Below are 116994 nucleotides of genomic sequence, written 5' to 3'. Positions count from 1 at the left end.
GGTTTTCCATGGGTTTCTGGTTCTTCCATCCAAAGGCTAGGACGTTTAGCTGCAAGGCCGGCCTCTCTAGACTGAAGAGTTCTGGCACTTGGGTGGACGGGAGGTAAGAGGGCCCGGGGAGAGCAGACCGACAGGGCAATGAGAAGGTTCAGGTATCCCGGGTTCCGACCCCGGGTCCGCCTGCGGTCCAGCCCAGCCAACAGCCGGGCAAGTCACTCTCTGAGCTCATCTGCAAGGTAAAGGTAATCATTTCTTCCACCCCTAGAGACCCTTAAAGACACAGGTCCTGACCAATGACCTGGTAACTGGAAAAGCACATTGAAAGTTAAAATTCCCAGTAACATTTCTATGCCACAGAGGAGACTTTCAATGTTTCATGTCACAATATAAGGAGACAACATAGGTCCCAGGTAAGAAGGTTATAGAAGATAGGCCTGCCTCTTTGGAGGTACATATCCACGCTAGTCCTCGAAAATCTTGAATGTGGGCCACTCACTATTGAATAATCTTCTTATGAGTCCAGCATGTTGGGCTAGTCCATCAAAATAACCCAGCATCTACTAAGTCCAGGAGTAGGAGATTTGAAGGTGGTAGTCTCTGCCTTGCTCAGCTATTTGCTCCTCTGGTGTTGGACTGGAATGGCAGAGGAGTAACTAAGTCTCTCTTTTGATACCAATTCTGGAATCTTGGGATTAGGACTGTTAACCACACATAAAACTAACTTTGGTTCAGATGAGTAAAGAAGTGCGGTCCTCCAGAAACGGGGTAAGTTTACTAATAATGGGGTGTGTGCTGCCCAGGGACTCCTTTCTCTGTAGTAGCAATTGGAAGATGAGTTTGTGAGGCAGGACATGAGGCATATGAATGAGCGGAAGGAGGCAGTGGAGAAATTCACGGCCAGGGACCCCGTCATACCAAAGCCCTAAACTGATTTCCTTGTGAGGAAGGGCAGGAACGGGCTCTACTGGCCATAGGAAAGGGAGGGAAGGGGGCCCCTCCCAGGGGCCCACAGTCCTGTAACTCCCTCCTGCAGGGCTTGAATTCTCAACAACCCCTTCTTGGCTTGTCCTAGATCGGGAGAGGTCAAATTGGTGTCCTGAGTTGCTGTCATTTTAAATTCATTTTGACAAGTGTTTAATTCGTCTTTATCACAACCCTTGGTCTGAGAGTGATATGCAAATAATGGCTATTCTGCTGCGTGTAAAATTCGCAGTATCTCTCCCTATGATCTGTCAATTAACTCGGGTCTGGCCCACCAGCCACTTGGGGGGTGGTCCTGGGCAGGGCAGCCTCTGGTTCTTGGTTCCCTCCAGTAGAAAATCATGCATGGTCCAGGCTCTGTAAACATCTTAGCAGAACAGCTGCCAATTGTGATCCTGAGATGTGTGTGGGGTGTGAGTGTGGAGTTTTGTGTGTGACTGTGTGCCCATGTTTGAGTTAATGGACACAAGGGTGTTTGTGAAGGTGAGGGTTCACATGTGGGTCTCTGAGCCTGTAGGCACAGTGCCATATGTGTGAATGTGCAGCCATGCACAGTTTGGGACCAGAGTTATACAGAAGAATAGTTGTTGAGCCCAAATCTCTGGAGTTGTTCATTCAATCCTCCCTTGCACCCAAGAAAGTTCAAAGAATGTATGCCCAGGGGCCGGCCCCGTGGCCAAGTGATTAAGTTCTTGTGCTCTGCTTCAGCAGCCCAGAGTTCACCAGTCTGGATCCTGGCCACGGACCTACACACCGCTCATCAAGCCATGCTGTGGCAGCATCCCACATAGAAGAACTAGAATGACTTGCAACTAGGATACACAACTATGTACTGGAGCTTTGGGGAGAAAAAAAAAAGAGGAAGATTGACAACAGATGTTAGCTCAGGGCCAATCTTCCTCACAAAACAAACAAACAAAAAATATGCCCAGATGGAAAGAGACCCCAGAGAGCCTAAAAGAGTACCATCAAAGAAATCATCTTTCCTAGGTTTAAGTCTTTTTCCTAAGTGCCTGTTGGGGGAGGAAGATGGTTCAGTTCTTTCCCATGACCACTTGCTCTCTACCCTCAAAACCCAACATTTCCCATCCTGGTAGGAAATACATTCTCTAGGGCAGAAAGGCTGAGGAAATTCTAGTCATGGGTTCCAAAAGAGAATTCCACATTTTTGGAAAATAGTTTATTAAGCCATTATAGGGACAGATACATGATCAATGCCTTGGCCTGACACTAAAGAATATCATATTTGTAAGGAGAGAAAAAATGCTGGAACAAATAATTAAATAATATAGCATAAACTAAATACAGACAAATAAATGAGCAGGTACTGATTACACTTGTCATGCATCAAGAAAAAGAAGGTTTTTAAACGAGACTCAAAAAATATAAGGCATCGATGGTAGGTGACAAAGGGATTAATACCCTGTAAAAGGCCAATAGACTGTTTTCTAATAAAAATACTGCTACAAAGACACAAACCTAACACTTCCAAATTACCCAGAGCCCAAATCATATATAATGCTAGTGAGTAATGGCCACTTTCTTATCAACTGTGAGTTATAGGCAGATACCAGATTTATTACTTATTTGCTTTTGAGAAACAATTTTCCACCCAACCTAATGGGTTATAAATTGTCTCATTTGCAGCTATTTAATTTAAACCAGAACCTCAGTGCCTGTTAAACAAGAACATGAAAAATGACTATGTGGTGTAATGCTAAGAGCCTACTATTAAAACAGCCATTTAATTCAGGGCAGTTTTTTTCCTTTAGAAAAAAAATCAAACCAGAAAAATAAAACGAGGCTTTTGACCTTCAGAGCAATGATGAAACATATACAGTGGTGTTAGCCACAGCAACGCTGAATGCTACAGAAGAGTACAAGTGACAGTTCAGTCCTTAACGAGATACAAAACCAACATTAATAATCCTTAGTGTTATCACAGGCTGGTTGAGGGAGGGGGAGGGGAGAAGATGTAGGTGCGGATGTCAGATGTGAGTGACACCCGAGTGTAATAAACACAAATGCTGCAAGGGTCTGAGGAAGCTGCAACTCTGCTGAGAGACAGTTCACCATTAAAGAAAAAGAGAGAGAGAGAGAGAGAGAGACTGGTTATTTCTAATTTGGCCCAGAAGCCAGAGTTAACCCTTGATGTGCCGATCAGTTAAAAAGATGGCACTTAGGAGAAAAGATCCCACATTCTATGCTCCTATGAGAGGCGGAGGGGCAAAATCAAATAAATGACATTGTTTTCTCTACACAGAAAATAGTCGTCAAGCTTGTCCCTGTGTGGTGGGTCAACAGAAAATGACTTCAGGATTGAATTTAAAGAAAAAACAAAATGAAATGAGCCAATGACCCTTGTCCTGTGCAAAGACCTCCCTTCCAGCACCTAGAGAATGAGATTCTCTTCATCCCTACCCCATCAGCTCATGTTCAAGGAGCACAGAGTGGGAAGCGGCCAGAATGTGGCACCCCTAATCCCCAATCCCCTTCTCCCCCATAAGCTTCAGCTGGGAAGGAAGGTCCCAAACCCCCGCCATCCAGCAGACCTGCCGGCCTGCACAGAAGGGAGGGAGTAATTTTATCCTGAGCCTCTGGGTCACGTTCCCCTTTCACTGTCTCAAAAATCCCCTTGTGTGACGTGGATTCATCACCTCCTAGGAGAACCCTCCTATCTCAATCCCAGAGAGAAAGATGCAAGGGAAGCTGGACGGTCTTCTCCAAATCTGCACTGGGGATGGGCAGTCTGCTGGGGAGGGGGCAGAGGAGGCACAGAGAGAGGAGGGAGCAGGAGGATAATGGTGAAGTGAACGGTGGACATGGGAGCCACGCAGCTGCCTCCTAGAAGCAGACATGAGGTAGTCGTGTTGTGAGGGAAGGATGCAGAGACTGAACGCAGGCAGGAGAACCATGTGGCAGTGTGGGAGAGGCAGCAGAGACCGGGAACAGCGGAGAGGACAGGAAAGAGCATCAGGGAGGAGGAGAGGGGCTCTAGAATTGGGAGAACAAGTGGACTGGGAGACAAACCACTAGTGTAGTGAAGGGGAGGGCAGGAGGGGAGAGCAAGAGAAAACAGACTTTCAAAACCAGGCACTTCCCAAATTACAAAATGCAAGGCAGAGTTGCTTTGAGGGGAGCCAGAATCACCCTCACAATCTGAGCAATGGGCACATGGGAGATGGGAGATGATGCATCCAAAATGTTAGGCATTCAGGGGCCAGCCCGGTAGTGTAGTGGTTAAGTTCCCGCACTCTGCTTTGGCAGCCCGGGGTTTGCGGGTTTGGATCCCCAGTGCGGACCTGCATACTGCTCATCAAGCCATGATGTGGTGGCATCCCACATACAAAATAGAGGAGGACTGGCACAGATGTTAGCTCAACAACAATCTTCCTCAAGCAAAAAGAGGGAGATTAGCAATAGATGTTAGCTCAGGGCCAATCTTTCTCACCAAAAAAGAAAAAAAAATTTAGGCATTCAGAGTCTACTTGCACTCAGCCCAGCCAAACAGGAAAGTGAGCTGGGGCTGTCTTTGTAGACAGGGCATTGGAGACACTCTCAGAGTGTGTAATAAAAGGCTGGATGATGGAGGTGGGGGGCCCACAGGGCTAGGGGCTGACCTCTCTGGGGTACTGTCCTGACCTGGAGGATCAATTAGGCCTTAGTGACCACTGCCTGGACTAAGGTTTTCCAGCTCACCAACCAGCACACACACATGTGCTTCACACATGTGTACATCACATATAGCTGTGCCTCACATGTCTCTCATATATCACGTGTCACAGAATATGAGGGGAGTGAATAATCCATTTCTTCCTCTCCCCCAGCCAGAGCACCCTAGGAGGCTCCAAATGGCTTGATGTTCAGCATCTGCAGGTACACACGTGTACACGCATGGCCACATGTGTCACGTCCCATGATCCATACCAGCCTGCTCCAAACTGTACCCTCTGGGGGAGCTAAGCAGAGGGGAGTGGGGCTCTGGGCAGGCCTGGGCTGGCTCCTAGAGGGCAGGGGGTGGCCTTTGGCTGGCAGCTGTTCCCAGGGGCCTCCTCCAGAGCCTCACTGGGCTGGAGGTCCGGGTAGGTGCAAGAAACATTGGCTGCCTCTGGCAGGCAGGTAAGTCTGTCCGGCCCAGTGGTTGTCTGCCCACACCCTCCCAGCTCCCTGTCCAGCCAGTCTGCCCCTTGCCCTAGATCCACAACACTCGAAGTGAGGTCAGGAGCCTCCGAAGGCAGGGGATCCTCGGGTTCCAGGTCTCGGAGCTGGAGGTGAAGGTTCCCCTTGGATGCACTAAAGTCAGAGTGGACAATGACTTCAGCCTCCACCTGGTTCCTGCAGGCTGGGGGAGGCTTCTTCCTCCCGTTGCCCTGGTCAGAGCAGAGAACACAAAGACAAGGTGACCATCACTGAGAGTGATCATCAGAAGAATGACCTATATACCGGGGGTGGAGAGATTGAGCCCCCGGCCCCAGAGTGTATATTACATGGGAGTTGTTGGTAAAGGAAGCACAGTGACTGTCCTACAAGAGATGATGATCAGACCCATGGGAAGGCAGGGAGAAGCGGAATACTACCCACTTGCCCTTGCCCAGGAGTTCCAGAAACACCAGATACAGTCAGGGCCTCAGTAAAGAGGAGGAAGGGCTGAACGCACTCGGGCGGGGCCACCCTCAGGTCCATGGTATTCTGCTGTGACTCGCTTAGATCTAGGTAGAGGAGGGTCTGTCCCCAACCCAGGTGAAACAGGGATGCCTGCAAACTGGCCTGCCTTTCCCCACTCACCATTAGAGGGTCCAGGGGTCTCCCGGCTAGACTTCTATCCCCAGGGAAGTTACCATCAGGGGTCTCTACTCCTGTGGTGAGTAGGGAACTCACTACTTGCTGTGGACAAGCATGGGGACCCTTTTCTCCTTTCCTCCCAGGACACTGACCTTTATGGCATCATACACCAGAGCCTGCAGCAACAGCGTCTGCCCAGTTCCAGCAGGGGGCAGCAGGGCCCGGGTCAGGGAGGGCATGGGGCCTGCCTGGGGCAGCTCACAGCCTGCCCAGGAACCTGCCCAGCTCGGCCCACCTGGCTGAGCCCAGGAGATCTGCACAGGGGAAAGAAGCAGCAGCTCTGAGACGTTGGCTGGGAGAAGGAAGCATGAGAGAGGGCAGTGGGTGGAGCCCCTCCACAGACTCTCAGCCCCGTTGCTTTCTCTCTCTCCAAGGCTGTGGGGAGGAGCACAGAATGAGCTGAGAGTTTGGGGGTGAATCTGAGGATGGAGAAGTCTTCCTGCAGAAAAGCCTAATACCAGATGCTCTGGAAATGCCCAGAGGCTTCCAAGCCAGGTAGGATCTCTGTCACCACAGAGGCAAGGAAAGAGCGAGGAAGGACTCAGGGGTTCGAGCAGGCTGGCCAGAAAAGGGCGGGATGGGTCACTACTGCCAGCATGGGGGGGCCTGACCTACGTGGGCCCACCTTATCCGGGTCCCGGTCCCACTTGGCCACAGCCAAGCTGACCAGCCTCTTTTCTCTGTGTCGGGGAGGGCTGGGTCTCAGCAGTCTCCTGGGGTCCCAGGATGAGGAGGGATCTGGGTGTTCTGGCCACCCTGAGTCACCTGCAAACAGCCCATCGGGGGCCCTCCCCTCCTTCCGTGAGAACCAGGCTGATCTATTCTGCCAGAGATGGAGGCCCATCTGCTTCCCTGCCCTGCCAAAGCTTTCATGGAGGAGGGGGAGAGTGCCTTTTCTTCTGCAGCTGGCCTAGGGAAGGCGGGGGAGGGGAGAGGGGTTACTCTCACTGGGTCACACTTTGTCCTCTTGCGCCCCCTGGTGTCCCATTTGGGAATGAGCCTCAATGTGGGGCTGCTTGACCTACCCAAGCTCCAAGCTCACCTTTCTCTTGGAGTGACCCCGGCAGTCTGAAACGCCACCACCCATAAGGCTGTGCACTTCAGCTCTGTCCTCGATGTCTGAGGGCGGTGGGGACCAGTCTTGGGGACGAGGGTGTACAAGGGACTCCAGTTCATGGGCAGCTGGGGGACTAGGGGGGCCAAGGTGGGCTCGGGAGTACAGCGTGGGGTTCCCAGTGGTGGCCGTGGAGGACAGGCCAGGGAGGGCCTCCCTGGAAGGGAAGATGGGGGACAGGCACAGGGGTCAAAGAGTGAGGGATGGAGGCAGGACTGGGATCCAGGCCAGCCTATGTCCCTGGGCAGGTTCCCGCTCACCCCTGGGCCTCAGTTTCCTGGTGTGTGCAATGAGTGAGAAACTCTGTTCAAAACAACCACGACTGCAGATGGCACCCTTCCTCCCTTGGCTCTAGACATCTGGAGATTCGGGGGCCCTCTTTCCAAGATGCTGGCAGCTACAGAGGAAGCAGCAGAAAGGCAGCTCTGCCTCTGCCCGCCCTCCCTGAGAGGGGAGGTCGAGGGCTCCCCTAAGCCCACCCCCAATCCCTTCATCCCAGAGTCCTAACTTTAATGGGGCTTCTGGGGGTGCCTAGGGCAAGTCATGGCCACTTTCCTTGCTCTCTCATCTCTGCAGCCCTTCTGGAAATCTCTCCTCTGCGGTCACACTGGCTCCTTTGCCCACCTGTGGGGGCTGCGGCGCAGACCAGCACACATGCAAGCCAGGAGGCAAAGGAGGCCGAGGCAGACACCCACGATGATGCCAGTGACTGAGTGCACGTCCAAGGAGTCTGGGGAGGGAGGGAGAGAGAGGGGACAGAACAGGTCAAGGACAGGAGAAGGCCCAGGGTTCATAGATCAAGACTTCTTGTGGCTTCCTCAGGAGACCACTGGCCTGAGTCTCATCCTTTGAACACTTGAAATCTTCTGATGCAAGGAGAGGAGGGACCCACAGCCTCACAGGGACCACCACTACCTCTCTCTCCAACTGTCCTCTCCACTGGACATCTGGAAGTTGTGGTCCCTCCCCCTCAACCTGGCCTTTCAGTGAAACACATGTGTTGCCTGCCCACCAGGGCTGGTTTCACAAGTGTGCAACAAGTGTGGTCACACGGGGCCCATGCTTAGAAGGGCTCTGTGCTTGTTTTAACGCTCTGTGGTCACCATCTTGAAATTCTTCCTAATCTTTTAATAAGGGGCCTCGCATTTTCATTTCACACTAGGCCATGCAAATCACGTCATCGTTGGTCTGGTTGTGCAGCTCCACCTCATAAATCTCGTCACCTCTCCCAGCCAATCCTCCAATCAAAGCAATCCCCCAAAGCAAAAAGCCAGCATCCCATAAATTTGACCTCTTAACCGAACCACCACTGAACCACACCCATTTCCCCTTCATTTGTCCTCTCCCCACCAAACCAGAAGGGCAGCTGGCCAAAACAGTGAAATGTAGTCATGCCCAGCGGCACAGCCTTGGAAGAGATGACTTTAAGGTTAGAAGTCAACCCCAGGGGCCTCTGGGGACCTCGGGCTGCCCCAGGATGGCCCCCACTCCTCCCTTCCTGCCCTTGTACCTGAGAGCTTCTCTTGGAGGGTGATCACATCCTGCAGGCCAGAGAAGGGCCCTGGCCCCACCTCTGTGCGTGCCCCCATCTTGAAGAAGTACCTAGTGTCACTCTCGAGCCCGTGTACTTCAGCACTGAAGATGTTCCCTGAGGGGTGAGGAGGCAGGGAGAGCAGGGTTGGTGGATGGGGTGGGGTGGGATGCAAGGATAGTCTGGGAAGTAGGACTGAGAAAGTCTGCTCCTCCTAAGGACAAATCTTAGCATCACTCTCACTACTAACTCAGCCACTGGAGAGGGTGGGAAGGCGGGAGAGGGTAGGTAAGCTCTTGCTCAGATGCCCTGGGGTGGGAGCTCTCACCCTCCGTGGTGAGCAGGGTCCACTGGTGCTCAGGCTGCGTGTGGTTGGTGCTGTACAGGATCAGATACTCCACGATCTCGCCGTTGGGCTCCGTGGGAGGGCACCAGTGCAGCCGCACGGTGGACGGCGTCAGAGGGCTCAGGCGCAGGTCAGATGGGGGTGTCGACGGCCCTGGGGTGCAGGGGAGGAGATGGGGAGAGGCAGGGTCACTGAGAGCCCAGCTCTGGGGCAGCTGGGGGACAGGCATGAGGACATGGCCTCCCTTCTTCCTCCTTCACTGGAGCAAACCACAAAGCAAAATGAGGTCTGATCCCTAAATGGGGGATTTCTGGAACACAGTTGGGAAAGAGGGCTTCATCCCCATCCCTCCCCTTCTGGAAACTCCTCTCCACTCCTTGGAGCAGAGCTTCTTACTTCCACACCCAAACGCCTCCCGGGGTTGAGGAGATTGTCTGGTGTTCTGGGGACCTGGGGGCAGAGCTCAAAATTTTTAGGAAGGCTTACAGTTTATTTTATACTCTCCTACTAAGTTTGCCATCTATTCCACGGTAAAGCTTAATACAAAAATAGTGTTTAAACATATTTATCATTTAAGGTGCCCATCTCTCCTTCCACCCCAAACCTTCAAGTCAACTTGGCCAATGCCCTGAGCAGCCTTTGCCTGTGTCTGCCCCCAGCACAGGGCCTACAGGGTCACAGGAACCCCAGTGTGAGAAGGACCATCTTAGAAGACTTTGTTTTGTTTTTAGAGAAGCAGCTGAATCTGAGGCGGGGCAGGGGGAGCAAATGAGGAAGGGAGAGAAGGAGGGACACGTGGCGGCTGGTGAGTTGAGAAGGGACAGAGATTTGGGGGCTCAGGTCTTCAAGGCCCAACAGAGGGGGGGATGGGGACCCAGGGCTCTAAGGTGGAACAGAGCCACAGCACCACAGGCTGCCAGAACCCTCTCTGACACTCAGTGACTCTCCGCTTCTCAGGCTCCAGTGTCCCCACCTGCAAAAGGAGAAAACATCCCCCCTCTGCAGTATGGTTGGTTGTGCTGGGGATGCAGTGTCACGAAGTCTCTTTTGAGAAAAGAGCAGGTCTCCCTCAACTCCATATGCAGCTTAAGACCATCATGACTGAGGTCATGGGTGGGTGGGAAATAATTTGTAAGCAGTTTTTTAAAAAGCAAATTCGTGAGAGTGGAGGGCCTCCACACCCCACCCACACACATGTTCCTATTTCAGATCCTGGGACAAAGGTCTTCTGTCGATGGGATGATCTTAGGGCCGGCAGGACCGAGGAGCCTCTGCTGTAAGAATAAAAGTTCATTTGCCTTGGAATGCCATTTCTAGAGGGTTCCAGAGTCACAGACTTGCCGAGAGAATGGTGCCATCCTCTCTTTTTACAGATGAGGACACGGAGGCCCTGGGTGGGGAAGGGACCTTCCCACGTCTCCCTGTGTGTCAGGGGCAGGATGGCGATCTGAATGCAGAATCCAGGATGCCTGTCTCCCTGACCTGGCCCCTCTTCACCAGCTCAGAGAGGTCTTGGCACAGCCTTTAAAAGAAGCTGCTCCTCTAAATCATATGTTATTACGTTTATGAGTAAATGGTTAAGACCAGCACAGGACTGGCCTATGTAAATGCAAAGGGAATGACAGACACTTGTGGGGTTCTGAGGGAGGTTTTAGAAAAGAGGGCTGCTGGGGCAAGAAGGAGTTGGGTAAAAGATGGGTTGGTGGCCAGAGGGCTGAGGGGCCACTCACGGTCAGGCAGGGTGGAGCGCTCTACCACGGAGCCAAAAGGCCCATCCATGTCCACGCCGTGGGACTGTATGGCAAACTCGTATTTGGTGAATGGCTTCAGCCCGCCAATGAGGATGTCTTCTCCAGAGCTGCCGAGGCAAGAAATGTGACTAGTGCTCTGAAGCACACCCTCCTAGCTGGGCAGGCCCCTCCAAATCTACTCCCCTACCCCTAGCCACAGCCTCAGGTTCTGCCCTGGGAAGGGAATCTGTTCCCTGCATGGGGGCCACTAACACCATCCAGAGGACCCACAGAGGGGTCTGGATGTACATTGCTCCCAGGGTATCGTGTCCAATCTCCAAGCCAGGTCTCCTCCTCTAGGAAACCTTCCTGGATTAATCCAAGCCATTCTCCACCCAAGGAACCATCTCTGATATACCTTTTCCTTGACTTCCTGTCTCCCCATCCAACTGGGGGCCCTGTCAGGACAACAGCTGGGCTGTCTCCTCCCCATTATATTTGGAGCCCTCTGAGGTTGCACAAGTAGGTCAGTCTGTCCTGCATCACGTTCCCCAGGGTTGAGTACAAGGCTCTGTTGTGAGTCAATGGTATGGGATGGAGTCCCCTTTTCCATCTGTCACAACAGGTCATCAGACCCCAATCTAACAGGTGAGCCATGAAACGTTCCTGAACCCCCAGGGTCCCTCTCCTCCTCCTCATCTGCTGCCTTCTTCCCCCTTTTCTGCTCTTCCTCCCCCTCACAGCGTTAGCCCCTCTCCCCACCTGGTGTAATAGGTGACCAGAGAGGCATTCCTGAGCCCCCAGGGGCTGAAGCGCACAGTGTAGTTGACAATCTTGACTGTTGTGAAGTCTGGCTTTTTCCACCGAAGCCAAATGGACGTGGAGCTGTTTGATTCCGCGTGGACGTGGGCAGGAGGCAGCGGCGGCCCCCTCTGGATGGGCAGGTCTGGAAGGTGAAAACTAGAGTGTGGGAAGGGAGGGAGGGTGCTCATCCCTAAATATGTATAGTGGTTTACAGTGCCCAGGCACTTCCTTTTACCCTCTCTCTTTTGATCTTGAGCTGGGTAGCATCATGCTTACTTTACAAATGAGGAAACTGAGGCTCCCAAGAATTTAAGTGATTTTTGCCAAGGTCATACATGTAGCAGACTGCGGAACACTAGTATGTAAGAATATAATAAAAAGAGGCAGCAAATCAGGGCAATTAAGAGCACAGATTCCGGGGCCAGGCTGCCTTGGTTCAAATTCCAGCTCTGCTACTTACTAGCTGTGTGACCATGGAGAAGACACTTAACCTCTCTTTGCCTCCATTCCCTATTCTGTCAGTGGGGCTGATAATAGTGCCTATCGCATAGAGTTGTTAGGAGAATTAAATTAGTTAACATTTGTAAAGTATATAAAAAAGTGTCCGGCATATTGTTGTGGATTGACTGTGTGTGTCCCCCCAAGATCATATGTTGAAATTTGAACATATGGTGGAGCCCTCATGAATGGGATGAGTGCCTGGTTTTGTCCATTCAGGCTGCTATGACAAAGTACCATACACAGGGTGGCTTATAAACAAAAAATTTATTTCTCACAGTTCTGGAGGCTGAAGGCTGAGATCAGGGTGCCAGCACAGTCAAGTTCTGGCGAGGGCCCTCCTCCGAGTTGCAGACTGCCCATTTCTCAATGTATGGTCAAGCGGCGGAGAGCAGAGAGACAGCAAGCTCTCTCAATCCTATAAGGGCACTAATCCCATTAATGAGGGCTACACCCTCATGACCTCATCTAATCCTAATGACCTCCTAAGACATCACATTGGAGGGTAGGGTTTCAACATATGAATTTCAGGGGGACACACACTTTCAGTCCATACCAGTGCCCTTAAAGAAGAGACCCCAGAGAGCGCTCCAGCCCTCCTTCTGCCATTTGGGGACACAGTGAGAAGATGGCCTATGGTCTATGAACCAGGAAGGGGCTCTCACCAGACACTAACTCTGGGGGCACTGTGATCTTGGGTTTCCCAGCCTCCAGAACTGTGAGAAATGAATGTTGGCTGTTTAAGCCCCCGAGTCTATGGTATTTTTGTTACAGCCGCCTGAACTGAGACATATATAGTAAGTACTATAGGATGATAAGTGTTTATTACAGAAACATTAAATAAAATAAACTCCGCGAGAACAGGTACCTCATTTGTGTTTTCATCACTAAATTCCCAGAACAGAGCTGGCATGTAGTAGACATTCAGTAAAAGATTTGCTGGAGGAACAAACTAGAGTTAAAACCCAGGTTCCTTGGCTCCTAGTTGAGTGCTCCTTCCACTAAACCACATGACTGAAAATCAGCCTGGAAAGTTAGGAGTGAGGAAGTGTCATGATGGGCAACTGAGGCATCCAGCACAGGGCCAGGAGGCAACAGATTGCAGTGGGAAGACTTCTGCTGGCAGCCAGGAGGCCTGGTTCTGGTCTAGGCTCCGTGTGACCTTGGACGAGTCTGGTTACCTCTCAGCCTCAGTTTCCTGGTGGGCCACATAGGGATACTCTCCCGGCCTAGAGGGGAGGGATAATCTGATAGACAGTGTGATACAGGTGGATGTGTTTTAGAAATTGTTTAAAGGTTAAACTTGGGGTCAGGAGTCACTGATCAACCATGAGGTTTCTCTCTGTCCAGTGCTTTCAAATTAGCACTGCTCACGCACAACGAAAATACAGTAGCAGGCCTAAAGACAGTGCACAAACTGGAGCTTCTTTCTATGACAGAGGCTGTCTGGAGCTAGAAGAGGACCCCTGAGCCTAGGAGAATGGGTTTGGGGGTGGCTGAGGCTACCAGATGGCCTGACCATCAGGGCCGACTCAGAGGAAAGGGAAAGGAAGCCACACATAGACCCCTCGACTGAGCCCCCTCACCTGGCGTGGGAGCCTTCTCCGTTTTGCCCTTCCACACTGCTGCATAGCCGTCCTCATGTTTGTTGAATGCCACAAGCTTCACCTCGTACAGCTGGCCAGGGACTAGGGAAGGTCATGGGAGTCACTCACTGGCTAGAGGGATCTCTGAGGTCACTCTCTCATCCCCAGAGAGAATTCTAGCTCCAACTCCCACGTCCAGCTTGTCCAGTCCCCCAACGAAGCTCCCCCAGCCCACCTCACCTAGCTGGGTCAGCTCATACTGCTTCACCTTCTTCTTGAGCCGGACAGGCCCCACATCCCAAGCCTGGTCTCCACGGCCCCCTGGGGGGCTCTCACCATTGGCCTCTTCCTCGGCCCCCACCTCCCGCCAGTACAGTTTGTAGCCAGAGATCTGGGCGGGGTGAGGGGGTGGCTGCCACGACACGACCAGGGACTCCATCCTTGCCCGTACCTTCAACTCTGCAGGGGCAAAAGGGACTGGGGACAGAAGAGCGGGATGGGAAGAAGAAAGAGAATGGGGACCATGGAGGAAGAGGCCAGGGATGGGAGAGGGGGAAGAGGCGAGAGGAAGCAAAAAGCAGGAAGATGGCATTGAGTGAGAACCTTGCCAGCCTTCTCCCAGTGCATCACCCCTCAGCCACCATCCTAAGTGCCAGGCCTGGGTGGGGCCTAGAGGTGAACTCACTAGTCTACAAGCCCAGAGTGCTGAGAATGTAGGGATGTCTCCTGGGCATTTGCAAAGAGGTTAGCAAGGAGCACTGTGGGGCGGGGCTGACAGTACCTGGCACAGGGGAGGGGCCTATGATTCTCCTGAAGGAATGGATGCATGGATACTGGCAGGCAAGGGGGTAACAGGGGATGCTGAGGCCAGGAAGGAGGGATGGAACCATTGGAGTGAGGAGCCCTTCTTGGAGCTCAAGAGTGAAGAGGGCTTACTCTCTGTCAGTTCTGAGCACTTTGTACGTGTATTTTAACTTTATTCTCAGAACCCTAACAAATAACGAAAATACTATTACCTCTATTTTATACACAAGAATACCGAGGCTCAGAGAAGTTAGATAACTTGCCCAAAGTCACAGAGATAGTATGTGCACCAGGTTCTGTCTGCATTTAATCACTCTGCTACTGGGCCTCTCAACAAAACCAACAACAATCATAACTATGGAGGCAGCTACCATTTAACAAGTTCTTATTATGTACTAAACATCTTGTTTATAACGCCTCAGTAATCCTCACGCCAACGCCTCGCAGTAATGAAGACTTAGAGGAGTGAATGGTTTGTCCAAGCTCACATAGTGGCAGAAGGGTGAGCCCAGGTGCATCTGCAAGGCCACCCCTTCACCTCTACACCCCTCGTCCCTCACCTGTCAAGCAGGGGGAGCCGTGGAAGGACTCTGATGGAGGACGTGGTTGGGTCTGGGTTCCAAGAGCACACATACACCCACACAGTCATGTATACCGCCCTGTCCTGTCCCCTCCAACCCCGTACCGTGGCTCTGGTTGTGCATACTGGGCGTTCTGTGTTGCATCCACTGGGAGGGGGCCCCATAGCCAGCCCCTGTGCCAGCCGAAATCCGCACTCGATACACCTTGTTGGGCTGAAGCGAGTCCAGTGTAAGCTGTGTCTCATTCCCTGGCACCTCGGTGGAGAAAATCTGATCTGCTGGGACAGAAAAGACTGGCTGCTGGATGGCCACCTGAGGACCACGACCCTTAAACTCCCCTACACCAAATCTTCCACCTCAGATCCTGATTCCTCAGTGCCCATCAGAGCCTGAGGCCCTCTCAGCACTGACCCCTCGGTGTCTGGACAGACTCCATGGCTCCTGGGGTGACTCCTGGGCCTCCAACCCTGGCTGACACAGGCCATCAGCCTCGTCTCAGAGTGGGGAGAATCATGGCATGCTCTCCCCACTTCCCCATAAGCTGTCCGTGACCACCCCCACATACACCAGGGCGCAGGCACAAGGCGTTGGCTATGGAGACATGAGGCACCACCCACCTTCCAGAGCCCTTCCTCACCCTTCCCTCCCTCCTCACCCTCACCCTGGCCCCCAGGCCACTTGCCTTCTAACCCTTTATCCCTCTTAGACACCCTTCCCTAGATTACCAACACCTGCCCTAACATGCCTTCCCCAGTGCGCCATTTTCCCCAGTCCTACAAGCACAGCCTCTACCTCCCTATCCCTCATCTGCTTTTGAGCTGGAAGCCACCCCAGGGATGGCACAGGCTCACTGCCTCATTTCACAGATAAGGACACTGAGGAAGGGACTCACTGTGGAAGGATCACACACCGTGGCTGCAGAGGAGGTGGGGCTATCGCCCAGGCCTCCCTCTGTCTTGAGCTGGCCCTCTTCACCTTCCCTTTTCATCCCTGCCACCCCTCCCCCTAGTCCACACTCTCTTTTCAGGTTCACCTCTCCCTGCTCCACTGGGCTGCCTAATTTCCTCAGACTCCCCACCCCACTCTGCTCAGGACCCCAGCTGCTCTGACCCACCCTTCATATGGACAGTTCCCCAGCAGGTGGAGCCCACACCCTGCCCCCACTCACCTTCCCTTCCCAAACTGTACTCTATCTTGTACTTCACCACCTGCCCATTGCTCAGGCTGGGAGGCAGGGGCAGCCACGCCACCCTGATGTCCGAGGGGTTGGGGCTGGACAGGGAGAGCTGGGGTGCTGCGCTGGGGACTGAGACAGAAGAACATCAGCGTGAGCTCTGCTCCACCGACGTGGAAGGTGAGGCCCAGGAGCGGTCAGAGACTTGCCCAGGTCACACGGCAAGTCAGAAGTAGGCCCAGGATCTGAGGGAGGAAAGGGAGCCTCTCAGGGGAGCCCCAAGCTGGAGATGATGAGGGGACATCCCTCCTACCCTGAAAAAGGTTTGGGGCACAATCTTCCACATCCAGTGGGTTAATGTCACTGGCCCCTGCCTGACTGGATGGTACAGTTTTTGGAGAGAAGGGCCATAAGATTTAGGGAATCATGAGACCTGGGCTCAAGTCCCTGCTGTACTACTGACCTTGGGCAAGTCACTCTCATTTTCTGGGCCTCAGTTTTCCCAACTGTAAGTTGGGGAGAAGAACCCTTGTCCACTCCCTTATTGGGCACAAAAGATGACACAAGGCAGGTAAAAGTGCCTTAGCTTACGCTGGTAGAGAGAAGTGTGCAACCACCCCCAGGGAATTCTCTGGGTCCCAAGGTGCCCATTGCAGGTTCAGAGGCCTTACCATCATCCGGCGTGTGGACCAGCGCCGGGGTGGAGGTGCGGCTGGCCCCCAACTGGGAGTAGGCCACCACGTAGAACTCATAATCAGTGTTGGGTTCCAGGTCCCGAACCTGGAGCTCTGTGGTGTCATTGTTCACTGCAAACTGGTATTCCACGTTGTCCATGCCTGGGGCAGTGACACAGGGGACAAAGAGACTGTCACAGGGCCACCCCCAGGGGGTAACTAGCTAGAGGCTGACCAGGGAGCCCTCATATTGTTCTAGTCTCTGGAATAGTCTATTTATAGCTAAATCATCCCAGATCATCTGAGTTGGAGAGTATAAACTCTCTTGGCTTCTAGCCCCACTGTATTAATTCCTCCATTGGTTAGGAAGTTCTTTTTAGCGTCTAAGTGAAGTGACTCCTGCTGCAGTTATGAGCTGGCTTCAGGAATGCCCAGGCATCTTCCCTGGGAGGAGAAGCACCCTCTCTCTCCTCTCATAACCAACTACCGGCTGAGAGGGAAATGTGCCACACTCCACCCCTCTCACCAGTCCTAACCCCCATCTACGCGGGTCTCTCCTGAGGACTCCCACCTCATCCCATCTTAACCCCAAAGGTACCCACCAGGCAAACTTTCAGTCATCCAACATGTAGCCCCCTCACGGCGCCCCCACGTGGGCCTTTGCTGGGACATCTCGAGCCCCCAGCAGACGTACCCCGTGCCTTCTGGTAGTGCAGGGAGAAGCCGATGATCTGCTCGCTGTGCAGCTCTGGCCGCTCCCAGGCCACCAGCACCGCGGAGCTGCTCAGCGGCGTGGCCGTGACCCGGGTGGGGGCGCTGGGCAGCCCCTCGCGCACCACCACGGCCAGCGGTGCTGCGGCGCACGCCGTGCCCGCGCCATTCTCGGCCACGCACTGGTAGTAGCCGGCGTCCTGCAGGCCAATCTGCGTGATGACCAGGCTGCCGCCGCCGCCCTGCACCTTGACGCGCCCGTTGGGCCGCAGCGGCGCCCCGTCGTGCAGCCAGCGCAGCACGGGCCGCGGCTCTCCGGACGCGCGGCACACGAAGCGCGCCGTGCTGGCCCGCGTCCGCGACAGCGCCTCGGGCGCCTGCGAGATGGCAGGGGCCGCTGGGGGCGGGGAGGGGGACGCTGACCGCGCGCCCCCGCCCCCAGGGGCCCTCCCCCGCCCCTAAACGCCCTGACGCCCTGACGGACTCCCGCATCCCCTCCCCTCACTCTACTCTCTCCCTGACTCACCCCTCCCCCCAAACAGTGCGGCGGAGCTCCACCTCTTCTCCCGCAGTCACCCCAGTCCCACACTGACATTCTCTTCCTCTCCCCAGTGGTCCCCAGGCCTTCTCGGCCTTCCCCAAATACCCTCGCTCTTCCTGGATCTAACCCCAGTCCCCCATTGACCACCTCCTCTTCCCCTACCCTCCAGTGTCTCCCACACCTATCAGACTGAGCCCCCTCCACAGTTATGGCAGCCCTGAGCACCCCTGCCCCCAGTTTTCTTAGAACCACCCAGGCCACTCCACTATCTCCCCCAAGACCCTCAGTCTCACCCTTCCCTCCCTTACCTAGGTCCCCCCAGACCACCCCCTACCCCTCAATCCCCCGAGCCAAGTCCTAGTCATCCCTCTTTTCTCTCTAATTCAACTCTCCCCACCCCGTCCGCCAAACTTTCTGCCACTTCTCCTCAATTACATAGTCTCTCCCCTCCAGTGCGCCCCCCCAATGTAGGACTCCTCCCCACGAGCTCGACCCCCCAGCGCTATCCTTTTTACATCCTCCAGGATCACCCCCTCAATTTCCTCTAACACACTGCCCACTTCCCCTCTCCCTGTTCTTCCCTTAGCTCCAGCTAACTCGCTCCGATCAGGTCGCCCCAACACCCACTCCTGGGGCCTCCGCCCCGCCTCTCCCGTCACCCCGCCTCACCCAGCACGCGGAGCTCCGCGGCGGCGGTGGCGAAGTCGCGCGTGCGGGGCTTGTTGGCGCGGCAGACATAGACGCCAGAGTGCCGGGGCTGCGCGCTGGCGATTAGTAGGTTGGTACGGCCCAGGACGATGACATCCGTGGAGATGGGCTTCCCGTCTGGGGAAGGAGAGGGAGAGCGCTGGAGGGGGTCACTGAGGACGCCCCTCCTTCCACTCTCCCGACCCAGGGGCCCCTCTACACCCGGGTTAAGACAACACAACAGTCCCTGGTTCTGTCAGTTCCTCCACGTGCTAGACCAGTGACTCTCTCTGAGCCCACCTGCCTCTGTCTGTAAAATGGGGAGATAGTCCCTAGCTGGAAGGGCTGCTATGAGGGTGGAACGAACAAGGTTTGTGAGAACGCCTGGCACAATGCAGGCACATATAGGTGCTCAGTCCACTAGCCAGTTATTACCATTACCATTATTATTAACTTCATTTCTCTCAAGAAGGACACACTCCTCTCGTATGGTCTTAGCCCAGTACCATGATGACGATATGGCTGGTGAGGTCTGACCAGAACCAAAACTTTGAATATGTGCTGAGACATGTTATCTTGATGTGAAATGAAAACCATTTTAAAAGCCCTTGCCTTATGGATGTGAACAGAAAACCCAGAGAAGAAATGCAAATGACTAAGAAACACACAAGGAGAGCGTTCAACTTCACGTAATCAAAGAAATGAATATCAAATCACAGATGTTAATTTTTCACCTATCAAATTGGGCATGTTTTTAAAAATAGTAAGTTGCAATGCTGGAGAAAGGGTACATGTTGATAGGACTATACAGGGGCCCCACCTAGACCTCGAAGCCAGGGAGTCCACTTGTGGTCACCTGTCCTGTGGAGATGTGAACAGGGCCAATCACCGGAATGCTAACTGTAATAGTGGACAACTGGGATGGACTTGAAAATTCAACAGTAGGAACTGGCAGATTACATTCAAATGAGGGAATATCATATAGTCATTAAAATTATCGTCTGAAAAAGTTTTAAAGATGGGGAAATGCTTACGATATACTGTTGAATGAAAATAGAACTTGGAACTGTAAACAGAGCATGCTCTCAATTTTGGGGAAAAATGTACATGTGCATTAAAAAATCTGGAAGAAAATACACTCATATGTTAACAATTTTAATCTCTGAGTGGTGGGATGTTTTCTGTTCTTGCTTTTCCCTAGTTTTCTACCATGAACACGTACAACTTTTGCAATCAGAAAACAAAGCAAAGCAAAAAGCCATGCCCTTTCCCTGTCTTAGTGGAGTAAGTTCTTACAAAAAGAACAGTGCCCGGGGGCAGGAATTAAGTTCTTTCCCAGCCTTTCTCTTTCCAGTCTCTGCCCAGGAGTGCTATTAGCCGAGTTTCTCCAAGTAAGTTGCTGGAACCACAGGTGTCAGGATCCTCTGGGACAGCAATTCTGAAATCCTCACTGTGCACACGAATCACAGAATTGCAGGGGACCTTGTTAAGATGCAGAGGCCTAGGGCAGGCCCTGGATTCTGCATTTCTATCTAGGTCCAGGAGGTAGGTCCAAAGACCACACTTTCAGTAGCAAGGACCTAGGGCATTTGTTAAGCATTAAGATTCCTGGGGCGTAACTCTCTAGGTGTGAAGGGAGGGAGTCTTCAGGTTAAACAGTCTCCCGGGGTCATTCTGATACAGGGTCAGGATTTGAGAAATATTGACTAAAACTACCAGGCAACACCACAGGCTTACCTCAATAACAGGAGGGGCCTGCTGGCCCCAGGATCCCCCTAACTGGGCAAGTGTCACAAGTCCAATGAGGTCGTGCAGGTCAGGGAGGCGCAAAGATACCAGCACTGTTCTATCTCATCAGCTTGGCGGGGGGTGCATGGTTGTTTGGTTTATTATTTTCCTTTAAACTCTATGTATTCATTATATACTCTTGAATATAAGATATAAACTTACAAAAAAGGAGGCAGTGTAGGGTAATAGACTGAGCCAGGGTAAAGAGAGCTGAGTTTGAGACTGACTTCTGCTATCAACTTGGGACAAGTCACTCCTTATAGATAAATGGAAACAAAAACAATCCTTGCTTTTCTTCCATACAGGACTGTAGGGAGTGATGCACTGGAAAGAGAACAGGCTCCAAAGTTCGGGTCCTGGCTTTCCACCTGCCTCCCTGAGCCGCAGTTTCCTCATCTGCCCACTGGGAATAATAGTTTTGGCCTCTACCCTCCTCAAAGGGCTCTTGGTAGCTCCAGCAGGAGAATGGCTGTGAGTGCTCAGGAGACTGCAAGGTGACATTCAGCCCAGTGCTCTCGTTACCCTTATAGCATCTCCTGTAATGCAGTCCCACTTGGCACTTATCACTTGCTCCTGATACCATCAAGCCTGTCTTCATGGGTGTGTGTTTGGTCTCCCTCAGCCAGACTGTGAGTTCCAAGGGCAGAGTCCCTGGCTCTCTCATCTGGGTATTTTATTCACTGTGTCCAGCAGGAAGCCAGCCACACAAGGGCAGCAGCACCCGGGGTGGACCAAGAGGTGGCTTTGTACTTAGACCGCAGTGGGGTCCTAGTTCTCCTTGACTCACTGGCTGTGTGGCACCTTTCCAGCTCTCATACACTCACTTGCAACACAGTTGTGAGGAATGGAAATAAGTAAGGTGGAGAACCTAGCCCAGTGACCACCCTAAGAAGGTCTCAACGACAATTTCGTGAGTGGCAGACTCAAAGTGTCTCATAAAGGAAACGTGCTACTCAGATTGATGATTAAGTTTGTCCAGGTTCTCCCTCCCACACTCAGCCATGGGAGAGGAGTTCCCGCCATACCAAAGGTCGGTGACCATGGAGTGGTCACGCTTATAGCTCCCTGACCTGGGGACATGTGAGATGCCACACCCCTCCTTTCCCATGCCCTCTGGTCCCCTCCTTCCACTTACCCTGTCGGACCCAGGACACGAAAGGGGTGGGGTCAGCCGAGGCCACACATTCCATCACCACACTCTGGCCAGACACCACGGTGGTGTTCTCGGGGGCTGCCACAATGACCACGTCCTGTCCCCTGGTGGATGCCAGGGACTCTGGAGAGAGAGCAGGCCAGCAGGCAGCCTTATCATTAGGCATCTTCACATGCAGTACACAGTCACCTGGTGAGGCAGGTGGGGCAGGGAGCGGCCAGGGTTCCACCTGATACGTGGAGTAAGCAGCCGCATGGTTCAGCAGAGCTGACTGGAACTCAGAGCTCTTTCTCTTGGATCAGGAGAGGAAAAACCTGGCCTCGGACACACCACCCCCCGTCTTCCCTGCCAAATCAAACCCACCCGCCAGACAGAGGACCGTCAGGGTCATGGGTAGTCTTGGAGTCTGGACTTGGAGTCAACAGTCATAGTTTCTAGTTCTGGCACTGCCATTAATGTGCTGTGTGACCTTAGGTAAATCCCTTCTCCAAAGGGCTTCAGGTTCCTGTGTGGAATAGGCACGGGGCGGGCTCCAGTTTCTGCCAGCTTGGCAGCTCCCTGAGCACAGATTTCCTGCGACATTCTCAGTGTGACCCTGGCCCCCTGGGTCAGCATGGTGAATACCTGATCTGTCCAGCAGGTGGAGGCAGAGACCCTGAGCACAGAAGGGAGAGCAGCTCAGGAGCTAAGTTAAGCCTCAGAGGACGGAGGGTGGGAGGGAAGGGTGGGGAGAGGAGGACAGGGATGGGAAGAGATGTTCAGAGGGGCAGGGGTGGGGGGAGATGCCATGGCAAAGGGAGGCAAGTGAGAGGCGCATGGGGGAGGCCTGAAGTAAGATCTGTTGGGCACCTGCTAGGTGCCAGGCACTTTCCACTCTTAATCTCAGCTATTCGCACGACCTCCCTGTGCTGGACATTTGATAATGAGCCCAGGGTCACACAGATGGTGAGTAGATAAGCCAGGATTCAGACCAGGCCTTTCCGACCCCAAAGCCTGTGCCCTTCCTTCTGCATCTCACTGGGGCAGGAGCCTCTGAGAGAAATGGAGAGGACAGGAGCACCAGACCTCAGGGAGCCAGATTCCCTGTGCACAGCAAGCAGCAAGGGGCGAAGCACAGCCCTCAGGGCACACAGAGGGGTGGGAACCAGGGCTTCAGGGCACTGATACCCTCCTCAGATGCCTCACCTCCCCACCCTTGTCCCCAGTCCTGGATGCTGATCCAACCCAAGGGAACACACAGCCTCCGCAGGAAGGGAACCTGACCGGGAGGGAGTCTTGGTTTCCAGCCCCGGCTCCTTCTCTGACTTGCTAGGTGGCACTGCCTTCCTTGGGCTTCATCGCCTCACTTCTCTGATGGGACTAATACCCTGTCACCTATTTGAAGGCAGGGCTTGGACCTCCTGAGGCCCTCCAAGCTCTGAGGTGGCAGACTCCAGAAACCTCCAGGTGTTCCCACCCAGCCAGACTCCTTACCTCTCCCGGCCACGCTGAGTAAGGCCTCCTGGCTGAAGCGCCGGCGGGCTGAGTTGGTGGCTACACAGCGGTAGGAGCCTGCGTCACTCTCCTGAACGTCCAGGATCTGGAGGACCCCGTTGGGAAGAGTAATGAGCCTTGGGAAAGGGGAGAGGGCACCTGTGAGGTGGGCAGGAGCTCCTCAGGGAGGGTGTCGTGCCCAAGCTGGCCCGCTCCAGCCTGAAATACCTACAGCATCTCACTTTCAAGCTTCACTCACTGTTTTAAAAATGCAAATTAAAACCATAAGATACCATTTTCACCTATCCCACTGGCAAAGGTGAAAAGGTTTAATAACACCCTATGTGGATGAGGGGACGGGGGCAAGGCACTCCTGTCTTGTCGGTGGCCCTGCCAATCAATACACCCTCTTTCAAGGGCAAGCTGGTGACATCTTAAAATCAAACCTGCCCGTGTCTTTTCACCCAGCAATGCCACTTGGAGAACTCTACCCCACAGATATTCTCATGCATGTACACAAATGTATGCTTAACGATGTTCACTCCAGCACTGACTGTAATAGCAAAAGGCTGGAAACAATCCCAGTCCATCTGCAGGCAAGAACTAGCTAACTCGGCGTGGCTACGTGCATACGATGGAATGCTAGGCAGCTGTTAAAAAGGAGGCAGCTCCATGTGTGCTGATGTAGGACAATCTCCAAAATGTGTACAGTGCAGAACAGTGTGTGGGGGGGACATGCACACTTTTATGCTTGCACTGAATGTCCCTGGTAATGGTGGTTGTCTCTGGGGAGGGGACCTGGGATCCTGGGAGCTGACAGTGGGAGAAGGCTTGCTTTTTATTAGACAGGCTTCTACACAGTTTGAATTTGTTCACCCCTGCCCGTATCACTTCCTCTGCCCCATGATGAAATCCATTTTATTCACACTATCTCATCTGACTCTCGAGAAACAAGCCCAAGAGATAGAAGGGATCACATCTTCATTTTATTGGTGACAAAACTAAGGCTCGGAGGGAGGATATTTTCCCGGGGCCTCACAGCTGGAGCAGAGTTAAAACTTGAACCCAGGTCTTCTGGTGCCAAATCCCATGTTCTTCCCACTTGCCTGTCTCAGCAGCCATTAGACGGCCGAGAACACCACTGAGAGGGATGTGGTCCCCAGCAAGCCCCAGTCAACACATACATTACTGAGGAGGGGCAGGATGGATGAGGGTGGTGTTCTCTGCCCTCTTGGTGAGAGGGTTGGAAATCAGCTCAGGTTAGAAAGGCTCAGAGACCTTGCTTGAGAGACAACACAGTCTGGGGCAGGGAAGTGTCCTTGGGGGCCGGGGTGGTAGGGAGCCAAGTGGGCTCTGGCCCAAGCAGGGGGTCAGCGGGTCCTCCTGAATCCTCCAACTGTGGTCCCTGCAGGGTCAGCTCCAGGTTGACAGTCTAGTTTCTCAACAGAGAAAACAGTGCTGGCCCCAGGATGTAGGCTGGGCCAAGGTCAGAGAGGGATAGGGCAGCTGTGCACTTGATGAAGATCCTTTGGCTCATGGGAACTGGGGTATGAGAAAATCTAAACACAGGAGAGGACTAGCTCAAGGGTGTTGGAGAGAATTCAGGCCTCAGGCCTGGGAACCTGCTGTTGGCCAAAGACTTAGAGCAAAAACGTAAACTTGCATCACTCCTCCCTCACCCCACAGGCAAAAGCACATCGGCCCCAGCACCCCACTCTCAGCTCCAACAGCTCCCGTGTCAGTGCGGGGGCCCGTGGGGGAGAAGCGACAAGGAGCAAAGGGTGCTGGAGGGGAACTCCTGGGCCAGGCCCCAGCGTACTGCCATGGAAAATCTGATGGGAAAGGACAAGCAGGACCCATCTGGGAAACAAGGCCCCCATCCCCATCCAGGTCTCCTCCACCTCCTGTACTCTGCACCCAAACCCCTGCCCCCTCCCCCAGTCTAGCTAGCTGACTATGCCTGCAGGGTTCCCGCCAGGAGCTGCCCACACTTCCTAACCCCAAAGGTTCTGTGTCTTTCCAGGGAAACTGTTCTAGGTGCCAAGAGCCAATACCTCCTTTGACAAGTCACATTTCCTTAATTATGTGTGTTGAAGGAAGGCAGGCAGGAAGGAGGGAAGGAGGGAAGGAAGGCAGGAAGGGAGGAAAGAATGGAGACCTTTCCTTGGATGTGGTGCTTTTGCTGCAGCCAACAGAAGCGAGATGGAACCACTTTTGGTGTTCATCTAAAATCTTTTCTGTTTTGTTAAAATGTGTTTTTAGAGGCTCTGTCCTTAGAACGATGTCCAAGATATATTGGTTAGTGGAAAAAAAAGTCACAAAACAATGTTTATGAAGCAATTCTATTTTTGGAAAGTAGATAAATGATATGTTAGGATATGCGCAGAAAAAGCCAAGGGTGGTAAAGCTCACGTCATTCGTGGAGGTTTTCTCTGGGAGTGGAGTTACTGGCACTCTTAATTCGTTGTGTTTAAAAAAAATTTTTTTTACAGTGAATATTTATTTGGAAATATAAAACTTTTAAAATTTTAAATTGAATGAAGCATGTGTCCTTGTACACTTTCTTTTGTGACTCCGGGCTGTAACGGAGAAGCAGCTGTGGCAATGTGGAGAGAAATGGGTCCAACATATGTGATTTCAGCAAGTGATAATCCCATGTCTGGGCCTCAGGTTTCTCATCTGAAAAATGGGTTAAATAATTCCTGTCCTGCCTACTTCACAACCCTTACCCTTTTAATGTGTTAGAAGCCCACATTAGATAATGGATATAAACACTATTTATGAATCACAAACTCTGAATACATGTTTACAATGGTATAAACTGTACACATATTTAAAGACTGGGAAGGAACACTCAAAAGAGTAATAGCTGTCTGTGTTCAGTTGGTAGGTGACTTTTTTTCCCTTTAAGTTGGTATATTTTATCATTTTAAAATTAATTCAAGTTTCAAATAAAACAAAATAGAATCATAGAGTGAAAAGCAACCTCTACCCAAAAGGAAGGGATCATTCCTTCTCCAAGCCTGAGCTCGAGCCTTCTGCTCCCACCCCAAAAGGCCACTTGGACCCAGGGATCCAAGAACGCAGAAGAAATGACACAGCTGCTCTGAATTTGCTGAGGGCCAAGGAGCACCCACCCTAAGCCCTTTAGAGATCCACCCAGGGAAAAGGGACACCAGCCGAGGGTCACATGAGGTTGACAGGCATGATGGATACCAGGAGATGGGTAGGGCAGAAGACTGGAGGAGGGAGCCTACGGTATTTAAGTCCATTCGCGCCATGTTTTTATAGTGTGAGTGAATGGTGATAACAAAATGATTTCAAGTGGATCCAGACACACATTTTTTATTCCAGTGGTTATGTATTCATTTTTATGGCTACCTTCTATTTACGGTAAGTGTTGCTGGTTTTCCATTTTGCTGCCCTAAGATAAGATTCCTTTTCAGTACACGTTAAAGTTACAAAAGAGAACGTTGATTTAAGGAAATGTATTAAGTAAGTGATTGTATAAATGGTTTAGGAATGGCCAAAATTAGGAATGGGGTTTGTGAATGCCTGGGACTCGGGGAATATTGCTCTCATTGATTACGGGTTCTCATGGAAGAAAAATGATCCCCTATCACTAGAAATTAGCATAAGTACCAGGGAATTGCCTCAATGTCTAGTCTTCACCATCAGTTCCAAAAATATGTACATATACCGTGAGAGAGTGTGTTTATTAACTGCACATGTGCACAGCCTACACCCAGGCATATGGTCTCCTTCCAACCACTGGGCTGAGTTTATGAATAGCATATTTGCACATGTACTATATCTGGGCACGTGTAAAAATACATACCTTGGGCAGAATCAAGTTGCTGTTTGAGACATTTCTTTATTCCTCCCACACAATGTGCTGGGACATGTGAGCCTGGCTTATTTATAGATGAGGATCACTTTTCAGAGGACCCGGGGCAAACACTCCAAGAACTCAAGAACTGGCAGCTCCAGCCTCTTGGGAGAGGCCTGTGGCTTCATGGAATGATGCCTGAACTAGCTGTTGGGAGGTGAGGTCTGAACTCACCTTTTGCTGAGAAACTTTGGGGAAGTAACTTCTCTGCTAAGTCACAGCTGGACCACCTGATCTCTAAGCCCATCTACAGCAGGAACTTCTACAGAGCCTGTAGCTTCCCCACCCCAACCACCAAATCACAAGAGGCTTATGTGTCATCCACACTGGGGCTCCAGTGTCCGACACTCTGGGCACTAGCTGTGTGACCTGGGGTGAGTTACTTCTGTCTCTGATCCTCAGTTCCCTCATTTAACAATCCAGATAATATCTGCCACAACCATACGTACAGACTGGGAAGGATGCTCCTCATGTGTTAAGTGAAGAAAAGTAAAAGTTGCAATATAATCCCATTTTTGTTTAGAGAAAAAGATGATTGAACAAAAAACCTAGTAGGTACAATATAATCCAAATTTTTAAAGGAAATATTTATAAACACATAGGGGGAAAAAATCCAGAGGATAGACATCAGAACTAACAGTGGTTTTACATGGGTGAAAGGATGATGAGTAACTTTTGCTTCTTTTTTGTTTATATGAATTTGGAAAATGGATCGACTAGGAATATAAACTAAAAGTAAATGGAGGAAAACATGAAAAATAAGAAACACCTACCTTGAAGGATAATGTGAAGGATTAAGTGAGAAAACATAGCTCTCATTAAGCGGTGCCTGTCGTGACCTCAATGCAGGCAGATTTTTCTGCTCTCTCCCACTCTCTCTGGGGGCTGCCAAGTGGGTTCTCACTTGGTTCTCACCAGCCACTCCCAGGGAGCACCCCTCGAACAGTGGTGAGAGGCCCCGCAGTTAGGAAGGCAGAGAACTTAAACTGTCTGTGCTGGAAAGGCTGGGTCAGCATCCTGAAGGCCCGCTCCCTGGAACGCTCGTCCATGGGATGCTCACAGGGCTGCTGCAAGAGCGGCTCTGGGCAAGGGAGTCCAGGAAGCCCTTGGTTAAACAAGTCTAACAGGCATTCAGTACAGGACTCATCAGGGCCTTGGCAACTCCAAGAGGGAGAGCTATAGGCAGTTTCCTGATCTTATTCAATCACAGAATACTTTTTTCAAGGAGCATCTTTAGGACTAATGTTCTGCAAAGAACACACTTTGGGAAACCATGATCTGATCCAACTCTTTCATTTTTTTTTTCCCCCTTTAATTTTATAGATGGGGAGAATGAAGTTGAGTGAGGAGCAACTTGCTGAGGACCAATGGGGCAAACCAAAAGTTAGCCAGAGTCCACAGGGTCCCTTAATGTCTTGACCTTTCATCCTTCTTCCCTCACGACTGTTGCAGGGATGTGTCCTGTGGCTTTTCCACCCAGAAGTCTCTCCTACACCTTCACCCCTTCCTAGACGTGGGCAGAAGTCAGAGGAGCTGGGACAACTGAACACACTCAAGATGGGTTAGTCCCAGGGCAGGGAGATGTGGAAACCAGCATTTCAGAACCCCACCTCCACCAGGAGGGAAGGAGAGAGCGAGCCGGTAACTCAGCTAGAGAGACACAGGGAGAGGATTGTAGGGTGGCTGGGAAAGGCCTCTGGAGTCGCATTTCCAAGATGTGAGAATCCACGGGGTGACAACCGAGCCACGAGACCAATTCAGAGACCATAAACGCAAAAGAGCCTTGCCCCATCTGGTCATGCGGTGTGCACATCTGAGCCACCCAGGAGGCCACCGTGGGGATCAAGTCCTGAGTGGAGCTGCGGCTTCTCTTCCACCCGACAAATGCTCCCCTGGGATTGTTCCGCCTACCCGCTGCCTTTATGGGGAGAGAGGGGGGTGAAGCAGGAAGGACCTCCACACCCCATCTATCAGATGCTGCACCTCACTGGGTGGGACTGACAGAGGAAGAGAAGTTACGCATGGAGGGTAGAAACTCCAGAGGATCTCTGCAAAGAGAAAACCTGAGCCAACAACGAACGTTCTGCCGATGCCTCGCCGGGTGGCCTTGGATAAAACATAGCTCCTTTCTGGACCGCAGTCGCCTTCGCAATAAAGCAAGGGGTTGGACTAGATATGCTCTGAAGGACTCTATCGCTACTCCCTACTCAAGCTCCACAGCTCGGTGGGTGGCTTTCCTCCCAAGGAGCAAAACCTTGCCCAACTTCTCTTTAGGACCAGAAATGAGCTGAGAGCCAGGTGGTGGTTGGCTCCTAGTCAATTTGGGCAAACGGGGCCACCCTGACTGTAAGAATCCCAGCTCCTGAGCACATCCCAGAGCCCTCTCTGGCCTGCCCACTGGGAGCCGCTCCCCACTCCCCTACAGGCCACTCACCGAGGCTCCTCAGGCACTGTCACCTGGTCCTTCTCCCAAGTAATGATGGGTGCTGGCAGCCCTTCAATGTGGCACTCAAATCGAGCTGTGCCGTTCTCCTCCACCGTCTGAGACTCCGGGTGCAGAGAGAAGCCTGCGAGTGCTGGGGATGAGGACAGTGAGACAGGGGCAGGGACACGAGAGAGAGAGGCCACAGCGAGCAGAGACAGTGAAACACACACACGGACACATGGACAGAGAAACACAGGGTAATAGAAACATGAGCAAATTCAGACCAACAGAGACACAGTAGAGAGGCAGCCAGAGGGTAAGAAGTGGTGATCGTTGGTCAGATGCTGCAGGCAGGGTGAATTCCAATGTCCCCCTGCCTGACATCACCCTGATGGTCCGACTACAGGGAGATGCACATTTCTTCTGGCCTGAAAATTATTTCGTGGTGGTCTGTGCCTCCTGAGAGCCCCCTGGGGGTGGGCTGGAGCATGGGTCATGAAGCCACACACTCCACCTGCTGTGAGGGTGGAGAGCTCCCTGAGGAGGCACCTTTGTGCCCCTGACCCTCTTTGGCAGGCTTCCTGGAGGAGAGCACAACTCTAGACTCTCAAACTCAAAGGAAAAGAAAAGGAGGAGGAACAGAGGAGTGGAGAAGAACAGGGACTACTGAGCAGTGAGGCAGATAACACCAGGAAGGGACTCGCTGAGCAGGACGGGAGGCAGGGAAAGGGGAGTGGGCTCAAGAGATAAGCCTTTGTGCAAGCAACTAACTGCAGATCCCACTTCCCACACCCAAGGTCTCGTGGGTCTCAGCTCAGCCCCCAGATGCTGGCACTTACTGGCAAGCTTGACCACCGCAGCCTGGCTGGCCACCACTCCTAGGGGGCCATGGGCCAGGCAGGAATAGCTTCCCTCGATGACTTCAGAGGCCCCAGGGGCTGCCTCATCACTGCCAGCGGGTGATAGCGGCTGGGACAGCCACAGGGAGCCATTGGGCAGCAGGCGCAGGTAGTCATACTCTGGCAGGACACCTCCATCCTTGCTCCACGTGACGCTGGTGGGGGGTCCGGCAGCGGCAGAACCCAGACTACAGTCCAGCAGCACGGCCTGCTCTGGGCCCAGGATCACCTGCAGTGGCCCTGCTCCACAGCTCAGCTCCACAGTCATCTCCGGGGGCAACGGCAGCTCCCCTGTGTAGAGGAGGGGGCACCAGGGCCATCAGTGTGTGTCCTCCCACCTCCCACCGACCCAAGCAACTGAGTCACCCAACCAGCGGCTGCGGCAAATCACGGAGAAAGTGGACTCATGGAAACACCTATGTCTGGATCCAGGCTCTGCCCCTTACTGTGATCTCGGGCAAACCACTGCACTTCTCCATGCCCATCTTCCTCGGCTGCTCAATTTCCTCATCCACAAAAAAAATCAGAGTTCATAGCAACATTATTCATATTAGGCAAAAAGTGGAAACAACCCAAATGCCCATCACCTGACGAATGGATAAGTATGTTCTCAGCCATCAAAAGGAATGGGGCACTAATTCATGCTACAATGTGGATGAACCTTGAAAACCTTATGCCATGTGCAAGGAGCCAGTCACAAAATGACACATATTGTATGACCTCATTTCTATGATATGTCCACAATAGACAAATCCACAGAGACAGAAAGTAGATTAATGGCTGCCAGGGACCGGGGAGAGGGAAGAATGAGGAGGGATGATTAACAGATATGAGGTTTCTTTCTTGGATGGTGAAAATTTTCTAGAATTAGATATTGGTAATGGTTGTACAACCTTGTGAAAATGCTAAAACCCACTGATTTGCACACTTTAAATGGTGGATTTGGTGGTATGTGAACTGCACCTCAATAAAAAAAGACATATGAATTCCTTCCTCATGGGGCTGTTACGACATTAAATGGGAGGATGTGTGGGAAAGGAGTATAGCACAGTGTCTGACCTGGCACAGAACGGGGCTCAGTAATGTCATTCCCATCTCTGGAACCTTACAGATCATTTCAACCATTATTACCCAACCAAAATAGACAATAGGCTAGAAAAGCACTGTACCTAAGAATCATTGAAAATGTATTGTGAGTGTGAGAAAGTGCATGTGTGTGTATACATATATATCTTGAATAAACAAAACAAAAATAAATCTCAGCTGGTTTATGGAGTCACCTGGATGATGGGAAGTCCCCCTCCTGCCCCACAATGGACAAAGTGAGGAGACCACACTGGGCAAAGCTAAGAGCTCCAGCCCCATCAGGTAGGGGCCAGACTCATGCTAGATTCAGAGCAAGCCCAAGAGGGGCCTCCCTGGTTCATGGGGCATCTGGGGGCCAGCTGTCTCTTCTGCCCCAGTGACGAGAAGAGCTAAACACTGCTTCCTGCAGCTAAGTTCCCCAAGGCCACATGGCAAGCCAGACCCAGAACCCAGTCTCCTGACCCCATCCAGGGCTCTTTTCCCTCTAGAGGACACAGAAGAGCCTGCAGCTCCAACACTGCCCTTGCCACAAAGGGAAGAGTAGAGGAACACTGGAGGACGGGAACGCCATCCCAGGGTTAGGGCAAAAACACACAAGGGAAAATGCTGATTATTTTAACCAGCATTTCAGTAGCACCCAGTAACCATTATTCACGGAGAAATGGTTGGTTATCCCAGTTGTGTCTTCCAGAACGTTGACCTGCTGCCTCTCTGTCCCTTCAAAGCTCAATGGCCCAAGGTCCCTTCTTATCCTCTGGCCTGACTCCTTCCTTCAAGGTAGAACGGTGTGTCTGAGAGTGAACCAGGGACAGAGGTGGGGACAACAGCCCATACTCATTATGAGGCAGGTCTGGGCTGACAGAGCCATGTGGGGGCAGGTAGAAAGCACAGTGACTCGGGAATCAGACAACCCTCAGTTCTAGACTCAGCTCTGTCACAGTCTAGCTGTGTGACCTTGGGCCAGTTACTTCTCCTTCTGGGTCTTAGTTTATGCAAATGTAGGTGATGTCTGAGGGTCTATGATTTTAGGACTATTCAGTGAACTGGACACATCTAATCCTGAGCAAACAGAGAACATCATCTGAACACAGACAAAACTGTGTACAACCATCCACACCCGAACAGATGCACCCTGGTATCTGCCACGCTCATCAACTCCTGGACCCAGAGATGCCCACACTTAGAATTCCTGTCCGTCCCCAGGCTCCCTTCCCACCAACCTCAAAGGAGAACAAGACTGAGGCACAAACAGAAGTCCCAAGTGGCTGAGATCAGGAGGCCAGGGCAGAGGCCAGGGCTCTGACACTGCTGTGTGAAGGACGGACAGACAGATGGTGTCTTTACCAGGCCTCTGCCTTTCTTAATCCATCAGAAAGGCTCTGCTGGCATGTCCAGCTACACAGCTGGGCTCAGCATTACCAGTGGATGCAGGGAGGAGAAGGTAGCCCTTGCCCTCACCCAGTTTCCACTCTAACTGGGAAAACCAAACCGGCGTTTCCCACCACTGCAGGCCATGTGCTGTGGGGGAAAGAGCATTTGACCTTGGGACAGAAGATCAAGCTCCCAGTCTCGCAGCTCCACCTACCAGCTGTGTGACAAGCGGCTTAACCTCTCTGGGCCTCAGTTTCCACATCTGTAAAATGAAGATGATACTAGCAAGCCTGTGAGGATTAAACAAGGTGCTGTATGTCAGGGCTCCAGCCTGGAGCCAAATGGACCTCACTCAAGGAACAGGCTCACTCTTTAAACACACGGCAAAAGGTTGTACAAATGCTAGTGGCTGTTCGTAACACCCAGTCCCTTCTCTCTCTGAGGCCCTTGATTCTATGATTCAAACATAGGGTAGGGAGAAGGCCAGCCCAGGCTGTCAGCCCAGTCGTTTCCAAATGCCTCGTTCCAGCCGCTGAGCAGTCAGTTTGAGTTTCAGGGGAGAAAAGCCCCACATGACACGAATCCCTGAGCCCTCCGGCAGCCTCCCCGCCCCCCAAAGCATGTCCGGGGCTTGGAAAATCCCCTGCCGCGCTGAACAAACAATGCGAACAGTTGGGGCCCTAGCAGCTGCTGGGTATGTCAGCAGCCTGGGCTCTGGCGGGCAGGACGGTGGCCAGAGGGGCCGGCGGCTGGCTCGGGAGCCCAGAGGAGGCTCCGATTCCCTTCCTGAATATTCATGGATCAGCAGATGTCTGGCTTCCCCACCTCTGAGGAGCCCAGTTCCTCATACAATAAGGCAGAATGAGAACCCAACAGGGGTACAGATCTGGAGAGAACTGGGGGTCTCCCTCAAATAGCACAGGGCTGTGCCAGAAGCCCATGTTGGTGAAAATGTCTGCAAAGCCTGAGATTCCTCATTTTCTAGACCGGGAAACTGAGGCACAGAAGAGGGGTCTCATCTCTCTGAGGAATGGCCTGGGGAAACTGTCCTTTGACCTTCTGAGGATGAACCCAGCATTGAGGAGACAGTGGCTCCCAAATAAGAGAGTTCTCTCTGCCTCAGTGCCCAGCCCAACTTCTGAGCCCAGGACACGCCTCCTCAGGGCTCAGCCCAGGCACCAGCCCTGCAGGAAGCCACCCTGCCTTCCCCAGCAGACACCGCACAGACACCTGGAGGTCCCTTCCCGTCCTTCTTCTTATCTAGATGGACAATGAGATGCAGTGGGACAAGCTTTGGCCTGGAGCAGAGTCCTGGGTCCATCATTTGTTGTATGACCTTGGGTCTGTACTTTCTTCCCTTCGGCCTCTGTTTCCCGAGTCTTAAAATGAAGAGTCTCCACATTTCTCATTTTCACCAAAATTCTCCCAGCAGTAGCGGAGAGCATACTCAGGAGGCTTGCTGACTGCCTGAACTGTTTTTATTTTTAAACCTTTGGCACATTTTGCATTCTCCTGCATTACACAGCTATGTTTGTTTTAATATAAACATGGTTCCCACACCACCAAATCTCTTTGTAAAAGTGATGCTCTGGGGAGTGGGCCTTGTTTGTCCAGTGGCTTCATGGCCACCCCTCTCCTGCCACTCCAAGCCCACTGCCATGGGCTGACCCCAAAGCCCCTCCCATGAGCACTTCTCAGCTGTCCCTCTCAGGACAGACAGGGGACGCAGTGGACACTTGCTGCCTGCCAGCTTTCTGCCTCGAGGGGGCCTCCCTCTCCCACAGTCCCTTCTCCTCAGTCTGCTCGGTGAGATCCTGCCACACACACAGCGTCTATGCTTGGGAGCCCCAGGGCCATCTCTCAATCTCCTTTTTCTGACAGATTATTTTACCCACTTACAGGATAAATTAGATTTTATGAGGCCAATTAGAACCCAGACAGAAAGGAGATTCACTGCTGAGCCCCAGGGCCAGCTCAATGCTGTTTCGTGGCATTAGTGGGGCCTGGTGTAAGCCAGGGTGCCATTTTTCAATGAACTCTCAGGAAACAGGTGAGTGGGAGGGAGGAGAACAAAGCCGAGATGCCTCCTTCATTAAGCCAAGAACTTGCCACAAACATCAGTGCCTTGTCACTGCTGAATTTCAGAGCCCAACAGATTTACAACTTGTTTTCCATGTAGGGGCAATTCTCCATGACACCATCACTACTCTCCGTTCCCAGGAGACACAAGTCAGTTTCTTCCAGAAACCTCACTCCCCGCCCCCCACCTTAGCCACCTCCCTTACCACACACTAAGCCCCTCCCACCAACAGCTGGAAGGAGAGCTTAGGATGGTGGCCTGGGACACAGGGAAGGCTGCAGGGCTCCCTTCATCTGTGATCCTGAGGAGAGTGGCTCAGCCTCAGTCAACTTGACAGCAAAGCCACACTCAGCCCGATCTGCCCACCTCCTGTTCCCTTCAACGCTCTGTCCCCACCAGACCCAACCACATCAGTTCTCTGAAAGCACATTGCTGTTCCATGTGTTGTTCGTGCTGCTCCCTTTCCCTATAAGCTGTGCCATCCCTGGGTCTGACTTAGACGCCTCTCCTTTTTCTGCCCCACAGAACCCTGGGCACCTCCGTCATGGCAGTTATCATTTTAGATTTTTGATTTGCTTTTCTCCCCAGCTAGGCAACAGCTGGAGATTATGTCCTAGTGAGCTTTCTAAATCTCCAATACCTAAAACAGTGCCTGGCACATAGTAGGTGCTCAATAAATATTCAAATATTTAAAATATTCAAATGTTCAAATCCTTGAACAGATGAGTGGACATGCAGAGACACACTCAAAAAGGTAAGACACAGAGTCACTCATGCTTTTCCAGGCCTTAATTTCCTTATCTGTAAAAATTACAGGAACTCCCTTCAGGGCTGGCGATGACGTGAATAATATATGTGGAAACTGCCCAGCACACTATGGGGCGCCTAGCAGACACCTAACAAGATGCTAAGAAAGCACAGAGACAGAACAGCAAATTCACACTGAAACACTGTACTTAAACATTACTAGCACTGGGGGGCGCACTACCTCCCATGTTCTTAAATGATTAAAAATATCTTCCTCTTGTGCCCACCTCTGTCTCCCTGTATGCTCTGCTCACTTGCCAGAGTTCTGTCTCCAAACTACATGACAAGGTAATGAGCCCCTTATCGAACCATCCAGAAGTCTGGGCTCCGCACCAGATTGCATGCTCAAGTCTGTACCTGAGAGAGAGCTCACTGAGCCTCTGCTTCCCTGACCCCAATGACCCCCCCCACAGCCCCTCAAATCCAGGGGCTGCCTCAGCCGCAGCAGTCCAGATAGCCTATAAGACAAGGATTCCATTTCTCTGCACGTCAAGCCCAGAACATCATCCCTCTGGTTTTCCTTACCCTCCAGCTCCCATCACGCCCCTCTGACCAGGCTGGGGTTGGGGTCCTCCCCCATCAGAGCCACTCTTACTCCTCCCCCGACCCTGGGAAGCTGGGAGCCCCTTTGCCTGCCTGGCAATGACATCTGTTCTACATCTGGAATTCCGTGTCAAGTCTGCTTGCTGTACCTCAGAAACAGTGAAGGCCGAACAGGAGGCAGCAAGTGGGGATGGGTGGAGGAGGGTGGATCCCAGAGCCCAGACAGACTGACTGAGGGGGCCAAGCCCAAAGCTGAGAACTTCTCCTGGGAGGGGGAGGGGGAGCAGAGAGACTGAACCAGGGTCTGTGTGTACCGGACCCCAGGAAAGTGTGGCTGTTCCGAGAGCCAGGAGACTGGTTCCAGCCCCGGCTCAGTCCCTATCCCTGTAACTTTGGGAAGCCACTCAGTTTTCTCACCTGTAAAATGGGTTCGTGACAAAATTAATTCTAAATTCCCTTGAGAGCTGACATTCTATGACAATCTAATTGTGAGATCGCTTAAATTGAAAGCGGTACCTTTCGGAGAAAAGAAAGGAAATGCTAATTTACACATAATGTGTGATTAATTGGGCCTGAAAGTATGTACAGGATCAATGAAGGTTTAGATAACCTCTGGATAAGATTCACCATTAAGAGAAACTATAGGGGCCGCCTGGTGGCGGAGCGGTTAAGTTTGCACACTCTGCTTTGGCGGCCATGGGTTCTCTGGGTTGATCCCAGGCACGGACCTATGCACCACTCATCAAGCCGTGCTGTGGCAGGCGTCCCATATATAAAACAGAGGAAGACGGCCCAGATGTTAGCTCAGGCCTACTCTTCCTCAAGGGGAAAAAGAATTCTGTAAAATAAAAAAAAAGAGAAACTATATTTGACCTGGTTCCTAACCTCTGAAGGTAGGGTCAGAGAGGGCCATCGCAACACCCAACTGACTGAGGAAAAGCCTCTGAGCCCACAGGTGAGGAGAAGGCAGTTTTCATGATCTTAGAGACCTCCTATTACTGACCTCTGGCTTTCCCACTCCCCAAATTTTGATTGCTTGATTGGGTGGAAGGGACAGCCCCACCTCTTGCATATGGTGAAAACAGCACACCCAGTATTCCACCACTGTGGCCAGACAGGAGTCCCATTCCTATAAAAAGTCTCACAGTCCCACTCCCTGAGTCAAGAGCAGTGTTAGGAGAGAGAGGGACAGTCACCAGCCCGACCCCAACACTAGCCCTTCATTCTGCCATGTTGAGGTTGCTGAAGTGTCTATTATTTTTGACTTCCCTCTCCTTCACTCCTACAAACTCAATCCATCCTCAAGTCCTACTGATTCTACTTCCTAAATGTCTCTGGAATTCAGCTACTCTGGTCACCAGGCTACTACGGGTGGTGCCACTGTGCTAGTTGCCACCATCCTCCCTTCTGGATTACTATGACAGACTTCCAAGAAGCTGGAGCTTCCTGCCTCCAGCCCTGCCCAATTGATTCTCCACGCTGGCTGGAGTGAGCTGATGCAAAGCTGATCTTAAAACCCGCCAAGGGCTCACAGGGACTCTCAGGCCAGAAACCCTGGTGGGACTTACAAGGCCCTTCATGACCTGGGTCCAGTCCTCATCTTCGCCATTCTCTCTCGACACTCCATGGCCCCCGTCGCATCCCTCCCCAATATGTCCTGCTGTCACCCCTTGCATTCTAAACTCTAGCCAGATTTAGCTTCATTCAATGGTCTAAACAAAGGCACCTCTGAGTGTTTGCACATGCTGTTCTCCCTGGAACATTTCCCATCATTAGACACTCCCTTCTACAGGGCTACCTCACGTTCTGCATTGAGCTCTGCTATGCACCTCTTCTGGAAGGATGTCTTTCCTGACCTTTCCAGGGTACCTGTCAGTCTCCTCTCACCAGACTGAAAGCTTTGCACCAGGGACCAGGTGGGCCTCCTAACTTACTATATTCCAGGCACCAGGCACATGCTAGCCAAAACAAGTGCTCAATAAATATTTGTTGAATGAATGAATGACCTGGCTCCAGATCAGGGTGACTAGTCAGAACTCTATAGGAGTGTCCCGAGGCCGCTGAGCTTTGCACAAAGAGTTTAGGACTGAGGGCCAGTAGAGTAGTTGCTTTAGCCACGCACACCGTTGCCAAGGGAGCCCCACCTCGGACCAGCCCCTGCCTTGTGAATCGGGCGCAGGGAGAGGCCCGGTTTCCGAAGCAAACTGAGCCCCTTGCAGGAGGGAGGCCCCACCGGTACTCGATAGTCCTGCTTTACTGGGTAACCCTGAGCCCGCTCCCGGAGCTCCTGGAAGAGCGAAAGAAGGTGGGCACAACATTCCTTAATCTCCTGGGCTGAGGGAGGACAGACGCTTCTCTGGCATTTGCCCGCCCCTTCACCTGACAACCCGGAGCCCCCCATTTCCAGAGCCCAGCCACCCAGACCCTGCCCCCAGGCGGCCTCCGGTCGGTCCGCAGTCCCAGCTGGAAAGGGGCGTGTCTTTGTAGGGGGAGAAGGGGTCCAAGCAGCCCCCGCCACTTTCCCACCCGCTGTTTGGGTTTCCTGGAGATGGGCCTGGGGCCGGCCAGGCGCAGGCTCCTTCCCCACTCCGCCGTCCCTGCCTCCCTCCCACGTGGCCTGGCTGAGTCTCTCTGGAAAGCCGCGGCAGCTGGAGAGAAATCCCCCTCCCCACCCCCACCTCCAAGTCCCTCCCCGACTCGCCCCGGACACATCCTCAGCTCCCTCCTCGGCAGGGAAGGCAAGAAGTAGGCGAACAAAGCGGGCAGCCCATCCCCCTCACCAGCCCTACCATCTACCTTCCCTACCGGCCGCCCCCCAAACGCACACAGGACAGAAAGCGAGAGGGCTGGGGGTGGAAGAAGGAGCCCCAGGCATAGAGACTTGGGACTCCGTGCCCCCCATCCCCAGCCCTTTCTCCAGCGTGGCCAACTCTGACTCCTACCCCCACCCCTACCCCGCACTGAGGTGGGGGGCTGGAGGAGGCCTGGCTGACCTCAACAACGCTTCCCTCATCTGCCCCTGGGGGGGTGGGGCAGGAGTGACACGCGTCCATCCTGAGAGCGAGTGTTGGACACGTCCACGAAGGCAACTGGTTTCCTGCCCCCTCCCCCAGCCCATTCCGGGCCACAGGTCTGGGGAGCAACACTCCCACCCCCGCCCCCCCGCCCCACCCAGCCTCAGGGACCACACCCACTGGGCAAAGTTGAGTGTTTTATCATCACTATCCCGCGTCAATCCGGAATCTCCTGCTCTGTGCCCCCACCACGGGCAAGGACACTCCCCAAAAGCCAAGGCCAAATATTAGCTCAGCCCCATAAACACAATTACACACGGTCTCGACACAGATGGAGGTGCAGACACACACCCCCACACCCTCCTCTTTCACACATACTCTCAACCCGGAGACACGCGCGGGCCCGGCAGAGCCCACCCCGCACGAGCCATCAGCATCGCAGCCCCGGCCCCGCGATCCCACGCCGCGACCGTGGCACGCGCTGCAGACGCGGACGCCCGCAGAAGCCCCCGCTCCCACCCCCTGCGCGCACAGACACACAGACAGACACACACACACACACACACTCACTCACTCCAGACTCCGCTAAACCAAGGACACACACCCCCTGCGGACTAGTACTAGTTCGCGCCGCAAACGCGCCCCAGGCCACAGCTCGCAGACCCCCGAGAGCACACAGGCATCCCAGGCACAGGGACGCGCAGCCCGCGCCGCACGGCCCCGCACTCGCTCGGGACCCGGGACGCCCGCCAGCCCCCAGCCGCGCGCAGCCCCCGCGCGGGCGCACCGACACCCGCAGCCGCTCCGGCCGCCGCCGCGGCGCCCGCCCTTACCGCGCGCGGCCAGCAGGCAGAAGGTCAGCGCGAGGAGCCCGCCGCCGCGGCCAGCGTCCCCCCGCGCCATGGGGCCGGCCCGGCCGCCGCCGCCGCCCCGCGCCTCGGCCGCCGCCGCCGGGGGAGGGCGCGCCGGGCGTCAGTGGCCCGGGGAGGCGCGGCGCCGCGGGCGGGGGCGCGGCCTCGGGGGCCCGGGCCCGAGCGGGGGCCGGCGCGGGGGCCGGGGCCGCCGCCGCCTCGCCCGCCCCTCCATCGCCATCTTGGGCGATCGGCCGGGGCGGGGGTGCCCTGCGAGGGCGGCCGCCCGGGCCCCGCCGGAGACCCCGGGCCCGCGCGCCGTGACCCTGCGCCGCGCGGGGGCTCTGCTCTGCTGGCGTCTGCCCCCCAGTGTCTCGCCCTCTCCGGGTCGCCTTGGGCTCCTGTTGGACCGCTTGTTTCCGCGTCTGTTTGTCTCAGTCTCCCTGTCTCTGGGTCTCCGGGTCTCTTTCTGCCTTGGTGTCTCCGTTTCTTTTCCTTATCGCTGCCTCAGGGTCTCCTCCATCTCGGTTCCAGGCTCAGTGGAGGCAAATTCAAGGCCTCGGTCTCTGTCCCGATGGTCCCATCTTGCCACCTGAGGCCGGTCCATTCCAGCTCAGGTCCTGGCCTGAATCCTGGTTAGCTTCTCCACACCCTGCACCATCAGACCCACTGAGGACATGACAGTTCCCTCCTCATCCCCATTTCCATTGCTGTTCCAAGCTGAAGGCTTCTCTTGGCCTCCTTCTCTTGCTCTTGCAATGACCAACCCAGGCAGGGCATTTACTCTACCCCAAGCGCTGCCCCCATTCAAACCACTCTGCAACCCTGGGAGGGACAAGGAAGGTTTGATTGCTCCCATTTCACACACGAGGAAACTGAGGCTGGAGGAGGGGAAGTGATTTGCCTAAGGACATGGGGCTAGGGAGCAGCAGATGCAGGTCCCAAAACCCTGGTTTTCTGACTCCAGAAAGTTATTTCTCACTCATTCTTCAACTGTGCTTTCTCTGTCCTAGCCAGACTGGTTGCCTCAGTATCCCAGAAATATTTCTTGTTCTAAAGCCAGGAATTCAATCGTCAAGCTAGGGTAGAGAGGGAAGTACAGATTAAATGACCTGTTTAAGGTCCCTTCCAAGACCAAGATGCTGTGGTTATTCATCCCCTGTGTCGCCAGTGTTCCTATGACTTAGGGCCGTTTTGTCTCTGGACCTAGTAGGTGACTTACCCATCTATTGCTAGTTAACCCCTAATAGTGACCTGCACTTTGCACACCTAACGGGATCTGGCATGTATCCATTCATTCCCAGGCCCGTCAGCAGCATTTGACTTAGCTGATCACTCACACTTGTTTTTCTTACGGATCACATCTAGTCATCAAGGCTTTAAATGACATCTTTATGCTGAAGATGCCCAGATTTAGACCTCCAGCTTGGACCATATCCCTTAAACCCCAGACTTGTGTATCCAGCTACCTGCTCAATATTTCCGTTGGTAATAGGCATCTGAAATTTAACATGTCCAAAACGGAGCTCTGATCTTCCCTATTAAACCCGCTCCTGCCACAGTCTCCCCATCTCAGTTCCTAGCAGTTCCAGCCTTCCTGTTTCTCGGGTCAGAAACATTGGAGTCATGCTTGACTCTTTACTTTCACATCCTTCACATTCCGCCTTCCCACTACGGCCTTGACCCGAGTATCATCACCTCTCACCTGGAGTGTAGCAGTAGCCCCCCACGGGTCTCCCTGTTTCTGTCCTTGGCCCCCCTCAGTCTTTTCTCAATACAGCATCAAGAGTGATCCTGTTAAAATGTGAACCAGTGTCTCCTATCTCAGAGCAAAAGCCAAAGTCCTTATGAGGAGAAGGCCTGTCTGATCTGGAGGCCTGTTGTACCTCTCTGACCTTACTTCCTACACCATCCGCTTTGCTCACTGCCCCTCCAGCCACACTAGCCTCCTTGCTGCAACTTGATTGGGGCCAGCCCCCTCCCTCCAGCTTCTCGACCTTTGCCCAGCTAGTGCAGGTCTGGAACTCTGTCCCTCCACCCCTCCTGTCCTCACAACTTCCCCTACTCTCCTTGTCCCCCTTCTTTCTAACATCCTCTACATTTTTCTTATAGTCTGTCGTGAGGACAGGGATTTTTGCCTACTAGGTTCACTTCTGAATTCTTTTGTTTTGTTTTGTTTTTTGAGGAAGATTAGCCCTGAGCTAACATCTACTGTCAATCCTCTTTTTGCTGAGGAAGACTGGCCCTGAGCTAACATCCGTGCCCATCTTCCTCTACTTTATATGTGGGATGCCTGCCACAGCATGGCTTGATGAGCGGTGAGTGGGTCTGCACCCGGGATCTGGACCGGCAAACCCTGGGCTGCTGAAGTGGAAGATATGAACTTAACCACTGCGCCACCGGGCCTGCCCCTCACTTCTGAATTCTAAGCAGCTAGACCAGTATCTGGCACTGTGTAGGTGCCAGGGGACCAGGATAAAATATACAAGTCACTTTCCACAGGGAGAGTAGTGTCCCAAGTGGCCTCAGTGTTCCGAATGGGAGCAAGAGAGGGGAGGGACTAACTGTGTGGTGGGGGCACGTTGAGGAAGAACTGTGGATGGGTGCAGATGTTTGACCTGGGTCTTGACAATTTAAGGAGGGTAGACATGATGGTGGGGGAAGAAACACACTCTGCAGAGGCCCTGCCGTGTGAGAGCAGAGGAAATGGCAGATCCAATAATTAACTGCACAGATATTCCCGGGCCACCTGTTGCGGGTCAGGGCCTGCTCTGGGCACTGGGGGCGCAGTGGTGAACAAGTGCATGGCGTTTAGTTAGTGAGGGAGACAGACAACTGTAGCACTCTGCCATACAGGCTGTGCTGGGAAACGGGGAGGAGGGGCACCCAGGCCAGACTTGGGGGGAGGCAGGGAAGGTTTCTGGAGGAAACAAATACCTGAATCAGTGCAAGCAGAATCTAGGAGGCATGAACTATTAAACAGGAAGGCGGGAGTGGGAGATGAAGCCCAACAGAAAGGCTGGGGCTAGATGGGGCAGGTCTCATGTGTTGCCTAGAAAGCAGTTGATGATTTAATAGTCAATTGAATGAATAAATGAATGAAGAAGGTGTCAACATAGAAAGAGTGTCACTGATTCCACAAGCCACACACAAAAATCCAATTAATTTCTTTGTATTCATATCTCAGCACACAGGCTCTGGGTCAGGAGAAGGTGTGAGGTGTGACAGGCTCAGGCCAGCCAAATTCAGGGTAAGGAATAAGAGCCACGGTCCTTGTCCTGCCTCTGTTACAGACTTGCCATGTGACCTTGGGCAACTTTCTTCCTCTCCTTGAGCCTCAGCTTCACCAGTGAGAAAAATTAGAGAGCTAGAGTATGATGCACATTTCTAACCAGAAGTTCCAAAAAGTTCACATCATTAAAAGTGGATATGGCACTTGCCTTAATTACTCTCTTTTTAAATCAATCAATAAATATTCTATTCTTTTCCCCTTTCAGATGTTACCATGGAATGCCTCCAAGTATGTATGGGGTGTTCACGGGTGGAGGGCCATGGAGGGCCAATGGACACGCTCAAGTGAACATCATTAGCCACTGTCATGGTTTTTACTATTTTTTTTTTCTTTTTCTCCCCAAAGCCCCCTGGTACATAGTTGTATATTTTTAGTTGTGAGTCTCTCTAGTTGTGGCATGTGGGATGCCACCTCAACATGGCCTGATGAGTGGTGCCATGTCTGGCCCAGGATCTGAACGGGTGAAACCCTGGGCCACCGAAGTGGAGCACACGAACTAAACCACTTGGCCACGGGGGCCGGCCCCTGGTTTTTACTATTAAACAGCTTAAATTGTTCTCGGTCTTAGTTATTCTTATATTGTTTAATGTATAGCCATGTTGGACCATGAGTGATATATGACAGGAAGTAGGAGGAGCACTGATAGCTACACTACAAAAAGCTGATGGAAGAGAAAATGATAATTTTGCAAATTTGCCTCGAGTTGATCTGCATCAGGAAAGAATGTTATAGTCTTCTAACCAAAAGTCATTAGTTATTAATATATCCAAAGCCAATGTTTAAAAATAAAACCTAGTGCGGGCCCTGTGGCCGAGTGGTTAAGTTCCTGCGCTCTGCTTCGGCAGCCCAGGGTTTCGCCTTTTCGAATCCTGGGCGTGGACATGGCACCGCTCATCAGGCCATGCTGAGGTGGCATCCCACACAGCACAACCAGAAGGACCTGCAACTAGAATATACAAGTACGGACTGGGGGGCTTTGGGGAGAAGAAGGAAAAATAAAATCTTAAAAAAAAAAAATCTAACGATCATTTGATCTAATCTGGCTTTTTATTTACCAGAAAGGCAGACGGATTGTACCTACAATGTTATTTGTGGAGAAGTACTTCCCAATAGATGTGAAGGCAATTTTTGTCTATTTTTGACCCTATAACATGTGGTTAAATTTCAATATACATTTGGTCCCCAAATTTGACACATAGTCTTGTTTGTTGACAAATCATGCTTTGTTTTTGCAATTAATTTAAAATCAGCATGCATCATTTCTTAATTGGGGAACAAAGTTTTTAAATTAAATATGTTAATATTGCCATCAACTAACAAAATAATATTATAAATTTTTGTGTTCTTAAAATAACTTCTTTGAGACTGTTATAAGAAGTAATATCTTGGGGATAGGTCAATGCTGGGGTCGAGAGATCAGGAAAAGGCTGGAGGACTGCACTTTCTATTGGTATGACCGGGTGGGCGGGGTGCTATTAAGCAAAAGAACATGGGAGAGAGCTAGACAGAGGAGAAGGAAGGTAATCAGCTTTTAAACATGATGAATGTGAGATACCTGCGTAGCATCCAAGTGAAAATGTCAAAGCCCTGGAAATGCCGTTTTGATCTGAGCAGAGAGATCAGAACTGGAGACATTATTTTGTAAGCAGGCAATTCTCGCATCAGAGCACCTAAGACACTTTATTATAATATTCTTTATTAAACTGTCTGGCTCTATGGCTAGACAGTAAGCTCCTTGCAGGAGCGACCATGTGGATCTTGCTCACTCTTGTTTTCCTGGCATCTAGCACAGTGCACAGCGTATAGTAAGATCCCAATGAATGTTTCCTAAATGAGTGGCTTTTTAAAAAAAGTTACTCCTTTATCATATGCCATCCAAAAATGATGAAAGTTTTCAATCACAGAGGGAGTTCTCAAGATAGCATAGTACTGTGATAGGAGTTTGAACATTGAAAAATGTCGGGAAGCACTTGCCTGAGTCATCGCTAAGATCTTGGTAGGCTCTATGACTCTAAATCAGGAATTTATGGACCACTTGCTTAGTAGGACCCGCAGTGGGGGGTGTGGCAATCATATCATCCTAGAATAGCTAACAGAACCCACCATTGTGATGATTTTGAAATATGTGTACAAGTTCTTTGACCCTCTTCCCTTCAAGAAGTAGAATCTACTTCCCCTCCCCTTGAATATAGGCTGGCCTTAGTGACTCATTTCTAAAGGATGGAATGTGGTGGAGGTGATACTGATGCCTTCTGAGGTTTGTCCTAAAAGAAGATACAGTTCCCACCTGGCTTTATCTTTGGAGCCCTGAGCCATCATGTCAGAAGTCTGGCCTCCTTGAAGCCACCATGCTGGAGAGACCGTGTGGGGAGATCACACGGAGACAGAGATACTGGAGGAGCCTGGCTGTGTAAGTGAGGGAGGCTTTTCGACATCGAGCCCCAGCCCCTGTCTGACTGCAACCACGTAGAAGACCTGAGACCAGTTAACCCCCAGCACTGTGAAAGAGAAGTAATAATAAGAAACGGTTGTTATTTTACACCACTAAGTTGGGGTGGTTTGTTATTTAGTACTAGATAACCAGAACAACTGGAGTCTTTACTGGGTTATTTTCACCAGTAGAACCGCTCACTGCCTCCCCCACTTATCCCCTTTTAAGGAAGATGCAAAAGATAGATATATTTACGATATCTTCACCCTTCATATGCAAAACTGAATATGTCTTTTCACTCCTTTCTTATCACCAAATCACTAACCAATTTGTGGAATTGTAGGATATTTTAATTTTCTTCTTTGCGCTTTTCTTTGTTTTTTCCAAATTGTCTACATTGAACACATATTATTTTTGTAATCAGAAATAGCAAATGTAACTTGGAAAATACATGCAATCTTCAGTGTGGAATGATGAAAAAGTCCTGGAGATAAAGAGTGGTTATGGTTGCACAACAAAGTGAATGCCCTTAAGGCCACTGAACTGTACACTTAAAAATGGCTAAAATGGTAAATTTTATGTTATGCACGTTGTAGTACAATAGGAAAGTATACAATCCCTTAAAACTCATCTCGAGCCCCAGTTCCTTCAAGGTGGCCATCCAGTTCTCCCCCGTCTGTCAGTAACTCTCACTAGGCACTGGATTATTTCTGCCTTGTACAATGATTTCTTCATTTATGTAATTCATTTGTCTCAGTGTTGTGTCTCTGATGACACTGGAAGCTGCTTGAGGGCTGAAACTGGCATTATACAGGTGGTCATGCCTACGGTACATGTATAAACCAACTGCCTGGAAACCAGAACCCAATTCTCTAAATAATCGACACTACAAATGATGGCTATGTTCTCAGACTGGCCAATCAAAACCTATTTAACTCATTAAATATCTGAAATGTTATATATTGGCAATAAAAATATATTGCAGGAAAACACTGGAAATACTAGCTATTACACAAAACAGAGGGGCCGGCCCGGTGGCCGAGTGGTTGGGTTCACACGCTCTGCTTCTGAGGCCTGGGGTTTCACCGGTTCGGATCCTGGGCGCGGACATGGCACCACTCATCAGGCCATGTTGAAGTGGCGTCCCACATACCACGACTAGAAGGACCCACAACTAAGATATACAACTATGTATTGGGGGATTTGGGGAGAAAAAGCAGAAGAAAAAAAAAAGATTGGCAACAGTTGTTAGCTCAGGTGCCAATCTTTAAAAAAAAAAACAGAAAAATCAATGGAAAGGTTGATGAGTTTGGGATTGAATTACTAATAAATATATGCACTAGAAAAAGATAATTATTAACTAGGTAAAACAGAAAGTTCTGCATGAATGAAAATGATTCAGAGTGTATTCCATGACTCATCTCTGAATCCATTTACATGGTTATAATGATGTAAACACTGAATATTGGTCTAGGTAAAATTACAGTAGAACTACTGTATATTTAAGAGATAAGAGGTATGAGAAGTATGTGTGTTTGGTGGAAATGGGAGAGAAAACAGCTAAATTCTAATCTTTCATAATGGGATGCTTCTAGATAATGCATAAAAACTGAAAAAAGTCACAGAGTAACATTACAAACATGTTATTTGGAGATTTGTTTTAGAACTTGACTCCTTAAGCTACGTGCCTGTGTAACCACGATAAAGTTAAGACTGAAAAAAAAAAGGTGATGCAGTCTCTGTATCCTTCAGACTCACGCCCTCCCACCCTAACCGTCCTCCTCCTCAGTGCTCTAGGCAGACGCTGCTCCATCTCCCCGTTCCCATCGCTGCCTTGCTGTGCCCAACAGCTAGTTCCTGCCTGGAACCCCTGCTCCTCAACGCCCACCTCTGCTCAAGGCCAGCCGCTCCCAGGAGCCTGGGATTCAGGTGGCTCCTGTCTGGTCGCCCTGTATGAGGGCCCTGCATGGGTGGGACCGGCTCTCTCCCAGGGTCTCTGGATGCTCTGCCTGCAGCTGGACACACTGACCATGGCAGGATGGGCAGCAGAACTGAAAGGTAGGTGACACAGGTCACACTGTCCACCCCTCTTTGGAAGCTGTCCCCCCACCTGCTGGAGACTGTGTCCTCCCACAGCGCCTGGGGGGCCACGGTCCTCCGCCTAGGCCTGTCCTACCCAACAGCCTTTTTCCTCTCACTTTCCCCATGAAAGCACGTCCACCCCCTGACCTGCCCTCTCCTGGTTTCTCTGGTCTTTCAGACAAACTAAACCTGTTGAGGTGAAGCAAGCAGAAGAGCTGGGGGCAACCCGCTGAGCTGCCCTTATTCCAGACCCTTCACACGCCATCCCTAGCACTCCCACTTTTTCCCATCATCCCCCGACATACTCAGGTTCCTGCCTCCCAGTGTGCCAGCACCCCCACACACACACCCCATTTATCCCTTGGTGTCTGTGTGTAAAGTATTCTCTTTGCCTGGAATGACTTCCTCCCACCTGGGGAAACTCACTCCTTAATACTTAATCCAAAGGCTACTTCCGTTGTGCAGCCTTCCCTGACCATCCTCTTTTCCACTGTCCAGAGAAAATAATAGCTCATGTTTGTTGAGTGCTATATGCCAGGTAGTAGGAACTCTGTATGTGTTTTCTCATATAGAAGCTTACTGCGACTCCATCAAGTAGTACCATCATTAGTTCTATATCACAGAAGAGGAAGCTGAAGCACAGAGAGGCTAAGTAACTTGCCCAAAGTCACCCAGTAGGAAGTGGTTCAATGGGAGACGGGACAGCAGGCTCTCTGGGTCAAAGCCCACACTGCTAACTGCTGTTTTGCTCTAACTGCTCTTTTCCTGGGGGCTCACACAACACTCAACATCTCTGTTTGTGCTGACCCTCTTTTTTTTTTTTTTGAGGAAGATTAGCCCTGAGCTAACGTCAGCTGCCAATCCTCCTCTTTTTGCTGAGGAAGACTGGCCCTAAGCTAACATCCATGTCCATCTTCTTCTACTTTAGATATGGGACGCCTGCCACAGCATGGCTTGCCAAACGGTGCAATGTCCGCACCCAGGATCCGAACCAACGAACACCGGGCTGCTGAAGCGGAATGTGCACACTTGACCACTGCGCCACCGGGCTGGCCCCTGACCCTCTTTTGTTTACATGTCCATCTCCACTTGTGGACTGAGAACGCTTTGAGAGTAGAGAATGTTTCTGGCTCTTCTGAGCATCCCCAGATCCCTGGATCCCTCAGCATGAGCCAGGCCCATGGCAGCTGCTCAGTTCATGTTGCTTGCTAATGGTTGAGTGAAGCCAGGATTAGTATTCCGCTTCTGCCCTGTGACCTTGGGCAAGGCATACAACCTCTCTGAGCTCTAAGTTCTTTCTCTGGGGAGAAAACCCCCACAAATACAAACCCATGGAGGGAATAATACCACCTAACTGATGTCTCCTAACTTATTGTGAAGATCAAATTGAACATGACACGCTGTCATGAGGAAACGTTCTATAAGTGGCGGGACACGCACCATACAAATGTTAGCAGTTGGTATTCAGATGGAAATGTGTCACCTGCTTACAGGTAAGACATGTTATCCCTAACAAATGCCTCACACTTAATGATACCCTCGTCCTGATAATGTGCAATACTGGAAGATCAGCCCTAGGGTCAGGCAGGTGGGCAGTATCTGTGGCCAAGGTAGAGTCCGGTCCCCTCCCTGGAGGCTTCTGTATACCCACCCTCCTTGCTCATGTCCCAGAACTTGCTTTTCTCCCAAGATCCCTGGGGCTGAGTCACGTTCCTCTCCCCACCCAGCATCTATCTTCTTCCCAACTTCAACTTCATAAATAACCTCTAAGCCTCCACCCCAGGCCAGGCCTGTGCTCAGCACTTTGGCCTCACCGCAACTCTCTGAAGGAGGGGTGGAGCCCCACGTGAGAGTCCAAGTTTAGAGAAGCAAAGGGCTTGCTCAAGATCACAGTTGCTGGACTTGAACCCAAGTCTATCAGACGCCAAATTCTCTAGTCTTTCCCATGCTCCCCCTTCTTTCTCTGGGCAAATTTAGGGAGATTTATATCCAAGAATCACCCCGTACATGCTTTCTCAGCATGAGCTCAGTCCCCGAAGGAAATCAGATTTCAGGCAAACACCAAATTTCCTTGATTCAATGACACATTCTTAGTCACATTTTTATGTTTCTGATATCAGGATCTTACAAACGGTAACATCTTAGATTTTAGGAAATTTAGTAGGAGTCCTAGAGTTGGCGTCCAGGTGTCTCCGTTCAGCTACCAATTTGTTTTGTGCCTTTGGGGAAGTCACTTTACCATCCTGGACCTCAGGAAGTTTAGTCCACCTGACTTTTGGTACCAGCTCTGCCACTTGACAGCTGAATGGTTTTGCAGTCTTCTCTGGGCCTCAGTTTTCCCATCTGAAAATGAGGGAGGGGTCATTGATTTTTTTTATCTCTTCTTTTAAGCTGCAGAAAACGTTTCCCCAATAATTCAGAAGTAAAAAGCTAAGCTGCTCTGGATGAAATAAGGGTTGGAAGATCCAGGACCCTGTGGTTTCCTCTACTCCCTCCACCTCTGCCGGGCCATCCTGGCAGCAGCTCAGCTTCCCCACTTTGGCAAATTCCTCTGCAGAGCTCTGTTTGGGAGAACATTGCTCTGGGAGGTGAATGCAGAGCTGGAAGACCTGGGCTCCAGTGCGGACTCCCTCTCAGCAGCCGGGACGGCTAAGATATAATCACTTCCTGGCTCTGGGCTTCAGCTTCTCATCTGTAACGCAAAGCAGTAGATGAGATGATTTCTAAGAATCTGTTCTGGCCCTAACATTCTGTGAATAGAATCCTCCGCTGCTCTACCTCAGAGGCTCTTTACTCTGGTTACACATTAGGATCACCTAGGGAGCTTATAAAAAAAAATTAAAAGATGGCAGGCTTCCTCCCCACCCGCCATGTTGACGTAATTGATCCTCTGAGGGACTCAGATCTTACGTTTTTAAAAGCTCCCCAGGCAATTGTGATAGTAACCAGGGCTGAGAAGCAGCACTCCTCTAGACCCAAAGCCTCAGTGGGGGACAAAAAATAAAAATTACAGCGACATTTCAAAGGAGGAGGCCAAAAAGCGTAAATTAGGAAGGATTTGGTTTCTTTCGTAATCCTACAAGTGAATTGGTAGATGGGTGCTTAGGAACCAATAATCTATCAATTAGACAACCCTAAATGGGGGAGGTCAAAATATTTTTTTTATTTGGAAATTTGTCGGTACTCAAGTATCAGCTCCTGCATATCTGACTGTAGTAGGTGCGATGGGGAGAATTAGCCAAGCATCATACAGCGTCTACTCTCACAGAGTCTGTAATCTCACTGGAGAAACAAACCCCGGGACCAACGGTATGGTACAAAATTAAGTGCTAAATCTGAGATAACCTTCATTCAGCACTTTTATTGCATGCCAGTCACCAAGTGCTTTATAGCGTATTAAATGAATTTAATCCTCACAATAATCTGTTGAAGAGCGTTCTGTCATTATTCCTATTTCACACCTAAGGAAACTGAGGCTCAGGATGTTACGCTAACATGCCCAATCAAATGCTCCAAAGCCAATGCTGGGACCACTTTGCCATCTCTCTTATCTCAGGTGGGGAGATTCCCATATAAGCTCCGTAGGGTGCCAAGAGGAACCTGGGTCTGACTTGAAGGCATGGGCTCTAATTGAAAGAGGAAATGCTCAGGATGAGTGAAGATCCTTGGTGAGGGGGTGAGGATAGGTCAGGAGACACAGGGCCTTGAATGTCAGGCACAACTTGGATTTGATTAGGGACTGGAGCAGGAAAGTGAGAATTTGTCGTGCCTTTAGGAAAGTGGCAGTGTTCTGCGGGGCGTGCTAGTGAAGTTCACCTGGGTGGCAGGTGAAGTTGGTCCTGAGAACCTACTGAGGGCAAGGGCTGTGTCCTCTTCATCTTTGTTTTCTCATGACCCAACATAGGCCTGGCACATGTTGTTACTAAATATTTGCTGAATGAAAGTTGAGAACTGATTCTTTGAAGTCACTTGGCATTCTTAATCTTCACCTCCAACTCAGGCTCCTTAGAGAGCTGCTGCAGTTACCCAGCATGACATTACAGGTCCTAGCCTGAGGCAGGAGCAGCAGTAGGAATGAGGAAGAATAGACAGGTGAGACAATGCAAAGCAATTAACTGGTGAGGCAACACATCCTTAAATATCCAACTGAACTACAGACAGCAGCATTCACGTGCGTGCTTAGGGATGCAACTATGACCACATGTGTGCCCAGAAACCAAGCCAACATGGAGAGTTCATTTTATAGAAGAGCGGTTTGGTTTCCAGAACCTACCTGGCCAGAGGACCTTCCTGCAACGAACTGTCACCTGTGAGTAGAATGTTAAACTACGCCACTTCTGCAGGGTGCTTTTCCCGTGAAGATGGGGGATGGAGGGGCCCAATTCCTGGAACTGGCTAAGGACAACTATCCTGGATAATTGTTTCCCCAAACTTCTATTTCAAGAACTCAAGTTTGGGAGCCAATTTAGAGTACGTTTTCAGTAAGGAGCAGAATCTCAATCTCATTGCCTGTGTTGGAGCTGAATCCCATTAATCCATTTCAATGGGAGCTCAACCTCTTCCAGGAAGGCAGGGCCAGGGTGCCAGTCTGTAGGCAGAACCAGGCTGACGAACATTTAAATCCTGGTTAATTCCCCAAACCCTCCAAGCCCAAAAATCAAATTATGGTTATGAGATTCTCATGCTGCAGCTGTTTCAACTCTCCCAAAAAGCACTAAGGGATTAATCATTGTTCCCTCATTACTACTGAGTGGCTGAGGCTAGGCCAAAGGGAAGTCCAAAGGTTTCAAGGCAATAGCATCTGCTTTGATATGACCCTGGAGCACTGGAGCCCTAGAGCCACTGGGAAGTCTGCACCTCCAGCATAGTCTTTGCGGGATGCTCATGGCCAGGTTGAAAGCTGAGTTTTGATTAGCAATAAATCCGGGCTGAATTAAAGAGACCAAGGTAGTCTATAAAAGTTTCCCAACCAGAGTGCCATAAAAGGATTATACAAATGCTGGGATATTAATCTCTTTAGAGCTTGGGTGGGCCTGGCGGGTCACTTCTGGCTGCAAGCAGGTCACTTCTGGCTGCAAGCAGCCTCAACAGGTTAACCCAGTATACCTCAGTTTATCCCAGAGTGTCATACAAATGTCTTTTTTTTGAGTCATGAAAAGGTTAGGAGGCACTGATCTACAGCATTACCCCGTCATCTTTTTATTTTTTTAATTTTTTTAGATTGGCACCTGAGCTAACAACTGTTACCAATCTTTTTTTTTTTTCCTGCTTTTTTACTCCCCAGATCCCCCCAGTATATAGTTGTATATTTTAGTTGTGGGTCCTTCTAGTTGTGGCACGTGGGACGCAGCCTCACTGTGGCCTGATGAGCAGTGACAGGTCCGCGCCCAGGATCTGAACCAGCGAAACCCTGGGCCGCCAAAGCGGAGTGCACAAACTTAACCACTCGGCCACGGGGCTGGCCCCTGTCATCTTTATTTCTAATAATTGTATACAAATTAAGTTTAAGACCATAATACATAATATAGCAGTGGTTCTTTTTTTTTGGATCATCATCCCTTTGAGAATGTGATAAAGCCAAAGCCCGTCTCCCCAGAATGCACCTCCACTCATGCATGCAGTACTTTGCATACAACCTCAGAGAGTTATAGAATCCAGATTAATTCCAGATTCTGGAAGGATTAACAGACAAATCCAAATTTACTAATTTTAGAGGGGTTCAGCTGCTTATCCCCTCTCCCTTTCCCTAGTACAGCTTCAAAAGACCAGAGAATTGTCAAAGAAACCTCTGAAAAAAGTATTATACTGAGTCTCATGAAATTTCCAGTGCAATGTGCCGAAACCACCCTCCACTCCAAGTGGCGTTCTCAAAGAGCTCCCAGCTGCTCAGGGAGGGCATGCCAATCACCGGCTCCAAACACTACCTACCCCTGCAGTACCAACTGCTGGTTGTTGGACCCACTTGCAGGTACAAAGCAGTTCTCTGCACACCTCCCTTTGGGTTTGGATGCATTTTTGGTTAGTGTTTGCACTAGAAACTCCAGGTAATCACCTTGTAGTCTCCCTTCTCCACAGCAAGCACATGACCTTGTTCACGTTTATTAATGACTCCACAGTGGGCGCTAATCAAGGCAAGATTGCACAAATGAGGAATGAGGGGGAAAGGAATATTTACATCAATTAATTTTAGCAGCATCTTTATTGCAACAAAGAACCTGTAATAAAATGCAACAAAACTAATATTTCACTTTACATGATTAAAAGCCATGTAGCTGAAAATGAGAAAACCCATAAACGTACTCGAGTGAGACATGCAATTCTTTTTATACAAGTCAATGCTTAAAACAGCAGGCACTTTATGTTCTAAAATTAAAGACCTGAACTCCAATTGTGCTGAATACAACATAAATTTGTATTTGGGTTATTTAAAAACAAACATACAAACACTACTTTTTCTCTCTCTGTGAGGGACTTCTGCAACGATTACCTGGAGCTGTCTCTTGACAAAGTAAGAAAAGCAGGAGCCAGCACCGTGCATGAACATGTCTCCATATTTTAGGCTGCAAGATGGATGGTGAGGCGGGGAGGGGTTGGGAAGGTGGGAGCCAGGGAAGTTTTCTTATTCCTTTGTCTGCTCAAAATGGACACTCACCTTACATATTTTAGTTTAGATATGGCCATGTCTCTTTTCTTACCTCAAATAGCTATAAATTGGGCTCTCAGGCTTAGGCAAGCACTCTACTCTCTATCCCAATCCCCAAATCCCCCACTGCACCAAGGAAGACACATTTAGTGTAACAATTTTAATTAACTTGAAAATGTCATATACTAATTAGAAGTACTGCTTCATTAATAAGCATGCTTAGCATTTACTTTAGAATGGAAAAATTAACCATTTTATGTTATCTTTAAAATGTTTCATAGGAATATATTAATAAATACTTCTTTAAAAATTTGCCTTTTCTACATATCATTTAACTACCATGAGTCAAGACATCTGGATGGAGTCTAGTACCAACTGAACAGTAACGGGCTGTGTGGCCATGGGTATATTTTTTTCCTCTCTCTCTATGTAGGTTCCTCCTCTAACAAATGAGAACATTAGATTATATCAAAGATATAATAGCTTGAAAAATGTATGATTCTATAATAATGAGAGATCTTATAGGAATCATTCCACCTAAAGAGAGAATGGTGTTACAGAGAGGTGCAATACACCTTCTGTAAGGAATAAAAGATGTAGTAAAAAAAGTGAGCGTCAGTATCTATACCTCATTCTTTTAAAAGGTAACGCATGTGTTGTGACTTCATCCTACTGTATGAGGCTTTGGAAATGAGCCAGGAACGGCATAAAGGGAAAAACCTTCATTCCAAAATGAATCTCCAGACAAGGCGGATACACAGTTAACGATACCTTCTGCTTCTTTCAGAGTGAGAAGGGGCCAATAATTATCACAGATGAGCAGCTGTCTGGACTATTGTTGCAGGTCCTTGTAAATCAATCCAGTGTAAAAATCACCTATTATTTTCTTAATCTAACTCCATTCTCCACAGAAGAGTTTCTTAAAGTAGCCCACAAATGACTTGCTTTAGAATCACATGGAAAGCTTGTTAGAAATGCAGATTCCTGGTTACCACCCAAATCAACCATATCTAAATTTCTAAGAGTGAGGTTCAAGACTGCATTTCTTTAGTAAGCATCCCAGATGAATCAGACTTTGAACCCTGCTGCTCAACAATGCACAAGCAACTATACCTGTTGACGGTTGCTCAAGTGCACCTATTTATCAAGCCCACAAAAACCCCATTTGATGTTTAACCTAGTGCTTTTTGGCTCTCACCAAAACTGTTGCTACTTTTGTATACTCTTGCCTTTTAAGTTGTTACCCATAGATAGGGTACAAATAATTTTAGTGAGATTTCTACTGATTGCTTGAATTGACAATGATGTTTTCCATGTCAGTTTTAAAAATCAAATTCAGTCAAGCTGTCTTTTTGCAAGTGAATTCAGTCAGGTATTTTTCCCCCTATAGAAGGAGAATGGCATTTAAGTGACTAGGATTTAGGCAGAAGCATTCCTTGTGAGAGGAGGAAAGGAGAAGGCAAGATGCAAAAGGAAAAAACCTGTGAATGCAAGAAGTTGTTTAAGGTTTGTTTTGGTAAAATAAGAGATGCTATTTTGAAGAAACAGCCTTAATGGGTAAGAAGTTTCAAATGAGTAGTTGTCTAAAAGCCACTGTATACCATTTCTACTTTGCATATTATATAAGGATATATCCTTGGAAGTCAATTAGTTCACAAAAAAACCACCTTCAACAGTCAGATACATACTTAAGTCATGGGGGAAAATACTTTCTTGGGGAAAGAAAGTTACCCAAATCAATTTAATTTAACATTGAAAAAATATAAACAAATCTTGGCATGGGAAAATATCATAAACAAGAAAATCAATACATATACAGAAAATAAGGAAAAGTGTGGTACCTATTATACAGTATAAATACACAAACAGCAAAACCCAATTCCTTTCCCACGGACAGAACCACCAGGTCACCTGACATTTCTGGACTCCCCTCACTTCCCACCTGGACCTCAATGATGAAGTCCAGCTCTGATGCACAGCCACCATGCTTACTAACGGAGGCTGTGCTCTCTATGGGAGAAAGATACTCTTTGCATAGTGGTGAGAAAGAAAAGATGCAATGTTTCTTGGAGCGTTGTTTAAAAGAACTGGTAACAACTTTCCAAACACTGAAGCTTGTGATAACAACGGTGCCTTCTCTGCCACTGGCTCCAACGTGACCCATCTAGCACCTCAAGACTCTACAAGGACAGATCCCAATCAGCACCGGAAAGCCTGTGAGCTCCCTTAATAGTCAAGTGCTAGCGCTAGACCAGGAAAATGTCACGGCCATTCAAGAAATTGTTTATAGGCTTTGAACACTGAAAAACAGAGCCATGGCTTTGCCAGGGATCAGTCTCTGGTAAAGAAGTTGTCTGGAAACCTCTTTATTTTAAGCTCATGATAACTAAATTATGCTCAAATAATTTAAAAAGGATAAAGACAGTTTACATTTTTAAGGTCTCCAAAATTAAGAATAACGAAAACTTAGAATTATAAAAGTAACTCTGGGGACTTCCCCACCTCTGAATGATGTCAGTCTGTAACTGGGTTGGCAAGGGGGTGATTTCTTAACTCTGCTTTCCTTAACTAACATTCTAAGAGTTTAAATGTCACTTCTCAAATTTTTTCAGGAATATTTTTGGTCAAATTATACTTCTGCTTAGTTCTTCAGCAGACCCTTGCCTTCTCCTCTCCCTGTCATTCTCCACACCCTGGTCTCCCTGACTCCACTGCGATTCCCTTCCATCGCCCTAAAACGCTGGGACTTTTACTAAGGAAATACTCAATGGAAACTGGCACCACTAAGTTTTCTGAAGAATACAAGTGAACGTGTACTTTTTTCTTTTCCTAAAGGAAAAGAAACTGCCTGCAAATATTTAAGCTCTAATCATTTAAAATTTTTCAGCCTGTAATTATCAGTATTATAAGACTAATTAAATCCATGCTACATATACAGTTACTCGCTTTTATGCGAAAGGAAAAACCCACTCTGTCATATCATCAAAGAGAACTATTTATACTAGATACAGTTTAAATTGGCTAAAAACTGGTCAGAGCTTGAATGAAACAAAATAAGTGTCTTTAGGAGGCCACTAAGTTATCCTTGAAAAATCATTAATGACTGGTTAAGTCATAGGTTTAATAGTGATTAGTTCATAACATGCTGGATACACCCCAAGCAATGAAGCATAAGCTATTCAATTACATTTAAGTGCTATCAAATCTGTAACTAGTCAGAGATTCTGGAATTGAACCAAACCAATCTAATATCATCATATTTTAAGAAAGTTCGAAGTATACTGTAAAAATACACTAATTAAGTCCATGAGGTTTATAATGCTATTAAAAGTGAAAATAAGGTAGTATGGATACATGGTGCTAATGTCTTATTTCTTTCAGTAATTCTCATGGTACTGCTGGGTCCCTTAGAAATACGTGTCATTCAATTTTTTGTGTGTACGATTAAGTTATCAGATTACTATCCACAAGCTGTAGACGCCTGCATGGCACCAAATATACTTTAGAAGTAGATGTTATATGGCAGGTACCAAAAGGTGATGGTCAATTTTATGTTCTCTGTTGATTAAACCTCCTCATTTGGTTAAATAGCCAGTGTATATCAGAGTTCTACACAGGTCCAAATTATATCACTTTCAGAGCAGCAATACGCGATCCAAGGTTTTCTTGAAGGTAGTGCAAAAGATGCAGTTCATAATGTTCTCCAGATTCAGGAACTCTTATGCTGTGTCTCTCCTGAGGATAGATCTTAACAACAACAAAAAAATCAAAATACAAAAAATAAGAACTTCATAATACATCTTCCAAAGCTTTCCAGAGATTTTCAAAAGGATTAATAATATGGAGCACAGCCTCTCCAAGATATTACACATATACTCCTATCTAAAGGTCCCTCTCCTCTATTTGTAATTCCCTATATACCACCAGGCTTATAGAAGGCTTTATCTGCAGACCAATGGTTCTCCAAATGTGGTCTGCAGACTTCTGGGGTCCTCAGAAACCCTTTCAAAGGATACACAGTTAAAATTACTTCCAGAACAATACTAAGACATTACTTGTCTTTATTCACTGTGTTGGCATTTGCACTGATAATGCAAAAGCAACGGTGGGTAAAAGTGCTGGTGCCTTAGCATGAACAAGGCAGTGACGTTAAACGGTACCAGAAGTCACAGCATCCTTCACCACCACACACTTGCAGGAAAAAAGAAAAACGTCAATTTCACTTAAGTAGCTGTAAAAATCAGAATTTCATCAAACTGCATCCCTTGAGTAGATGTCTTTTTTAATATTCTGTGGAAATGGGAAGAACGCATAAAGCACTTCTGCTACAGAAGTCTCGAGGAAAGTGCTTGTGCAACTGAGCTGCAAGCTGAATTGCCACTTTTTTTGGGGGGGGGGGGTGAGGAAAATTGTTGCTGAGCTAACATCTGTGCCATCTTCCCTACTTTTTCTATATTGGATGCCGCCACAGCACAGCTTGATAAGTGGTGTGTAGGTCTGCACCCAGGATCAGAACATGTGAATCCTGGGGTCGCCAAAGCAGAGCACGCAAACTTAACCACTACACAACTGGGCCAGCCCCTGAACAGCCACTTTTTAAGTGGAACTTCATTTATTTTATTTATTTTTTTGGTGAGGAAGATTGGCCCCGATCTAACATCCATTGCCAATCCTCCTTTTTGCTTGAGGAATATTGTCCCTGAGCTAACATGTGTGCCCTCCCTCCACCTTGCATACGTGACACCACCACACAGCATGGCTTGATGAGTGGTGTGTAGGTCTGCACACAGGATCCAAACCTGTGAATCCCTGGGCCGCCAAAGCAGAGCACACAAACTCAACCACTACGCCACCAGGCCGGCCCCAAAATGGAACTTCATTTTTAACTTCAAAGAATAACAACAATGGGGTTGGACCTGTGGCCGAGTGGTTGAGTTTACACACTCTGCTTTGGCAGCCCAGGGTTTCACAGGTTCTGATCCTGGGCACGGACGTGGCACCACTTGTCGGGCCATGCTGGGGCAGCATCCCACATGCCATGGCTAGCAAGACCCACAACTAAAAATGCACAACTATGTACCGGGGGGCTTTGGGGAGAAAAAGAAAAAAATTAAATCTTTAAAAAAAAGAAAAAGAATAACAACAACTATGGTAATTCAGACTTGGGTATCTGGCAAATATTTTCTCAAAAACGAATGAAGTGAGCCAGTCAATTCAAGGACAACATTGACAGTATTTATTGCCAATGATAAACTCTGACCTTTTAAGTGAAAATTAGAATTTTGGAAAACTTGCATCTAGCACTACTAGCTCATGAGCTTCCCAATACTTAGAGATTTTTCTGATGAGATCAGTGATAATATTGATATATGTGGTTTTTAAAATATTGTATAATGAAATGAGTCAACATCTAGAAGATTGGCGTAATACAGCGAGCCAATACTTTCTAGATGACCAACGCATGGGTAAAAGACCCATTTGAAGTACAATGTCCAATAGATATTAATGTACCAGAGTATGAAAAATTTATAGATACGGCTTCAGATTCCACACTAAAACTAACCTTTAAAAAAACTACCATTTGCGGGGGCTGGCCCCGTGGCCGAGTGGTTAAGTTCGCGCGCTCAGCTGCAGGCGGCCCAGTGTTTCGTTAGTTCGAATCCTGGGTGCGGACATGGCACTGCTCGTCGGGCCACGCTGAGGCAGCGTCCCACATGCCACAACTAGAAGAACCCACAACGAAGAATACACAACTATGTACCGGGGGGCTTTGGGGAGAAAAAGGAAAAAATAAAAAATCTTTAAAAAAAAAAAAACAAAAAAAACTACCATTTGGGGCTGGCCCCGTGGCCGAGTGGTTAAGTTCGTGCGCTCTGCTGCAGGCGGCGCAGTGTTTCGTTGGTTCGAATCCTGGGCGCGGACATGGCACTGCTCGTCAGACCACGCTGAGGCAGCGTCCCACATGCCACAACTAGAAGAACCCACAACAAAGAATACACAACTATGTACCGGGGGGCTTTGGGGAGAAAAAGGAAAAAATAAAATCTTTAAAAAAAAAAAAAACAAACTACCATTTGCCCAGTTTTGGTGCAGTGTCAAAGAAGAATATCCACAATTATCTGAAAAGGCTAAAATATTCCTCCCAGTACTTTTTTTTTTTTTTGAGTAAGCCTGGCCCTGAGCTAACATCCGTGCCCATCTTTCCTCTACTTTATATGTGGGACGCCTACCACAGCATGGCTTGCCAAGCGGTGCCATGTCTGTACCTGGGATCCGAACCAACAAACCCTAGGTCGCTGAAGCAGAGTATGCAAACTTAACCACTGTGCTACCAGGCCAGCCCTGATACTCCCATTTCTTAACTGCTTACGCTATGAGGCTGAATTTTCTTTATATACCTTAGCCAAAATAACATTTCACAACAGATTGCACGTGGAAGTCAATATGAAAATCCAGGTGTCTCCCTTATTAAGCCAGACATTAAAGAGATTTACAAAAATATGTATTGAACAAAGCTACTTTTCTCAGTAAATTTTTGTTTTGTTTTGGAAAAGACTCCCCACCCCCCCATTTGTGTTAACATGTAATAGTTTATTATTGTTTTTTAAAAATAAATAAATATTTAAAATTTTTAATTTTAATATCTTATATGAGAAATACTGATAGACATAACTCATATAAACAAAAGCTCTTTGATATGTAAAGGGGTCTTGAGACCAAAATGCTTGAAAACTGCTGCTATAGACAAATATTTCATACTTTACCTACATAAATATCAACTGAAACAAAAAAAGAAAAAAGTAATATTTTTCATTTCTTATAAGCACATACGCTGTATAAGGAGTAGAAAGGAGGAAGAAAGGAGAAACAGTTTCTCTTAAAACCTTTAGAGTAATGGAACAATGAAGGTGGGTAACTTGTTGGTTTCTGCTCTGATGTCAATACAAAATAAAATTAAAAGACTGTGTAATCAGGTCCTAAAAATCCTTTTACGACAAAGAAATCAAGCAGCATTTCCTCACCCTTCCATGGGGAAGAAGAAAAGCAAGGAGGATAGTGAATGGACTCCTGTCATCTTTTCCATGATTACAAACTGAAAGCAGATACAGACACACAAGTCATGTAATCCAATAGGCTGGTTTTCAGCCTGGACTTCAACAGAATCTTAATTTTTATCCAACTAGAGGCACCTATTAACTATGTCTATTACTTTAGTTGTCTTAAGCAGAGAGTGGCCACAGCTGAAAATTCAGCCTTACACTATTATATTTCAAAGTAATCAATCACTAATCGCTATTTAATTTAATTAGGAAATGTAGAACTTACCTGTAAATCATATGGCTTTCCAGCCCTGACTAAAAAACTCAGTAATATACTGGTGTGTGCAAAATGGACATTCTCATCCAAGAACCCATGTAAGAGTAGTAAACGATTTGGTCTGGAGAGAGAGAAATAACAGAGGAATAGGCAAAATAGAGTATTTGGGAAAAACACTTAATGCCTTTAAACTAATTACAATTAACTATTAACTTCCTTATACTGTAATGTTAGAATAAGGATTCAACATTTTCAGTATTCAATTTTTAGTATATTAACCAGATGCTACATGTAATGAAAGATTAAAAAAATAAAAAGATCATGTGTTCAATTTCCTATTAAGATATTAGCACACATCAATAATTATTAGCATGTCCCTAGAAAAAGAAAAATCATAAACCTTATTTGTAAAATATATTTAAGCAGAAATAGAATTTTTCCATCATGAAACAGCTGTGTACTAAAACTTCTCCCAGCACAAGCAATTGCTTCAAATACAACTTGTGAAAAGACCAAATTATATGAACAGGCCTGTAATTCAGCTCTGAGAAACAGCCATGCTATTCCAGTATTCTATAAAATATTAGTCTTGGTTTTGCAGAATTTGTAGTTCTCATGATTATTAAAGACAATTTTTAAATGTTTAGACAATTTAAAATTTATAATATTAATTTTAAAGCTTGAACTTACTCAGAGGGAAACTTTTCTGCTTGCATGGCCACAGATCCTAAGTAATAGCCCTGTTCATTCTGGTCAGGGTGACCCATATAACGTTCTGTGTAGCCTGTATCATAGAAGATCCACAGAGTAACTGGAGCCCCAGCAATAGCAACCTACGTAAGACAACAGTGACAGTCAAATGTGGTCCAGAAAAGAAGGGCCAGCCATGAGAATTTGTAACTGCAAATTTACAGACTAAAATTATCCTTAGGCTTTAGCCCCACGAGTGGTACACACCTGGTCTCAAGCAACTCAGAGAATCAAAGCAGAGTACCAAGGTCAAGAACTTGACACTTTGTGAGTCAGTTGGCTTCACGTTCCCTAGGCTTGCCGCATCCCAACCTTATAACCTGGGCTAGTTGAAAAATAAACATGGGCCGCTTTGTTAAAAGGGGAGACTGAACTAGAATATATGAATGCCTCAGCGTACACTCATTTCTGCTACTGGGAAAAAAATGTGTGACAAGTGTCAGCTTTATATAGAAAAAACTGTCATTTTTCGGTAGCCTCTGTTGGCAGTACAGAATTTAAAACAATGAATGAAATATATTTAAGCACTAAACATTTGCCTCATTTTAAGGTTCCCACATACAGTTTTATACTTAAATATTCTAATTACTTTCTTGACAGCTGCAAGCCTGGGAAAATTATGGCAGTTTTCAGAGTTCATTTTGTGAACATAAATTTTAGGGGCCAGCCCCACGGCCAACTAGTTAAGTTTGCGGACTCCACATTGGCGGCCCTGGGTTTTGCTGGTTTAGATTCTGGGTGCAAACATGGCACCGCTCATCAGGCCATGCTGAGGTGGCATCCCACATAGCACAACCAGCAGGACCACAACTAGAATATACAACTATGTGCTGGGGGGCTTTGGGGAGAAAAAGAAGAAGGAAAAAAGAAAAGATTGGCAGCAGATAGTAGCTCAGGTGCCAATCTTAAAAAAAAAAAATAAAAGAATTTTATTTTTCACTGTAAAATAAAATCATGTTATTGAACTATTAAAAAAAGAAAAACACTACCCATAATTCCCACATCCTTAACAACTGTTACCATCTTTATATTTTTCTTCTAGCATATTTTTCTAAGAAGTTGTTTACAGAATTGTAACCATCATTTATATATTTAATAATTTATTCATTCAATACAGATTTACTTAGGACCTACTATGTATCAAGTATTGTGCCTGACTACTGAGGATACAGTGACAGGTCTGCCTTCAACTTGCAGTTCAACATTTAAACAAGTAATTACAATCCAATATGTATATGTGTGTGTTTTACTAATCATGACTATCTCCCATAATCGTTGGCATATGTCTATAAATAGCCAAAAACTGGTCATCAAGTTGATGTGTTTATATATATATATAGAGAGAGAGATAGATAGATAGATACATAGAGATATGTAAATATATATCTTACATGGATATCACAAGTTGACAAGAAATATCTCAATTTATAGAATTTATAGAAATACCTCAATTTATAGAAAATTCTACCCTCATTGCCAAAAGAAGTACAATAGGAAATCACATACCCTGAAGATATCTGACCTCTGCATCAATGCCATCAGGGACAGGTATCCTCCATAGGACCAGCCATGGATGCCCACACGATCTAAGTCAATGAAATCATATCGAGAAGCTAGATATTGGAGTCCTTCCACCTGATCATCAATTTCTATTTGACCCTGTCAAAAAAGCAAGAACATTTCACTGATTCTGATGACTAAAAGTCTCACTATAAGAGTACTTTTAAAGCTAACAAATGTTTTTACTAAAAATACCTGTAGTTTTTTTAGATTAGAATTCATTATCAATTGAGATTCTGTTGCCCGAAAAGAAAAAAAACTCTATTTACATAGGGGCCTATTGCTTCTGTTGCCACCCTCTCGTAGAGTTTAGTCACCCCTTAGTCATAAAGTTCTTTCCTATTGCAATCCAAACTGTCTCTTGCTATATGGGTATCCCCCATTTCCATTTGTTCTGTTGTCTGCTAAGAGGTCAGCACTTTCCTTGTAACAAGCCTTCCTATACCCAAAGATAAAAAATTAGCCCCCGTAAGTGGCTGACTAATTTTATCTCTTCTTTTTAAAACAATGCAGTAAAGCAGAAGGAAACACTCTTGAGGTCTTATCCTCCTATTTCCCCATCATCTTCCTCTAGGAACTGAAAATACTATTTCTTTAAAGTCCTAATTCCTACCACCACCACCCTGTCTGTATTACTAGGCCTGCCAGTGCACACAATTTCACTTCACTGAGCCAAAAACAAAAACAAAAACAAAAAAACTTACATGAGAATACAACATAAGGTCAAAGAACTGGCTGTGGGAGAAAATCCCCATGTCTTACTCAGCATGTCCAATACACTGGCAAACACAGTAACTGCCTTACTGTGCAAAAGGAACATCGGATTCTCATCATTTCCCAAAGCAGCAGAAAGGACCTGGGGCATCTCTAAAAGGTAGCATTTTAAGCTTCCTGTAGAGAGAAAGAGGCTTGTCACAAGGAAGGCACTAACCAGTTGGTTTCTCTCTTCACAGAGGACAGAACAAATCTCAATTATTCCTCTCAACAGTGCAAGGGTGCTGAACACTAAATGGTGCTGCCTTCTGGCTAAACTGGACACAACAAAACAGAGAGGCTATTTTTTTATAAAAGTGGTTCTCTCTCACTCCCCAAAGTTATCTACAGGTAGACATGAGCTAGCCTAGTGAGTTCAAGTTGCATCTTATCTCCCACCCCCAAACTCTACCACACACACACATACACACACACTCACAGCCCTTTCCCCCAACTCTCTCCCTGGGATTTCACACTAAAGAATGTACCAGAAAATGTAAATATCTTTAAAAGAAAAATGTATGTTCACACACCATTTTATATTTAAAGGCGCCTTCAAATTTAAGCCCTCGGTGACAGGATCCCCTGTTGTCTATCACTACAACCACATAACCCAGAGAGGCTAGGGTATTCAAGCGGAAATACTTGACTCCTTTAAACCGATTATTCACCAACTGCACCTGAGGAAGAAATACAGCTTCAGTGAAATTTGTTATATGGTAGCATACAAATGTATGAGAGAGGCAGGATGCTGCGAAAAGTAGAAAGCTTAAATTTTTTTGTTATTTTGCCTTTGAAATTTTATTTTCTTGTGCCAAGAACACTTACAGTGAGATCCACCCTCTCAACAAAATTAAGTGTACAATACAGTATCATTAATTATAGGACAATGTTGTACAGCCAATCTCTAGGTCTTACTCATCTTTCATAATTGAGACTTTATGTCCGTTGATTAGGAACTCTCCATTTTCTCTCTCCTTGATTTATTTTCAAATTAACTTAAATCTTTTCATGTTTACGTTGCTTCTTTTCTTAACTTCACACTTAAGGTTCAATGCAATTACTGAGTAACTATAGACTTTAAAACTATAACCCAGATATTACACATAAGACAAGAGATTTAACCTATCCCATAGAACATGTTACTAAAATGATTACCTCTACCCTGAACTGTGTGTTCAAATGATGGAAACAAGGACAAATAAGATAATTTTTCCTCCCTACTTATCCTTTCTGGGATTGTCTCCTACCAGTAATGGGAAAATTTAGTATTTTAATGAAACACTGTGACCAGTCCAGCTTCCCTTTTCCTGTTACAAAAATGAGTACAAAAGGTAGGATAATTCTTAAATCACTTTATTGCCCTAGAAACTAGACTTCAAAATGACTGAGAAATTAAAAGCAGTTTAGTGCCTCACCAGAAATAAACTATCTAGTAAAAAGAGGACTTTAATGAGTGGACAGAAAGTTACAGAACTTCAAGGTTTGGTGGACAATAAGATATTAAACAACAAAAAAAGGTTCTGGTAAAAATGAGAAAGAAATTTTCTCTGGCTGAAACCAACTGGAAAACCAAGTCAGCCAGGAGTTAAGTAAGAATTGATCCCATCTTCACTCAATAAATAATCTACTGAGTATTTATTTATTGGGCTAGATGGGCTGGGGCTGGGGGCAGCATGGAGAATCTTTTCTTTTTGAACTTTGGAGGTTGAGTACCACCGCAACAACTGCTAATCTGGTCTTCTTGGTTCTATTCTTATTCTTCTACAGTCTGTTTACATGGTAGCAGAGTGATGTTTTAAAAGCGTAAAAAAATAGGGGGCCTCCCCGTGGCAGAGAGGTTAAGTTCTCATGCTCCACTTTGGTGACCTAGGGTTTCACCGGTTCGGATCCTGGGTGCGAACCTAGCACCACTCACCAGGCCATGCTGAGGAGTCATCCCACATGCCACAACTAGAAGGATCCACAACTGAAAATATACAACTATGTACCAGGGGCTTTGGGGAGAAGAAGGAAAAATAAAAATCTAAAAAAAAAAAAATGTAAATCAGATACGACTTTATAGCTTGGCTCCCTCTAATGGTATGGCGCTTAGATCAGAATAAGATCAAAATTCCTTACCATTGCCTTTGAGACTCTACATCATCTGGTTCTTGGCTATTTCTCTGATCTCATCTCACAACACTTCTCCTTTGCACACTGTCCTCTGACTATATTATCAACTATATCAAGTTGATTCTAGCCCCAGGACCTTGACATTTACTGTTCCCTCCATCTAAATGCTCTTCTCTCAGATCTTTAACCTGGCTCATTCCTTCTCATCCTCTGCACCCTCAGAGACCTTCCCTGACCTTCCTATCAGAACCCCCATTTTAGTCACCTTGCCATCCTCTTTCCCAGCAATTACTCATAGCACTCCCATTATAAGAAGTTATATCATTTATATGTCTACTTGTTTACTGTCTTCCTCATTAAGTTCCATGAGGGTGAGATATTAGTCTGACTTGTTCACTGTGGTATCCTCATTGCCTAGAATACTACCTGATACATAATAAGAACTCAGTAACTATTTGCTGAACGAATGAATGAAAAATAGAGATGGGAGAATGATGTTTTTCCCTTCTGACCTTGGGAGGAGGGGTTTGGTGGACAAAGGTGCTTTTTTAAAAGGGAGGGAGCTGAAAGAAGTACTAGGCGTAGAACACAAATGTGAGCATTTAAAGAAAACTCCCTTACTTCTTTCTCTACTTTCATACAGATGGCCTCAACTGCCTGATATGAACATTTTCCCTCAGAGACAGTGTTTCTGCCTTTGCAGCCTGGAGGCCTGCTACTTCTGGAAGAAGGTACTTAAACATAATGCCCTTTGCCACTGAGAATTCAAAAATCTCCTTCAGTATCAATTCTTCAGAACCTGTGTCCTGCTATCACCTAGCCTGCTCTCCTGGGCATTTATATTTTCAGAACAGTGTCTGGCACATACGAAGCATCGTAAGAATTTATTAAATAAACATTTTAAAACATATAGCTGTTATTAATGAAGAGTTTAAAGAACTAAGCCTTGTTGACTTTAATGGGAAATATTCATTGCTTTTCTTGGATTTCACTTTTGTCAGACCACAGCTATCGTTGCATTTAATGACAAAATAATTCACTTCATGTGATGAATTGTGACGCTGCTGCTGTTCAGTAGATTCCCACTTTGACCTGAATATACACCAAGAAAGAACACAGCCTGGACCACTTATAAGATGTAATCAAATTTCACACAATATTGTGTGGTATTAGAAAGACCTGGTCTTACATTAAGGAGCCTCTTCATAATTTACCCCAATGGAGTCATCACACAAGAGGATGAATGATCCCCCAGGGAGCTGAAGTGCAAGAAGCATTCTATCACGCATGGGGAAATCTTCCTGCAAACTGAACACCAGGTTCTCCAAAGGCCTCACCAAATCTGAATGCTTCCAAAGAATACTTTGAGAAAGAAACTGTTTTTATAAGTGCAAAAAAGTACAGCTGTATTCATAAAGCACTCCAAATAATTAAATAATTTTGTTTTAATTGCATTAGGTAAAACTTTATTATGGTAGAATATCCGTAACATAAAATTTACCATTTCAACCATTTTAAGTGTACAATTCAGTGGCATTAAGTACATTCACACTGCTGTACAACTATCATCACCATCCATTTCCAGAACTTTTTCATCATCCTAAACAGAAACTCCATACCTATTAAACACTAACTCCCTATCCCTACCCCTATCCCTGGCAACCTCTATTCTACTTTCTGTCTCTATGAATTTGCTTATTGTAGATACCTCATACCAGCGGAATAATACAATAACTGTCCTTTCTTATCAGGCTTATTTCACTTAGCATAATGTCCTCAAGGTTCATCCATGCTATAGCATGTGTCAGAATTTCCTCCCTTTTTAAAGGCTCTATAATATTCCAATATACACCACATTTTGTTTAGCCATTCATCTGTCAGTGGACACTTGGGGTGCTTCTACCTTTTGGCTACTGTAAATAATGCTGCAATGAACACTGGTGTGCAAGCATCTGTTCAAGTCTCTGCTTTCAATTCTTTTGAGTATATACCCAGCAATGGAAGTGCTGGATCACACTGGAATTCTGCATTTAACTTTTTAAAGAACTGCCATATTTTTTTTCATAGCAGCTGCACCATTTTACATTCCCATCAGCAATGCATCAGAGTTTCAATTCTCTATAGCCTCATCAGCATTTGTTATTTTCCCCTTTTTTTGATAATAGCAATCCTAATGGATGTGAAATGGTGTCTCATTGTGATTTTGACTTGCATTTCCCTGACTAGTGATACTGAGTATCTTTTAATGTGGCTTAGACTTCTTCAACTTAATTACTAATATAAGGAGCCCTTTAGTCTTAAAATCTAGGTAACCAACTAGTTTTTATAGTGTATTTTTCACATATCTCACATATCATTTCTTCATTGGGAAGGAGAGACACCCTTCTTACTTGGCCTTAACATGCAAACAATATAACAAAACATGTGAAGCTTCTGAGAGTGTCCTGTAATTTTCTCTTGAATTTCTTTGCATTAAGCCTTTTTTTTTTTTTTTTTTTAAAGATTTTATTTTTTTCCTTTTTCTCCCCAAAGCCCCCCAGTACATAGTTGTATATTCTTCGTTGTGGGTCCTTCTAGTTGTGGCATGTGGGACGCCGCCTCAGCGTGGTCTGACGAGCAGTGCCATGTCCGCGCCCAGGATTCGAACCAACGAAACACTGGGCCGCCTGCAGCGGAGCGCGCGAACCTAACCACTCGGCCACGGGGCCAGCCCCGCATTAAGCCTTTTTTTTTAAGTTTACAAAGATTTGGCTTCAAGTTTTTAACAAATATCTAATTTAATTCTTTCATGATTTATGTGTAGATCATTATAACACAAAAGTGAATCATGTTTTGTTTGTTTGTAAAACACAATTAACGATGGCAAGGTGATTTAACTTGATATATGACCGCCACTGCTGAGATTTTTATGGCTTATATAGTTATTTTACTTTTATTTTATTTTTTGGATGATTTGGCATCTAGATACATTTCCAGATACTGAATAACTAGGAATAGAGGATATTTACTGAGTCCAAGAGTTGCATTATAAAAACATTGTAATTATATTCTAATTTCTTCAAGGGCTCAATGTAAGATATACAATCAAGAATAAATACTTTTAAAAATTACCAATTAACCAATTCATCTACCCAAAATATTTTACTGATAGTCAAGAGAATTTACTTACTACTCATATGTTAATATTTAGTACAAAAAAGGAAAACCAAGGTGTAAACTTCTTACAGGGCTCAATAGTAGTAAGCAGTTACCTTAACTAGCTGTTACAAGAAAAGATTCTATTCTACTCTGCTTGAGAGATATAGCCTTAGAATTAAGAGGGGGAATTCATTAGGCTACCAAGGATTTCTGAAAATATATCCATTAAGACTCTTTTTATTTACCAAGGCATTTAATTATTTAACTTCATTTCCCAAACAAGTTTCTCTATATAGAAAACAATACATTTACCTACTGACATGAATATTCCATTCCCTATGACAGTTATAGTCCTCACTGTAAATTAAGAAATTGACATTGATTTACAAATTAACTGTCTAACAAAACCCAGCTTCCTGGGGCCGGCCCCGTGGAGCAGCGGTTAAGTTGGCACCTTCTACTTCGGCGGCCCGAGGTTCGCCAGTTCAGATCCTGGGTGCAGACACGGCACTGCTTGGCAAGCCATGCTGTGGTAGGCGTCCCACATATTAAGTAGAGGAAGATGGGCATGGATGTTAGCTCAGGGCCAGTCTTCCTCAGCAAAAAGAGGAGGATGGGTGGCAGATGCTAGCTCAGGGCTAATCTTCCTCAAAAAAAAAAAAAAAAAAAATTCCAGTTTCCTGAACTCCTAAACTGGATAATTAGAATATAGCTAGGGTCAATAATAGCAGAGGCCCAACAATGCTCAAATCTTAACTTAAACAATTGTCTAGATATTTAAAACACAAATCACGTTAAAAATATACACACACACAGGTATATAAATATGCCCACCTGAGGACCACCATATATGAACAACACAGTGGGGTATTTCTTTCCAGGTTGTAGATCATGAGGTTTGTACAGCATCCCATACAATGTAAATCCAGTAGTACTTTCAAAAGAGAAAATTTCAGGAGGGGTATAGTCAGGAAGAGGACCTGCACAGAGGTGACACACAGAGTCTGTAAAAGGAGTTCCTACAGGAGCTCTATAATCTGGGACTAAGAAAAAGACACTATAAACCCACAACCCTACATACAAATAACTGACCATCCCCCTTTCAGATGATAAGCAAGAAATTAAGCAAGAACATTTGTCTTTAAAAAAGAAAATCTAATGAACATATCAAGTTATCTATTTCAGAAGCAGACCCACAGTACCGTGAATAATCCTTAGAACCTAGGAGTTATTTACATGCAGAACTACACAAGTACTTTGTGCTTGGTTCAGTGTAATTTACTGATGGTTAAGCCTTATACCTCACTACAAACTGGAAGGAGAAATTTAACTTAAGTCAATTTAACTTTGCTCATGGCAGGTGCTCAATAAACATTTGTTTCTGATCGTTAGAGATTATATAAGCCTAACCAGAATCCAGAAAAGAAGAAAGTCACGATCAGTCTCTGGTTTACCGAAGCTATACAGACCTATCCTAAGTCTGTGTATACTGGATGATGTTACAGTCTAAGCAGAGATCATCACCATATTACAAATTCTGCGTGTGGACATTAGAACATACTTATACTCTGTGGTTTTGCACTAATTTCTTAATCTCTTAGCAGATATTAATGAGTGAAAATACTTAACAGGGAAAAGGATTTGGGGATAAAGTGGATTAAAAAATACATAAATTTAGGGGTTGGCCCTGTGGTTGAGTGGTTAAAGTTCTGTGTGCTCTGCTTCAGCAGCCTGGGTTCATGGGTTCAGATCCCAGGCACGGACCTGCTCCACTCGTCAGCTATGCTGTGGAGGCATCTCACATACAAAGTAGAGGAAGACTGGCACAGATGTCAGCTCAGGGCTAATCTTCCTCAGGGAAAAAAAAAGAGGAAGATTGGCAATGGATGTTAGCGCAGGGCGAATCTTCCACACACAAAAAACAAAAAAAATACCCCACAAAATCAGTCCATTCTTTATGTTTAAGAAATCAAGCATTTAAAAAATACATAATTCACAGTGATCCTCACTCCTATACAGAATGAGTGTTCTTTTATTAAGATGCCCACTGTAAGTGCTTTAAAAGTTTAAGAAAGCACCAGCTGGTTATTTCCTAAAGCTGCAGCTTCCCTGCTCAATCTTACTAGTTCAGTATACATTATTTTCAAGTTCATTTGTTTATCTGGAAAATCACCCAAAAACATGAATAAATCATTTCCTAGCTGATATCTTCACCATTTTAATTTCATTTTCAAAAAGGCCTTCCAGACCTGCTCCTGCCTAGAGTGGAAGGTAACCCATCTTATTCAGTAGTTGATATGAGGGGCGGGGCGGGGGGGGGGGGTAGGGATCAATAGGAACCCAGCAGCTCAGGGAAAAGCAGCAGTGAGAGATGGGAAGATTCTGTCCAGGAATGTGGACATATGACACAGGTTTAGTGCACTAACCTTACTTAAGATCAGGTTCAGGGAAATGAGTACCTGCTGAATCCAAAATGGTGGCCCAAAATTCCTTTGTTTTGCAAGTTGGGTCATCGTCAGGACTTGATAGCTTGTAAAGGGACACACAGTGTGGATTCTTCTGGTTACTATATTTACTTATAAAGAAGTCACAATGCTAGAGAAAGAAGAAACAGTTAGTTTTTCCCCAGGGAAAAGTACAAAGGGCTGTCTGCTGCTACATCTGCACTGATGCTATAGCAGGAGTAAGAGAGTCTGACCACTTATGCATACATACAATGTTGAAGTTAAAGCTAAGCTTTTTAACCTTTCCTAACAGAATCAGACTCTTGTAGGCCAATTTCACCAATTTTCACAGTACTCAAAAGGAGTATTACATGAGCAGTGGGTTTTTATTTTCTTTTTATATGACAGGAAACCCTTTTCAAACAGAGACTTAATACCTGGCTGATGCAGCAAGAGTGGGAATAGCCACGGTCGGTCAGCCTTGTCACTTCTCCAGGATTTATATAACTGACCACGTACAGGTGATGTTCTAAAGGAGAGTCTTTAGTGCCTTCAAAATAAACCAGTTTTCTGACTTCATCAACCTGGATCTGCCAAAATAACAACAACAAAAAAATCAATGCTAGCATGATCTTGGCAAGGCCAGTAATTCAACCTCCAATTTTACATAAATCAATCCCCAATTTTAATCCAGAATCATTAAGTCACTCTTTGTGTCTCTTTTTAAGAATTTTGCCACAAATGTTAACAAACTGGAGTCAGTTTTGTTTATGACTTATAGCTAAGAATAGATCCTGTCCAGAAGGAAAAAGGACACCTGAGTTGCATGCTATTTGTAGACTTTCCTGTATGGTCAGAATGTGTGCTTTTCTTAAAATACAAGAATTATTTCAGGGGCCGGCCACGTGGCCGAGTGGTTAAGTTCACGCGCTCCGCTTTGGCGGCCCAGGGTTTCGCTGGTTCAAATCCTGGGGCAGACATGGCACCGCTCATCAGGCCATGCTGAGGAGGCATCCCACATGCCACAACTAGAAGGACCCACAACTAAAAATGCACAACTATGTACCGGGGAACTTTGGGGAGAAAAAGGAAAAATAAAATCTTTTAAAAAAAAAAGAATTATTTCATTAAAATTACAATCCTTTATAGGGAAAAAAATACCTAAAATGCAGTGTAGGTCAACCATTCATGCGTACTTAAGAGCCTAATTTTGGCATCCTGTATATTTCTCAATTAGTGCAGTATTACCTTAGGCAGTACTTTTTTGGTCTTTTGTACAAACTTGCAAAAGCATTTTATCTATTGGTTGGGGAATAACTGAACTCAATCACAGTTTCAATATTGGTATATTAAGTATGGATAAGATCTTTTAAGTCTTCATTTAGAACTCAAAAAAATTTGCAAATAAACTCACAGCTGAACTCACTTAATAGTCTTCCCAAATTGTAGTAAGATTCTAAATAAAAGGCTTTAATAAAAGCCTTTTAAAATCTATCAGCCTACTCAAACAATGTTTAATAATATTAAAATTTTTTTTACACAGCAAAGAAAACAGATACCTTTCTAAAAGCAAGTGTTATTAAAAGCCACATTTTCTTCAAGAAACTTTTTCTTCAACATTAAACATCTTTTAGCATACATGGATACAGAAATAAACACAGTTGAGATTAAGTAGTCCCATATGACATACAGAAAGGACAGGTCATAGGAACTGGCAGAACAAGCATTCATGAAGCTTTAAGGTATGTGTTAATCTGTGCAAAAGGTTAGGACTGGTTCTGCTCTTTTTAAATTTTTTTTGAACTTATTTTTTTATTGAAGTAACACTGGTTTATAACATCATATAAATTTCAGGTGTAGATCATTATATTTCGACTTCTGCAGAGACTACATAGTCAGATGGAGAAAGCCAAATACTGTATGACTTCATTGATGTGGAAGATAAAACAACAAACAAACACACGGATATAGAGAAGAGATTGGAGGATTGGTTCTGCTCTTGACCTAGCTGCTGGGAGTCAGGCCTTTCGAAATGGAAGAAGTAATTAGTTAATTCTTCACCCCCAACCATAATTTCTGATTCAGGAGACCTGGGGTGGGCCCAAGAAGTTACATTTCTAAAAAGTTCCCAGTTGCTGATGCTTTGCTGCTGGTCCAGGGACCACACTTTGAGAACCACTCCTCAACAGTAGGGGGCACATGGGCTTAAAAGTCTCAAAGCTTTACCCAATTACTACCATTAGAAATTGTTGGGTGGGAACAAGGTGCACTGGCAAAAGTAGGGAAGAAAACGGTAACTTAAAAAATAAACAAAGCAAGGATAGAGGGAAAATAGGAGAGTTAAGAAAGAGAGACAAATATATCACATTAATGACCCTGACATAAACAAAGAAGAAAATTGATGCACTTAATAGCAAGTAGTAGAAAGACATTTAGATTGCTCAAATAAGGTTCAGACCTGCATAAATACAATTTTGGGGGTTCCCTCAGTATTATCCAACCATTACACAGCATGAAGTTTACATTAGTGTTAATTTTTTGTTGTCAGAACTTAGAATTCCACAACAAGATTTTTCTCAGGTGACAATAACATCCAAGGTTCCTAAACAGAAAAAAAATATATTTGGATATATAACCAAAAGGCCATGTGAGATTCTCAGTGGAAATTACACTTTAAAGTTTACCTATGCACGTGTGTATGGTGAAGGATGACAACTAGTCTCTGGGTGGTAAACATGATGCAATCTACACAGAAATCGAAAAAAAATGACGTACATCTGAAATTTATATGTTACAAACCAATGTTACCTCAAACAAAAAAAAGGTCGCCTACGGTATTCTAAAGCTTTTACCAAAAACAAACCTGGGACCTGGATCTTCATTCCTTCTCCTTAATCACCTTGGGGACTACGAGTGACTTCTATACATAATCCTTCAGTAAGTCTCTGAACCAATCTGAGGAAGCACAGGCCTTCACTAAATCCTGGTAGTATACATCAACCTAACTGTATGTATCACACATGTAAAGGAGGGAGGTTCCTAGAGATCTCATGAAACTGACCACCTAACTGAAAACTGAAACAAATACAAGGCACTATGAAAGCAAAAGAAAAAAATTAGAAGTCACTGAAATGCTACAGAAAGCCACATGCTAAGAGTGAAACAGAGGGTGGATTTCCCTCCTTTTCCTTATCAAACTACACTCTGTATAAATGTCCATTACTCCTTGTAGGCAGTGGATGAAACTTTAAATTTGTGAAATACGATAGACATGTGAATGAAAGAGAACCACTACCTCAGAAGTAGTAAATACAATTTCGAATGTAGAAATGACATGAGTAGTCTATAAGAGATTTAAAAATACTTTTCAAACTATATCCTAACTCACAACTTTTGCTGGACTTGAGAAACATGGACGCCCTTTCCTTAATAAGTAGCAACACTATATTTGAAAATAGTGACCTTTAGTAACCAGAACACATCTAAAACTAGGGGCATATATTGGGTGGGATTTATAATTTAAACTAAAATTCTTCCTTTCTAACAACTTGCATTCTTTTAGGTCCTAACTCAGTATTTTCAAAACACTGGCATCATATGGAGCTGCACTGCTGATTTTTAGCACTGCATATACACAGCAGATGTTGATCAAACATATCAGTTGAATAAAAGAACATACGTTAGATCCATGCCGGCCAAGAACTTCCCATTCACCACTGGTAATTGCTATTTCCTCTTTGACAGGACACTTGAAATCACCTAAAGATAAATACAGTCATAATTCAGCACTTTATAGGAAACTATAAGCAAATGAAACAATGAAGAATAGTATTCTAAACTCTTTCCTCCAAAGAGGTGCATTAAAAAATTCCAGTTTGGTCTAGGGCAATGAAAATGTTTTGGAACTAGATAGAGATGGTGGTAGCACAACATTGTCATTGTACTAAATACCACTGTTCATTTTTAAATGTTCATTTTAAAACGGTTAATTTAATGTTATGTGAATGTCACCTTAACAAAAAAAGTCTACAATTAAAAAAATTTAAGGTTATGAGTCTTCACAATACTCTAGAATAATGATGGAATGATCCATGTAAATAAAGTGAAAATGGCAAAATGAGTCTTATGGTAAAGCAAGGAAAAAATTCAAAAGCACTTTATTCCTAGATCTTTGGTTAGACAAAGAAGTCTAATAGGTCGACAAGGCATTTCTTCCAGAAATGCAACAAACTACTTAAAAAGTCACAGAAGGAAAACTTTAATATAACTGTTCTTCATTTGCCAAAAAACAAACTTGTATTACCATAGTAAATGCCAACATGGCCCATTTGTCTTGGCAGATGAGGTTCTCTCAGTGGCCTAAGGAGGAGGGTAAAAGATGGAAACCGTTTCTCTTTGCCTAGCTGCTGCTAGCTACGGCTGTGGGGAGTGACAGCCAAGGACAGGCTGAGATGGTGAGATGGTACAGGGTCTTAATTAGGGTTCCATTCAAGTTAAAAAAAAAATCAACTTATTTTTTCTTAGATACAAAAATTCAACTTTAAATTTTATGGCCAGAAAATAAATATTATTTATTATATTATTTTTATTAAATATTATATTTTCATTAAATATTATATTTTTAATTAAATATATTTTATTAAATATTATATATAACAAATACTAATTATTTCACACCATAGCCATTTAAGGAAGAAGAGAGAAGGAAAATAAAGTAGACATCAAGGAAAAGGAGGAAGATTTGGAGCAAGAAAAACTAAGAAAAAAAGGAGCAAGAGGGAAAGAAGCAGTAGACAACAGAGGAGCCCAGAAATAGACACTGAGAGGGAACAGAGCCTAGGTATTCTAACATGAATGTTAACTGAGGAAATAGCTCTTCTTACACTCTTCAATTGGTGTACAAAATTTTAAGTTATCATCTTTTTTATTAGTTGCCAAAATACTGTTTTAGTTAATTAACTACTATTTACAGCTCTGACTAGTCTTCCTTACTAAACTTTCTGGAATTCCATAAGTGGATTTAATTTCTGAACAACAGAGGAACTGGTAATGGCAATTTCACACTAAGGGCTAAGTTAAACTAAGACTCTCAGGGAAGACATTTTCCATCTTGGATATGTAAGATTTTGTCTGCTTTAAAAGAAAATTAGGCTAAAGAAGGAGCAGAGTCACAGAAGTATCTCCTTTGCTAGTCATAACATGTAGCTCACTGTTTCCCAAATAAGAATGATGTTTAAAAGGCCATATTAAAAAAATAAACAACCCAATTAGAAAGCTGACAAAGGATTTGAATAGACATTTCTCCAAAGAAGATATATAAATGGCCAATAAGCACACAAAAAGAGGCACAACGTTACTAGTCATTAGGAAAATGCAAATAAAAACCACAATGACATACCACTTCACACTCACCAGGATGGCTACTATAAAAATATAAAACAAAATAAGTTTTGGCAAGGATGTGGAGAAATTGGAACCCTTGTGCACTGCTTATGGGAATGTAAAATGGTGCAGTTACTATGGAAAAGAGTATGGTGAGGTTCTTCAAAAAATTTTAAAATAGAATGACCATATGATCTGGCATTTCACTTCTGCATATATACCCAAAAGAATTGAAAGCAGGGTCTCAAATAGATATTTGTACACCCATGTTCATGGCAGCATTATTCACAATAGCCAAAAGGTGGAAGCAACCTAAGTGTTCATGGATAGATGAATAGATAAACAAAATGTAGTGTGTGTGTATATATATATATATATATACACACAATGGAATATTATTCAGCCTTAAAAAGGAAGGACATTCTGACACATACTACAACACAGATGAACCTTAAGGACATTATGCTAAGAGAAATAAGCCAGTCATAAAAGGACAAATACTGTATGATTCCACTTGAATGAGGTATCTAGAGTAGTCAAATTCATAGAGACAGAGAGTGGTTGCCAGGTGCCAAGAGGAAGGAGGAATGAGGAGTAATTAATTATTTTTGGCTGAACTGGGTATTATTTATTGGGTAGTTTCAGTTTTGGAAGATGAAAAATTCTGGAGATGGATGGTGATGATGGTTGCATAAGAGTATGAATATACTTAATGCCACTAAACTGTATACTTAAAAACGGTTAAAATGCTAAATTTTGATACATATATTTTACCACAATTTTTAAAAAACTGCTATGTTAAGTTACACATAGCAGTTAAGTATATAACATAACAACGTAAAGTGGCTACTATTCCAAAACCAACTCTATATTATTAAAGTAGAAAACCATTAACGCAATTTTTAAAAAACCCAGGAGAAGTATTTGATGTACCATTTCACTTCTTCTAGGCTTACACATCCATTCTGTATTACATTTCCCAGAAGGAAAACCATCACTCTTTAAAGAGAAATTAACTTCAGCTGACACTATTTAATTTCACTTGGGCAACATAATTATATCAATCTGAAGAGCTATTAACTATAAATTAACTTTGCTGTACATGCGGACAGTCTAAAAAAATCTAGTATATAGTATCTAATAACTATGTAAGATTTTAAAAATAGCTTTTTTAATCTAAAAATGTTATGGGCTCACTTTAAACAAACTAAAATTACAGTCAAGGCAAAAGCAGAAAGTAAAAACAAGTAATCTCAGGCCAGCCGCGGTGGCCTAGTGGTTAAGTTCAGACTGTTCTGCTTTGGTGACCTGGGTTCAGTTCCTGGTGCAGACCTACACTGCTCTGTTAGTGGCCACACTGTGCTGGAGGCCCACATACTAAAAAATAGAGAAAGACTGACATGGATATATTATCTCAGGATGAATATTCCTCAGCAAAAAAAAAAAAAAGTAATCTCACTACCCATAGATTTCTCACTATTGATAGTTGATTATGTATCTATCAAGAACTTTGACCTATGTTTTTACACATGCCTATATTTACATTTTAGTTTAACTTATGTATTAAGTTTAATAAAGCAAGTATTAATGCTTATAAAGTACACAAAAGAAACATTAAATTATCCTGCCCCTCCCATCTTCTGCCCCCAACATTTTTTCTTTTTTAAATAAAAAAAGATTTCTTACTTGGGGCTGGAAGCCCACCACTGGATCGTTTATATTTGCTCTCCTTTAAAATGGATGTGATTTTATATAAATGACGGAAACCTGTTTTGCATTCAGAGGCAAAAATAAATTCAATTTCGTCTTCATGACTTTGGGGAAAAACATGAAAGATGTCATGGATCTGTAAAATGAATAGCTTAATTTACTATACACATTAATGAAAATACTATATAAACAATTCAATAAACTAGAGAAAGAAGAATTACTTGATAAACACACTCTGAAATATAAATGTCAGTGCTGGGGGTCTGGTATATTTACAGTTATAGATTTTGCCAGGGCCTTTCAGATTTATTTTACTTTAGTCAAAGACTTCATCGATTGAGAAATAAGTTTCCAATGGAGAATTGGAGACTTAATGGAGAAAAAAGAAAAATATACGACCAAAAGCTTTTTCTTACTCACCATTTCTGTAATCCTTTGAAACATGACATGAGGTTTGTTTAATGATATAAATCTTATTACAGAAATGATGAGGAAAAATTTGTTTCGCTTTTATTTTCAAAAGAGAAATATTCTAACAGTTGAAGAGAAAACAGATGTTCATCTGGTTTAGGTGAATCATATGAAGCCTATATTCAGCCAGAGAGTGAGCTGGTTTTATTTATTTTGTATCTTAAGTTTTTTTCACTAAATTGGAAAATGCAAAATTCAATCCAAAACTGGTATATTTTCATAGAGTTTGCCAACTCAAAAGAGAAAGTATTTTCTAGACAGGACTCTTGGGGTGCTCTCAGAGGCACTGATGAGGCTGTTTTTTCAGTATCTGATGTGTCCAAGAACAAGGGCAAACCTGCAGCCAAGGAGATGTCATTTCAATGGCATCTACTTTCTATCTATAAACCATTCCATTCTAGAACCATCATTAGACTCCGAAATGTTCAAACTAAGCAAATAACATTCACAGTTACTTTGAACTTAAAAAATACACTTAGATAGTCTGCTCTAAAACTTCACTTGCTTTAGCATTCTGAGAAACTATTTAACCAAGTACAGGAAAACACACATACATTTATCCAGATGTCTGTTGTTTCTTCATAGATAATTAATGGCGTCACAGAGTCAGGCACTGACTCAATGAGTCTCTGTCTTTCCATGGCATCATCTTCTACTGGGATAAATAATTCAGGTGAGATCAAGACTATCTGTAGGCGAGTTTGGGAGCGATCTAGTAGGATGGACCAAGCACTATTTAAACAAATAAAAGAAAAGCACCAAAAATAAAGCAAGCTCTCAGAAAATAAATATTCCCTTACTCTCTCCTCTAGCACCCATCAGTTATTTCTATAATCATAATGAAAGAATTGCTTTAGTATATGTTAAATTATCACTTACAAATCTCTAATTAAAAGTATTAGCTTATTCTACACTTATTTTTAAAAGTTAGGCTTCAACAGAGTTTTTAAAAGTGATTTTCTTGGGGCCGGCCCCGTGGCCGAGTGCTGAAGTCTGCACACTCTGCTCCAGCAGCCCAGGGTTTCACCAGATCGAATCCTGAGTGCAGACATGGCACCCCTCATCAAGCCATGCTGAGGCGGCATCCCACACGCCACAACTAGAAGGACCCACCACTAAAAATACGCAACTATGTACCAGGGAGCTTTGGGAGAAAAAGGAAAAATAAAATCTTTAAAAGTGGTTTTCTTTACATTTCCAAAACCACAGATGGCCTTTGAAATTGTTTCCTCCCTTTAGTGTCAACAAACGCCAGCTTTGTGAAACTCCTGTTGTCTACATTAGAAACAGGAAATGTACGTTATCATCTTGATATAAGGCTCTCCAAATATTTCTGCTTAAATTAAATAATTAAAAAAACACACTTATATGTGAGCCTTAAAAGTCACACAATTTAACCACAAATAACACTGAAACCATGACTGGCTAAGTAAGAGAGAGAATTAAAAATGCAATGTACCTATGCTTATAGGGTTACAAATCCACAAGTCCACTTAGTTCAGGAAATATTCTTTGTGCAGAAATAACTACACTGCAAATTTACACGTGAAGGTAGCTCCAACCGAAAGGCAAACCTAATAGCATAGACATTTCTAAAGTTCTGGATCCTAAATTATTTGTAAAGAAGTGACAATTTAACATACGCACTATTTTCCCTCTGGAGTCCATCCAGCTCTGGCAATATATTCAACTCCTTCAAAGAGAATCTCAAAAGGCTGAATTAGTTCCTTATCTATGACATCTATAATCTATTAAAAAAGAAAAAAGGAACCTAGTTATAGAAGACTTACATAAATAACTAGCTTACTAGTCTACTTAAATGATTATCTTTAACAGCATGATACTTTTTCAGACTTAGGTATTTAAAAAGGCACACAAAGGATACAGTAAAACCAGCAGTATACTGTGGGCTATCTATTCTGGTGTTTTTTATGCCTAAAAATGTTCTAACCACAAGAATTAGTACAGTCTAAAAGTCTTTTCTCATGAGCTTGTACTAATAGGATCCCCGATAATAACTGGTAAAGCAAGTTTTAATTACTTTAGACTCTAGTATTTAAGAAAAATAGTAGTCCCTAGTTCCCTATATTTTAGCCTAAAATATCATTTGTGACATATATTAGTGAAATGGCCTTGGGCAAGCAAATCTTTTTCCCTTTAAAAGTCTAGCCGACACAATTAAAAAAATAAATTTAAAAAACAGGCAAAGGGTCTGAATAGACAGTTCTCCAAAGAAGATATACAAATGGCCAATAAACACATGAAAAGATGTTTAATATCATTAGCCATCAAGAAAACGTAAATCAGGGGGCCAGCTGGTGGCGTAGTGGTTAAGTTCTATGTTCCACTTCAGCGGCCTGGGGCTCACAGGTTCGGATCCCAGCGTGGACCCAGCACTACTCATCAAGCCATGCTGTGGCGACATCCCACATAAAATAGAGGAAGACTGGCACAGACTTCAGCTCAGCGACAATCTTCCTCAAGCAAAAAGAGGAAGACTGGCAACAGATATTAGCTCAGGGCCAATCTTCCTCACACATACACACAAAGAAAGAAAATGTAAATCAAAAACACAATGAGATACAACTTCAAACCTGGTAGGATGGCTATAACAAATAAGATGAACAGGGGCTGGCCCCGTGGCCGAGCGGTTAAGTTTGCGCGCTCCGCTGCAGGCGGCCCAGTGTTTCGTTAGTTCGAATACTGGGCGCAGACATGGCACTGCTCATCAGACCACGCTGAGGCAGCGTCCCACATGCCACAACTAGAAGAACCCACAACGAAGAATACACAACTATGTACCGGGGGGCTTTGGGGAGAAAAAGGAAAAAATAAAAAAAAAATCTTAAAAAAAAAAAAATAAGATGAACAATAAGAAATGTTGATGAAGATGTGGAGAAACTGGAAACCTCATACACTGTTGATGGGAATATAAAATAGTGCAGCTGCTTTGTAAAACAGTTTGGCAGTTCCTCAAAGGTTAAACATAGAGTTATCATATGACCCAATAATTTCACTCCTAGGTATCTAACCAGGAGAAATGAAAATGTATGCCTGCACAAAAACTTATATACACATTCAGAGCTATTATTCATAATTTGGCTATTATTCATAATACCTAAAAAGTGGAAACAACCCAAATGTCACATATAACTGATGAGTGGATAAATAAAGTATGGTATATCCATACAGTGGAATAATATTAGGTGATAAAAAGTAATGAAGTGTTGATATATTATGCAACATAGAGGGAGCTTGAAAATATGATGCTAAGTGAAAGAAACCAGACTGGATACTATATGATTCCATTTATATAAAATGTCTAGAATAGGCGTATCTACAGGCAGAGAGTTAGATTAGTGGTTGCCTAGAGCTCGGAGGTATGGGGAGGTTGGGAGCTAAAGATTAAGAGATGTGGGATTTCTTTTTAGGGTGATGAAAATGTTCTAAAATTGACTATGTTGATGGTTGCACAACTCTGAAAATACTAAAAGTAATTTTAAACTTTAAATGAGCAAATTGTGTTGTATGTGAATTAGACCTCAATAAAGCTGCTAAAAAAAAAAAAACCTAGCAGAGTTCACTGCTTTTTAATTAATCTTGTGTGCATTCAACTTATAAGCATTCAACTGTCCAAATGGAAAGCAGCAATACAAGAGCGACGTAGGATATTTAATCTACCAAAGACATCTATCTGGCACAGAAGGAATAACCACTGTCAATAACCACTGTTTTTTTAAATATTGATCTGAAGATTTAACAAAGGCAAAGAAGAAAAACTATTGGAAAGGAGTGGCAAATATGCATATCCCCATAGTCCTATCTTGGGAACCATCGGCAAGTTTTCAAAGTAGAAAATTAGGTCAGCCTGAAATCATGATCCACAGATGTCTCAGCAAGTTCAACAAATCCGAAAAATGAAAAAGGCTATCTAAGATCTCTACTAGACTGACTAGATTAGTCAAATGACACAAAAAGTCAACTCAACATTTTATACTTACCCTTCCTTCAGCATCAATCATTATTTCTGACATCTTAAAAGTGACTTTTGGATTTGCTGTGCCTTTAGAAAAAGACAAAAGTGAATAGTAAAGCATGTCCAAAATTCTTCAAACTAATTTTGCCAGATCAATCCTCCTTACACTTTAGTTAAGTCAGGAATACTGTATAGAGTCAGGGCTTTATTGCATAAGAATCTTAGGATTCCATCTCAAATTCATTATTTTTAATATGTGTATGAAAAAAAGAGGCTGAAAAACATCACTAGTCAATATGAAATAAAGAAGAGAAATGCAGGATCACTTTACAATTGAAATGCTGTAAAGAGCAAAATGGAAAAAAAATTACTAATTTATTAAGAACCTAATTCTTTAAAAATCTTTATTTCCTGGCAAAGACATTTTTTTATTCATTCCTTGAAATAACCAGTTTTTCGCACTTCCCTACATTTGAAAATAATTAAAAAGGATTAACCTGTAATTTAAAAATCTACTTCAGTTAACACTTAAGAAATAATCCATCCTTACTAAGGCTGTAAACGACCAATGTTAACCATATCTTTGATGATTGCAGAGAGAATCTTGTTTGGAAAATAGAAATGACTGAATATAAATACCAATGGATATAGTACCTGTTTTAGGATAACGAAATGAATCCGCCCTCCTTGTTTCCAACATAGGAGATGTAACATGAATAATTTCCACTTCGGATTCATCATTTTCTTCATACAGAATTCTAAGAATCTTGCTGCCATTAGGAGCTTAAAAAGAATTCAAATATTGAAAATTTAGAAGAATTATTCCAGAAAGTGATCATAACTGACCATTCCCTGTTGTACTATATTTCCCACAGTGAAAAATAATTTATGTATAAAATATGCTACCTTTTATGTATGAAAATATCACTAGTCTTTGCAGTAGCAAGGTGAGTTACCGCTAAGCCACTTTGACTAGTTAAACGTTACTCCTTTTAGAGGGCAAAAGTTGAAGATAAATATGTATACATACATATTTGAAACAGGAAACACACTTATGAAGGACTTCAGTCCTTGCATAACTTAAAATGCATTCCTTGTTGAAAAATGAATTATTTAATTACATTTATAATATTTCCTATAACAAAATAAATGCTATTTAAATAGAGTCCAGTTTTTTTTAATGGTTTCTCTAATTTATGTCAAAATCTTGTTACAACAAATACAGCTATGGTGAAACATTTTACATCTCAAAATGTCCAAATGTAGGACGTGGCTTAAAAATAAATATTTTTTATGGTCCCTTAGAGAAGTGTTCAGAATGCCATCTGCAATTCATTAGTGGGTCATGAAATCTATTAATGGGTCATAACTAGCATTTTAAAAATATAACAAAGAAAATATACAATATCAGAGTGCATTACACATAAGGATAAGTATTGCTTCATGAAATTTTTCAGTTTTATGTATACAGTATATGTACAATGTATTAGGCTAGAAAGTAAAGCAAATTACAAACTGAATCATGGTCAAAAAGTTTGAAAGTCACTGCTTTAGAGAGCTGTTTTTCAGGCAGTAAAATATTTCTGAATTCACCAAGAAAAAGGAGGAATTTTGTGCCCTTTTTTCTGATTCATTCATACACTAATTTGGCCATCTGTTCATGCAGACTCTGTAGTCAATCCTAGTTTTTATACCAACTCATTAAGGTGTGGTATTTTTTATTTTGCCACCAATGTCACCACCAGTATTATCAAGACCAGTTTCTAGAAGAAAAATTGACAAGGGGAGTTGAAGGACTAAGGCACTGAATGACAATACAATTGTTTTTCTTAGAATTCATTATGGTAGGATATAGGCTGATTATTCTAAATAACTAGTGGTAGGATCCAATCTTCATCACTTCAGAATCTACTATTCAGACTTTAGAGTACGTGCAGTTACCTAATTGGTAGTTGAATCTCACAATACTTTGACCTATATTATTTTGAACCCCCTTACTTGTTTCAGCTTCTGGACACCACCAATAGCCAGAATATCTATCAAATTCTTCTTGAAGAACAAAGGTAGCAACTCCAGCTGACCTGGGATCCTCTTCCATGTTGGCCAGCTCTAGACAAACATAAAATGCAAAATTATCACAAGAAGTTCTCTATCTTTTTATAGGTATAAAGCAGAATGATTCAATTTATTTTGAAAGGCTGTAATATAGTGGTGAACTCTGGAGCCAAATGGACTGAATTCAAATCTGGACTCCATCATTTACTAACTGACTGACCTTGGGCAAATCAGCCAATCTTGTTCCACTGCAGGTCCCTTTTGTAAATGGGAATAAGAACCCACCTTATAAGGTTGTTACCAGGATTAAATGAGTTAATGCACATAAAGCACTTAGAACAAAGCCTGAACCATAGGATGTACTCCATAAATGTTAGTTATTATTTACTCATTTAGCTAGGATCATGGAAAAAAGAATACATATAAAGGTTCGTGGTGACTTGGACTCTCCTACACAGAGAAGTACATCTTTAGGCCTAGAATGGGCCTTACAGATCATGTAAGTCACCATTCTTCCTCCTTCTCTTTCCTCCCATTCAACCAGAGGGGCTCAGGTTTTATCTGTTTTACATTTAGGTTTCCAGCAAATAGTCTGAAGGGAACTCTTGCTCTAAAAGCAAAAACCAAAACACCAAAGCCATAATTACATAAGATTTCATGACATGGGGAAATGTTTACGATATCTTTGAATTTAAAAAAAAAAGCATATTACTAAATGGCATGTACACTGTGATTCCATTTATAAAAATGTTACGCAAATAAACAATTAAAAAAGTGTTGGGATATAAACCAAAATGTGGTTCTCTCCAAATGGTAAGACTATAGACAAGCTTTCTAAAAAAACTGCTTTATAATACACAAAATCTTTAGTACACTGTTCATTTTTGAAAAATGCATATGCTTGTATAACCACACCCTGTCAAGACACAGAATATTTCCAACACTCCAGAATGTTTTCCCATGTGCCTTCCCAGTCAATGTCCATTCCCACCCAGAAGCAACTGCTGATCTGCTATCACCATAGGTGAGTTTTGCATATTCTAGAATTTCATATAAATGAAATCATATAGTATATACTTTGTGTCTGTCTGCTTTTTGAGATTCATCAACATCGTTACATGTATCAGTAATTCATTCCTGTTTATTGCTGAGTGGCATTCCAGTGTATACCATAGTTCTTTTATTCTACTAGTGGACATCTGGGCTGCTTCCAGTTTTTGGCTATTATGATTAAAGATGCTATGATCATTCTTGTATAAGAATCTTTGTGGATGTACATTTTTGTTTCTCTTTGAAAAAAACCTAGGAGTGGAATGGCTGGGTAGTACGATAAGTTTAACTTTATAAAAAACTGCTCCACAGTTTTCCAAAGTATCTGTGTTATTTTATACTCTTACTGGCAATGCATGAAAGTTCCTCTCCAAAATTTGGTGTTCTTAATATTTTTCACTTCAGCCAGTCTGATGGGTGTGTAGGAATATCCCATAGTGATTTTAATTTTATAGGTAAGTTTCAACATATTATTTTTTGCTTATCTGTATTTTCTACATATTGTCTGAAACAAATGTGAAGTATGAACCAATAATCCCTTATCCAAAAATTCTGAGTCCAGAAGTGCTTGGAACCCAGAATTTGGGGATTATTCATATACTACCAGATAATTACATAACATCGCCAGCAGGGTAATCAAATACCCTGTAATCAAATACACCAATATTCCTGCAGCAAATTTAGGAATAAGCACACTAAGTAGGATTAAGATTATAAATATCTTCAGGTCAGTTCAGGTCAGGTTTTGCCACCAAATGGGTTTTAGCACCAAGCTAATGAAAACTAAGCTCAGTTTTCAGTTTCTTAAATTTTGGAATTAATGATACAGCCAAAACCAGCTCCCAGTTTTCTTGGATCTTTCAACTTCCCCAAACTTACACCCCTCCCAAAACTGTTTTATATTTTGTTCTCCCTTAGATGTGAGAAGAGGTAACAGTCACATTTGTATCTCCCTACCACTTATTCCAGACCTCAATTATTTTTAATTATTATTTTTTTTTTGAGGAAGATTAGCCCTGAGCTAACATCTGCCACCCATCCTCCTCTTTTTGCTGAGGAAGACTGGCCCTGAGCTAAGATCCATGCCCATCTTCCTCTACTTTATATGTGGGATGTCTGCCACTGCACGGCTTGCCAAGCGGTGCCATGTCCGCACCTGGGATCTGAACCGGCAAACCCCGGGCTGTCGAAGTGGAACGTGCGAACTTCACTGCTGCGCCACCAGGCCAGCCCCCAGACCTCAATTACTAAGAGTTATTTATTAAATGAATAAACAATATCATCTTGTTCTCCTACTAAAATATGCCATTTGAGAGTAGAGGCTGGTATTATATTACTGTTAAATTCCTCTATCATACTAGGCAGAGAATAAACACATGCACATGCTGATTGACTAAACCCATCTAAAGGCAGACTTTTACTTGGAAATCTATTGTGAATAAACGGACTAAGAGTGATGATGCTCACTCCCTACCTTTCTATCTAAACAAACACAAAGCACTTACTAGGTTTCAGACACTGCCCTGAACACTTCACAAATATCAACTCATTAAAACCTCGTAACTCTATAATGACAAGCCATTAAGTTTTTTCACAGATATGGAAACAAAGAGATGGGTTAAATAACTTACTCAAAGTCACAGGGTTAAAAAAAATGGTAGATCTGGGACTCAAAGCCAGACAGTCTGGTTCTAAACTATATTTTTAACTACTACACTAATCCTGAAAATAATAAATATACCACATACCCACATGCACAGAAAAAATAAAATAAAAAACACTACTATAGCATCCTGCAGGGTTTCAGTGCTTTCTACTTTAAATTCTGCCAATCTTTATAATAATCCTGAATGGAAAACAATTCTACAGAAAAAAAAAAATAAACTAAAAAATACCTTAATTCTAAGAGTTATTGTCAGAGCTTTGCAGTCCCGGCCTCAAGTACAACAACTAGTACATAGGGAGTGTTTAATGTTTGTTGAAAGCATGAACAAATGGCTAGGATTTCCAACCCAGATTTATTAACTATCAACCTAATCATCTACTGTCACTGGTAGCTATTCTGATTCCCTGACCCAACATAGAGACTCATTAAACACTAAAACATGTACTTTTTACTTAAAATTTTCCCTACTCCATCCCCTTTTCTCTATCCTATGCTCTAGTTTTAGACCATAAAACCTGGATAATTCCAACATTTAAGCTTTGGTGTCCCTGTCTCTAGTCTTGTGCTTCTCAAATACAACTTTCACAGAGTACCCAGAATAATTTATCTATAACATGACTCTGACCACACCAGTGAACTGCTAAAAACTTTTCAAGGACCCCTACATCAGGATAAAGACAATGTTCATTTATGTGAGATACAGCCCAGCCATGTCCTGGCTCTTCTTAGCTGCCAGTTTTATCTTTCCCTCCTTGACTCAGACCTTACGCTTTCGGACCGTCAGACTGCTTCTAACTCTTCACATACCTCACAGTGCCTTCTGCATCAAGACCTTTTGCATGTAGTCCCCTGGCCTGGAGCATAGCGGCTAATGTGCAGTTATATTTTAAATCAGTTTAGATGTCATTTCTTCTGGGAAGCCTTTCCTGACCACTACCCCTCATCGGTACCCTCTTAACACCCTATGGTTGCTTCTTAGCATTCTGTTTTGTTGTTATTTGTTTACACAGTTTCCTCGAGGGCAAGGACTGTGTCTTACTCAATTCTGTATCCTTAGTTCCTGTCACATTGCTTGGCACACGGGAACTTAATGTATTTTTGTGGTTGACTTTGTGGTTTAGTTAGAACAGATTTCTTGACTCCTAATTCAGTGCTCTTTCTATCAATGTAAATTGTTTAGGAAAAGGCTTCTTCTACAACACTGATTATCCTAATGATGGAAAAATATCTTCTGTCAATACACTATTGTATTCTAAAATAATTTATTAAGGAAGATGTCCAATAAATCAGCTTTGTGACCATTAGATTAGGCAAAAGTTGGACAAATGACATTTTCGAATGATCATCCTTCATTATAGAGCTTAAGCTTAATCTCTGTTTCATATGTTCAAAGAAAAAGCAACACACTATTTCCCACCTTTCATTTGTATGAAAGCTTTAGAGAAAAACATCCACATCTTTTCTGTGCTTTGGTTGTGCTTAGTATTATTATAGTCACTTCAATAAATTAAATATTCTTGGGGCTGGCCCTGTGGCCGAGTGGTTAAGTTGGAGCGCTCTGCTTCGGCGGCCCAGGGTTTCACCAGTTCGAATCCTGGGCGCGGACATGGCACTGCTCATCAAGCCATGCTGAGATGGCGTCCCACATGCCATAACCAGAAGGACCCACAACTAAAAACACACAACTAGGTACCAGGGGGCTTTGGGAGAAAGAGGAAAAATAAAATCTAAAAAAATATATTAATTAATTAATTAATTAATTAAATATTTCCACAATACACACAGTTCTACAAAGTATTGTTTTTCCTATTATGACAAAATAACTAAGTAGGCTTTCCAAAAAGGGGAGATAAATTTTCAGGTAGTTTCTGTAATGCATATTAGGTTGTTCTGTTTGTTTCCCAACAAGATTAATTTTTGGGGGGTGGGGAGGTGAGGAAGATTGTCCCTAAACTAACACCTCCCGCCAATCCTCCTCTTTTTACTGAGGAAGACTGACCCTGAGCTAATATCCCTGCCCATCTTCCTCCACTTTATATGTGGGACGCCTGCCACAGCATGGTTTGCCAAGTGGTGTCATGTCCACACCCGGGATCTGAACCAGCGAACCCTGGGCCACTGAAGTGGAATGTGCACACTTAACTGCTGTGCCACCGGGCCGGCCCCAACGTTTTTTTTAATTTTAAAGATCTGAATTTAAAATATAAAGATCATCTAGCTTGCTTCAATTTCAAAATGTTAAGCAAAAGCAAATTAAATTTTAAAAACACTTTTCAGGAACGTAGATTTGAAGAACTTTGCGTTACCATTGTGCACATAGGTGAGCCTCCTTTCTTCTCTGGTTACAATGTTGGATATCCAAATATCATTGCTATGTATAAAAGCAATCCAGTCTGGGTCAGCTGGGCATAATTTCGGATCCATCCGAATGTTAGGACAACTAGTCTCCACTAAATTAGGCCGTAAGGGTTGTTGCTAGAAAAGTAAACAACATTTTAAGGCAAGTATCAGGCTACTACCTACATATTCATTTGCCAGCACCCTCCTTATAAAATGAATAATAATTCCAAGTAAAATGTCAACTATGATAATTGCTCCCCAGAAAAATATACTTTTATATGCCTTAACTTATAAGGAAGGACTCATGTTTTTTACTATAGAAAGCTAAGGGTAATAGGAGAGGAAATAAAGACAACATAACAGCACTTCATAAATTTTGTTGCCCAAGCTGGTTTAACAGAGTAATTATTGTTTGTTAAATACTTGTATTTATTGAATATTTTATTTAATAAATATTTCAAATTAATTTTACCTATATAAAATAGTTTTCTCATAAAAATGGAATGAAAACCAGGATCATCACAATTCTATCAAAATAATAGTTCAATAGCACATAAACAATTGCGTGGAATAAAACCAAACATTAAAACCATCTATTAAGATGAATTAAGCTTTTAAGGGAGGCAAAATGTATTGTCTTGTGACATCACAGTCTTCCAAAATCCCCCTCAGCACTTACTCAGAAAATGGGCAGTGATGTCCTTTACTATATCTTTCTATATAGCAAGTGCTTTTATTTTAGCATTTTAAAAATTGTATATTAATGTCACTGGAAAAATTAACTCTTAAAACTGGAAATTAATACCCATATTTCCTGTTTTCTTTATTACAAAATTTCTTAGTTGGTAGGTAAACAGAATTTTCTGGTTTGTTTAATTACCTTTCTGATTTGGGTGCAAATAGCCTTTAGGACTCAAAAACAGATTTAACAGTAACACCAACTTACAGTAAATCCTTGTGGTCCTCCATCTTTTACGTGATAAATTCCACTACCAGCTTGAAACAGAAATGTTCCACTTCCTTGGTGATAATCATAAGAAGCAATTCCAACTGTACCAATGCGTTTTCTTTCTCTTAATAGTTCTTCTTCTCGAGAATACATTCCATAGTCCAGCGTTGCCTAATGCAAAAGGAAAGAGAAGCCATCCGTTCCAGTCTTTGAAGGCTCGCCTTTTGCTTTTGGCACTAAACCCTAGCGTCTCCAATACTACTGAGTCTACACTTTGAGTGACTCCGAAAGTTGCCAGCAACTTTAAGCAGATAAATTTCAGAAAGTCTGCTGAAAGATTTCCTGGTAAAAGGTCTCTAGGTGATTACTGTACACATTAGAGAACAAGAATTAGGTCTCATCACCTTGGCTCAGCACTCAAGATCTTCCAAACCTAAACATAAATTAGCAGTTTTGCATGCAATTAAAAGCACAGACTTTGGAGTCAAGTGGTTTGAATTTAAGCTTTGACCCTCACAAGAAGTCTGACTTCGGGCAAGTAGCTTAATTTCTTCAAAAGCAGTTTTCCTCACTTTCAAAGTAGTAATAAATCATCTACTTCAGCTTTGTGAACATTAACTTAGATAAAAATATGTAAAGTGTTTATGGCACAATGACTGGCACGGAGAGAGTTCTCAACTATCAGCTGTCATTAGCACCTTCCCACTACATCTACTGATATTCCTCTAATAAAACCCTAGGTCAGGCTGGTCACATCACTGACTTAAAACCCAATATGGGATGCTCTGCCTTTTGGCCTTTGTCTGTTTCATTTTCCACCCTTGAAAGGCTATTTTTCTTTCTATCCATCCAAGTTTTACTGACATCCCCAAACCTTAGTTTTAAGTTAACCCTGACCAGGAAAGTTCCCTGATCCATTACGGTGTATTCATTTATACTCACATACACTCATTTGGGTATGTTATTGTTTTTCTTTTTTTTTCAGTATTTCTGAGTAGAAACAGATTTTAAAACAACTTAGAGCAGAATCTGCGTCATTTTGTTCTCCTACCTACAGCGTCTGCTAAAATCTCTCTCAAAGAATATTTGTAATTAACGACTGATGATGATGAGAGATTTCCTCAAGCCAGAAATATTATTTGATAATGTGTATAAAATTTTAAAAGGAATATAAAGGAAACAAAGCTAGGGGGGCTGGACCCGTGACCAAGTGATTAAGTTCATGTGCTCCACTTCGGCAGCCCGGGATTTGCTGGTTTGGATCCTGGGCACAGACCTGCATGCCGCCCATTAAGCCATGCTGTGGCAGCATCGCACAGAGAAGAAGTGAAAGGACTTACAATTAGGATGTACAACTATGTACTGGGGCTTTGGGGAGACAAAAAAAAAAAGGGAGATTTGTGACAGATGTTAGCTCAGGGCCAACCTTCCTCACCAAAAAAAAAAATTACATCCACATCTTCCCTCATTAAGAGGTTTTTACACTTTATTTGAGAATGATAAATAAGGCAAACAGACATGGTTTCTGCTATCAAGGAGTAATACTTTTTTTTTTTTTAAAGATTTTATTTTTTTCCTTTTTCTCCCCAAAGCCCCCTGGTACATAGTTGCATATTCTTCGTTGTGGGTCCTTCTAGTTGTGGCATGTGGGACGCTGCCTCAGCGTGGTTTGATGAGCAGTACCATGTCCGCGCCCAGAATTCGAACCAATGAAACACTGGGCTGCCTGCAGCAGAGCACGTGAACTTAACCACTCAGCCACGGGGCCAGCCCCAAAGAGTAACACTTTTAAAAAGAGTCTAGATAAGCTTATTGGCGGGGACGCATCACTCTAGAACTAAGCCAGCACACTGAAAGTAAATATTGTTCCAGGATGGCAAATACAGGTATATACTTGCAAGCCTAAAATAATGTCAGGTGAGGGGGCTGGCCCAGTGGTGCAGTGGTAAAGTGTGCACATTCCGCTTCAGCGGCCCGGTGTTCACCAGTTCGGATCCTGGGTGGGGACAGGACATGGCACCGCTTGGCAAGCCATGCTGTGGTAGGTGTCTCACATATAAAGTAGAGGAAGATGGGCAAGGATGTTAGCTCAGGGCCAGTCTTCCTTAGCAAAAAAGAGGAGGATTGGCAGTAGATGTTAGCTCAGGGCTAATCTTCCTCAAAAAACAAAAGTTAGGTGAGGTTAAAAATGAGACAACCTTGGAATCCTGCTAAAAACCTACCTAGGTTTTGTATTAATTGTATAATTTTTAAAATTAGTGTTTAATTACATATATACACATTTGTACAGGCATGTGTTAGGCTCTAACAGAAAAAAACTAGCAAATTCGATGAACATATAGTTTTATGAATTCTGATCTTTTTGTTTTAAATATCTCTTAAGACTGTTTCCATTGAAGCCAAGAGCAATTCTGAGTGTACAATTATATTTTAGTTTCTCCCCTTTTATTCTCCTTTAATGTCACCAGACTTGGTACTTGATATGTCTTTATGCTTAATAATCAGAACACAAGAAATTTAAGAGCTAAGAAATTAATTTTCACAAGAGAACTCTGTATTTATAACTTTGTGATTATATAATTTGTTATGTAAAAGAATAACAAGCAAGATGATAAAAAGAACCCTGAAAAAGACCAATTATGGGGAACAAGATTAGCTTTACCAGGTATTAAAAAATGAAACATGAATAAACAGAATGAACAAGGATATAGAATAGAAAATACAAAATAGAAAGCTGAATATAGAAACTAATAGGAAAAAGTGGTATAGAAAAGATAGTACTAATAAAATCAGTGATTATTGATTTAAATTTTAAATCGGTTGAAATTACTGCACAGCAAAAAGATAACACTGGATCCACTTCTTACATATTCCAAATGGGTCAGAGATTCAAATTCATTAAAAATGAAACCAACTTCCACTTCTAGACAAGATGAAGTAAGAAGGGACCAGATTTAATCTCCCATCTGAAACAACTGAGAAAATGGACAAAATATGTCAAATAATGTTTTCAAAACACTGGACATCAGATGACAAAGGACAGTGACCCCTGAGAAATGGGAACCAAAAGAGGTGAGCCTTTACAGTTGTCCCAGCTAACTGCCTTGACAGTTTCCAAAGGTTGGCACAAGCAGTCAGAAGCCAATGGGTCAAAGAAAAAATACCAAAGGCAATCAGAAAATACTGAGACAAAAGAAAACACAATCTACCAAAACTTAAGGGATGCAGCAAAAGCAGTGCTCAGAGGGAAACTTATAACTATAAATGCCTATATTAAAAAAGAGATCTCAAATCAATAACCTAACTTTCCACCTTAAGACCAATGGAAAAAAAGAGCAAATTGAATCCAAAGCAAGGAAATAATATAAAATAGATTAGAAATAAAGAAATTAGAGAATAGAAAAATAAAGCTTAACAAAACCAAAACTTTATTGTTTGAAAAGATCAACAAATTTGACAAATTTAGCTTGAATGATCAAAAAACACAAAAAGACTTAATTTACTAAAATCAAGAGTGAAAGAGCATTGTTAGTAACAATATTCTAGGGATAAGGAAATAGCATGAACAATTATATGCTGACAAATTAGATAACGTAGATGAAATGATTAAATTCCTAGAAACATACTAACCACCAAAACTGACTGAAGAAGAAACAGAAAATCTCAACAGATCTATAATGAGTAAAGAGTTTGAGTTAGTAACCAAAAAACTTCCCACAAAGAAAAGCCCAGGTCTAGATGGCCTTAATGATTTCTTCTTCCAAATATTTAATGAAGAATTCAGACCGATCATTTTCCAACTCTTCCAAAAAAAGAGAACAGGAGGAAACACTTTACTAACACATTTGATGAGGTCAGCATTACCCTGATACCAAAACCGGACAAAGACATCACAAGGAAATAAAACCATAGACCAATATCCCTTATGACTACAGATGCAAAAGTCCTCACTGAAATACTGGCAAACTGAATCTAGCAGCATATTAAAAGGATCATAGGGGCCAGCCCAGTGGCACAGTGGTTAATTTCACACATTCCACAGCCTGAGGTTCGCAACTTTGGATCCCAGGTATGGACCTATGCACCAGTTGTCAAGCCATGCTGTGGCAGGCGTCCCACATATAAAAAAGGTGGAGGAAGATGGGCATGGATGTTAGCTCAGGGCCAGTCTTCCTCAGCAAAAAGAGGAGGATTGGCAGCTCCATGACAAATTGGGAGATCTTAGGTCAGGGCTAATCCTCAAAGAAAGAAAGAAAGAGAGAGAGAGAGTCTCTTCAATAAATGGTGTTGGGAAAACTGGACAGCTGCATGCAAAAGAATAAAGGTAGACCACTATCTCAAGCCATACACAAAAATAAACTCAAAATGGATCAAAGACCTGAAGATTCGTCCTGAAACTATAAAACTCCTGGAAGATAGTATCAGTAGTAAACTCTTTGACATCAAACTAAAAAGGATCTTTCAAATACCACGTCCTCTCAGACAAGGGAAACAAAAGAAAAAATAAACACGTGGGAGTTCATCAGACTAATAAGCTTCTGCAAGGCAAAAGAAACTAGAATCAAAACAAAGAGACAACCCAATAATTGGGAGAAAATATTTGCAAATCATATATCTGAAAAGGAGTTAATCTCCGTAATATATAAGGAACTCACACAATTGAACAATAAAAAAACAAACAACCCGATCAAAAAATGGGCAGAGGAGATGAACAGACATTTTTCCAAAGAAGACATACAGATGGCCAATAAACACATGAAAAGATGTTCAACATCACTAATCGTCAGGAAAATGCAAATCAAAACTACACTAAGATACCACCTTATGCCTATTAAAATGGCTATAATCACTAAGACTAAAAATAACAAGTGTTGGAGAGGGTGTGGAGAGAAGGGAACCCTCATACAATGCTGGTGGGAACACAAACTGGTGCAGCCACTATGGAAAACAGTATGGAGATTCCTCAAAAAACTAAAAATAAAACTACCATATGACCCAGCTATCCCACTACTGGGTATCTACCCAAACAACTTGAAATCAGCAATCCAAAGTAACATATGTGTCCCTATGTTCATTGTAGCACTAATCACAATAGCCAAGACATGGAAACAATCCAAGTGCCCACAGACTGATGATTGGATAAAGAAGATGTGGTATATATATATAAGGGAATACTACTCAGCCAGAAAAAAAGACAAATTCATCCCATTTGCAATAACATGGAAGGACCTAGAGGGAATTATGCTAAGCAAAATAAGCCAGTCTGAGAAAGACGAACACTAGATGATTTCACTCACATGTGGAATATAAACAAGTACTGGGACAAAGAAAACACTTCAGTGGTTACCGGGGGAAGCGGGGTGGGGGGTGGGCACAGGGAGTGAAGCAGAGCACTTATGTGGTGACAGTCAAGAAATAACATACAACTGAAATCTCACATTGATGTAAACTATTATGAACTCAATAAAAAAAATATCCTCAAAAGGAATAAAATAGTTAGGAATAAATTTAATCGAAGTACAAGACTTGTATACAGAACACTGTAAAACACTGTTGAAAGAAATTAAGGAAGATCTAAATAAACAGAAAGACATCCCATGCCCATGGACTGGAAGACTTAAGAGTATAAAGATGGCAATAGACCACAAATTGATCCCGAGATTCAAGAGAATGCCTATCAAAGTTCCAATTCCCTTTTTTCAAGATATGGATAAGCTAGATGATTCTAATAATATTCACATGGAATTCCAAAATAATCTTGAAAAAGAAGAACAGTAATGGAGGACTCACACTTTCCAGTTTCAGAAGTTAGTACAAAGCTACATTAATCAAGACAGCATGGTACTAGCATATGGATAGACACATAAGCCATTGGAATAGAACTGAGAGTCCAGAATTATACATGGTCAATTGACTTTCAGCAAGGGTGCTAAGATCATTTCCTAGGGAAAGAATAGCCTTCAATAAATGGTGCTGGGACAACTGCATTCCAAATGTAAAAGAAATAATTTGGACCCCTGATATCACACCATATACAAAAATTAACTCAAAATGGATCAAAGATCTAAATGTTAGAGATAATATTATGAAACTCTTATATAAGAAAACATAAATGATAATCTGCAGACCTTGGGTTAAGCAATAGTTTCTTAGATATGACACCAAAGCACAAGCAATCAAAGAAAAAACAAATCGACCGAACTTCAACAAAATTTAAAACCTTGTGCGTCAAGGGATGTGTATTAGTTTCCTAGGGCTGCTATAACAAATTACCACAAACTTGGTGGCTGAAAACAACAGAAATTTATTCTCTTACAGTTCTGGAGGACAGCAGCCCAAAGTTAACGTGTCAGCAAGGCCAGGCTTCCTCCAAAGGCTCTGGGCTTCTGGTGCCTCTTCCAGCTTCTGGTGGCTCCAGGGGTTCACTGGCTTGTGGCAACATAACTCTAATCTCTCTCCATGTCTTCACATAGCCTTTACCCTCTGTGTCAAAACTGCCTCTCCTGTGGCCGGCCCAGTGGCTGAGTGGTTGGGTTTGTGCGCTCTGCTTTGTGCCCCAGGGTTTCACCAGTTCGGATCCTGGGTGCGGACATGGCACCACTCATTGGGCCATGCTGAGGTGGTGTCCCACACAGCACAACTAGAAGGACCTGCAACTAGAATATACAACTGTGTACTGGGGGGCTTTGGGGAGAAGAAGAAAAGGAAAAAAAAAAAAGATTGGCAACAGATATTAGCTCAGGTGCCAATCTTAGGGGAAAAAAAACCTCCCTCTCCTTTCTCTGATAAGAACACCAATCATTGTATTTCTGGCCCACCCTAAATCCAGGATTATCTCATCTTGAGATCCTTAAATATATCTGCAAAGACCCTATTTCTAAACATGGTCACATTCACAGACACCTTTAGGACTTGGACATATCATTTTGGTGCTCCATATTCAAACAACAGGACAAACAACCTGATTAAAAAACGGGCAAAGGATTTAAACAGTCATTTCTCTAAAGAAAATAAACAAATGCCAATAAGTACATGAAAAGATGCTCAATATTGCTAATCATTAGGGAAATGCAAATCAAAACCACAATGAGATACCACTTCACACTCACTGGGATGGCTATAATCAAAATGATGGATAATAACAAGTGTTGGTGAGGACGTAGGAAACTACACACATTGCTGTTGGGAATGTAAAATGGTGCAGCTGCTGTGGAAAGCAATTTAGTAGTTCCTTAAAAATTTAAACATAGAATTACCACACGACCCAGCAATTCTACTCCTAGATATATACCCAAGAGAACTGAAAACATAGATCTACACAAAATCTTGCATATGAATGTTAAAAGCAGCATTATTCATAAGAGCCCAAAAGCTGAAACAACCCAAATATCCATAAACTGATAGATAAATAAACTGTAGTATAGCCATACAATGGAATACTATTCAGCCATAAAAACAAGTAAAGTGGGGCCAGCCTGGTGGCGCAGTGGTTAAGTGCACACGTTCCACTTCAGTAGCCCAGGGTTAGCTGGTTCGGATCCCGAGTACAGACATGGCACCGCTTGGCACACCATGCTATGGTAGCCACCCCACACATAAAGTAGAGGAAGATGGGCACAGATGGTAGCTCAGGGCCAGTCTTCCTCGGCAAAAAGAGGAGGATTGGCAGCAGTTAACTCAGGGCTAATCTTCCTCAAAGAAAAAAAAAGAAACAAGTAAAGTATTGTTATCTGCTACAATGTGGATAAATCCAGAGAATATTGTGCTAAGGGAAGGAAACCAATCATGAAGGCCCACGTATTACGATTCCTTTTATATGAAATGTCCAGACTAGGCAAATCTATAGAGACTCAAAGTAGACTAGCAGTTGCATAGGCCTGGGGGTAGGGAGGGTAGGGGGATGAGAAGCGACTACTAATGGGTTTCTTTGTGGGATGACAGAGTGTTCTAAAACTAGACTGTGATGACAGTTGCACAACTGTGTGAATACACTAAAAATCATTGAATTGTATACTTTGAATGAGTGAATTGTGTGGTATATGAATTATATCTCAATAAAGCTGGCAAAAAAATAAAAGAATGAAAAAGCATAATCCATGATAAAACTAATCAAAAGAAAGCTGGAGTGTTTACATTAATATTAAGGTAAATTTCAGAGTAAAGAATATTGCTAGAAACAGAGGGTCATTTCATAACAATAAAGGAATCAGTTTATCAGGAGGACATAACAATCCTATGCAGTTATGCACCTAATAACTTAGTTTCAAAACATATAAAGCAAAAGCTAATAGAACTACAAAGAGAAATAGTCAAATCTGCAATTATAGTTGGAGATTTCAACATTCTCTCTTAATAACTGACAGAACAAGTAGAAAATCAGTAAAGACATAGAAGACTTGGACAACATAGTAAGTCAATCTGATGTAATGGTCATTCATAGACCCAACAACAACAGAACATATGTTTTTCAAGTGAACAGAGAACATTTACCAAGATGGACCATATTCTGGGCCATAAAACAAGACTCAGTAAATTGGAAAAGATTCAAGTCATACAAAGTATGTTCTCTGATCACAAGGGAATTAAACTAGAAATAAAATCTCTGAAAAATCCTCACATATTTGGAAACTAAAAAGTATACTTGTAAATAACTCATGGGTCACAGGGAAACTAGATTTGGACTAAGTAAAAATGGAAACAACATATCAAAATGTACAGGCTGTAGCTAATGTGGTACTTAAAGGGAAATTTATAACACTAAACGCTTATATAAGAAAAGAAGAGGGGCTGGCCCCGTGGCCGAGTGGTTAAGTTCTCACACTCCACTGTGGCGGCCCAGGTTTTCACCGGTTCGGATCCTGGGTGTGGACATGGCACCACTCATCAAGCCATGCCGAGGCGGCATCCCACACGCCACAGCTGGAAGGACCCACAACTAAAAATACACAACTATGAACCGGGGGGCTTTGGGAAAAAAGGAAAAATAAAATCTTTGAAAAAAAAAGAAAAGAAGAAAGGTCTCCAACTAGTAACCTCAGCTACCATCTTGTGAAACTAGAAAATAAAGAATAAATGAAATCCAAAGTAAGTAGAAGAAAAGAAATAATAAAGATGAGAGCATAAAACAATGAAATAGAGAAAAATCAATGAACCCAAACCAATAAACGCTTAGCCAGACTGATCAGGAAAAGAAAAAGAGAGGGAAGACACAAATTACATAAAATATCAGGAATGGGGGCCAGCCCCGTGGCCAAGTGGTTAAGTTTGCGCGCTCCTCTCTGGCAGCCCAGGGTTTTGCTGGTTCGGCTCCTGGGTGCAGACATGGCACTGCTCATCAAGCCATGTTAAGGTGGTGTCCCACGTGCCACACCTAGAAGGACCCACAACTAGAATATACAACTATGTACTGGGGGGATTTGAGGAGAAAAAGCAGAAAGAAAAAAAAAAAAAGACTGGCAACAGTTGTTAGCCCAGGTTAAAAAAAAAAAAAATCAGGAGCTAGCCCCGTGGCCGAGTGGTTAAGTTCACACGCTCCGCTGCAGGTGGCCCAGTGTTTCGTTGGTTCAAATCCTGGATGTGGACATGGCACTGCTCATCAAACCATGCTGAGGCAGCATCCCACATGCCACAACTAGAAGGACCCACAACGAAGAATGTACAACTATGTACTGGGGGGCTTTGGGGAGAAAAAGGAAAAAGAATAAAAATAAAAATCTTTAAAAAGAAAAATCAGGAATGAGAAAGGGAGATCACCACAGATTCTACAGACATTAAAAAGATTTGGGAATACTATGAACCTTATGCTAATAAATTCAATACGTTAGATGAAACGGAAACATTCCCTCAAAAACACAAACAAAGCTCACTGAAAAAAAAAAGATAACCTGAATAGCACTATATTTAATGAAGAAATTAAACATGTAGTTAAAAATCTTTCCCCAAAGAAAACTACAGGTCTAGATAGCTTTGGTGAATTCTACCAAAAAATTCTTCTAGAAAATTAAAAAGGAGGAAATAACTTCCAATTTATACTGCAGCTAGCATACTACTACCACCAAAATCTGACAAAGAAATTACAAGAAAAGAACTCTACAGACCAAAATCTCTCATGAAGACAGACATAAAAACCTAAACAAAATTTTAGTAAATGTAAAAGGATAATAATTAATAACCAAGTTAATATTAACTAATATTTAAAAGGATAATAACTTATAACCAAGTGGGCTTTTCCCCAAGAATGCAAGGCTGGTTTAACATGGAATAATCAAGTGATGTTTTGTCATATTAACAAATTAAAAAAGCCTGGGGCCAGCCCTGTGGCCGAGTGGTTAAGTTCACACGCTCTGCTTCAGTGGCCCAGGGTTTCACCGGTTTGGATCCTGGGCATGGACGTGGCAATGCTCATCAGGCCATGCTGAGGCAGCATCCCATGTGCCACAACTAGAAGGACCCACAACTAAAATATATAACTATGTACTAGGGGGCTTTAGGGAGAAGAAGAAGACACAGAAAAAAACAGTTGACAAAATTGAGTAACTATTCCTGATAAAACCACTGAGCAAACTAGAAATAAAAGGGAACTTCCCCAGCCTAATAAAGGGCATTTACGAAAAACCTACAGCTAATAGACCTTCTGGTAAAGGATTGAATGACTCCTCCTAAGATCAGAAAGAAGACAAGAACATCTACCTTCACCACTTCTATTCGATATTGTACTAGAGGAGTTAGACAGTAGAATAAGGCAAGAAAAAGAAATAAAAGGCAACTACAATGGAAAAGAAGTAAAATTGTAGTGTTTGCAGACAATATGATTGTTTACATAGAAAAATCCAATGGAAGCTACAAAAAAACTAATGGAATAAATGAGTTTAAGCAAGGTGGCAGGATATAAGATTACTATACAAAATCAACTGTAGGACCAGCCCAGTGGTGCAGCGGTTAAGTGTGCACGTTCCACTTCGGCGGCCCGGGATTTGCGGGTTCGGATCCCGGGTGCAGGCATGGCACTGTTTGGCACACCATGCTGTGGTAGGCGTCCCACATATAAAGTCAAGGAAGATGGGCACGGATGTTAGCTCAGGGCCAGTCTTCCTCAGCGAAAAGAGGAGGATTGGCAGCAGTTAGCTCAGGGCTAGTCTTCCTCAAACAAAACAAAACAAAACAAAACAAAACAAAATTAATTGTATTTCTAAAACCTAGCAATGAACAACGAGAAATTGAAATTAGAAAACAGCAACATTTACAATAGATTAAGAAATGTGAAATACTTAGAGATAAATCTTATGAAAGATTGTACAAGACTGGCACAATGTCTGCCAGGGGATGGGTGGGCAGGGGAGATTAGGAAGGGGTACAAGGAAACTTTCGGGGGTAATGATTGAGGTAATGGTTTCATAAGTACATATATATGTTGGATCTATCAACTTGTACACTTTAATATTTGCAGTTTATTATATGTTAATTATACCTCAATAAAGCTTTAAAAAATGAAACCATCTAGTACGATGAAAACATGGGTGAATTCTTTCACAAACTGGGTGTAGGGAAAACTGTCCTAACTATGACAGAAGATACAAATTCCAGAAGCAATAAAATCTAGCAGCAATACAGAAAAAGATCAATAAATTTTATTACATAAAAATCTTTCACATGGCCAAAACACAAACACACGCACCATAAAGAAAGTAAAAATACAAACGACAACCTGGGAAAAATATTTGCAAACTAAATCAAAGACAAAGTGTTAATATGCCCAGTAAAAGGCTCCTAAAAATGAAGAAAAAGACCATTCACTCCATAGAAAAATAGGTTAGAGATATGAATAAATAATTTACAGAAAAAGAAATGCAAATAGCTTTTAACTACATAAAAAGATGATCAACTTTGCCTATAAGAGAAATGAAAATTAAATTACACTGGGATACCATTTCCATCTATCGACTGGCAAAAATTCAAACGTTTGATCATATATTGTGTTGGAGAGTTCACGGGAAAACAGACAGCTTTATACCTTGCTGGTGAGAATTCAAAATGGCACAGTTCCTATGGAGGGAAATTTGGTAATACCTAGAAAAACTGCCAAAGCAAATACCTTTTGGTCCAGTGATTTCATTGGTAAGACTCTAGCTTAAAAACATACTGCCAAAAATGTAAAATGTTGTATGCCCAAGCCATTTCATTGCAGTACTATTTTGTAAGAGAAAGACTGAATGTAACTGAAATGTCCATTAAGAAAGAACAGGTTGAATATGATTTGTCTGCACAACACAACATAGATGTAAAGAGAAATAAAAATTAAGGATATATTCCTATGGAGTGATCTGAGGGATATGTTGTTATTTGAAAACTGCAAGGTGGAAAAAATGTATATTGTAAGTTACTATTTATCTAAGGGGGGCATATGGCTATCTACGTACTTGCTTATATTTTTTAAAAAGGAAAGATGAGCCATTTAAAAACAAAGGTTATCTAGAATGAGAGGGAGGGAAACAGGATGGAGGAGACAGGGAGCTTCTCAGAATATACTTTGTTTTGTGGATTTGACTTTGTAATCATGTAACTATTTTATAAAACAAAAGTAATTAGAAATAAAGGAATTCTTAACAGTTGAAAACAAAATGAAACAAATGCATCTAATCATATAGCACTGTAGAATTGTAACCACACAGAAAACAATTCCAAGTTACTATTGTAAGTAATCATAGTGTTGATTCATTTGTCATTTTGAAACTGTTGTGTGTGTAGTACCGAGTAAATCAAATGAGTAATTATGTTGTTATTTAGACTGGGATCTTTGAAATCAGAGAAAGGAGATTCATATGTAAGATAAATGAGGTTAAAAAAAAAACCTGTAATGCAGAATTTGAATTGGATATATCAGTCTGACCTTACTTTATCTAAATTGATAGAGTGCATATTAATACCTACATTTCAAAGATACACACATGCAATGTATGTATTACCTAGTTTATCGAATCAAAAGACCTAGAAACAATTACCAAAAGCAATAATGAGCACCCCTAGTGCCTAGATCATGGTCTCTTAATACCACTTTCCCGTAAAGGAACCAGAGCGCCTTGGAGAAATGGCTGATTCCAAGCACAGGATAGGCAATGTGTACGATGAGCGCGGAACATCATCATCATACAAGCAAGCTAGAGAGCTATCAACTATTACCAGGGTCATGTCAAAAGAATTCGACATCTCAAGTTGAAGAGAATTCCACCAGCCAAAAATAAGACAATTTATACAATAAGAATAATAACCGTCAATGCATCAAAATATATCAAATAAATTAACTCTGTAAGTTTATAAAGATACCAAAAAACTCTCCAAAAACTCTAATGTAACTAGTGGAGGACTGTAGGAAACAAATTATTTGAAAAATGAAAAGAGTCAAACATTATCCTGCCTTTCCATTGTGAACTGGACATCAGGATAAACGAATGGCTGTCAAATAGCAGTTTCTCTTTATAGAAATATTTCAATTAATAAATGAAGAAGGAATGATAAATTATCACTGTTTCAGAACCCCTAATAAATTAATGGATCTAGGCAATGATCAAAGGCTGCTATCATCACAAGAAGATAAATAAGCCTCTATATGTCTCTTGATGGAAGCACACAACATTATCTACGAAGTATCCTTTTCTTTGTTAATTGTGGTAAAATATATATAACATGAAATTTACCAACTATTTTTAAGTGTACAGTTCAGTAGCGTTAAGTATACTCACATTGTTGTGCAATCCATCTCCAGAACTTGTTCATTTTGCAAAATTGACTCTATACTCATTAAACAACTTTCCATTTTTTCCTTCTCCCAGCCCCTGGCAACCACGACCCTACTTTCCATCTCTACGAAATTTGATAATGATATTGTGGTAATGTCTAAAAAGAATGTGTACCCTTTAGAGATACAAACTGACTTATTTAGGAGTGAAATCACATAGCTGGGATTTGCTTAAAAATAATCCAAGAAGAGGGGGCTGGGATTGGGAGGGGGGACTGGGAGGGCTACAATGAAACACTGATGGCCCAGACTGATAACTGTTGAAATTATTTCACATGTGATTCTACTTTTCTATGGTCTGAAATTTTCCATAATAAAAGTTTTTAAAAAATAAGAACTTTGGCTCATTAATTTGCAAACTGTTCCATGAGAAAACTACCATTATTTCAGTTTAACACACTGTTCTTAGAATTAGGAATTTTTTTCTGTTTTAAAGAAAAGTCATAAGACTATATAAAAAACAACATCCATGATAAACAGTTGCAGTCAAAATTATTAGTTGTCATACAATTTATCTTTTTTAATTCCTAAGAGAAATAACACATTTTAGTTCATTTAGCCCAAACATGCTATTCAATAAGGAAATATGCAATGTAAAAATAATAAATGAGGACCAAAAAGGCAAAGAATCACACCCAAACTATCATCTTGTTCTTGGAATGACTTTCAACTATTTACATTTTGTCTAAAGATAAAATATTGAAAAAAAAAACCCTAAGCTTTGATTTTTCATAAATTAAATTAAACTTTTTTTTTTTTTGCTAGGAAGATTTGCCCTGAGCCGACATCCATTGCCAGTCCTCCTCTTTTTGCTTGAGGAAGATTCACCCTGAGCTAATATCTGTGCCACTCTTCGTCTATTCTATAAGTGGGTTGCTGCCACAGCGTGGCCACTGATGAGTGGTGTAGGTCTGCACCAGGGAACTAAACCTGGGGTGCTGAAGTGGAGCATGCCAAACTTAACCACTAGGCCACAGGGCCAGCCCCTGAACTATATTATTTAGAAACAAAAATTGAACTTAATACCTTTATTTAACCCTTAAGTGAGTACTGTTACTAAGTATTAGAACTACACATTCAATTTAAAGATTTAAAGAAAAAGCTTTCTGGAAATATATACTACTTCTTTCATGTGAATAACTCCTCCCCAAAAATGTGACAACTACATAACGAGCAAGTTTATAGAGGGGAAAGGTGCTTAAACGGGAAGAAGATAGTTTAAAAAAAAATCTGAATTCTAATATCCCTTAGTTTCAGATATTGAGAGTTAAATGGAATTTAAGGGTCAGACATGCAAAAACATAAAAATGTTTTAATTCCTTTTAATTCACACCTACTTCAAATATAAAGCTTCAGTTGAATTTCTGCCTCTCAATAAACACAGTATCTGAAAACATACACCAAATCACAGGAATAACAATGTTTAATCCTACCTGAAAAAGATCCAAAAGAGGCTTCCAAGAGAGCATTAAAACTGCTGCTCTATTGATGGTTTTAGGAATTTCAGAATAAAACAGTGTATTTTCTCTGTTCTCACCAGACATAGCTATAAGAGAAAACAATCATTTTTCATTACTTTAAAAAGTAGCAATCTACTGCAATCACAGTAGTAAGTACATAATGCCCTCTATATACTGCAAAACTTTGCACTCTGTGGGATCTATAATGAATGTTAACAAGCAGGAGATGCACATGCCATCTGCCATGGAAATTTTCTTCAGTAAAACCCAGGCTTCAAAGAAAAATGCTCAGGTTTCATTTCAATATTCAGATCTTAGTCCCTCTCAAAACAAACAGAAAATTATATAAGATGATCTAAGGACATGTATCATTTTGTTTTTTTGAAAACTGTTAGTCTCTTACAAGTTGTCAACAGACTCATGAGATTCCAAATGGGGGTGCTTTGTGCAAACTTCAGATTACTAAATTGCTTCTTTTTCTGAATCATTTAAAGTATTGATTTAGAAACATACATAGGTCTAACTGAGTTCTAGTTTTTCTTCATTATAAATGTTCTATAACTGTAATCACTAATAAGTTTCAAATGAAAGTATACTCAGGGGCTGGCCCCATGGCCAAGTGGTTAAGATCGCACGCTCTGCTTTGGCAGCCCAGGGTTTCGCCGGTTTGGATCCTGGGCGCGGACATGGCACCGCTCATCAGGCCATGCTGAGGCGGTGTTCCACACAGCACAACCAGAGGCACTCACAACCAGGATGTACAACTAAGTACGGGGGGGGCTTTGGGGAAAAAAAAAAAAAGAAGAAGATTGGCAACAGTTGTTAGCTCAGGTGCCAATCTTTTTTTTAAAAAAAAGAAAGTAGTCATATTAAATCACAGAATCTGATATCTAATTTGCTAAAAATCTCTTTGTCTTTATTGAGGAAAGGTGAAAGAAAGAGGTCTACACTAAGTAGATACCAGGTCTATTCTGTGAAATCATCCAATAAATAAAGGGGAAGATCACAGCAGTGTGGAATGAGCTACCTATAAAAGAAAGTAATAGAAATACACTACGGTTATAAAGATGTCAACCAAAGAAAACCCAAAGTAAAATAAAGCCCTTCTACCTTAAAAGGAGCTGGAAAGGAATCACTTCCAAAAAAGCTAGGGGAGGGTTTAGGAAGGAGAAAACAAATCACACAAGAAGAACAAGAAACTCTCTCTCAGACGGAACAGATCCTATCTAGTACTTGGATAATGGCAAAGAAGGTAGCCTATGTTAGGCTGGCCTGGTGGTGCAGTGGTTAAGTTCGCAGGTTGCGCTTCAGCAGCCCGGAGTCCAGGTGCAGACCTACGCACAGCTCATCACGCTATGCTGTGGCAGGCGTGCCACGTTAAAGTAGAGGAAGATGGGCACGGATGTTAGCTCAGGGCCAGTCTTCCTCAGCAAAAAGAGGAGGATTGGTGGCAGATGTTAGCCCAAGGCTAATCTTCCTCAAAAAAACAAAAACAAAACACAAACCTTATTTCTTCTCTAAAAAATTAATTTATTTTAAAAAAAATAAAAAGAAGGTAACCTGTGGAAGGGCATGGTAACTTTCATGCTAACCCTTGCAAAGGTTGGGGATGAACCCCCAAATAGCCACATCTTCCTTAATTCCTTTATTTTCCTAAACCTTTCTTAAAGCTTTTCTTAAACCTTTCTTACTCTGTGTTGCCTTTTGAAGTAAAAAGCTAGATATCAGTCGACATTTACTTCAGCACTTGATTGTCTTAAACCTATTTGCTATATTCCAGAGTTACTATTATAGAATTCTTAAGATTGTGGTCACCTAGCCATACCATTCTAATTTTACAAAATGTGATCATATCCTCCTTAAGCCTTCTCCTTCTAAGAGCCTTCAGCCCTCAAATATAAAAAAACTGGTTCTCCTCTATCTTCAAATGAGAGCCATTCCCACAATCAATCAGTTGCCCCTCTTGAAACTGCTCCTTTCCATGGCTTCCTCGGCTTCATCCATGACCAATAAAAATTTCCAAGGCATTCTACATACACAAACACCAGTTCTGGATAAGCATGAAATGGGCTTTTCCCATTGTTTCTTTCCTGATGACTCACTGGTATTTACTGGTGTTCAAAGAATACTAACATTTTTAAAACAACGGATTTAAATGGAGGAAAATACCCTAAAATTCAGATGGATATAAAAGACAAACAAATGAAAAGGCATACAGGTTTCTTGAAAAGCTCAACATTTTAAAGATTGTCAATTTTCCCTAACTTCATGTATAAATATAATGTAACCCTAAAACAGTACAAATAGGATTGGAAGGAAGGAGATATTCAAGATAATTTTAAGTTCTTGAAGAAAAATGAGCAAGTAAAAATAGTCAAGCAAAGTACGAAAAAGAGTGATGAAGGGTGACCAGTCCTATCAAACACTAAAACACAGAGAGCTATGATAATAACAGCAGCAGCAGCGTAGCATTGGCACTTGATTTGACAGACACGTGAATGGAACAAAATATATAAAGATTTTTAAAAATATAATCTTGGAGCTGGGATGGCCTTTCTAGATACAACACAAAACTTAAAAAAAGTAAAAATTTAACTACAAAAAAAATTCACAGATTTCTACATGGCAAAAGATAAATAAATTAAACCTCAGGGAAAAATACCACAACGGGTTAATTCCCTCATTATATTAAAAAAATGCTTTAAGACAATAAGAAAAACACTCACAATCCAACAAAAAATAGACAACAATTACAAACAGATTAGTCACAGAGAAGGAAATATAAATGTCTTTTAAATATGTGAAAAGATGCTCAACCTCACTCATAAAGGAAATAATTAAAACTATAATGAGATATGGAGATGTATAGCATGGTGACAATAGTTAATACTATTATATTGCATATTTGAAAGTTGTAAAGAGAGTAGATTTTCAAAGTTCTCATCACAAGAAAAAAATTTTTTTGTTAAGTATGTAAGGTGACAGATGTTAACTAGACTTATTGTAATCATTTTGCTAGGTATACAAATGTCAAATCATTATGTTGTACCCCTGAAACTAGTATAATGTTATATGTCAATTATACCTCAATTAAAAATAATAATAATAAACAACCACAGCGGCCAGCCCCGTGGCCGAGTGGTTAGGTTCGCATGCTCCACTTCAGTAGCCCAGGGTTTCGCCAGTTCGAATCCTGGGCACAGACACGGCACTGCTCGTCAAGCCATGCTGAGGCAGCATCCCACATGCCACAACTAGAAGGACCCACAACTAAAAATAGACAACTATGTACCGGGGGGCTTTGGGGAGAAAAAAGAAAAAAAAAATCTTTAATAATAAACAACTACAATGGGAGACTGCAGTCTGGGAAAGACACAAACGAGTGATCGCTCACTACTGGTACAGGTATAGAGACAGACACTCTGAGACAATGCTGATAGAAATATAAACTCTACAATCTCATTGGAGGGGCAATTTGGCAACATCAGTCAAAATTCAGGATATATACACCTTCGTCCCAGCAATTCCACTCTTCGGCATTCGTCCTATCAGTAAATTCACACATGTACAAAATGATCTAATACACTGATATTCCCTGCCTCATCTTTTGTAACAGCAAAATAGAAAAATCTAAATGCACATTGTTAGAGGCCTGGTTAAGTAAAATACGACACAGTTACACAATGGAATACTCTGGAGTCCTTAGAATGAATGATTCTACAATCACTGATATGGACTCATGTACAGAATAGCTCTAAAAAGAAAAAAAGTGTGTATTTATATATACATACATACATGAAACAGCTTTGAAGGAGGGGAGGAAACTTATTTTTAAAAATTTAATAAACAAAAAATAGTAAATTGTTGGCATAATATATTTAATTTAGACAGACCTTAAATCTAGAATGAACAGGCTCAGGAAGAAGAGATCAAAACCAGCCTTACTTTAAAAAAAAAGAAAGCAGGGGCTGGCCTGGTGGCGCATCAGTTAAGTGCGCACATTCCGCTTCTCAGCAGCCCGGGGTTCGCCAGTTCGGATCCCGGGTGTGGATACGGCACCGCTTGGCACACCATGCTGTGGTAGGCATCCCACATATAAAGTAAAAGAAGATGGGCATGGATGTTAGCTCAGGGCCAGGCTTCCTCAGCAAAAAGAGGAGGACTGGCAGTAGGTAGCTCAGGGCTAATCTTCCTCAAAAAAAAAAAAAAAAGGAAAAGGAAAGAAAGCAGCAGCTGTTGAGAGTGGGAACAAACCAATGATTTGTTTGTGTTCCTAATCTGATCATTCCTAAGGAAAGGCATTTTGAACTAGAAGAAGCAATTTCTGGCATCTTTAACTTTGACCTTGAAAGTAAGAACATAATCAATTCATGATTTGTTACTTGCAAGTAAAAATAAAGTTAATGGGACAAATCAAAATTAAAACAGCACCAAAACTGAAGTTCTTCAAATCAGTATTTTCCCCCTTTAATGGAACGGTCACTGATTCATTTATTTATTCACCGAAATTTGAGTGCCAATTGTATCTAGCCTCTAAGGTTGAATTAAGAAAGCATTTCCTCTCAGAAACTATGACTTCATACTCACCAAGGTAATAGATCCTGTCCGAATGAGGCCCATCCGGATCATTCCTCTTGACAAACATAAAATCATGTGGTGCCTTAGCCATCATGTAGCCATGATATTTTCTGGTATCAGCAAGCAGCTTTTTAAGCTGACTCCAGGAATACCGCTCAACATAAAACGGCTCCAATTTAGGCTGATCCTGTGATTCAATATTCTCCTCACACTCTGCGGTTTCAAAGATCTCAACACCCAGCTGTTCTGTTTCCATCGCTGCTGCCATGTTGCATTTTCCTAGAAAAACAAGGCACATGAAGCTGTTCACAGGCCTGTCTTCTTTTACATTAATCAGAATGACAGTCTGAGAGGACCCCCTCCCCCCAAAAAAGGCAAAAAAAAGAAAATGCTTTTCAGCATAGCTGCAATGAAACCTAGTAAGAAAAGCAACAGCTCCCCCTTCTCTGTGTTGTTTAAAAATGAGATTTTTAAAAAATTGAGGTCACGTCTATTTCACAGTGACTATAAATCCCTTTGGGAACTTTTATAAAAGGCTCTCCTTAGGTATCTCTTGCCAAAATTCCTTTTTTCTTTCCCACACTGGAAGGAAACAGGCCATATGCCAGTTGGCTGCTATGCTCCATCCAACAGCATGTCAACAGTGAAGTTAAATGTGCCAAGGGAATTAAGTGTTTTTGCACTTAAAAAAGTAACACATGTGATAAATGTGGACTCCTTTAGCTAACAGAAATAATCAGTACCAATTAGAATAGCAATAAAACTGTTGCAAACAATGTACTTGTAATAACCTTCCTAGGGCATTTACCCCAGATAATATAAATACTGTTTCCTTTTAAATGGAACTCCAAACAACAAAAGACCTAAGTGGCTGGTACATTTTTGTCTTCTGCTCTTGCCTAGACATCACTATCTTAGGATCACTTGTGGTGACTGCATATTATAAAACATTCATGTGACTATTACTACAGATTATACAACTTTTATTCTCATGATTAAATGAGGAAAAAAATACTATCTTCAAGTGGCTTTAATGAGTTGAAGTAGTTGATGCAGAAAGCGTTTAATGTTTGTCCTATCAATATTTTGATAAAAGTCTGAACCCAATATACCAGTTCAACCCGAAAACTGTTAATATTTCATCTACTACTGATATTTCTTTTCATTTTACAAATCCAGAAGAGGATGTATTTTTCCTTTATCTATTTCAATATTTAAATGTAACAGGAACAAAATATCAGAGAAAATAAGAAGTGTCATCAAAAGCCATTGTGTGACATTCTGACATGCATTATTCATGACACTATCACAAAGAAGTAACAAACAAAAATTCTGGAGCAACCTCTTTTTGAACTAATAAATGTCAAAACATGTGGACTTGGGAGATAAACTAAACTGCCTTTAAAGAACCAATTTCACATAATTACTAACTACTTCTAGAACAATCAATACATGGCTGTATATTTAACATGATGTCTTTTTTAAAGCTGTTTTGCAGGTTAACAGGAGTTTGTGGTAAGAACTAACAACCACAGAGAAAAAGTAATTAGCAAGTGAGGTCTGTGAATTAGTCCATCAGGCGTGCATTACGGCATGCAAAATGAACATAACTGTGTGGCCAGGATATTGTGTCTTTTTTCTTCTTACAGTGAACTATACTACCATTTTCAATATTACAGCAGCAAAAGTGGCCAGAAAACCCACTGGAGAGTTATACCAAGTATATAATTTGTAATATTATAACAACTGGGCATTTATCTCCAATAATTAAAATCCAAACAGCTCAGGAGAGGAAAAAGTCATTTAGCTCAACTGGTATTCGGCAGACTGATAGTAAGTGGCAGTATATGACAGTGGCAGTTGGTTGCCCGTCTAAAAGCTAGGGGAGGCCCTATTTTCTATCAAATGTGTCAAGGGATCTAGTTTTATTTCTAACGAAGTGAAGGACAAGTGAGAGAAGCTACAGACCAGGCTCATTTTTCTTAACTCTCGTGTTAAATTTGGAACTTCATCTCCAAACCACTGCTTGCAAGAATAGGGCTGGTGAACAGAAAAGAGAAGCTCAGCAGACTTCCCAGGACTTACTGCCCAGCTTCTTGAGCCATCATTAACTTGACATCTCTCCTATGTAAAAGCTGCATTTCCTGGCACTTCAGCAAAATTATCTGGTATTGCTAAATTGTACTAGGTCCCTGAACTCACTACTTCTCTCTATATACACACAAATTTTACAGTTCAAATGATACTGTACTTCTCTACGTTTATGGTAAATGTACATCCTGCATTTTCTAACAGACGATATTATATAATTTTAGCAATTTACACAAATGTGTAATTAAATTAATTTCCAGATTTCCATAATACCTTACATAGAAATGCTTTTCAAAATATGTGACCTGAGTTTTCTAATTTCAGAAATTAGAAAATAGGGTCAGCAAGCATTCTCAGCACAGTGCATATTTCACTGCCCCACCTACCTCTTCACTTAAGGGCTTTCCCTGGTGCCTACCTGATTGTATTTTCATCTGCTCAGATCTCTTCCACATTCAAAGAGATCTTTTTCAAGTGACTCAACTTCAAGCATAGATCCCTCCGCTCATCCTGCTCTCTTCTCACAGGAGTCTTTCCTTTTCTCACCATCCAATCCTGCTCACCAGGATAATGAAATAAGACATAAGGCTGTTGATCATTATCAAAATGGATCATATGTGACCAAAAAGATTAAATCTAAAAAGTTTTAAATAGTACTTAAAACTGATACAGAAATATTCTTTTTGGTGTAATAGATGATGTCTGAATTATCCTGTATCTGCATTTTAAGTTATGAAAATTATAAAATTATTTTATTTCAGAAGTATACAGCCCAATTTACTCAAAAGAATATCCTAAAAATACTGTAAATCCTGATGTCCAGACATACAAACAAAGGAAAATTATGGAAGAATTTTAAAAAGTATAAAAGGCATACAGATGTGATGTTATCCATGGTGATTGCAAATCCTCAAAAATGACAGGTGATTAATAAAATTTATTTCTGGTGCCTAGTCCTGTTTCCATCTTTTACATAATAATACATTTGTATTATTTTACATAATACATAATTGAGCTGGCTGGAGAAAGAAGACTCAGTAGAATAACCAAAAGAATTATACAGCAGGCCATCTTGTGGAAAGAGAACTAACTTGTATTTGATAATTTAAGATTTTCACAAGACAAAGAACGTACTATCCATTTCAAGTGCATTACACTTTCGCTTCTTTCCTTTTCCACGTATAATCTTAAAACAATTGAATTAGGTAACTTTTCTAGAAAAGTAAGCGTTAAATTTAACGAAATTCTGGCCGAGTGAAAGAAAAAAGCAAGGAGGATGTGTGATTTCACCCTACTTTTATCAGTTTTAATTCTGGGCTCTCATAGCCTCAGTAAGTGATGCAAAGAGATGTGGTGAGAAAAGCACAGTGGCAAAGGGAGGGAAAACAGTGAAGTTACGCTAGCCCTGCAACAACGGACTAAGATGTCAAGATACCTTCCCATGCACTAAGCCCCTCACTGAGAGAAGAGCACGTTGGGTTAGAAAACAGCTTCAGGACTCTTGAATTTGGCTCAAATGTCATTCCTTAATTTTTAATCCAAGGGCCAAACCGTCGTCCACTCAAACACAAGCCTCAGTGAAGCCTAACTATTTCACTCTTTAGGGTCCACTGCCGGTGGAGAGGTTCATCACCACAGAGTGGGCAAAGATCTCAAAAATATGAATGAGGAAGAAGAAGAGAGGTACAGCGCAGAATGTTGCGGAGCGGGACGGGGGACGGGGGGGTCAAGTCTTACGAGAAGCGTGAGCGGAGAAGTTCGAAAAAGGAAAGTATCTATCCTACCCCGGGCGAGTGAAATAGAATGAGAGGGGGCCAGCGAGCAAGGAGAGAATCGACCTAGAGTGAGGCAGTAGAAAGAAAGGAAAACCAGCTGGGAAACCCGAAAATCTCGGTTCGAATCCGATCTGCCACCACTGGACTTTAGGCAAATCCCTTCGCCTCTGTGGGCTTCCGTTTCCTCCTCTGTAAACCCGGAGAATACGCGGCTCCCAACCCCAGCCAGGCTCAATTAAGATAACGGACGTGAAAGTCCGGAGGCCAGCACCCAGCGCGCAGTGGGCGCCCGGTGAACGCTGGCTGACTCGAAATCTCAGCGCCCCGGCTTCCTCTTCCGGCAAGTGGGGCCCCGCCACCGGCTCCGGCTCCGGCCCGCGCGGGGCGGCGCGCCGGGGGAAACCGCAGAGCGGGCAGCCGGGAGGACGCGCCTGGCGGTTCCTCCGTGAGACGGAGAGGGCCCCGCTGGGCTCGGGCCCAGGCCTCGCGGGCGAAGGGGAAGGAGAGGGAGCGGATACTGCACCTTCCCCCCCGGCCCCGCCCGGACCGTCCTGACGCGCGCTAGGGAGCGGGCCTGCGCCGCTTCATGCCGCGCCGCCTCCACTCCCAACCCGGCTGCAGCGGCTTCCTCGGCGACGACGCCCGCGAAAACCCGCGAGGCGAACGCGGCGCTTAAAAGCGAAGGCGAAGGCGGCGGCGGCGGCGGCTCCGGCACTTCCGGTTCCTCGCAACGCGCCCTCCAACCTGCGAAAGCGCAGCGGGGCCAAGAAGAGAGCAGCTGCCTGCTGGGCTGGGTCGGTTAAGACAGTGCCGTCTGGTGGCCGGAGGAGCGCACGAGGCGCGGGAAGGAGATTGGGCGAGGGTCGGGGACAAAGATGAAATCCGGCAAGGGGCGGCGACTTGCTCGAGGTCACGGGACGAATTGTGGCTCGTCTCGACTCATCCACTTTTTTCATTCAACAGATAGATATCGAGTACCTGTTATGTGCCAGGCCGAGTTCTAGACCCTGAAATCAGAGCAGGGAGCAAGCCAGGCAAGAGTCCCTGCCCCTTCATGGAGATGACAGAGAGAGGGAAAGGACCAGGGCCTTGGGGATCTTCTGAGCGTCTCATTGTTAAGGAGGAAAGAAACGTGAACATTCAGTGAGAGAGCTTGGCTCTAGTACTAACAAGTGATCTTCAGCAAGTCAT

General features: G+C 43.8%; 2 protein-coding genes across 10 annotated transcripts; both read right to left on the bottom strand.

The window, feature by feature from the left end:
- Positions 1-2146: 2146 nt before the first annotated feature.
- Positions 2147-40101, bottom strand: IGDCC4 (immunoglobulin superfamily DCC subclass member 4). The gene is made up of 20 exons (XM_070623251.1): positions 39966-40101; positions 30172-30522; positions 29342-29483; positions 23019-23155; positions 21528-21668; positions 18587-18742; positions 17360-17773; positions 16663-16827; positions 15986-16123; positions 14922-15092; positions 13673-13909; positions 13433-13534; positions 11307-11490; positions 10545-10672; positions 8797-8967; positions 8448-8585; positions 7562-7667; positions 6866-7094; positions 5916-6077; positions 2147-5351 (listed from the first exon to the last, which is right to left on the bottom strand). The coding sequence occupies exons 1-20, from the start codon at positions 40033-40035 to the stop codon at positions 4941-4943; spliced, it is 3753 nt and encodes a 1250-aa protein (XP_070479352.1). The 5' UTR covers positions 40036-40101; the 3' UTR covers positions 2147-4940.
- A 13867-nt stretch (positions 40102-53968) lies between these two features.
- DPP8 (dipeptidyl peptidase 8) lies at positions 53969-116622 on the bottom strand. 9 transcript variants are annotated; one of them, XM_070577002.1, is made up of 21 exons: positions 116327-116622; positions 114447-114583; positions 111947-112216; positions 107333-107445; positions 92105-92278; positions 91125-91293; positions 86046-86156; positions 84702-84830; positions 84073-84134; positions 81719-81819; positions 80626-80803; positions 79577-79736; positions 76188-76267; positions 72946-73098; positions 72524-72659; positions 70899-71044; positions 65345-65491; positions 64005-64157; positions 62439-62581; positions 61758-61869; positions 53969-58178 (listed from the first exon to the last, which is right to left on the bottom strand). In XM_070577002.1, the coding sequence occupies exons 2-21, from the start codon at positions 114481-114483 to the stop codon at positions 58056-58058; spliced, it is 2697 nt and encodes an 898-aa protein (XP_070433103.1). In that variant the 5' UTR covers positions 114484-114583; positions 116327-116622; the 3' UTR covers positions 53969-58055. The 9 variants fall into 9 exon arrangements, with proteins under 9 accessions (XP_070433103.1, XP_070433109.1, XP_070433117.1 ...); XM_070577008.1 differs by lacking the exon at positions 116327-116622 and adding an exon at positions 116053-116322; XM_070577016.1 differs by lacking the exon at positions 116327-116622 and adding an exon at positions 116075-116300.
- Between the last annotated feature and the right edge of the window lie 372 nt (positions 116623-116994).

Source organism: Equus przewalskii, chromosome 1 (assembly GCF_037783145.1).
Source record: "Equus przewalskii isolate Varuska chromosome 1, EquPr2, whole genome shotgun sequence".
In the NCBI taxonomy this organism is placed as follows: Eukaryota; Metazoa; Chordata; class Mammalia; order Perissodactyla; family Equidae; genus Equus; species Equus przewalskii.
This window is presented reverse-complemented; position numbering and strand designations above follow the sequence as displayed.

Coding starts and splice junctions, on each gene's coding strand:
- IGDCC4 (XM_070623251.1), bottom strand. CDS start 40,035: ATGGCGCGGGGGGACGCTGGCCGCGGCGGCGGGCTCCTCGCGCTGACC. Junction 18,743..21,527: donor CGTGTCCTGGGTCCGACAGG/GTAAGTGGAAGG, acceptor CTCCTTCCCCAG/ACGGGAAGCCCATCTCCACG. Junction 6,078..6,865: donor GGGGTCACTCCAAGAGAAAG/GTGAGCTTGGAG, acceptor TCCCCTGTGCAG/ATCTCCTGGGCTCAGCCAGG.
- DPP8 (XM_070577002.1), bottom strand. CDS start 114,483: ATGTGGAAGAGATCTGAGCAGATGAAAATACAATCAG. Junction 84,135..84,701: donor ATTTCGTTATCCTAAAACAG/GTACTATATCCA, acceptor CTTTTTCTAAAG/GCACAGCAAATCCAAAAGTC. Junction 62,582..64,004: donor AGAGGTCAGATATCTTCAGG/GTATGTGATTTC, acceptor TGTCTTACGTAG/GTTGCTATTGCTGGGGCTCC.